This window comes from Telmatherina bonti (assembly GCF_933228915.1).
Source record: "Telmatherina bonti genome assembly, chromosome: 7".
Taxonomy (NCBI): domain Eukaryota; kingdom Metazoa; phylum Chordata; class Actinopteri; order Atheriniformes; family Telmatherinidae; genus Telmatherina; species Telmatherina bonti.
Genome location: NC_136625.1, coordinates 19,461,630 through 19,583,525, shown reverse-complemented (window position 1 = coordinate 19,583,525; position 121,896 = coordinate 19,461,630). Strand labels below are relative to the sequence as shown.

The following is a 121,896-nucleotide window of genomic DNA, read 5'->3' as shown; positions in this document are numbered from 1 at the left end:
GATGTTTTCAAATATCTGTTCAGCTGTTTCAGTCGACTAAGGCAGAGATTTGTTTTGTTGCAGCATCACCGCAGACACCGTTCTGCGAGCTTTTCAACGGTCAGGTCAGACAGCTTTATTCAGGTTTTGTAGGTGAAAACCTGCATTTGTTCTTCTGTTTACTGAAGTTTTTTGGCGAGAAAAGAGAAGAACCTGTGCATCTCTATTTGCAGGTGTGCACATCGTAGATTCTTACACACTCTTGACAGCTGACGTAGCAGCACCAGTGGAAAATACAGTGACACTTCTCCTTTCTTTTCTCAGTCCTGGTGTTGTGGCCCCTGCCACAGCACAACAGGTCACATCCATCTATGCCATGAGATGTCAGGTTGCAGACACGATCCCGGGTGCCGAAGGAGCCAGTCTCAGGATTGGGGTCACAGAAATTGGGTGAGCTTTCATAGTAAACCAGGTCACGCTCTGTGGGGGGTTTGAAGTAGTTGTACTTGGGTCTCAGTGTCTCCACCCATCCTCGTGACTCCTTGTGTTTCTCCACCACCATCTCAGAGGCGCTATCATACTTATCCTTCATGTAGTCACCAATAACTCGAAAATCAGGCTGAGACCACCAGCAGGTCTTGACTTCACAGCTGCCTGAGAGCCCATGGCACTTGCACTTCAGAAACATGTTGTCGTTGACGGACTGGGAAAAGAAAACCTCAAAGTATTATTAAAGAATCCAAGAAAGAAACAATTTTTTCAATATGATTCGCAAATAGAACCTCAATTAAACGAACCATTCTCCCTGCCTCGTTGTTATGGCGATTCATTGCAGAGCGCGCATCAGGACGATTCTCCCTAGCATCTGCAAACTCCCGGGACACCATACTTCCAAATTCCACATCCTCGCTGCAGCCACCCCACTTCCAGCCTTCACCAGGGGGACCCTTGTGACGTGTGTCACATCCACAGATTGTGGCCGAACCATCAGCACAGGCACGGGTCACTGCAAAGGCCACTCCGGCCGACGCAATGGCATGGACAAAAGCTGACTCTCTAGTGGCTGTGAAGAAAATAACATGGCCTGTAAGACACACTATATATGACAGGAAAAACATCCAAAAGGCGATACATTATAGGTTTAAAATAAAAAACAAAAACAAAAATGAACTACTGTGGCTTGTCACCTAGGTAACATAATAATTGTAAACATTAGTAATTAGTCGTAAAGTTACAGCTATAATGATTAAAATTATATTAAATTAAAATTATATATTAAAAGTACATTATTATTTGTGTTTAGTATCCACCAAGGTTTACCAGTGTGACAGTTTGTTCATCCCACACATCAATCGTGCTGTCTCTGAACAAGGCCAGCAAGGCCTCTGTGTCTCTGTCAGACATTGCTAACTGATGACTCAGAGGGATCAGGATCTTCCACAGAGATGAGAGGAAAAGGCAGGCCTGACAGGCCTATAATTAAGAGACTCAATTAAGCTTTTGAAAGGTAAGGAAACCGCTTCACACTCACAGGGACAATGCACAACAAGGAGATGATTTTTAAGTGACCAGATATAAAGCCAGCTCTAAAGACGATTGTATATCTGAAAGCAAAAAAATTTCCTTGTAACACTTTAGCAGCTTCAGCTGAACTGGTGCGTATGCCGAACATATGAACTCATGTCTTCTCCTGCAATCGCAGGAAGACAGAAGAGACAACAAAAATATTTGGAATTGTGATGAAATTAATCACATTAAATAAACAGATAAACAAAAACTGTTTAAGCCTTAACAGTATCTTGTATGGTGTGTGTCCACGTGCTTGAATATGTGCGTGTGTGTGTGTCTGCATGTGAGAGAGAGAGAAACAGTATGTGTTTCTGTGTAAAAGAACAAAAAGGGAAAAAAGAAAAAGAAAGAAAGAAGGCGTATAAAGCTAAAAGGAGCAGGAGCTCCTCCCTAACAGCAGGTTCCAACCAGTTTGAGGACTAAAGGGCGTTAGAAGCAATGATGCAAGAGAAAAGGTCTTCTGGCATCCTCCACCACCGACTCCACTACTGTATGCATACAAGGGTAATAATGTTTCATATAAATCTGAACTTCTGCTCTCCCTTCTCAAATCCCGGTTTCATCATCCAACACAGATCATTTCAATATTACCTGTTATGATGATAGATCAGCATGAATCACCTTAAACTGAAAAAGTCTGGGCTTTAGCCTTTAGTTTTTCATTTTTGAGCAACATGTGAACCAAATTAAATGTTTAAGCTGTTATAAAATGGATTTCTGATTTTATAAATGTGCTTCAGATAATAGCTTCTCCCTGCATACACATCTGATTGAAAACTAAAGTATATAAACCTGGAGAATGGAAATGAGGAAAAATATTTTTATTACTTAAATAAGCAAGGTGAGGTGTTTGGACAACTTTAAAACATCCCTAGATCAGTTTGTTTGCAAAATAATAATAATAATAATAATAATAATAATAATAATAATAATAATAATAATAATAATAATAATAATAATAACAACAACAACAAGAAAAATAAGAATTGCCTATAATAAGCAACAAGTTAAAAACATGATAAATATTTATAGAAATAACGATTTATAAACTGCCCCAATAGATTCAGTACTCACCAAACAGATACAGAATCAAAGCCTAAGAGGATGCTGCTAAACTTGAGTAAGTGCAACAGTGACAACTCTGCTGAAAGGTAATGTCATTTGCAGTAAAAAAAAAATAAAAATAAAAATAAATAAATAAATAAAACGAAAAAGCAGATTGTTAAATTAAAACTTTTTTTTTTACATCTAAAAATATCTCATACTTGATATTTGCTGTAACGTGCTGTCAAAATTGAGTCTAAATTGCACCTGGAATAATGCATGCTTCACCTGGAAATACCACTTGTCACATTAATTCCACTGCTTTTCTTAGTTTTATGACCAATTTAAGGACACTTTTCGTCAGACAATGCTTTTCCACCAAACTTTGCCAGAGCTCGGCTGGCCAAGTGGTCCCTACAACCTGCTGGGGGGTTGAATCCCCTATTGTGCTGTCACTGTCACGCTGTGTTAGTCCCACAATGGGCTCAGATATTTTATATGAAATTTGCCCTGGCTAGTGATTAGTGGAGACCAAGTTAAGTCATAGCAACAGAGAACTATGCATTGGCTGGACCCCGCTTGTCGGCAGACAGGGAAATCCCTATTCAAGTGGTTTAATAAAACAATCTAAAGGGCGTGTGAATGGGGAAAAGCACTTTTTCTCCTGCTTAATCTCATGGTTGCGAAGATATTGTGCTCTGAGCAGTGCCTAGCAGGGAGTGGGGCTAAGGTCCCCCCATCAACTCCATTTACCACACCCCTTCTTTCTTTCTTGCCTAGAGTTAATGATATACTGGTGCGCTAGTTTCCCTCCCCCAGCATGGAAAGACATACGTCTCATGAAAAGCTGAGACCTTTTAGCTCATCCTAAATAGTTACACTTTCTCATCCTTGGGTCACAGGTCGTAACCCACATCTCCTGACCTCTTCCTGGTTAGTTTAGGTGGAACTTGTTGATTTAGGTTTTATTTCCTGCCATACAAAGCTCTTCAAATAGGAAACAGAGGTTAGATAAGCCAGAGATACAATGGTATGAAACTACATGGCTTCCTTTTAACAGCCTAATAGAAGTGTGCAGTGAACCTCATTTTTGACTATGTAAAATGTCCAGTTTTTTGTGGCAAAGTTGCCATCCCTAATTCTATCACATGACTCAAAAACTGTAGCCTGATTATATCCATACATGATAAGTTGTTTTGTAAATAACAAGGACTCTAAAAAAGATCTGTGAATGGCTGTGTGGACACCTGCACAGCTTTCTATTACCTTTCATCACATGGCAGATTCCAGCGGTGCATGTTTTGACACTTTAGTTAATGTAAATTAATGAGTGCTGACGCAGACATAGCCTACAGGCAGGGCTCGTGATTTGGGGTGTGGCAAGACACAGAAACTTAAAGTGAGTCAGGCAACTAGCAAAAGAATACATGCATTTTAAGGGCAAAAATCACTTTAGTGTTTGATGTGTGTGATCATACTGGGCATGCAAAGAAAAAAAAAGCAATTGAATGTTTGTCGTGAACAATTCTGCACTTTTAGTTGTTATCTCAATCATTTCACATCATTGTCTTTCCCTGAAAGGCTCACGTCTCGTGGTTCTTCTTCTTAATCCATCTGTGTAAAAACAAACTGCTGATTTCTTGGTGAAGATGAGGTGGACATGCGCAGGAGGAAACTGACAAACAACTGTCTGAATTGCAGACAAACAGACACCAGTGGGTACAATGGCCCCGCTGCACAGACAAACACCAGCATCAATCAAATCCAATGAAATGGAAGCCTTTTCCTACTAAGCTCTATCAAAGGCCTGTGAGCCCCTTTAGCCACTCTCCTTGGCCCCTGACAAAGGCACTTAATCCAGCCACTTTGACCTCTCACATTATTAAGGGCCCGAGTGACCTTAATCCAATCAAAATGATTTACTAAAGCCCAGTAGCTGCCTTCTCTTTCCAGTCAGTGCCCCTGCAATTTGAGCCTGGGAGGGGAGGTGACGGAAAAGATGTGGTGGCATTTTGCACCACAATGGGGTTGGGACTGAGAACCCCTATCGTTAGCCACCTACTTCAGCGCCAGCCTCTTCTATCAAGTGGCTCAGGAGTTTATTAAAAGCAATTGCCCTGAGCGACCTCCAAGCCCTTTTGTTGGCATCAATCTTCAGTAAACTAGGTGACAAGTTCACATCCTTAACCCCCAACCACTATGTTCTGCACTTTGTCTTTATCTCAATGTCAACTTTAAGAAGAGCTCAAAACAACACAGAAAAGGAGGGGATCTACTGCTTTTAATGAAGATGAAAGCAATAATAGGATATTTTAGGAATTTGGTCCATTTCACTTCTGTATAAGTTTAATGAAAAGGTCACTTGCTTCATGTTTGTACCCAATGTATCAAAACTGTAAGTTTAGTTTAGCACAAAAATAGCTAACAATGCGGAACTAATAGCCTGGCTACAGCTTATGGTGTGTCCATTTAAGTGTCATGTGAGTTTGAAGTTAACTTTTAAAATGGTATTAAACAGAAAATTCTCATCAGATATACTTTCCTTTAATGGTTTGGAGGAGATTAACAAGTGACAGATTGAGCAGAGTAATGGCTGCTAACTGGAAACAAAACCCTGCAAAGGAAGACACAGACTACAGTAGTCCTCTAGATCAACAAGGGAATAATGATTGTTTTCATAGAAACTCTTCTGGGAGAGTTTTTTTTCTTCTTTTAGTGAGAACTGCCAACCTTTACTTTATGCAATGAGATAAATGAGTCGTTCAATGTGACCATCAATACCAGTTAAATGTTTGTCACAAAAAAAGAAACAATTTTTTTATGTGACAGCCCCTCTCTCTTTCTCTCTCGCTCTATATGTATATGTGTATATATATATATATATGTGTGTGTGTGTGTGTGTATGTGTGTGTGTGTGTATATAGCAATAGAGTCCCCTCAAATCATAGAGCCAGAAAGTATGATTTGATAAGAACATTGATAAATGTAATACTTGTCTCAGTTGTAGATCTTGTGCTTATTACTTCTAAGGAAGATGTGGCAATGACTGGGGATCCCCTCCTAAAGAAATCTCCAACGAGACAGAAGTCACTTGACTTAGCCTAGTTGTGTACATTATTTCATGCATACAGGCCCCTCAGGGCTGGTTGAGTCTAAAGTGTATCTAAACAAGGATTTGAATCAACATAATGAATGATGCATGCAGGGAATGCAGCTTTTAACTGCAAATATAATACAAAGCGAATATAGAATAGTTAATTGAGGAGTTAATCAGCACAGAGACACCATAAGTCATGTTTTTCTTCTTTTTTTTTTTTTTTTAAGTGGGTTGGGTAACTAACTACTCATAAGAACTCTACAGAGGGTAAAACTTACTTGAACACACATTTGAGGACACTTGGGTCAGACGGCATCATCAAAGCCTCTGTATAGTCAAATTGCAATCTTATGCACGATCAGACATGATGAAAACTATGCTGTGAAGTAATTCTTGATATAATTTCTGAAGAATATTTCTAATAATGGTGTAAATATTTGCTTCTTATGGAGATACTGCTGGTATAAAAAATATTTTCTTTTGGGTATAGTTTTGTTTCATTGTGAATAGTAGCTTATCAGGTTCCACATCAAAAGGAGTTATTTTATCCCAGAAAAGTCTTTACAAATTAATTGCCATGAAATACCTTTTTTTTTTGGTTCTGTCCTTTCTTCATTAACTAACTGGCATGATAATGACAACATACCTTTAGTATATATAAAGTAAGAAACCAAACACTTAAAGTAAAGACTGTATTAAAATGAAAAAGCACGGAGTTTGCTCACTGATGGACAAGCAGTTCACTAGTTCTAGCTAACCTTTTAACTTAAATCTACACAGGGGTAGGTGACAATTCAGAACACCAGGAATTTGGGAAGCTTGAGATTCCATGCCTGCAAGCCTGAAGTGCACTTACAAGTCATTCACATGACAGAAAAATTGCAGTAAAGATGAATCTGTGTCAGAATTCACATAAATGTGCTGTTTAACTTCACCTTTGTCTAACACTGGCCCAAAGATGGCCAGATTGTCAGTGACTGTCGTGCAATTCCAGCGTCGGCCTCTGAACTGGTGCTGACACTCCTGTATGCCGATCTTCACCCCTTCTGCCACGCTGGGCATGATCTCCACGTAGTTCCGGCAGAAACGCAGCTGCTTGGGCACCAGACCTGGTATGCTGCCACAAAGGATAGGCTGAGTACCCACTGATGAGTACTGGTGTCCCACTGCTAGAGACCTGCAAAACAATAGGTAGTGGCAGTGTCAGTGCAATTTTATAATTATATCTCCTCTTCCTATTTGTCTGCAGCTTTATCTGCTGATATAACACTTCCAAGAGGGAGGGTAATTTCCCTCCTGGCGCAGTGTAATGTTACGTCTGAGTTAACCTGATTAAGTGTGTTTATTTGCAGTATCAGATGCTACCATTAGGTGTGCGTCCTTTATCCCTTCAACTACCCTCTCTGCAGACACCTGGCTTTGTGTGAATTGAAATTGCAGCCCTGTCACTGCACTGTTTCTGTTTAAGATGAAAGTCCACAATGCATCTAGAGGTCTTCATAGACCTTAAGCTGACAACTTGGAAAACTGTACCTTGTTATTAACTGTCCGCACACTTAACAGACCCACAGCTTAGGGGAATAAGAGTGCAAACCTTACATTGAAACTTCAGAGAGTGTATTAAGATTAACACATAGCCTCTCCGCCCCTCTGCCTATACCTTTCTTTTTTTTTCCTCTTTGAGCAAGGTTTTCTAAAATACAACAAGTGCAAACTTGGTGCCCTGATTGCATCTGTCTGTCTTCATGCCTTTACTGCTTTCTCTCTGTCTTTATTTTCTTTGTCCTCTCAATTAGCACTTTTTGTAAGTTGTAATTGTAGAAATGATGCATGTTTGCACAATTGCACAGAATGTAGCTTAGCCAGTTTGTTTTTAAAGGAACATGTTCCACTTGATTTTTTTAGGGTTGTATATCTATTTGTTTGCATTTCCACCTCACAAGCTGATGAAGTGATTTGTATAATTCACATACTGGATTGATCAGATGTTTCTTGAACCGTTGTGCTAATTCTTATATAGTAACATCAGCAGGGCATCAGCAGCAATTTATACCTAAACTTTCTGAACTGCAGTTAAAAAAAAAAAAAAATTACTATTTGTTTATATTCTTTTTTTTTTTTTTTTTTTTTTTTTTTACTTTGTCTAAAAATACATGAACCACTGACCCTTAAATGTTAGCCTTCTTTGAAACATTACCAAAATCAACTATTTTAATCACAGAGCAGTCAAGTAGTGTAATAGCAGGTTTCCTGTTATCTTTGGCAAATGTCCTACAGAGAAGCATGTTGCCAATCCAGGCAAGTCCTTTTAATGAGTCAAATGTCTATTAAGGACAAATCACTGGCAAAAGCACTCTGATCAATCTGCCCTGAGTGATATGGGGTTGGATAACAGTTATGTTTCCTCAGGAAGGCAGCTCTGAAGCAGGTGGACAGTGTTTTTGCTGCTCATTTAGAATACTACGTGCTGACCTGCTCAGTGTTTTTCAAGGGCTAATAACTGATCACAAGATTACCAAATTCCTGACACTTGCCCACAGGCAGTTTTTTTTCCCTTTCTTTTAACTTTAAGCTTACAGCTGTATAAGACCTCCTGGTCAAATGAATGGTTACTGGCAGCTCCTGGTGACCTTGAATACCTCAGTTTTGGAATTTAAATGTATTACACATCTTTTATGTTTGTGGTGTGTGTGAGTGATTATCTGACCTGGTTTCCTCTAAATCCCTGGCATGCAAAAGTCACCAATAAAAACAATGTGTCACATTGGTTTCAACAGAATGGCTTACTTAATTTCCACTGACTAGACCACTCCGGATAATTATAAATGAGACTTCCAGTAAGAAAGCAAGCAATGGCAAGTTGAATTAAACTCCAAAGGGAATCACATTTGTCTGTTGCAACCATCAGTAAACAAAGGCACTCCTATAAATTGACCTCTTTTTGGCCCTTGTCAATCCATCTACCCTGGAGCACATCATACCCAGCAGAAACCTGCACATCCCAGACAGCTGCAGACTGATGAGTTGCACCTCATAGCAACAGAGCTGTTAAGCATCTCTATACAAAATTTGTTCTGATTTTTTCAGTGAATATATTTTGCACCTGAGTGTAAGGTAACATAAAAAAAACCAATAATAGAAATCAGTGCGGATTAGTGGACATGTTAGTTTCATATTGTCCTTTAACACCTCTGAACAGTTTATGCACACATTTCTGCCAGTTCATGAACCCTCTCACAAAGTCATCATGAGACAGGTTGCACTGTGGCTGTCTCAAAGAGGGCTGAGTAATCCACTGCCACCTTTTCCTGTGTTAGGAAATGGTCTGTGAGAGGAGGCTGGGCATGTTCCACCAGGGATGATTTATCACTTGATTTTTTTTTTTTTAAGGAGCTATTGCATAAAGCACAGTGTTTTTGGATACCATCTCCAACAACCATTTAAAGCATACTGGTATTTTATGTGTTGTGTGGATTTTAGACATCTATTGTGTGCTTTTGACTTTAATCTCTGTAATTCCTGCGGGAACATCTATTTATATTGTCAGAGAAGCTGCCTCATAGAGAAACTGACTGTCAGTACTGATGAAATGTGAAGGTTATTGTTGTGGAAACTATTTAACTTTTTAAAAAAAACAGAACTAAACAAAACAACATGCATGACATAAAATTTTTGTCTCGGTGCAGACTTTCCCTTCTAATCTAAGTGTATCCAGCACATGTTTAATGCATATTTCAGCAAGCCCAAGCAGGGTGTCTTAGAATTACCACTTTACTCGTGGGCCCTGAGGCCTTGGAGTCGACTTTGACATCAATAGAATATGTTTGGGAAAAGGAATGTGCAGCAAGCTTTCACCTCCAGGTATTTACCTTCTAAGGTGGGGTGGACTAGGGAAGGAGGTAGTGGGGTGGCGGGTGCAGCCAGGCTATGTCATGGCAGGTCGAGGAGAGACATGAACCTGTCTTGGTGCAGATCTATATCCCCAAAGACTACTGTGGGTGCTGAGTGTGATGCAGCTCTGATGGCCACCTGAAGGCAAGTTCAGCAGCTTCTGTCAGCAAAACATCCCCCGCTGCTTTTTGCAGCAGAAATAACTCTCAGATAAGTGGCATACTGTTTGCAAATGGAGAGACAATGCAGGTATATTGAGTGTAATCCAAAAGCAACCATAGTATTTGACTTGGGATGAGTTGCCATGAAACGCAAAAATACATCATATGTCTTAAAAGAAAAAAAAGAGATCAGCATCACGTTGAGGTAGCTGAACTGAAAGCTTGAGCAATTTTTGCACATTGTTTGTATTGGTGGGAGGGACAACCTGCTCTTATTATGTTTAGCTGCCACTCTATTGCTTTTCTAGTTAACACTTTCCAGAATCAAATCATGATTGCCGGGGTGGTTTTTGACTTGCTGCATCATCTAATTTATGACAGAGAATCTATGGAAAAACTTGTAAAGCTGGAAACCCAAAAAGACTATGTACAAATATCACATAATAGATTTTATAAAATATATAAAATGATTATATAAAATAATCAGACAGAATTGCAGCAAATGATTTCATTGATTTTTTTTTTTTTTTTTAAATCTCAGTCCAGTAGGTCCACTGTGGATTTCCTTCCAGCTGAGCATGTAATTAGTTTCTCATCAGTCTCACCACCAGGGGACCCATTAAGGGAAGTAGATGAATGTCCATTCAGTTTGTAAGAATCCCCAATTATTAAATAATTTATTCGCAATTGGGCAACGTTTGCTATTTTAACTCACAAAATCTGCTGTAGTAGACGGATCAATGTGAAGTTCAAGAGAAAAAACATCTAAGATTTCGTCTGAGAAAATATAAGCATATAAATAAATATTGCACATTTGTGCAATTTCTCACACGGCTGTTGCATAGTAAATGTAGACTTTATCAATAAGACTTCGCATTATTGATAATTTCATGCATGTTGTTATTGGCTATTTGGAAGCGGACAAAAGCCTTTTTTTTTTTTTTTTTACAAGGTTGCCATTTCGTTTATATTTAAAGAGGTCAAAACCGAAATGCTTCAATCAAAAGACAAAGTGTATATATATATATATATATATATATATATATATATATATATATATATATATATATATATATATGTGTATATATATATATATATATATATATATATATATATATATATATATATATATATATATATATATATATGTACACATGGTTACCAGTATGAGTGAGCATCACTTAATCCACTTAATCCAGCGTTTCTAGGTGCCACCCCTAGACCCCCTCCACCCCCCAAGAAAGACACCTCAGACTCAATGCGCAAAATTTGCACCTGCTGCACTGCGAAAATAATAATAGTTGTCAGTAACAAATGTCTTATAATAGTTGTCAGTAACAAATGTCTTAATACTCTAAATGCCATTAGAAGAAAAAAAAAAAACCTGAAATTGGACTGAATGAGGCATTTCTGGGAGTTAAAACAAAACAAACAAAAAGTTTCTCCCTGTATTTGCTGGAACATCGGGTCTCTTTATATAGTTTTATTGTTTTAAAGAAATAGATGAAACCCTTTGTTGTACCCAGTGATCAGTGATGCCAGTTAAAGTTTCCAGTCTGTAAGCAGAAGCGTCGCAGCTGTCAGGAAACTAACTGGAAGAAGTCAAACTGGCTGCTTACAGAGGCGGATCTTTAGATTTTTCCCTCAACATTTTAACTAAACGCGTCGCAGGACGTTAAAATGAAAATATAACTTACCACCAAATGGGGTAGCTGGCCATGACATGCGTCAGCCCACATAGCAGAAGGAAACATCCAAGGTATACCATCCTTAAAGTTTCGCAAAACCTCTCCAACAGAATGCCAACATGCGCGCACATCCACGCACGGAGAGATCTTAGCTGAAGAGTAAAGACAGGGGGAAAAAAAAAAAAAGTCAAAAGCTGATGGATGTTTTCTTTTTGTTTATTTCTTCCCACCAACAATCGGAGGGAATCTCTTATCTTTCGCGACTGCTCCTGGCAGAACTCGGAAGGCAAATATTAAAAGTTAAAAAGCAGCTTGCTTTGTAGGACCCAATCAGCAGGTATTGCCAAAGGGGGAATTATGATGATATGTTCCCTCTGTTGCCTTGTCAGTCAGCTCCAACTCAAACATGAGAATGAGCTAATTTTTAAGATGTGTTTTAGTGCTCATTGAGAATTGGTGGCATTAGCATGCAGCGTGTGTGATATATAATGTTGTTTAAAGGAGAGAGGGAGGGTCCTCGGGATTTTAAACAGACATCGGAACCCCTGTGGATTGCGTAGCTATAACAACCTGTCCGGATTTCACTCCCTGGCTTGAAGCTTCTAAAATGCAGAAATAAATATGTGTGAATTGCTTGAGACCACCATTAAGGTCTGCAGTCATTTGTTTCCGAGTGTAAACTGAAAAGTTACAGCTTATTATGAAATACTTTAAAATGTTCCAAAGAAATTCTAGATGATCTTTGCTTGTTTATTCATAAATATATAAAAAGATTGAAGCCCGTGGAGGGGGAAAAAAATCCTTACAACTCTGCTATGTTTAAAACGAATAAGTTATTTTAATTAATCTTTAATTAGGTGCATCCATCTGTGGTGTGTTCACAGGTTTAAAGCAGCCAGTAGAATCAGCTGCTTTGGGTTGCCTTTCCAGGAGTATTTATCCTAGAAAACTGGCTGCACCACAAAGTTTAAATGCATGGAGACTTTTTCTCAGTGTGATAACTGACCTATGGGACACCAGCCTCTCATTTAGGTTACAGGCTTTAATGTTCCTTCATATTTAAGAGACAAATGTGGCATCTCAGAACCCCAAATGTGCAACATGACTGACTAAACTTGCAGAAAGAGAAAAGTATACTTTTTGTTTTTTTATTCTGATTATTTAAGCATATTATTTAGGTAATGATGATTTTTTTTTTTTTTAGTAACAAAAAATAATTTCAAGTGATCTTTTAGCAAGCTTTGGCTGTTTTTACTTAAATGGCCAGGTGGGAAATGTCTGACTTACAAGAGAAAAACTTTAAATTTAGTCTGCAGATTAATCAAGATGGATGAATTAATGAACAAAAATATATCTTATTTTGATATGTAAAACAGTAGGAAGAATTTAACAGTGACTTAGCTGTTAAAGAGTTTTTTTTTATTTTAAAAACAACAATAATGACAAAACTCAATTAATACATCTTGATTTGTTTGCTGATTTGAGAAAAATAATGACTGAATGAAATAATAGGAACAAGACTAACTTTTTCTATTCAATTTCACCTGTATTTTGTTTAATTGGAAAAGTTCAGTCGATCCTTGAAGTTATTTTGATATTATCAGCTGAATATGAATGTCCTCAACAAGCTACACAAACTCCCATGCACTCGTACCCTCACATCATCTCACACTGGAGGGAAACTCGTGTCAAGCAGCTTTTGATGTTTCTATGACAATCTCGTCCCTGACTATTTTTCTTTATTTTTCACTGTTTCACTGGCATGCCATTCAAAGGTGCTACTCTAATTTTCAGTGAGAATCCAAAAAGTAAACCTTTATAACTTACATAGCAGAGACAAATTAACAGAAGCCCATGCAAGCCCAGAAACTTCCACATGTGGTATGAAGACAACATTTTAGCACCATCTTTTGGATAGCATTGAACATTGCATGAAATACCCACATTTTAGCTTGCATTATATCTGCAATATGGAAAACCCTTCATAATGTTTCAGTATTTCCTTTTCCTTCTGAGAAAACAAGTTCATTTTACTTAATATTTATTTAGGTCTTCCTAGAAGTCGATTTAGAGATGTTATCGATGATGACTTTTTAACTTCAATCCTCCTGTGAGTTAGTGTGGCTCTTCAGATTATCTGCAGACAAACTGCTTACAAGTTTATTCAGACAGCATTGTGATAGAAATACAAATGTAAAGAACAAAACAAACAAAAAAGTAGTAGTAATACATTTTGCAAGCACCTACATTTGATGTACATGTGCTTTTCTTTGTAGCAGGACTGTCCAGCTCCAGTCCTCGAGGGATGCAATCCTGCAGGTTATAGTTGGATACCTGATCCAACAAACCTTATTTAAATTAAATTTCTCACCTAAACAGCTTGCTGTCAAGTTATGCCCAATCAGGTTGACCACTAAATCTGATTAAAGTGTGCTGCAGCATCATACACCCAAAAGCTGCAGGACAGTGGCCCTCGTGGACCAATTTTGGACACCCCTGCTATATAGTACATTCAGGTCTTGGAAAGGCAAGTTTATGTATTGCACAATAATTGACTGGGAGATTCAAAGTGCTTTAATGTCTCCGTAAAGCACTTTATAGAGAATACATTAGAAAACAAGACAGAAAGGAAAATGAAACATTAGAGGAAAACTATTAAAAACATCACGAGTTTAAAAATAAATTCAAGCTTATAAAAAAAAGAGAGTGCACTTTTCAAGAGAAGCAATTCAAATGCAGCTGAGAATAGACGGGTCTATAAGCTGGTTTTAAACAAAATGTGTGCTTCATCTGATCTGAGGCCTTCTGGGAGTGTGTTCCAGACATGAGGAGCATAAAAAGCCTTTCTTTCTGGTTCTGACTCTGGGAACTGATAAAAGACTGGATCCAGATGATCTGAGGAATCTGGTAGGTCCATACTGGGTGAAGAGCTGACTGGTTTAATTTGGTCCTAAATCATTCAAGAAGCTGCAGTTGTCTAATATATGTTTTCAGTGGATCTGTAACAACACTGTTAAAATAATCAAGCCAACTAAAGATGAAAGCATGGACTAGTTTATAGGTCCTGCTGTGACATCAGATCTTTTTACCTCCGATAATACACTTGCAACACACTTTGAAGTGTATCTACTTTTCCTTGAATTTAAAACCTGAACTCCTTTTTCACCATCGCTCAAATTCATTTGAGTTATTTCAGACATTTTTTATTAATGATATTATATAATTAATGGCTAATCAGCATAACATTTTCACCTGCACATATTTGCTTGGTTGCCTTTAAATGACCAAACTTTCATGCAAACAGTTAAATAATTGCAAAGATGGAGAGTTACTGCAGCTGTTGATGGGAAAGTTTGGAAGACAGCGCAGCCATGAACTGAATGGGTTTTCCTCCCAGCAGCTGTCAGCACTGGTACAGAGGCCAAGTTACTGACTGTGTAAAATACATGGGAAAAATGTAATGCCTGAGCAACGGTACCTGACTGATTTAAATAAGCTGCCACCAAGTGGAAAACATATAGTTCCACGGGATGCGAGTCTGAATAAAGTATCATACATGTTTTGTCATTTCGGAATATTTAATTCTGCAATAAAAAACTTTTTAAAAAAAGAATAATCCAAGAAACAAACTAAACTATCCTCAACAAGTTTGGTGCAGCCCATCTGTTCAGCTTTCCACGTCCAAGCAAACAGAAGGACATCAGTGCTCCTTTGTGTACCCACGGTGACCTCACTGTGTTGGTGATGTCACTTACTTAAAGTCACGCCGACAAGTGCGTCTTGTTATTGCTCTGCATCACAGGTTTCAGACAGACTCCCACCCTTTGACATGAAACAGTCCCACTAACATCATGTGCTACAAAAATATTGAAATAATCACATTTTCATTACTTCACTCCTTTCTCCATGAATATTTTCCTCATGCTCCATGAGGCTGTTAATTTTCCTTTTATGTATTCAAATGCTTTGATTCGATGTGAAACAGATTACATGACAGACTTCACTAAACTTCACAGTTTAAAATCTGTGATGTGTACGATGGTGACAGAGCCACTAGATGTCAGCATTGCAGTGGAATTATCATCTGATTGGAACATCAACGCTTCTCACTTAATGAATAAAGAATATTTTATTGGAATATTAATAAATTCAGCGCCTTTCAGCCACAGAAAAAAATGAGTGTTTCCCTTTAAACAAAGCAGTGCATCAGGACAGTGGCTGATGAGCATTTAAAAGTAAATCTTAAAAAAAGTGAATTGAATGACCAAAATGTTACAGCCGGATCTGGTTCTTGGAAAAAGCTCATCACTGTCCCTCATAGCCATGCTTCTCCAGCATCCTCTGTATGTGGAAGACAAAGGCAAACAAAGCAAAGACTCTGCCTTGGCTTTGACTTTATCTTCAGGATGGGCATTACCACAGGCGCTGACATCCCCATCTCCTCTGGAGATAGGGATGTCACACGGTGTAAAACGCTTTCTGATAAGGGGAACCATAGTGGATGGCTTCAAGTCTTGACATCATGAAATCTGCTGATGTGACGTTCATTTGGTTTGAGAACAAAAGACACCCAGAATTTTTCAAGTGCAAAGCATTTTGGAAGAGAACATTCCTAGATTTCTACAACAAGACTTTGGATTAAAAGATGAGTTTGCAGATCTGGTTTAAATGGTTTAATATGAGTTTTTATATAAAATTACCTGTAACATTTAAAGCAACATAAAAAAGCAAAACAGAACTCTAAACATATATGATTTTTAAAACGGGACATAGAACAGTATGATGATTCTTGTTGTACCAGCAAAGCAAAGGATGTTTTCATGTTTGTATAGCATTTTTGGCAGCAGAGTCAGCTTCATGTTTTCATGGGAGTGATCCCACAAGCTCAGCACGTCTTTTAGTTACTCCCAAGGCTTCTTGGCAGAGATGTTAAACTGCTAACCTAAGTGGACATTGAGGTCCAGGCTGAGGTCCTGACTCCTGTGTTCTCCTATGCTGTACTTCAAAATGAGTCTCGTTGAAGTTTGAGATCAGTGAGAAAGGTTGTCACACAGGATTGCTTTATGTTTCGTGCGTACTGAGAAGAAAAAGAAAAAGAAAACTCCACAGGACGATGCTGCCATCACCATGTTTTGAATGTGGTGGTGGTTTTACTCAAGTGATGCTTAGTGTTTGGCTTCCTCTGTTAAACTGTTGGGAATTGTGGTCAAATCACTAAGTCATTAGATCAGATCTGACTATTAACTTCACAAATGGAACAGGTTTTAATGTGTCCTCTGGTTAATTCCCAGCTGGTTTTTGTCTTTAAGTGGGGAATCTCTGTGGTCCATCTTTAACAAAGGCCTGACGGGCAGAGTGCTGAAGCAATTGCATTTAAAATACCTGTTAGCTTATTATTTACCTGTCTAACTAAGTCACTAAATGATTCAACTTTACCCCCTTCAACATTATAAATACAAAAGATCATTTCCAGTGCCTTCCCTAAGATTTGAGCTTGGGCTCAGTGTCTTTGGACTTTGTGACCCTTTTGCAAAATATGATCTAATAGACCTTATATGAGCAGGTGTGCCTTTGTGAATATGTCCACAAACATATGAGTTTGGATGAGTGGTTGAACAAGTCAGAAGAGTTCAAATCTAAAATAAATTAGACAGATTTCTGCACTAGACCGTCATTTATATTCAAACAAGTTGCTGTTAATATTTGTCGTTTTTAGAAGCAAAAACATACCTTTACATGTGCAGCCTGCAAAATTTAATTTTGTCCACAAAGAAAAAGTCCTCAAATCCTAAACTGTCTGTAGTTGGAATCTTTGGTCACAAGCTCTGTCTTCAGTGGGATTCAGAAAGAAGTCACATATCAAGGCAGGATGGAGGCCAAGAGACAGCACAGCTTTTATTACAGGAACAGTTTTGCACGTCATATCAGGGTGCAACGTTTCTTCTTAACTGTGGAGAAAAACATAAAAGTCTTATTCTCTCTTTTGTCCATTTTTTCCCTGTTCTTTTCAGTGCCATGGCACTCCCCTCTGGGTCATCCCAGGTCAAAATCAGTAGAGAGGGCGGCTGTGTTGGCAGCAGCTCCTCAGCTGGACCCTGCCTTGTTTCATCAATGCTAAGTAAAGCAGATCATGCCATTCCATTAACAACAACTGCTGGTCAAGACCACATCCCACTCACTATACATCTACCATATCGTCTGCTTACGTGGAGAAACCTTTAGTTTCCTGGCACAGACTGCTGACATGTCGCTGCTTTTGCTGGCGAGGCTGTGTTGTGTCAACGTAAAAGTTTTCTTCAGTGAGGTGAAGTGGATGAATAGCTGTGTTGTTCATGTGCAAATAGAAAACTGTCATTCTGCAATGATTTGGTTTTGGTGTTTCAAAGGTTGCTGGGAAACCACAACATAATTTTATCATGTGGCCATAACAATGAATTTTACGTGGTTCGATATAAATGCCATTGTTTACGGCCCGGTGAATCAGTTCAGAAAATAAACCAAGGAGTTGTCTGAACGATGATCAAGTAGAGGCACCTTTGGAAGAGTGTACGCTCTTTTATCATATCTAACTAAAGCAGAATCACTTACTGTATTTACTACCGCCTTGTGTGTCACCATGCGTTGAAGGAATCTAGTGTTTCTTTCCATAACTACACAGCAGCAGCAGCTTAAATGCACCTCCTCAAACACTTTAAACAATGGACAAGCCACCACATGCTTACATACAATTTGGATCTAGTGTGTCACAGCACTTCTCTTGAAAATATGCACAGAGGAAATAGTTATCTGCTAAAAACAAAGCAAAAAGGGTTAAGTTGATCTGCAGTATTTTTTTTTATTTTAACTCTAAAGTGCATCTACTTTTTATTGCTTTTGTGAAATAAATCTAGAACAAGATTAGGAAAAAGTGGCTTTGTCTTTTAATCTAATCTAATCCAATCCACTTTATTTATAAAGCTCATTTTAAAAACAAAACGTCACCAAAGTACTGCACAGTCGAATATCATAAAAATAACTAAAAAGAAAAATAAAACAAATAAAAGACACAGAACCCCACAACTCAGTGTTATTTTAACTTATTTTTTACACCGTTTTAGCCATTTTCTAAATGTATTCATTATCAGATGGAGGACAGAGGATAGAGGACCAGATAGAAGACCAACTGTTTTTTTGTTGTAAAGTCTTGTTTTACCTTTTGTATGACCATGTGAGAAAAAATAATAAAATAAAATTATTAACTCAGGAGGTGGCCTGAAGTTGCAATGAAGACTGAGGATGCATTTTTCCTCTATCCAACTGTTGCACATGGTGCACCCAACGCCTGAAACAGCAGAGTGGCGCAGACGCACCGTCAGCCTCCAAACCTAAGCCACAAATTATGTCTGGTACATGGAAAAGATCATGTGGCCCTGCAATGGAGAAGAGGTGGTGAGAACGAGGAGTTTGGTGGTAACTGGGTTTGGACGGATATGTTTTACATTCCTCCCCAGGGAAGCGATATCAGGACAAGGTCAGACCAAGGCTAATACAGAAGAGTCTGAGAAGATGGAGATAGAATGTTAATGATGTTTTGTAAAAATGTTCTACCTTATTTTACGTGAAATCTACACATTAAATGAGTGTGCAAAGAATGTCTTCCATTATTTACCTGTATCTTTCTAGATGCTTTACTTATCTGATTTGTATGAACGTGTAACTGATGGCGTATACTTTGCTTTTTATATGTTTTACCCTACTCAATTGAATTCATTTAAGGTGACTGCTCCTTTTGCGGAAATACCTCAAACTTCATCTAACTCATTCCATCTCATCTGAATCGATGGTGCAGACTGACCTCAGAGGAAGTTCATTGTAATTGCAGAAAAATGCAACTTTGCAAGCCGACACTTTAATCTAAACCCAGTATTCTGGTCACACTTGCCGCTGGAACCCAGATGATTTTCCGGCGCTCTTACCAAAGGGTCGCTTTCACATTTAGTTCACTTATGTTAGCTTCTGAGGGAGGGTCAGAGGAGCAGAAAAGGGGAGAGGAGAAAGAGGTATGATCCCCGACAGCAGAAAGGGAAATACCCCTGACAACCTAAAGAGATTAGTGTCTATTACCAAACAAATTTCTGCTACCACCTACAACACTTATGACAACCCTCAGTTCAAGTCTCATAGGAGCTCCAGAAAAAAAACAAAAAACACAGTCTTTTGTCCTCATAGCTGTGTTCCCTCGGCACCAGAATGAAACAAGCTCTGTTTTCTCGGTTGCTGGGTCTGAGACGAGGGGGCGAGCATGTTTTAAGAAGGGTGTGGGAATCAATTATCCCACTCAAGAGACATGCAGGACCAGTGGGTATTGCCTGGGATTAGTGTCCATTCTTGTCATGTACTGACAAACCCTCCTGCTGATCTCCTTTAACACCAGGTGTTATTAAGAGACAGGCCTCTTACTGGGGGCCTGTGGGCTTTTGAATAACTGAATAACTGCCCTTTAGGAATGACTGACAACCTTATAATGCTGGAAAAAAGTGCATTCCTGTGCTTTCATGTGCTCACCTGTGTGGATTCTTAATGGATATTACTCATCAGTCAAATGTGAAATCATGCAAAAAGAATACTCATTAGAATTACAAGCTTAGCACTGACTTTTTTTTTTTTTTTACTAATCTTTTTCTATATTTATGTATTGCCGTCAGACAAACAGCAAATGTTTGACATTTTAAAGGAAAGGTTAAACATTTGGGTTTCTGTTGGTTTTGTTAGACGATAAGATCAATACACCCCCTCATGTCTGTTACCGTGGAGACACAGTCAGTAGTTCTTCAGCGATCATCCTTCCCATTCAAACAGTTACTATAGCTTGTTGTGCAAGATATCTTATATGCTCCCTCCCCCCAAAGTCTTCTTATGGCATATCTCTGTAGGATTTTTCACCTGAGGCAAAATAAAAAGTAGGACTTACTCCAATGTATGGTATTAATTGTGAAAGAATGCATTCTAAACCCAACCATGATCTATTCCTAATACAAACCAAGTCATTTTGATACCTAAATCTAGTTTGGGAGATTAAAGACTTTTGCTCTTCAAACAGTAAGTGACAGCAAAAGAGGCATTTGTGCACATTAGGCACAAGTCATGGATATGCATGCATGTTGGTATCCTGAGATTCATTATTGTCCACGTGCAACATGTAACAAAATCAAAGGTTAATAACAGAAACATTTAACATCAAACTAAAAATCATGTTCTTACTGGTATGTAATCGCTTTATTAGAATAATAATAATAGTAAATGTAAAAATGACTTCTTTTTTTAATTTGTATTTTTGGTACAAATAAAATGAGGGACTTATAGATTCTTACTGGTAATTACAGATGACAACATTCATATTAGGATAACTACAAACTCCTACCTTCTGTCTGCTCCATTGCCCCCTTGCTCAGGCTTAGGTTGATAAGAATGATGAGGAATGGGCTCCAATTTTACCAGAAGGATGGTACTGAACAATTTTTAATTATCATAGTTTTTGTCCATGGGTTCTTGGTCCGGAAAACAATACTACTGTTTACAGTGGATAAAATCAAATAACAATATTCAGACCTGTATGTTGAGCTGGTGTTATTCTTACAACAACCAAAATGAAATGACATCAACATGCCATTTCCTAGTGGCTTATGATGTCAACTGCTCCTGCACTGGTCCCTGCTGGTTGCCAGACAGCTGCTCAGAGTCAATATTTGGTCATGACAAATTACTTTTGATTAATAAGCAAAACAGTGTCTTAGTTAGGGACCTTTAGTGGTAGCCCACTATATGTGAATTTTGAAATATTTTCTTTGGACTAAGCTACAGGTAAGCTAAGTTAGTCTTTGTTTTAAGCAAAGTCTACCAGGTGCTTGTCAAGCCTTTGCCTAAATATACCTCTCTGCAATGTTGTATGTCAACCTGCCATGCTCTCTCAAACTCAAATTACACTCCAGTGTTGTGCAGAGGCCTAATAAGTGCTGATCTGTTGAGAAGAGTGATGAGAGCTCCAGCACTATGTGAAACATTGAACTAAAATGATTTTCTTATTAACTCTTATGTCAGTCTTTTCCCACCTGAAAAACATTGTCAAAATCCAGGGCATGCTGTCCTGAAGTGATGCAGAGAAACAAGACTATGCATTCATTACATCCAGGCTACATTACTACGTGATGGTCTCTGTGGGTCACAATAACTGCCTTAAAGTTTTAAGTTGATTCAGAATGCTGACCGTACTTCTGACTGGTCCTACTATAGAAGACCACATTTTACATTTAGCTATTTGCAGTGGTTTCTAGTAAAACTTAAAGTAAAACTTTAAGATCTGCCTCATCACTGACAAAACACAGCTTCATCCTGCCTTACTGTCCCTTAAAATCGCATGAGAAAGTAGTTACTTTCAGAACATGGGACTGTATGTGGTCCCTAGTATAACAGAGTCTAACATGGCTGGAAGTACAAAAAGCACAATAAGATCCTATCCTGTGGAAATAGTTGCCAGTTTGGGATGAAATCTTGTGTGTTTTGAGAAAAAGCAAAAAATATTCTTCTTGAGAATGCTCATGCTTAACTTACTGCACAATGGTTTTAATATGATATTTCTAGGGATTTCATGTCTTATATTTACCATCTCATCCTAATTTTATGTTTTTTTTCTATTGATTTTTTAATGGATTTTCTTATTTCAAACTATCTTTTGCTTTTACATTTTATCTATTTGACTTATTACAAAAGCATTTTTTTTCAAAAGGTCAGCATGGAAAGCTATTCAAACATTGGTTGCTGCTTTTGTTAAAGGGCTTTGCAAATAAAGTTGCCTTGCTTAACTTTTATTTTAGTCATACCTTGTACTTTTATGCATATTGCTTTTATAAGTGAAATTGTTTTTAGTCTTTTATTTGTTTTTATATGAGTTCTGCTTTTATTTGTAAGTAGAAAAAGGGTCATTAGGCCCATTTGTAGGTATGTGTGGTCTGCCTGGATGGGCTTGATATTGTTCGAGAATGAAAATGTACAGACTTCCCCCTGAATCTTGGCAGAGGAGCTTCCCAGGTGTAGCTTAGAAAACCTGGACTGTTCCCAAGTTCAGATACCGCTCTGTGTTTACATGCCAGAAATCGAGGTGTGTGTGGACACAATAATGTTAGCTTGTTGCTGAGCCATTGAAAGGTGTTTACACAGGACTTATAGTATTGCTGCTGACTAAGGATATTCTGTCAGGCGTGGAGTTGGTGGATTTCTTTTTTTTTTTTTTTTTAAACACACCAGGAGTTCAAATTTAATAATATATCTGTAACACTTAAAAACAAACTTAGAAATCTGTTAATGTTGCTGTCAGGCTCATAAAATGTTTCTGGATTAATTACGAACTTAACCATCTGTGAAGCACAGCTATTTTCTGATAATAAACAAAGGTATGATCTCAACCCTCATTCTTTTCATTATTTAGTAAATACAGTGCATCCCTTTTTGAATAAAATTAAGCTAATTTCTTCATGATACTATTTTGTAAAAATGTATTAATGAAAAGGTCTCAATAAAGCTTTCAAGTTAAAGAAAGTTGTCTGTAACAATGTTTTAAGGTTTCGTAATCTCTAAATCTTATGCAATCAAAAGCGTAGGAAGAGTAAATATTTTTCAGGAGCAGGCATGCCGGAGGCTCCAGGTTACTTGTAAGGATGAGTGATTATTTGCCAAGTTGCGCACAGTGTAATATTAAGCAAAGTGCTTCAAGATTTTGTCTCTTAGTTTTCAGATTTCTCATAAACCTGCCTACAGGTATATTTCCTATAGTGAACTGCGGGTGAACTTTAGCGCGGCATCCTGTCGGGAAAGTGATCCTTGTGTCTTCCAAAAGACAGGGTCAGACCGATATTTAGTTTCAATAGGCAATCTTTGGCTGAAATGGGTTAAACAAAATGCCCTTTCTGCAATTTATTAGAATTTTGACAGGGGACTTTAACACAGCAATGAAAACAAAGCTTTTAGGTATTGGTTGCATGCCTACAAAATTATCATGAATATTTTTCATGATTTATAAGCAGTGATAGAGATGATCCAAAATGCAATTTATCCCCTTAGAACCCCTGCCCACCTTTTTGCCCTCAGCAAAAAACCAAAGCTGTATTTCATGTGCAAATGTATTTTTCATTGTTTTTTTTGAGTCAACACTACTTTTGTGGTGAGATAAGCTCCTCAGTCTCAGCTTATATCAACATGATGACCAAGTTTGGCTAAAATTGGCAAAAGTGCCAGCATCATATTTTAGTGTGAAAAGCCGGTCGAAAGTTGCTACTTGTTGGAGGTGAGCCATCACTGACATTTGTCTGGAGTCTAACACACCCACTGAGAAATATATGTATATCTATGTATATATATGTGTGTGTGTGTGTGAACAACTCAGTCTTAATACCAACTTCTCACACACTCAGTTAGTCAGAACCCCACTGTGACTTTGAACACAAAGAATATCCTTAAAGCATTAGTTTCCAGGTAACATGACATACAACTTACAGGACAGTCACCATGGAACTATGAAAAATTCATTTTTAATATATATATCAGTGCTTTAACCATCATATTTTCTAACATTTAAACAATAATTCACTAATTTCGGCCTGTGACTTATTTTAATGGCAAGCTGGCATTCATTACATACATTACTGGGGTCATTGTTGCCTCATAATATTTCAGTGCTAAGAAACTACACTTGAACACTCTGTCTTCCTGCCAGAAATATCATGTGAAACCTGTGTTATACTTTACAGCACTGCATCCCATAGGAGACACACTCTATGATCGATTCATCACACAAATCCAAAGGAACACCTTTAGCAATAGATAAAACAAAAGTCAACACTGGGCAAAGGGCAGAGAAGAGACGGAATGCAAGAAGGATGCTGATTTAGCCTTTATTAGGGGGTGCAAAATTAGAAAAAAATCTGCCAAAGTTTAGTAGTTTAGTGTGTGACAGTACAGTACTAATTCAAATGAAAGATAAAAAAAAAAAACCAACTAAACAAACAAAGCAAAAGAAATCAGTATTCCCCTTCTCAACTCTACCCTCCTTATGTAGTAACAACACTTGTTGACAATCCAGCACCAAGAAAGCAGAGTCAGCATGTCATTTACTATTGCAGAGAGGTCTAAGCCACAATTTGCAACAAGAAGGCAGGTCTTCCGTTTTGGAAAGGTACAGTAAAGGCTCACAAGTACTTAAAATAGAACTAAACAGTTATGTTTTGAGAAATATATTGAAAGGGACAACCCTGTACAAATAATAGGAATCTGGGCCTGAATCCCCTTTGATTGATTTACAACAAGCAAGTTTCGACAAAACAGTTTGTGGCAAAGTCGCTCTGATGTCTTTTCTTACAGCTTCCTCAGCAGCTGCCACTGTCAGTGCCATGCCAACCAGGTGATGGCAGCTGTACTTAAAAATGATATATTAAAGAAAATAAAAACAGCAAAACTTAGTTACACCCAGAAAAAAATCCATGACAAAAATGTAGAGCCACATTAGTTTTTTTTTTTGTTTTTTTTTTATGTATTCCTGGTATCTTGTATTTATTACCGTTTACTGTGTAGACCAACATTGCGGCATTATGCTGCAAATACTGCTTTAAACCATTTCAGGCTTTGCCCCTGGAAACAAGCTGTCACTGGCTGAAAGTATTTTATCATACAGTCCAGTTCAGCTCAGACTGACCTCAGTCTACACAAACACTGGCTGTACGGTTCTTTAAAACGCCCACAGAGGAGAAGCTGTCACACCAATCATAAATTAAGACACAGTGAGATGAATAATCTCTGTGAAACCTGAGAGGGAATTGTGAATCAGTGCAGCATGCATTGCCATGCCGCTCTCTCTCCTCTCCCCTCTGTGCTGATGGGAGGAGCGCAGTCCTGCTCCTCTGTATAAGAAGTGTTGAACGTACAACAAGGGATTTTACACAGCTACTCAGGAGAAACGAAATGATCTGCCCTGGAGCCGCAGCAAAATGCTGGATGGACACCTACTCCTGGGATGGTTATCGTTCACAGTTATAGTGCATCTTCTCAACTTGCCTGGACCCACCACAGCATACTTCGGGTAAGTTCTCATAGACACGCTGTATTGTACATTAAAGATGCTTCTCTCATTGACTTGATCGGTTCCTGTGTCACCAAGCAAGTTAAAATGAAATAAAAATGAATTAAACACGTGACCCATTGAGAAGTGACTAATCAGTGCAGAATTTGCGCAACATAAATATTCCTGATGTGTTTTCATTGCGCGAGTACCTGCGGGGGTCAGCGGGGTGTTACTGGGGGCCTCGCAGCTGGTGTCTGCTGCAGGTTGTCAGCACATGACTTCACCTCACTGAAGCTGCTGAGACTTAAAAGAATAAGATAATAATAATAATAAAAAAAGAATATTAAAAGTACCAGGGAAAACAGACGGCAACCAAACCGTAGCCTCTAAACGCAGCGTCTATTAAAGGTAGATTTACGCAGCGTCGGAGTAATGCTGGTCCGGAATGGTTCACCCCATTCTTTCCCCTGACAGTTGAGAAGTTACCCCCCGCCCCCCCCCCCCTTTTTTTTGGCATTAATTGAATGGCAAGTAGAAGGTCGTGTTATTATTTTGCTGAAACACTTGTAAAATCTTGTAAAAAGCAGTCGCATGGAGCGAAAGGTGAGTGAGTGTGTGTGTGTGTGTGTGTGTGTGTGTGTGTGTGTGTGTGTGCGCGCGCGCGCCTCAGACTCAACAGCTGGTAACAATAAAGCAATCTGACTGACTGAACTGGTGGCCGAAACGTCTGCTCAGCTTTGCACAGAAAAATCCCCCCATCCAGCATAAACATCACACAGCTCTGGCAGGGGCTTTTTCTGCTGCCTCTGTCAAAAAAATCAGAAAAACAGTTGGAGCACGTGGAAGGAAATTAATCTGAAAAATCGAGCGTTTCGTGAATCATGTCATCCACACAATAATGTTTCATTTAGAAAGAGCACTGGGGTGGATATTTCAAAGTAAGATATTCCCAAGGAACGCCTTGGGTTTGAGGTGTAGCCCATATAACCTGCACATCAAAGTGGCTGCTAATGCTGCAGTTTGCACTCACAGTTTCTGAACTTTTTTTTTTTTTTTTTTTTTTTTTTTACCGTCCTTGGCAAGGTCAGTCAAAGTGAGGTCAGCTTGTCAAGTGGGACAGCAGTCATGTTTCACCTGCAGTGAAGCGTTTTTTTTTTTTTTCAAATCTGTGGAATGTGAAAATGCGAGATTTACCTGCCAAAGAAGCATCTCTAACAAAACACGTGAGCTTTTCTTTACAAAAATCTCTACTGATGGATGTTGTTAGAATTCACCAACTTGCAAAAAGAAAGGAAAAAAAAATGCAGACTCACACAGATAAATAGTTGTAGACTACAGAGTGATGACACTCCAGGAACTTTCCAGCAGAGTCAAATTTATGGTGGGTACGAGTGTTGTGCAGGATCCTGGAGTGTTAGGCGATCTGGGGTCTGTCTTCTGCAAAGAAGTAGAAGAAATGCCCCCCCCCCCAAGGGCCTGTCAGTCCTGATGACTGGTTGAAATGGGCTTTGCCTTGTCCTGAATGAATTTCTGAAAAGGCATACTGGTTTGGAAACCACTAAAACACTCATAATTAACCAGACTGTTGTAATGTGTATATGTTTTTGCTAATCTCTTGGTAATTTTACTCTCTTTGGTGTTGCTACAAAGTCTTGGCACTCGTCGCTGGAAACTGGGTGATGCAAAAACTTTGTATAACACCTGTAAAAAGTGATGGAAAAAAAAATCCCAGCCTCTGTAAAGGCATCATCATTGTGTAATGCTGATGCCACATTAAATGCTTTCTCTTTCACTGACGTGGTTTTTGGTTTCTCTTCTGTTCTAAAATTGCATTAGAGGGACGAATGTAACCCCGCTCTCTGTTTTTGTCTCCCTTCCTGTTGCAGTGTCGCCCTTGGCAGGAAGTGTGTATTAAAGCTGATGAGCCAAATTGGCACTCACATCAGCTTTAATGGTCCTAATGGTAATGCATATTTACTTATTCAGTTAGCACTTGTTTTCAATTCCCTCTGTCAATCTGGTCTCTATCTGTGGCTTGTGTAGTGCAGAGAGACATGTGGTATTACGATACTCCAGATTTATTATTCTGTGGTCCAGTGAGAGGGGAATATGACTGAGCGTCAATGAATGATTTAGCCCTGCAGCTGAGAAACATGAAACATACCAAAGGAGCCTGCACAGGTGACACAGATACAAAATGTGACTGCCCCGTGGCTGGCTTCCCAGAAACCTGACACTGGTGACGCTCCAGCTTTGACTTAGAAGTGAAGGGGGGGGGGGGGGGGGGGGGGGGGGGAGACACGACTAATGCAAACCTGTTCAAATAAATATTCCATGAGCATAAGGCATCCTAGGGCCTCCTGGGTACTGATTTACTCAAAATAGAGGGTCAATGTTGCATACCCAATTTCCAGAGTGCGGTGGAGCGTAAGTGTAACATAAACACAATCTCTCCTGCCCATAGTCTGCTCAGCCGAGGGTGGGGTGGGATTCCTGAAGTAGTTGAGCACCCGCTTAAATTGTCATTCTTTGCCACAAGAATGTGAACTCTCGTTTTTACTCCCTTAGCCTGTGGTGGCAGGTGTTGGTTTTGCTATCCCATTATCCTCAGTTCTGACGTGCTCTAAACTTTCCTTCCCCTCGCTATTACAGCATCTTGATAAGATGCGGAGTACATTTCCAGCTTAGTTGACCCTCATCAGGGCTTTACAGCTGTCTGTCGGTTTAAATTTGAGTGTTGGTAAAAGGCATGTCATTCTGTGGTCTTGTAAACTGGGCTGAATGGGAGTCGAGTTTGTTTTTATTTAGTTCATGTGCGACATATACAGGAAGGCTGCCCACAGTCATGCGACCGGGATTTACCAATCAGAGACACCACAGCACGTGAAAGAAGCAAATATAACGGTGCATCAGTTTGTTGCCACGTTCTTTCAGATGGCATCATTGTCTTCAGAGCGCCATCAAGTTTGCCAAAAGCAAACAGGATAGCAAATGGGGTGTGTGCTAATTTATTCAGGGAATTTTCTGTTTGGAGCTGGAAAAGATTTTTTTTTTTTTTTTTTAATTGCTTTTCAGAATTGGTTCCTGATTTGCATCAAACAGCTGCATCATTTCTTTAGTACAGCACAAAAATGTTACAATTTGTTTTTAGGCAGCTCCTTGTAACCATTTCCTCTGGTTCCCTCCTGTCTTCTGGCTCGCCTGTCTTAGTGCGTGCTGGCATGCCTGCAGTGGCTTGTGGGGAGCTTCTGGGTGATTACCACTCATTAGAAGGAGTAGAGTTAGTGTGGGCTCAGAATGGCGTTGCCTGGCAGACAGTGGTGGCAAGCGTCTCATTACCAGACCTTAAGGACTGATTAGGCTTGACGTGCAGCAGGGCGGGAGCAACGTTGATAGAGGGATTTCCCAAATTCATAGGATATCCTGTGGCTACAGCCACACCTCTACGGGTATCACTTTAGCATGAGCCAAGAAGATAGAACTAATTCGGAAAGAATCCTGTGACTCTGTAGTTGGATTGGATCACACAAACCTGAATGCTTGGACAACTGAATACATGGCCTCTTTAAAAGATTGATTTTTATTTGTTTTGATGCATCCAGTTTCAAGCTTAGCCTTTAATGTTTTTATGTCCTTCATCTATTATCTATATAGAACAGCATGCTACAATCATGTACACTCGTGTATCCTACACATGGTGGTGCAGTATCTTACAGTGGCTCTTAATCAGAAACTTCCTGTATAATTTGGAGAATTAGAGAAGAAACTGAAATCATTAAATTTAAGGACAACTTTCTGTGCAGAAAGATGGGGAGAAATGAGAAAACTCATTTGTCTTCATTTGATACAGCCTTTACTTTAGCTGATGCACGTACTTTGCTCGGCGAATTATAGAAAAAGACACACCTTACACACCTTTACACGCCACGATATTTTCAGTGGTCTCTCTAATGGGTTGTAATGGGGCTTATACTGTGTAATAACATGGTTGTACAGGGTATTCTTGATGATTATATGGTTTGGCCAAGCTTTAAGAATGTTTTCATGCTCATATCCTGAAGCTCTAGTGCCAATCGCGATCTGAAGCGACTGCAACACTTAGACTTGTTTAATTGTGAAAATGCAGCAGCTTCAGCTCATTGCGAGCAGTTAGCTGTGCACGTTCTTCGAATAAGGAGGAAAATGAAGAAAATGCTTGTTGCTCACATTGCAAACGTATGATGATCTTTGCAGATGGAACTGGAGACATGGGCAATTTAAAAAACAGGAAAACTAATATAAAGTCGAGATTGTTTTAGTGGTCAGGCACTGATGAGATGAGGCTAGTTAGTGAGACCACTATGTCCTGTGTTTTCCATTCGAGACCACAGGCAAGTATTTTTTTTTCCCCAATGTTTTGGTATAGAGGAAACATGGTACTTCATTTGCAGTAGTGGAAAAAGACTTCACCTAAGGGTTTGGCGCTCTTTGGAATATGCACGTATTTAGCTAATGAAGTTGTTTTTCTTTTTTTTTTTTCTTTTCAGAAGTTCAGGAATGTTGAAATAAAGTTACTCTTTTAAAAATGCAGGACAAACTGGTCTGAATGGTCATATTCAAGAGTCTCATTAATGCTTGACTCAATAAAAAATGCAGCGCTTCTCCTCAAATGGGTGTGTATTTGTCTGATGGCTGTTGTTATATATAATCTTTGCTTTCCTTAAAGCATTAGCATTAACTCAAGAATGGACATGATCAGACGAACACTGATATTATGGGCCAGGAAATGGCCCAGGATGAACTCAGGAAGAGTGCTTGTTCATTTACTTGACTTTCAGCTGGTTACTTTTTATAATCATCATACTCTTGTAGAGTCAAACTCTTTCACTCCAGACATTTTATAAGCTATGGATTTTTCATAAAGACAGGTGTCAGAAACATTGATTTAACAGCGCTATTTTGTGAAGGATATTTAAATGAACCCTGCTGCATGTCAGGGTTTTGGTCTTTTAGCCAAAATGAACAGATAAATGGAAAATCTCTCTGTAGCAGGAATAAGTGACAGTTGACAAACCGAAGTTAGCAGGCCATGAGTTTTATAAAAAACAAAATAGCATGAGTGCCATTATGGGTTTTGTGGTTTCACTTGTAAATATGTGCTTTGTTGGAGCGCTTTGGGTTTACAGTAAAGCAGTTTGTTCTCCCACCAAATAACTGCAATCTGGCTCTCGTGTCAGCTCGTGGAATCGGTAAAGGCAGTACAGTATGTGTGCCTTAACGTGCGCTGGTACAGGGCTGCTCTGTGCCATGGCGTGGGCTAGATCAGGGGAGTCATGCGGACGCTGCTGTGCGCCCAATCTGTGCCAGTCACACAGTGACTATAACTGAGCTGCTGACCTTAGAAGCCTTGAGTTCTCACATAGCAGTTAAACCTCTTACCATGCTCCACACTCCCATTCCCAAACCCCAAGTCTTGTTGTACCATTGTGGATTACAAAATTAGGCTGAGCAGTAAATTTCTTCTCTTTTTGCTTCTTCATTTATTACAGTTTTTCTGGTACAACTCGTTCTTTTTGGGAAAACTGAGATTAATTTAATATGTCGGATGCATCATGTCATCATCTGAACTGTAGATTACCAGACAGGGTGGCAGATAACACAACTTTGGGTCATATCCTGTTAAGTCATCCAAGATGTGCAACCCCCCCCAACCACTCCACCTGACACACACACACAGCACCCCCTCTACCCTACTCCAGACTGAATTCCAGCACTTCTCAATGTTGCATGACGTTCCCAGTGTGCAGAAAGGCTCATTACTCAACTAATCATGACTTACTAAGTCCCAGTTCAGCAGTACTTTGTTTTCCAAGTCATTTTGTCATGTTACTGTACTGTGTCAGCCACAGCTTGTAGGGAGTAATCACAACACCCAATTTCTTCAACCAGGGGGTTAATCTAATATAAGCCACAAACGTATTTTCTCCCCTCCTTTTTTATGTTAACGATTCCACCAATGACCAGTATCACCATTGGGGAACTGTCAAAGTTAAGGTACCATTTTTCTTTCTTTTTTACATATAAACTTCATGGAGGTGGACAATAGCATGGAGACTTCTTGAACCAGAGAAGTAATTCAACACTGATTCATGGTTTCTTCAATTATTCAAGTCTAAGCTGTGGAGCACATTGTCAGCCATAGCTATGTTGGGCCAGAGGGAAAACACCACACACACTCACATTCCTGCTACCTCTGGCATGATCTGGGCTCTGATACACCAGATGGGACTCAGGGTGGTTTGAAGTTCATCCAGTATTTCTGAGAAAAGTATGTTACTTCTCCCCAAAAAATGAGTATTTTAACTACAGTAAAGGCAGTAAGAAAAACTAGTTTAGCACTGATGAGTTTAATTTAATGATTAATAACTCTTATTTTCTGGTATAGAATGGTTAATCTCAATCAGGTACAGTAGTTTGTCTTTGTGACAGTTGAACTCTTCCAGGACACATGTACACATCTGTCATTCTCTTGTATAGATTAAGTGCATAGACAGTGGTGGTTTTGTCTAGTTCAGGCTTTGTCTTAAGCCAACAGCTGGGCCAGATGATTGACATCCGTTTAGAGTAATTGACCACTGGGAATAGGGGAAGTTCGGAGACTTGGAAAAAAAGGAGGGGAAAGGATGGGGGGGGGGTTAGTTGTGATCTACGAGACACCAGACCACACAACCTGCAAGTTCAGGCTGATGGAGAAATTGTGGCTTTTGTGCTCTCGCTGCCTGGGCGCGTTCAGCCACGACAGACTCTTTAGGTGTTGACTTAAGGTTGTTTGAGCCCATATGCATGTGCACATGGATGCACGTACACAGGCGTATGCATAGTAACCGCATACACAAATCTGTCCATTTTTTAGTGGGGCATGAACTGACTGAAAGTTGTCAAACCAGGAATCCAAAGGGAATCTGTACTGTTGTGGTGGTTCTTTTTTTTATGATTTTCAGTGATGACAGCATTGAGATAAGCAGTTTTCCTGTCTTTAAACAGATTATTCAGTTTTCATAGCAAGGAAATATGTAGTGTGTTTGTTTTACAATAAGTAAGTCAGTTGTCTGTCTTAGATGTATTTGTCAAGTGTCAGCTGGGGCTACTTTAACTTCCTGAGATTAATGTACACGCAGACTAAGCTGCCTTTGTTTATGTATAGTTTTGCAAGTCTATGAATAACACCACCAGCTACAAAAAACATGTGTTTTGGAATATATAGTTTCAAAAAGTTGAAGTACGTGTGATGTTTCCTACTATGTCAGAGTTTAGGCATTATTGCACGTCTTTGGATATTTGCATACCGGACTAATGAAGAATGTGCAGAAGTACCAGCTTTTCAAGACTGTGGTGTGGAGCCAGAAAGGGAATGATGATGGTGAAGTTTAGAGCTAGTCAATGATTTCCTCAAGGGATTGACTCCAAGGCTCCACCGTGTGAAATGAGGCATTTTCAATGAACCCGCTGCATTGGAAAATGTATATAAAGTAAATGTCACGGGCAATGGGAGGTGCTGACAAGTAGAGAGAAGGGTCTAAACAAACTCCAGTGTTACTAAGTGAAAGACAGTGGAGGAGGTGCAGCGTCAGCAGTGTCTGTGAGGAGTGCAAAGCTAAACAGCAAGAATCCAGCTTTGCACTGGGTAATAAATGACTTTTATTTATTGGCATTATATTCCATGTATAATTGGTGATGCTGGTGATGCCAATACCTCAAAAAGTATCTCAAACAAAAATACGCCCACAGAAAATGGCGTTTTGAAATGAAAATACATTCGCTACTTCAATATGAAGGAGACCCCCGTGGAGGTGTGTGTACTTCATTAAAGATTATGCAAAACCTCATTTTAATTAACTGTGTCCTGCATTTTGGTCCCTTTTTCCCAAGGCACCTGTTTCAACTAGTTGTCCTATTATAGTAAATAAATAACTTATTGCTTTTCCGGTTGACTACTGTATTTGGCAACAACTTCAGTTAGCATTTACATAGCTTTTTAATGAGAATATCCTTGCTGCTGTCATATTTCCGGCCTCTTACCTCCGCCAAGGAGGGGGCAAAGGTTATGTTTTTCTGGTGATTATCTGTCTGTCTGCCTGATAGCAACTTTATACAAAAACAACCAGATGGATTTTCCTTTTTTTTCTGACAGTGGGTCTGGGATTCCATTAAATTTTGTGAGTGATGCGAAACACCATGTGGATCCAAGGATTTTTTTTCAAGGATTCTTGATCATTGTGAGATAGGGCCATTTTCAGTATATATGCATATAACTTCACAATAATTGGCCACTGGACTTAGCCAAAAAATATGGGGGAAGTTCCAAACATTCACTGTAAGAGAACAAATTAGGATATAAACATGCAACAAAAACCACAATATCTGACCAATATACCCAAGACACTGTGGATTCATTCTCAATGTCTGACTATAACTAAAAGTGGAAAACACAAGTGCTCTCGAGTGCTTTTCTAGGTTTTTGTCTTACGTTCTCCTGACAAACACTGTCTTTCAGCCAGGAACACTGCTAAACTGGAGGATCTGACTCAAATATCAATTTTAAGTTTTTGTTTAATTTAATCTCATGCAACAGAATAAACTTGGTTAAAGAGCTTGTAGATACAAAGTGTTCTACATGCTATTTTTTCCAGGCCATTGTGCAGAGCTGAATTTTTTACTTCAGTGTGATGAATATTCCAGTGGCTAATTGAATGAGCATGTGATGTCACATTACTGTATATTGTGTGAAAAGCCCAGCTTCATCTTCAGCCCATTTACTGTCCCCTATCGTCTGGTGCACACGGGTGATTTGTCCTGCATTCCTGTTTTTCTTTTTTTCCCCAGACACATTATTATAAAAAGGTGCTTCTTTTTCTCACAATAATAATATTAGAAGAGAGGGTTTGGGCTTAACTCTGTCTGTACTGTGTCATTATATTGCTGTAGTTTTTGTCTGTGTTCTGCCAAGGCAAATTAGTTGTTTTGTCAATTCTTGTACATTTTGTAGTTTTTTAAAAAAAATTTATTTTACTTATTTATCATTCATTCATTCATTTTCTGAACCGCTTATTCCAATTCAGGGTCGCGGGGAAGCTGGAGCCTATCCCAGCTGGCTTTGGGCGACAGGCAGGGTACACCCTGGACAGCTCGCCAGTCCATCGCAGGGCCACACACAGAGACGAACAACCACACTCACTCCTAGGGGCAATTTAGAGTGACCAATCAACCTATCATGCATGTCTTTGGATGGTGGGAGGAAGCCAGAGTACCCATGCATACACGGGGAGAACATGCAAACTCCACACAGAAAGGCCACTGACCAAACCAGCCAAGGATTGAACCAGTGACCTTCTTGCTGTGAGGCCACAGTGCTAACCACTGCGCCACCGTGCAGCCTTTACTTATTTATTTTACTTATAAAATAATTTTATAAGTATAATGATTTTATTTTATAAAATGATTTTGTAATGTATGAAGGAATCACAAGTGATTCCTCGTCTTTGTATCCAAGTGGAAAGTGTTTTGGTATTTGTCAGTAATTTCTGTTGTCTCTAATTTGTTGGTGCAAAGTTGAAAATACTTCCGTTGTTTGCCTGTTGATAGAGCTGCATTCATTTCTACCAATAGTCATGTATTTCTCCATCTAAATTATGTGCAGACATGAGTTTGTGCAGCCTAACTGAGCTCGACATTGAAAACATATGTGAAATGTGTGTAATATATATGCCAGACAGACTTGACTCCACATGCTTTTGTGCCAAAAACTGTTAGCACAGTTTGCCAGTGTAAATATTAGTTACTGCAGTACCCATTCATCTGTAAACTAAGTCAACTAACTTGTGAACTATTTGGTTCACAGGACACCAACACAGAGGTGTCCAGCTCCAGGCCTTTAAGGCCACAATCCTGCATGTTTTCCACGTATCTCTGCTGTAACACGCATGACTCAAATTAATCAGTCATTGTGCAGAACTTCATAGGTGGTTAGATCTGTTTAATGTAAACCAGGTGTGTTGGAGTAGGGATACATCAAAAACCAGCAGGACAGCAGCCCTTGAGGATAGACTTCAGACACCCATGAACTAATACCACACACACGAGATTGGAAAACACATCAGGCCTGTTTAGCTGAGGTAGAGCGCCACCGGTCCACTTCTTGTTAGGAGTCTCTTATGGATTTGAGCCATTTATAAGTTCCAACTTACAATAAATCTTTTCTTTCATAAGTGCTTTTTCCATTGCATTTATTGATGGTGGAGATTGCGGACCACCACTATCCAATATGCAATGCAATTTGATTTTGTTGCCCATTCTTTGTCAATATCAGCTGAAAAATGATCATTCTGGACATTACTCAGGATTTTGTATTCTCCAATGATTCAAGAACAAAGAAGAAAAAACATATTTACAGTGTATATATACATATATAATGTATGCTTTATTTTATACAGCAGGAGTCACAGTTTTGCTCCAACTGGAATATTTTCTTCATTTCCAGCATATTTCAGTCACATTTGAACTCAGCTGTGGGTGGGCTCAACTCTTTTGAATATCAGGTGATGAAGCCACATATAAGTTGATGATGATGATGATGATCATTATTATTATTATTATTATTATTATTATTATTATTATTATTATTATTATTATTATCACTTTATGTCGTGAAAGGAAAACCGAAGCGCTGTGTACATCTGCATTACTATTTGACTGTGTGTTGAGGGGAAACATTGCACAAGAGAGAGGCCTGGCCAGTAGCTTCTTCTCTCGAGTAGCGAAGAGGTATTTTTCTCCCCTCCATGCTTTCTCCGCACGCCGTCTCAGCTGGAAATATGCCTTTGTATAAAAAAAAAAAAAAGCCACAGTGCCACACAAAGTCTCAGTAGTGCCGAGATCAGTGTCATGTCATCATTGGCCTTCCTCCAGCTCCACTCAGACCATCTTTTTGTGTCAGACAAGCAGACAGACAGTCGAAGCCTGTCACTCTGAAGGTCTTTGTTTCGGCAGGCTTTTGAAGGTTTTGATGCTGACACATGTTACTATGCACGTCTTTGTGAGGGATGAGTGTGTCATGTAGGTGGTATTAGTAAATTAAGCTCACCATTTGTCAGTGGAAACTTGTACCTAGCATTGTGCACATTCAAGTATGTTTCACATTATTCAGTGCTTTGGTTATTTGAAGTGGTCTTAAGGCAGATACTCCACACGACACCATCATTCAAAGCCTAAATGTTTACTTGTTGTAGAAACGTTGTGGAATGATTGTCAGCCACACATAACATGCCGGGTCAGCTGGATTTGTTTGTTTTGCAAATTGTTAGTGTTCCCTTGGCATTATCATCCAAATGAAACATTTAGAGGGGAAAATACCGTTTATCAAGAGAGAATCAGTTCTTGTACGTTGCCTTGTTGTCTGCCCCTAATACCTTTTTATTTATATCTTGAAAAAAGAAAAGCATTACCTGATTTGACTGTTCTGCTTTTCAAGCAGGCTGCGAATGCATTGTAAGAAAACTATCATACCAGAGCATCTGGGAACTATTTAGCCCACTGATATGACACTCAGGACTCAAGGGGAAACATTTCAGTCAGTTATTGGACTTAATAAAACAAATGTCTTGAAGGAGTACTCCCGTGACCCTCTGTCCCAGGCTGTGGTGAATATGAACAAATGGAATGTGGACCACTGATCAAACTTGTTTTAACTAAACTTGTGCGGACAACCACTGACTGTTCTGCAAAATATAGTAGAAGTTTTTTTTTTATTATTACTTTTTGGCTTCAACAAACTGCATGGCAGAATCCCCATTTGCTGTGGTTACTCTTCAGTCATATAGCTGGATGATTTTTAATTTATATGGCCATGTGTAGGTTTTTTGCAAGCAGGGCAGGAAGCACATGGATTTGTGATTACATTTTTCTTTCTCTAAAGGTACAATAATGAACTTTTCTGGTAAATATAGATGGTTTTAAATGTTGTCACATTGTAATGAAAGTGATCAGTGTCTCGATTTTCATGGAGCTGGACGCAACACACTTATTTGAGTATTACTCTGATAAAGCATACCGTACTTAAAAAGAAGCTAAAAAAAAAAAGCTGATTTCATAGATGTCAGCTTTGCTGTCTTTGAAGACCTGTATGTAAGACTTTTTGTGCAGCTGCAGTTTTCAGGTTTGCTTTTTTTGCCTGAAGGGAATGCTAGAAAAGGCCTACATTTAATCTGAATCATTGATGAGTGAGGCAGAAAAGGCGTGCAGGTCAGAAAACTTGTGTTTTTTGTGAGTTCTGTAAATCCATTTATTCTTCACTTTCACTTTAGGGTGTAAAAGAGGCCAGAAATTACACATAATGAACAACTATAGTGCCAATCCTGCCAGTTGTTGTGATCATTTTGGTCACAGGCTGACAGTCATGCCCCTTGTGTGTGTTTATGGAAGTAATGCTCTGCTTTTCCCACTGCAACCTCAGAACGCTGGTCAGAGGTTCTGCCAGCTATGTGGCAGTCCTCGCTTTCTATGTTTTATATACGCCTCCCTTAAATAAACTGACAAAAGAAGTGCAAGTCTGCCACATGCTCTTCATACCATGTTGGGAGCTGAAACTTCAGTTCTATATGTCAAGTGGTTTACAGCTTTAAAATCCAGAATACTGGACTTTTTCTATAATGGGAGTGTAAATCCTGCTGTGTTATCTAAATCTAGTTAAATCTACAGCACTGCTTTGAGTGACATACCATCCCTCAGGATAGGATATAAATATTGAACCAAGCCTTTGCTGGCTACTGTTTTACATACCTGAAACATGTTTGTCACATTTACAGCATGCTTCCGTTTAAACTATATCCCTGTACAAGATGAACACATTTACTTTATCTAAAATAAAAATCCCTCCAGTTTTGAAGGCTGAGGTTTAAGAGTGGCTATTGTCTCTTTATAGTTTTAAATGGAAAAACTGGGTGCCAGAAACATGTAGCAAAGACATACAGCAACTAAAATACCTTCTTTACTTTACTTTGCTTTCTTCTCAGATATGCCTTGTGCTGGAAGTTGATCTCAATCGCCAGAAAATGCTGAATTCCCCTGAACATTAATCATCAGCCAGCTGAATTCATCTAAACATTAACTAAACATCTAAACATTAACTAAGCGATGGACTGGCGCAGTTCCATCTTGCGCCAGTCCATCGCAAGATGGAACTGCGATGGCGAGCTGTCCAGGGTGTACCTTGCCTGTCGCCCAAAGCCAGCTGGGATAGGCTCCAGCATCCCCGCGACCCTGAATTGGATTAAGCGGTTCAGAAAATGAATGAATTATCTAAGCTTTTGAGCATTATCCCAGCTGTACTTCCTGTGCTGTTTGTGTAGTATATCTTTGCGACTTTAAGGAAGGCCAGAATCCTGTGCTTTCTTTAATGGATGTATTCTGTCTCTCGGTGTACCCTGTTTCAACTGGCATGTCTGTGTCCTTTTTCTTCTAGATTGACAGGTAATGAACCGTTGTCTAACGTGCCACTGAACTCTCTACCAGAGGAGACCACGGGCAGGGCCCACTACAAGTTGTGTGACCGGCTCAAACTGGAAAAGAAGCAGCGCAGGATGTGCAGACGAGACCCGGGCGTGGCAGATACGCTGAAGGAGGCTATCATCATGAGCGCCCTAGAATGCCAGCATCAATTTCGCTTTGAGAGATGGAACTGCACCTTAGATGAGCGCCACCGAGCCAACATTTTAAAAAGCGGTATGCGCCTTTCATGATACACAAAGCTAATACATGTGGTCTGTATTTTCCAATTTCTGATTTGTCTTTTAACTGACTTTCCCAGGATTTAAAGAGACAGCCTTCTTGTATGCCATCTCCTCAGCGGGACTGACGCATGCATTGGCTAAAGCTTGTAGTGCTGGGCGGATGGAGCGCTGCACGTGTGACGAGGCTCCGGACTTAGAGAACCGCAAGGCCTGGCAGTGGGGAGGCTGCGGAGACAACCTCAAATATGCCAACAAGTTTGTCAAGGACTTCCTGGGCAAACGCTCCAACAAGGACCTGCGCGCACGTGTGGACATGCACAACACAAATGTTGGCATGAAGGTAAGTGTGCAAAACATACTTGCTTTCCTCGAAAGAAAAAGTTTGAAGACCTTTAGCTGCATCATTGGAACTAGATTTCGACATTGGTGAAAGATTAAACTTTCCCCAAATGTAAAAACTTTTAAATCCAGGTTAAAAACTTTTCTTTTCTCATGCGCCTCTGCACGACATCTGCACGGTAACTTTTACTTAATTCTGCTTTTAATTATTTTAATACAATTTATGATTTTATTATGATTTTGTTATTTGTATTTTCTTTTATGCTTTTTTCTGTAATGCTTTTAATGTTTCATGTAAAGCACTTTGAATTGTCTTGTACATAAAAGGTGCTATACAAATAAACTTGCCTTGCCTAAGGCTTTGCTCAAACTCGAGTTAGAATTCCATTTGAGTCACAAAGAGTACTTTAAACTGAGATGTTGGCCACATTTACCACAACCAACAACTCTCTCTGCGCTGGTCCGGGATATACTGTTCAACTATATCTCGGTTTTGACTTTTGTTATGCAGGAGTTTAAACATTACAACATTGCTAACAGGCTGCAGTCCAAGATAAAGCATTAAGTCCAAGTTCAAATATATAGTTAAAACAACCAAAGAGAAATTTAAAATGGCCACATTAGTTATACTCAAACAGCACTTCAGGAGGGGAAGCTTGAGAGGGAAATAATTTAAAAAAATATATTGCTGAGTTTATAACCTGGGAACAAAAGAAACATAAACTGATTAAAGTAGTTCCTACTGTGGATGTGTTGATTTCTTAAAGTCCTCATTAGTCAATATTTCGTTTTCTCTCAGATTAGACAGGCAACGACTCGCATTTGTGTTCTGGCATAGTTCAGCAATTGTTTTTGGTGTTTCAGATATGGGCTTTTCATCTTGGAACAGATTTTTAATGGTGAAATAAAGAAAAAAAAAAGGGAATGGTCGTAGCCAAAGCAAACTAAAGGGCTGGGATATGTTTCTTACGCTCTTCTCCTCTCCCTTTGTAACCGTTTTCGTTTTGATTTCAAAATGAGTTATAGCAGAGACACGCTTTCCACATCTGAGCAGATACAAAATTCTCCCAAAAGGTCCTTTTATGCAGCTCGTCAGTCCAAAACTCAGTCTCTCTGGAGATTTTATTTGTGATAGAGATTTATAACATTGCTTTTAGTCTTTCTGTGTGTGTTATCTGCACATATGCTCAGGATAAATTCCCACACTGAGGAGAAAACTGGAATGTGCTAACCTCTTTTACCCCCTCCCCACCCTCCACACAGGCACACACATACACATCCCGATATTGTAAAAGCTGACCGATCAAATTTTCTCGACCTGCTTGAGTGATGAATATGCACTTCCTGTTCCCTGATCTCTTTCACCATCTGAGAAAGGAAACGCAGATTCCCTCCAAACCCCAACTAGGACACCGTATTCTTGTCACTAATTTTTATGCTGCTCTTAACATTGTGGTTGACGCAGTGGTGAACTTTGGCTGACAGCTTTAGATGTCAGGACATGATTAATATAACATGTGGTCTTTTAGCTGAGAATAACTGAGTTGCCCATTGCAATTGTGCGTCATTTTTATGATAGGAAGATATACTGTAAGGTTTGAAACACATAGGTCTGTGTGATGACAAAATCGCCACACAAGAAGACTGGGTTTAGAAAACACATTGGAACTCAAAAGGATGAATATAAAGTACCAGTTTCCAAATATTAAAGGTTCCACTTTCCCTATGAGTGGATGTTCTTTGTGGGACCTTCATAGCTACAACCTCCCATCACTTATGATAATAGCCATCAATTAGTTAAATCAAAGTTTCATCTATAGTTAAGTCGATTCTCCAACCGAACATTATTCACTTGCCCTTTTTATGCGAAGCCTCAGACAGTGTTTATATTGCTTTTCCTTGGTTCACTAATCATAAGCAAAGCCTCTAATTAGCTCTTTTTTTTTTTAATCATGATATGAAAATTGGCCATGAATGTGACGTTTATGTCCCTGCCAACACAACCCACTCTACTTTTTTCATCTAATAGTGAGCATTAATAGTCTCTTTCAAGTGCTGCTTATTAAACAAAGACTTGTTTACTTGCATTGCTTTCATACTTTCAGTGTTTCCCAGTAGTTAACTATACGCCTTTGTCTCTGCCTCAGGTAATCAAGGCAGGAGTGGAGACCACTTGCAAGTGCCATGGCGTCTCCGGCTCTTGCACCGTCCAGACCTGCTGGAGACAGCTTCTTCCCTTCCATGAGATTGGCAAGCAGTTGAAGCAGCGCTACGAAACCTCCGTCAAGGTCGGCAGCTCCACCAATGAGGCCACTGGGGAGGGAGGGATCTCCGCAGGGCGGAGTCACCAGCACCAGCCTCTGTCTGGTTTTGGCGATCAGATCCCTCGCACAATGGACCTGCTCCACATTGAGGATTCACCCAATTTCTGTAAATCTAGCAAATACTCAAGGGGCACTGCGGCCCGCAAGTGCTACAAGGATAAGAACTGCGATGCTATCTGTTGTGGACGAGGTCATAACACACAAAGTAGGGAGGTGACCGGGCCTTGCCAGTGCCAGGTGCGCTGGTGCTGCTATGTGGAATGCAAGCAGTGCACACAAAGAGAAGAGGTCTACACATGCAAAGGGTAAAGCGAGTCACCTGTTAGTCCCCCCTCGGTCAGTGGAGCAAGAGAAATATGGTTGTGTTGGAGACAGTTTGTTTTTGTTCTCACACGAGGTTTTGCTTCCATTGTCGGAGCAATAAAATGGAGCAAGCTGAGAAGCAATAAGCACTTTGAGGGATTTCTGTGGGTTGGGTTTTGGAGGTCCTGCAGAATAAAAACTTTCATACACAACTAGGTCAACATCCCAAGCTTTTATGTCCTCAATAGACTTCTTGACAATATTTCACAAGAAAACAGACAAAAAAAAAAAGTGATCATAACACAGCTGACGAGGATCCAACACAAGGACAGAAACACCAACAGACCCATTTCTTGGGCTTTGCTCAGAGAAAAATGGTGTGTGCATGTGTGTGTGTGTGTGTATGTGTGTGTGCCTGTAAGCAAGCAAGCTATAGGTAGATAGTTGGGGGAAACAGTTTGTGTGTTGACTTTTTATGGCGGTGAAGATCGTAGTCAGAGACTGTTTTAAAAAAACAAAAGAACGACAACAACGACGACAACAACAAAAAGAGGACAGAGTGTGAGAATTGCTCTACACGCACTTATTCACACTTACACATTGAGTGTTTGCATATGTATGTAAATAAATTCAGTTATATTGTATCATTATACAAGCCACTTATCTAACTATGTAAAACAAACCACTAACCACACAAACGTTATGCTGTTTGTGTGCTATTGCTTGTTTTTCTTCCTGATTCTTGTTGACAAGGCCCTTTGGAAAGCAGCACACTGTTTTTTTTTGTTTGTTTTTTTTGACATCTTGCTGTGGATAATTTATAGATCCTTTGGGACTACTCCTTCACCAGAAGGAAAAAGAAATAATACTTTTATTAATTTTCCCTTTGCATTAATATAATATGAAGCTGTTAGTATATCCATTAACAGAACTAAACCAGTCATTTTAGGCTATTCTTGGCCTTGAGCGAACCAGTGTTCAGGGAATAACTTAAACCACTATGTATTTGGATAAAATAGGAAGAAATAATGCAAATGCAAAGAATATCTAAGATGGAGATAACAGTGGCCTTATTTAAGCCAACATCGTTGCAAGAAGTGACCTTGTGTGACTCGGATCAAAAGCTCCGTGGAGCTTAAATCTTGTTAGTTTTTCTTTTTATACTCTGAAGTTGTAAAGAAAACTGTGGAGAACTGGAGGAATGTAACTCCATGCCATTGCATATCTGTCTTTCCTCTTCAGCTGCCACAATTTGAGCCATATAGACATGCAGCGTGTGCAGCAGACATTTAAACAGTACGAGGCAACTGAGACTTAAATCTGTCCTGACCTGCGTGCAGTTTTGCTCAAGTGAAGGTCAATGCTTAAGTCTCATAGCTAATATGAACATATTTTATATGACTATTATTTGTGTGAGGTTCCACAAATTGAGGTCTATGTGTAAATATAAAGGTTTCACTGATGTCTTCTATCTGAAGTCAGTGAAGGTGATTTTATACATGAATTTATTTGCTTTTTTCATATTGCACCAAGTGACAAAGTTTAACATACTGACCCCACTATGCAAATTACCTTGACAGTGACACTTTGAAGGAATATTGATTTAGCAGGAAATGCACTTACTTGCTTTTTTTCCAGAGTTGAATGAGAAGATGGCATCTCTCTCTGTTGTGCGCAGAGAAATCTAACCCTGCAGCTCGCAGAAAGTTTGCTCAAGAGCAGTAGAAAAAAACCCCATCTATATGGCTTTTTTAAAGCCTAATATTTGGCATACTTGATCTAAGAACTCCTCAATAAAACCACAACTTGTTTCACGTACAGTTAAGTTAACAAACAGGCTGCAACATGGTAATAAATTAACTTCAAAGCATTTGTAGCAGTGGTTTTTATTATTTTCAGCGACCAGGTTATTTTCCATCAGTGGTGATGCTCCGCTGGCTGCATACTTTAACAGACATAAGGGAGATATTAATCTCATCTAATGCAGAAAGAAAGCAAATGAGTGCAGTTCCCAAATGACTTTTTTTTTCTGTAAGATATTGCCTCTGTACATTAGAAAGCAGACAATAGCATTTTCATTGTATTATCTGCACTTAGCTTTGGGGGGTATTATGATATATATGATAAAATGCAAGACCTTGCATGCCATATTTTAGGTTGGTGTGATTTAACTACTGAGTGAGGGACACAGCTTTGTAATATAGCACTATTCTCGCACTGAAGCCCAAAAGCCCTTTAAAGTATTTAAAAGTCTGTATTTATAGATACAGTTCAGTGCAGATTTTTAGAAATTCTTTAAACATCTTGATGTAAATAGCTAAGGTTTCTTTTCCTGTGGTATAGAGACAAAAGTGAGGCACATTTTCAACTCTCACAAGCATCTAAAGCAAGCTAAAAGTAAATTTAAAAAAAGGATGAAGAGTTTTCTGAAACCGCAGTTTCAGAAACAAAGCAGGTGTAAATTCTCATAAACACTTGTGCACTTAAACTCATAAAATGGCTAAACTGATCACATTCAGAAATTATCACTGTAATCTAAATTGAAATCACTGATTGACAGCAAAACCATGCTTTAGGAAGAGAACCATGCTTGGCTTATTTGTCCTGAGGAGCTGAATTCCAAGCATTTTGATATGAGATGGCGCGCCAAATAAAGGCTGCTCAAAACATATACATAGAACTTTGCACGCTTCATGAAAACCATAATAGCTATGCTGAGACTTTGTGCATAAATGCCTGTTCCCCACAGCTTCTGGTGTGTTTTTATTCCACACACTGTTCAACCCAAACACAGTGAGGTTCTCTACTATTAAACAGATTTGCAACTGGCATGGCAGGAATAATGAAAGCATACACAGTGCATTTTTCTATGCATTTATAAGTTGCACGTAGGGCCATAAATAAAAGGAGCAAGATGCATTCAGCTTTTAGATGTCACAGTTGTCTGTATTGTCAAAAACAAAACTCTGCACTCTTCAGTCATCAGTGGATCATGTACAAAACTCTATTTTGTAGAAAAGAATTAAAGATAAATTATTTTTAAATATATTATGAGCATGTTTTTAGTGTAAATAAGGTCTAAAAGTCTAAATTGATGTTTTTATCCTTTATTTTTTACTCTGTTTTTTCTTTTGGGTGTTTATTTTTTTTTGGTTTTGTTTTGTTTTTGAGAGGTGGAGGCTTCAAGATGCAGTTTATATCATACACATGTTTAATTTCATATCACAACATTGTCTGGCTCCTGAGCACTAAAATATCCTAACAAATTTAGAATCAACTTACCCATTGCTGTTTTATGTTCTTTTTTTAAAGTATGCAAATAAAATCACAACCATCAAGATTATTTTTTAAAGGATATGATCTGTTTTTATATAATCGGCTTTTAAGGAAGATTCATGACTGTAAAGTTAGCCGTCATATGATATCCTACGGTAGAAACAGATGACTGCATCATCATGGTCTGATTTCTACTCACCTTTTGGCACTCAACATCTACATAAAGGTTTTGTTAGGATTTGTGCGGGGCTTGTAAAGCAAAGACAAAACACACCAACTATGTATTGCCAATTGTGACAATATTATACCAACAGAGCTTTGTCCATGTTCACTTATTCTTGTCTTATGGGAACTCTAAATTATTTTCCTCTACCTCATGTGTATAGCTTGTAGGTATAAACAGATCACAAATGACTGGTAAGAATGTATTTAAGTTATTTAACATCTTTGTATAACAAAGGCGAAAAAAAATCTGAAATAATAAATGAACTTTTTAAATTATGTCTTGTATATTTTCATTATTTACTGTCGAATAATGTCAACTTTTTGCTGCATTTTCGTGTAATAATCTTCTATCTATCTATCTATCTATCTATATACACAAAGATATAAACATATACATATATATATATATATATATATATATATATATATATATATATATATATATATATATATATGTGTATATATATATATATATATATATATATATATACATATATATATATATATATATATATATATATATATATATATATATATATATATTTATATTTATAAATTTATAATTATAATATAATTTATAATATTTATAATTTATAATTAAAGCTAAAGAGATAGACACCGTTTACCTTCCACTTGAAATGCGATGACTGATGCAAGATAAACCTGATATTATAGAAAGGTGTGAAACTGTATAAATAATTCTGTACAAAGGGAAAAAAGATACAATCACTGTGGGTTTTTTTGTCTCCATGCAACAGCCGCAAACAGATTGAGAGCAGCGGGGAGTTGGGCACAACTTCTAACAAAACAGCAGTAAACAATGCAAACAAGTTTTTCTCTATGAAATCAAAGGTTAGGTGTTTACTGGAATGCGATATAGAAGCTGTTGGGTCTTCACAGTTTCATGCAGGGTCACCCCTCACTTTGCTTTGACGTTTTATATTGATTCAGTGTAAAACAATCATTAAGGATGTAGTCATGGTACACTAATCATCACCATAGCGGCGATGTTTTTACATCGGTGTCAAATAAAGTTACCGTGAAACTCATTACAGCAAGAGATAACATTTCTGTTTTGGGTTTGCGGCATTCAGACAAACATATGAGCTGGAGACTTTCCTTACTGTGCTGATATTATTTCAGCAGTATCCCCTCAGCATCTGAGAGTTTGAAGATTTCAGAGTTTTCTCTTTCAACAGTCGTCCAAATATTTCAAGGCATCATCGTAAAAGCCTCAAAGCTCAATTAATCCATAAGATAAGGAGCTTTGTTTTCCTGGGCTGTGAATGAGAGCATCATTTCCACTTGGGAAAACAAAACACAATTATGAGCGTATCTGCTCTAATACCTAAAACATCAGTGGAAAAGCCTATGATATCCCTGACACATGTACCTAAATTAGCAGTGCAGGAGCAGCACCCTCTGGGTGTTAGCTATTTGTCCCTTGGGTCCAAGGTGCTGTGTTAGGAGAAACTAAGAGGCTTTAATGTACCTTACTTGCTGGACTCCTCCTAACATCCTGCCCTGTACCAGCTTTTAATATGAGCTGTGACTCTGTGGTGCGCTGTAATCTGACAACGTTTTGACAGCTGTTACCCTGAAGGAAGTGGGCGCAACTAAAGCAAAGACTGAAAAAAAAAAAAGTAGACAAAAATCAAACATAGTTCACCCCCAACTACTCCTGACTACCTTCCATTCCCACTCTCATCTTCCTGGTCTGCTCCGACTTGCACAGGGCTGGAGCTGTCAAGAACGGTTGGATTATTTTCAAACTGCTCAAACTGATGGAAGATTTGTTATTCCAGTGTCACATCACACCACAGGATGTATATCTGCTTCCTTGTCGAGAAATTGTTGGAACTGTAATAGAATCGTTGATACTTTACAAAAGCAAGTTTAAACTGAAGAGGTGAACAGATCTGCAGTAATTCAGCTACATTGGTTATAGTTTTTAATCTAATTATTAGATCTTGGCAGGTGAGCCGGCACCTTAAACGACAAGGGAGCACTTAAAACAGACAGAGGAAAAACATTCTAACCTTTTAAAAATTGTAATGATAGTTACTTTAAAAGTTGGAAACCTGATTTGGCTCTTCTCAAGCCTGCTGGTAGGTGTCCAGTTGATGAATTTTTGTGTGTTTTATTCCCTGCACAAGTCCACCCAGTCCAACAGACAAAGACACCTGGTGCTTCTTCAAATAAACAAGCTGTACTTACTTTCAGGAACCCTCGGCAACCCACTTAAAACTTTAGTGGCATTGTTTAATGTACAGGTTACCACTGTGAAAGAGTTTATTTTAAGCTGAACCTTATTTTTAGGCTCTTACATGGGATTCAAAATAAGTTCAAGGTGAAAACATACTGATGATAACTGATAATGGTCCCCCAGTACACTAGGAATCAGCGATGGAGTAATTGAAAAGGAAGGCTAATGTTAAAAAAGACATATCAAATAAAAATAAATTAAACTAATTTTAAAAACAAATGAAAGAAAAACAGTGTAAACTTAATGATTGAACATTATGTTTCAACATAGTATTGATATATTGATAAGAATGATAGATTTTGTTTTGAGTCTAAAAAACTTAACATAAAAACATAACATAACTGGAAACTGCAAATGAATTGTCAATGTGCTGACTCTAAACATATCAGTATTAAAATTAGAACAGTTTATTTCTTTTAGATTTAGTCTAAATCAAGGTCTACAAAAATGTAAGATTTTGAGGAAAGATCAGCTCTGCTTCTGCTGAGCATCATGAAAACATCTGAGCTCATGCCAAAGGTTTATGTAGAGCATAGATTTCTGTTTTTTTAGTGTTGGGGGCAAAAAGCAAGTCTCTGGAAAGTATGATAGGACTCTGAAGAGTGCCTTCCTTGTCCACTTCCTACACCCCACCCAGTAGCTTACTCTGTTTATGACTGTTTTTGATTGTTGTTAAGTACATGTTAAGGCTCCTGGTAGAGGTTCAGACAAGGAAAACATGTGATCTCAGCACCTCTTGAAAAAGGAGCAAATTAAAAAACAAGCACCGTATGAGAGGAAAATAATCAGTGTATTATATAAATGTGTTGGAAAAGATCTGGTTGTGCAGACTTTCAGTAACCACTTGTGAAAATAAATCTGTGGAGAAATTTATGGAGACATTCTTCATTTATACCTGAGGTGACAGTGATATTTATTTAATAATCACTTCACAACGGTCACAGCACAGGCTGGTCAAACAACTGAACACCAGAAAGAGAACTGTGGGGCTATGTGACACTTTGCACTGCAAAATCTATCAGTGGTTTTTTTCACTTGAAGCGAAACACTGCGTACTGGAGGTCCCTGCACATTTTCCCTGTGACCAGGGAGAAAGCTCATTGAGCATGACTGAGGCCTCTCCACAGAATGCAATGGATAATGATGATAACTGGCTCGGGAGGTTTTCAACACTTGCTCACAATCATAAAAATGTCAGCCTCACATGACAAAGCTCATTTGTCAAAAAAAAACAAAAAAAAAAAACTAGCCTATGTTATAACATGCTGCACAAGTAAAAAAAAAAAAAGAACCCAATATGACTCATAAATTGTACAAACTCTGACTGGACCCAGGTTGAGATTTTCCTTCTGGAAAAGTTGGAATAATAAACAAACAAATAATTATATAAATAATAATAGAACATGTGGTTTTTTCATTGATGAACACAGCTGAGGAGCAGGGAAAGCCCCAGAGACCCCATTGCAGGGTTTCTAGGGGTATGGGATAAACATAGATCTGTGTAGATGCCTGAGTTTTTTTGGCAAGGCTTCGACACTTGCAGTTGCACCAAGAGGATTGGATAGCCCGCCAGGAGAGGTGCAGGGTTAGAAACATTTTATTCTTGAGGAAATTCCTCCTATTACTCCATTATTCATGTGAATCTCTGAGGAGGTGGATGCTCTAACTCTTCTAGCAGAAACAGTTTTCAGGAAAACAGTTCATCACAGTCGATATCCAAGACAAGAGAGTGTTCTGATGTATCACCAGTAGGACGTTTGCGATGGACATATACTCTTCAGTCCATCAATTTACTCAGACAGTAAGTACTTTAGAGATCACTCAATGGATATTCAATGCAAAAACTACACAGCATTAAATGTCAGAATGGAGAACCATTTCCAATTGAGAAACTTCCTTCAACCAGGTCACCACCTGGTTTGTGCATCAGAGATGTATGAAATATTGACAACAGGAACAAATTGAGGGTTTTGCTTTTACCCCCAAAATGTCGACGTTATATAAGCACATGAGGGAAAGTTGTACAACTGTGAATAGATGAGGACCTGGAAGTTTCTATCAGCAGCTGTGCTGACCCACAGCCACCCATTTGTGTGTGTGTGTGTGTGTGTGTGAGGTGACATGGGGGAAATCAGTTGTAGTTGTGGTAAATGTGTGTCTGTGTTGTCAGGAGGGGTTACAATGGCAGGCTGATGAAAGGGTGGGGGTTTACTGAGATGGGTTGTGAAGCTGCTGTCCAACTCATGCTTTAATTGTGCAGTAAAGATTCCCCAGCTGTCCTAAGGATTAGCCTGTGTGCTTATGTGATTAGGATACATGGCACCGTAGCTAGACCAGGCGCCTCTGACCCGGACAATGTAGAATGAGATGAGAGGAGAGGAAAAAGGATGGGTGATGCTGTGGAACCAGCAACACCCAAGATAACACCTGAGTTTGTTGAGCCTATGAGAGGACAAACCAGCCTTTTGATATTTTTAACTAACATCAACATTTGAATGTTGAGGTACAATCAGGTTCATCTCTTAAAACACACTTTGACAGTCTACAGTTTTATCCCCAAAGCCAGACTTGTAGCTGTGAGTCATGGTATAATGTGATCCTGTTGTAGATGCCACTAGTTTTTTGGCCTCATATCTTCCCCATTTATATTAGCGTTGGAACAGAAGATGAACATATTGAGGATTATCAGCAGAGGAGTGAAGGATGGAAAGTTTTGTCCAGTCCAGTTCCCATTGCTAAATATAAAGTGTACTGATTCAACCCAGTTGCCACAGTAAAATGTCATTTTACATTTCTAGAAATTGTAGAGGCTCTATGGTGGCGTAGTAGTTAGCACTGTAGTCTCACAGTTACATGGTTGCTGCTTTGAGCCTCGGCTGTGGAGGATGTTCAAACGGTTGCCTTTCTGTGTCAAGTTTGCATGTTCTCCCCTTGTATGGGTGGGTTGTCTCCAGGTACTCCAGCTTCCACCTACCATCTAAAGACACGTATATTAGGTTAACTGGCTACTCTAAATTGTGAATGTGAGTGTGAATGGTTGTTTGTCTCCCTGTGATGGACTGGCGACCTGTCCAGGGTGTACCTTGCCTCTTGCACAATGATTGCTGGGATAGGCTCCAGCTTCCTGCTACCATGAATCTGACTAAGCGGTTAGGAAAAAATGGACCGATGACTAGAAACTGTACATACTTGCAATTAAACTTTAAAAAAAAACAAAAAAACAAAACATAAACGTGGTCATACGTGTTGAAATGTTTTCAGGCGTATCCAGTCTGAAGTTGATGGTTATATGTCCACTTTTTTTCACATGTTCATGAATCCATAAATTTGAAATGTTGCTGGATAGGAAACATGGATCAGACTCTTTTTTATTAACACCGCTGTTGTGAATAAACTCAGCTGGTTGGTGTTATCAGAATCTGGTGGTGTTGGGTATGTTACCCATGGCTGTATTAAATGATAAAGCTGTCTCTGCCTGCTCCCATTCTTCACCAAGAAAAGGAAAAAAAGAAAGCATAAACAATGGAAAATAGAGTAAGGTCATATTATTAATATTCTCTCCAATTTTTCTTGCTGTGATGCTATTTTATCAGCTTGTTTTGCTCATGTTTAATTTCCAGAAGAAGAAATATCTATTCCTTTTAAGATAAATGCAAACCAATTGAAGTGAGCATTTCTTATAAAAACTTGGTCAAACTGATGATGTTCTTACAAATGCTGAACATGATTTTAGCTTTATTCGCATATGTATTCTTGAAATCCCACTGTCCTGCACTCTAGCGCAACAAGTAATTCACATGTGCTCTGATGCTTTATAAAAGAGTAATTTTACTCAAAGTCACTCCTTGAATAAAGGCTTCTAAGTGTACTTACTGCATCATGACTGGTGAGTCTTGGAACATATGTGCACCTGACGGCTCAGAAAAGCTTTAAAATATGGGAAACACTGGTGTTAACACAGGAAGAGGCAATGCTTTTCTTCCTGCATCCTTGTTCTTAAATGTGTTCTTGCAGGCTTGGGGGAAGTCAGAACGACTGACATGTGGAATGATAAACAGTGTGACAGTGTCGTGTGTGTATGTGTGTGTGTGAGAGGGAGAGTAGCCCTTCAGTCCACAGACCTGCACAGCTGCACATTGCCTGTTTGAATGTACCAGACACTGTGGCACTGGTTCAACAGTAACGCTGAGCTCATGGGTCACAACCAGCTCTGCCTGCTAACTGCAGGCAATGAACCCAAAGCTATTGCCAATAATTTAAAAAAAAAGTGTAAAAGTGTAACATAAACAGGGTAAAGGCTCAAGGCATACAAAAAAGCAGCTCATTTATTCACTCAGTATTTCTGCCACTGTGACACTGATGATAAATTTGGTGTGGGAATATTAGCTAAGGAGACAGTAATCCTGTCTAAAAATGCAAGACAGTTTGCTTTAGCTGGATTCCCACCCTCCCTGTTTTTGTGACCAGCATTTGCCAGTTAGATTGAATCCCTAAGGGCTGTAGAGTTTCGTTTAACAGAGAGGTACTTGAGGATCTGTCACCGTGGTCTCAACAAGTGCGGCTGTCTGATTCAATAGGAGGCTCTCATAAGAACAGAAGAAAGGAAAGACTACATTGTCAGTGGGGGCGGGTCTCTATTTTGTGTGAATTTGGTCATTTGTTGGCTGAAGTCAGCTCCCTAAGATTAGTGTTGGTGGTGTTGATGGTGTGTACGTGTGTGTGTGTGTGTGTGTGTGTGTGTGTGTGTGTGTGTGTGTGTGTGTGTGTGCAGTGGGGTTGGACTAAATTGTTAATCCACAGATTTAGCTGGAGTTAACATGCTGGCAAGGTTCCAACAGAGACTTAAGTCACAATTGGAGTGGGGTAGATATATTGAGAAGAGATGGTGGGAAAGTTGAAATACTTCTGGTTCTTCGATGAAAAGAGACTTTGAAGAGGAAATTGCAGCAACAGTCTGCGGTAGGTTTACTAAAAATGCCTAAACTTCTACACAATATATCATATAATTTCTTTTCTTTTTTTAATTTAAAAAAAAAAAAAATTTTGAGATTATTCAGCAGAACGAAAACATACTTAGCATACAAAAGAGAGGACCACACTGTTAAAAAACGAGGATATTAAGATTTTCTTTAAAGGACAAACTGCAAAACAGCCAAAAAAATTTCAGTGGTTTTCTAGCACAGTGTGCACCAAAGACATATGTGGAATATCTTTCAGTGTTTCCTTGGCAATGTAAACATGAGAAATGCTCTCATCATACAAAGAAACAGTGATGAATAATTTCACTTTTAGGATAATGGAACAAGGCGTACATTGTTAAATGTGCTGACCTGCAGACAGATATACAAATTCTTGAAACATGTTAAAACAGGACAGTCGATGCATAACCATCCATGACAAAGACACATTCCTTGTGTCAGTGATACTTGTGTTTTTTCACGTCTGTGTTTTCAGTTAGCTGGGTTGTTGAGAGAGATAATCAGGGGAAGGGAAAAGAAGAAAAAAAAAAACAAAACGCAACACTCAACGTGCTAGACAGCTATTTACGGAGCTGCTGCAGCTTCGCAGGAATGGCCCTCCACCTTGACTTATTGAATTATGGAGAAGCTGTCGACAGGTTGAGCAACTGTCTCCTTTTTTTTCTCGTGTTTCTCTGCATTCATTTTATTCAACACTGTGCTGCAGCTGTCAGTGTGAGCTCCATTCCTTGGCTGCAGCAAATCGGGGTGGATGAGTGCACCTTGCGATCTCAGATCTCAGTGATCCACGTCTTTACCATTCAACCCACAAGAAACCCAAGCACCAGCGACACATTTCAGAAAAATAATGGATAATACTGCATCTACATCCAATGTCAGCATTTAATGCAGACAGTAGAGGGTTGAAGTCTGACAGATGACTGAGGTTTGCATTGTGTCACATTTGAGGACTTGCTTCTTAGTTTTGAAAATTCGAACACCATTTCAGTTTCTCTTGTCTCAGTCAACACCTTTAAATGTGAGCATTTTTATAAAAATCAGTAAGCCAGCTTAACTAGGTCAAAGCTAGACCTGGATTGGTTAACCAATTTGTACTACATGCAGAACCAAGCTAAGATTTTCACAATGTTAGTTTTTTGTGAAAACTGTGAGTCTGTGTAGGGAAGATCTAGTTCCTTACCCATGAAGAGAAAAAAATGTCAGAAGCTGCCATAAACAAACACACAAAAATAAATAAATTAAAGAAAAAAAACCCCAAAAAAACCTAATATTAATAATAATTCTTATCAGAGAACTACTCCGCTCAGAACCAAACCAAACCCTTTTTATAACTCAGTGAGTCCTGTATGAGAGTGGATCCAAACTTAGTAAGAAAAAATAATGTGGTTAATATGAGGGTGTAAAAATTATGGGATTTAAATGTTTTTTTTCAAACTAAATTGGTAAGTGTATCCAAACTTTTAATTTGATCCCAAATGACATTTTGTATTTTCATATCAATTTTTATTCATCAAATAGCCTTTATTCATGTTAGACTAATGGTGTGACAAAGAATTGATTGATCCTTTATCGCCTACGATTGAAAAAAGAGGTAGTCTACACAGGGTCATATTCAACCCTCTGGTACTACCTGTGTGGCAATATTGAAAGAACATGTCCAACAATCAATTATTCCACATTTTTATCGTTTGAGTATATGAGCTTGTTTTGAACCAATATGGAGCCAAATGCTGTTTTATGATTTCATTCTTCTGGCTAAGTGCACACATACACATCTGCATTTATTCTGTTGCTTCAGTCAACTGTGAAATTAATAACGTGTCAGTTACATTAACAGCTAAGCACCCAAGCAACAGCATAACTACTGCCATGTCTGACAGATGATATAATGCCTTGGGTCATCAGCAGTTTTATGTCCCCTCACTTTTTTCATCCTTAAAAAAAAAAAGATCTGTGTAAAATTATCTTTGTACATATTTGTGTGTTACAACCAGCAAGGGTGGGGCCAAATGGTTGGGCATGCCATCAATCATCGGGCAAGAGGCAGGGTACACCCTGGGTGTCACAAGGCCAAAACAGTCATTCCTAGGAAGAAGTTAGAAGAATTAATGAACCTAACATCCATGTCTGCCATGAGCACCCAGAGAGAACGTCCACACACAGAAAAGCCACTGTTCAAACCTCCTTCTCGAACCAGTGACTTTCTTGCTGTGAGGGCGCAGTGCTAAACATCACCATCGTGGAGGCCTAGTAGACATGAACCAGCGCTTATATGGGATTTCCAGTTACAAACACAATTTATTTCTGTCTTTGATAAGTATGCTGCCCAACTGGAACAGAGTAGCATACTTGCATATAGAAAAAAGTGAGTGGTTTTTCATTGTTCTTTGCGGTCTGATCTCACAGAAATATGTGAAATAACACTTACTAGTTATGTGCAAAAACAATTATTTCTGTGTTTGCAGCCATGTCCACCTAGATGTTAGACACGTGACTCAGGCAGTCAACAATTGGCTGCTGAAGTTGGCAATTGGGCGTGGTTGTCAACAACACCCCGCACCCTCTCCATGTAGTTCATGGTGAATGTTATGGAATCTAATATGGCTGCCAAACTGTGATGCTACATTCTCGAATTAGATGAGTCATTTTACTGCCATCATAAACTCTGGTCCATAGCCAACATTTTTTTCCATTTACAGTATTCCTTAAAAATGTGAAAGTAATGGCACCTTAAAAGGTTAAGTCAGTGGTGGAGCTTTTTTTTTTTTTACCTCATCAGATCATTTGGAATGAAACCTAACCATTGACACTTGGATTGTTTCAACTGGTTTTTATGTCATGATGGTAAATTGAAAGTACACTTACCTACAGGGATAGTTTAAAAAAACGTGTGTGTCTGCAGATCAAATTTTAAACTAATCATTCATTCATTTACTTTTCTGTACTGCTTAGTTTAATTTAGCATCACAAGAAAGCTGGAGCTTTTTCCAGGACAGGTTACCAGTCCATCCCAGGAGAGATGACACACAGTGAACATTTAAACATTTATTTAAATACATTTTCTAATTTCCCCTCACTTGAGGGTCAAACCAGTAACCTTCTTGCTGTGAGGCCACGTTGCTAACCCCTTTTAATCTTAACCTCTGCATATTTGAAGGTTTACAATTTTACAACCAAGATATATCTTTGACCTAAGCCAGGGGTGTCGAACTCCAGTCCTCGAGGGCCGGTATCCGGCAGGTTTTTGTTGTTTCCCTCCACCAACACAGCTGATTAAAATCAAATGCATCCAGCAGCTTCTTGTCAACCTGTTTTTAAGTTTTCGGTCAGGTGTGCTGGAGCATGGAGACAACAAAAAACTGCAGGATACCGGCCCTCGAGGACTGGAGTTCGACACCTGTGACCTAAGCTGTCATGTAATACGCACCAACTGACATTTTTACGCCTATACCCGCATACTGAGGGTGCTGTCAAATATGGAAGAAACCCCACACTCTCAGTGTGTTGTTAATTCTTAATTTGCAATAATAGATTTTATGCAAAATGTTTCTACTGTTGAAAAAAAATCTATAATTCCTGATAGCAATGACATGCAGTTGAAAACCAGTCAGCACCTTGATTGTGGTTCCTCTGGTTTTCAGAAGGAGCTTGAAATATAGGGTTACAAAACTATATAGCCTCTACATCGATCAAATATCTAACTAGCAAATCACTGGACAGTCCAGACCTCGGCCAAGCAGCTAATTTCCGTCCGTACTGTGAATTATGCATTTTAAAATTCCCGTGTCCAGAATTCCTCACATTCCTCACTCCTAAAACTGCGTACAATCTAGCTTACTTTACATTTCACACATCTTGTACAGCTGTCAGTTACTCAGTAACTAAATTATTTGTGGTGATGAAAAGTAAGTATAGCAGTTTATGTGAGGTATTCTTTCCATTCTTCTGTAAATGACAGCTTTTGTATGATATCTACGACTGACACCAAGAGCTGCTAACAGGAAGAGGAGAGAGAAATAATACAACAACCCTAAAGGCATTTACACGTGCGCTTCGAATATTTTGTCCAAATATTTGACATGGTAATATTTTTTATCAAGTCACTGCCACATCAATGTGAACATTCACACCAATGGTGAAATTCCGTCCAGCAGTTATGAAAGTTTTTTTTTTTTTTTCAAATTAAGGTAAATTTTCCCAAATATTCGAATCTGACAAATATATATTTGACCAATTAGAGAAGGTATGTTGACTGATAGATCCCCGGTTTTGCTGCTGTTTCATTCAAACTTAGTTTCACCATTATTTCTTCCACATCTTAATATCAGTATATGAGGTTGTTTTGAACAAATATTGTTCCAAATGCTGCCCTGTGATTCAATTCTTCTGGCTCAGTGAGCATGTACACATCTGCAGTAATTCTGTTGCTTCAATTGGCTGTGAAATTAATAACGTGTCACATTGTTACATTAACAGCCAAGCATTATTATTTCTTCTCTGCTTCTTAAATTAAGGAGACAACAGCTGAAAGCAGATCCTCAAACATCCTGATGTACTGAAGCGGCCGTTTTCCACTTTCAAGTTCTCTTCTCTTTTCTAGAACAGGATGAACCAAGGGCGCTCTTTTTGTCTTCTCTTTTGCAGCATCAGCACAATGTTGTCATAGCTTGATGTGGAATCCACTTTTTGAGTTTGTTTGGGAATTTTCTGCATTTATTCACAATTTCTCATTGCATTTGTACATAGACAGAAACGTTGATGATTAACCTCTGAATCATTCAAAATTTTGTGTAGTTTATTTGAACTGGTCCCAGTGTGTAAAGACCTCAATACTAATCCTGAAGCCTGGAGCTGGACTTTCACATACAACCCAATGTCATCGAATTTCTTGTAATTCTAAAGCTTGTGTAATGTACTTTGTTATGAGAGAAGGCAACATCTAGTTAGGATGCCGCCTGGATTCCTCCCTTATGAGGTGTTCTGGGAGGTCTGGGGAAGACCCCGGACAAGCTGGAGGGACAGTGTGGCCTGGGAACACCTCGAGATTCCCATGGAGAAGCTGAAAGAAAGGCCAAGGAAAAGGAAAGTTTGGACATCCATGTTGTGGTGCCACATGAGCTAAGTGGTGTCATTACAGAGCAAAACTTCATTACTTTACAAAGATATTGCAACTTTTTGCTCACAACCTGTCAAGTGAGTTGCTGCTATCCATAGTTTGCTGTTACTGTTGACATTTTTCTGACAACAAGTGCAGACAGAATAAACAGTTTATGTAGGTTGAACAGGTGATTTGATAGCTGATGATGCTGGGAATACATAGCAAACAGCCATGTCCTGGCACTTTATTTTGGACACTGATGTGCTGTGGACATGTAAAGAAGTGTTGAGACCTTTTGAATATTTCACACAATCAGGTTGGCTCTTCGATACTCTCTCATTCAATTGCAATCTTACTGACATCGGCACTTAGATTCATAATGACATACGATTCTAGTTACTTTTCACAGCTTGTTCAGCATTTAGCTGATGTAGGAAGAGCTAGCTGCACCATTTGTTAGTCCAGCCAAAATATACAATTCATTATAAAACAGGTGTGTTAGCTGTTGTATGACTCATGGCATTTAATAAAACAATATGTTTTAGTCAGTCATATAGCTATACAAGCAAAGTGTTGATTTCTGTCAGATTACACAGCTGTCTGTCGAGATCTTGGTGAACTTTCTTCTAATGAGGGGTTTACTTTTTCAGCTTTGTTGTTCTAAAAAGTAAATTTGTTACTGTGAAGCCCTGCAGAATTTCCTTTCCTCAGAATCAAAGGTCAGATAGTGTGTGCTAGAAAAGCATGTCACGTCAACTATCTTTCCAAAAGCACTTTTTGTAAAACATGAAAGCACCCTTTAAAGGTGATTTAAGAATGATTACGTTCCACTTGTTTATATCTGCTTATATGCAGTCCACAAGCAAAAGGATACACAGTACACACAGCATTTGGTGGTATTTAAAAATGGGAAGTCGTTAAAATGTGAGTATGGAACTCAAAGTGCGATTACTTTTCATTCGTGGCCAGCTCTGAGCTGTGACTGCAGGGAATAATGACATCACTGTGTGGCTGTTGAAGAAGGTGGCTGGCGAGGATCATGCCTCCATGGACCACATCCAGAAACACTGTAACCTTCCAGTGAAGCTGTGTGGAGGTGTTCAATTTCATCCAAGCTGACGTTGCTGCTGCCAAAAAGGCAAATTCATGTGAAGCGGATCTGCCACCTTCCTGGCTTTCCCCTCAGAGCCCCAAACCACACACTCAGTGACAAGTATCACTTGGTTAAGCTGAACATGCTAGCTTCTGCAAAGCGAGCCGAGGAGCGTGTACTGGAGGGAAAGGTGCAGCAATCAGATGCTGTCTTGTTAACTGGGAATATCCAGCAGCAGGGGCCATTAGAGATTAATGTGCAGCAGGTGTTGGCTGTCTAGACTAGCAGAGAAGTACACTTGTTGAGTAATTGACAGTGCAGGTGCATCTTGGGCTGCTGCCAACATGTGGGTCTGCTCCAGTGTTTTTAGTTGCGTGACATGTCAGTTGTAGGACGTGAGCTGTTACATAAGATGCCTTTGAGTTCTGGCTAAAAACATTGCCTGAGGAATGCCAGATTTGTTTCTAAAGCATCTCTGTGCTGTTATGGCGCTTTGTTTCTTTTATATTGACGGCTATTAATGTCCTTTTATAAATTCAGTTTCTGGATGGTTGCAGTGATATAAAATGACTTGGCAAGCTTTGTGGAATAAAACCCTCCTGACTTTGTCCTCTTAATCATAAAAACCTGTTGGGTTCGGCTTCATCTGTTTACTTACAGTGACCCGAGCCAAGAAATATAATCAAATGTTCTTGAAAAAGCCAGTCATGGTGGGCAACACCAACAGGATAATGTCACCTGATATCCAGTGATATTGGAATAATGGTATGATGTTTCTTTTTCATGTATTGTAATGTTAGGGTAACCTTACAATGTACAGGGTGGAGCTAATTTTGCAGCATACATCCTCTATGAATTTATACTTCTGCAATCACTGATTTGAATGTCTATTGCCTTTTAAAAATATAAAAATATTGTTTGATTAAAACATTGTTGTTTTTTTTTTGTTTTTTTACTGTAACAATTTATTTTAAACAGTGCAAATAATGTGTGCAATCTAAATACAGTGCAAATGTTTAAAAGATCAACAACTGAGCAAAATCTGATCTGTGTTAAATTTACTGTTGCAGTAACTGTGATGCCAGTTTTATTCCCTGACCTGTGTGGCTGCTCCTGGCTCGAGGCCCTCGCTGGCTATCAGTCTCCAGGACTAAGAGGATAATGTGTTAGCTGATATCTTAGCTCAGTGTGGTGCTGAAATGGGAAAAGGGGGAGTGTGGAGGAGGTAATGATGGACCACTTTGGTTTCTCCTGAGAATGAGGAATTCAGGTCCAATCTCTGAGGGTCTGGTTTATGCACAGAAACAAATACCAAGCTTTCCTGAACACCAACACTGTTTGTATCATGGCTGTGTAAGGTTGCTAAACTGATCCAACAGATCTATTCAAATCCCCCCCCCCCCCATCATAACAGGGAATAACATTTCTGTGAAATGATGATACAAGATATCTAAATCTTGCTTTGCTTCATGCTTTACAGTTATTTAAAAACAAAAAAAAAAGAAGAGAAGGGAGCGATACATTTATGGATTAGAAGAAACAGGACTTCAGCAGATCGGCTGAGGGGTGAAACAAGTATGGATACGGTGCCAGGCCAGGGTCCCCTTTCTCTCCTCACATTGAGCCTTCGCAGTCATGGATCACAGAGCTGGAGAAGCAGCTAATAGCTCTCTCTAGCTGGGCCTGTGCTAAATACTCCCTCCACTAAAATTATTCCTCTGAGAATCAATGGGCCCATTCTTTTGTGAGCTGTAGTTTGCTTGATGGTCCCAACCTCAATGTGAAACATTAGACAGCAATGGGGAAAACATAAAACATAATACTTGTGTGACCAGCTTGTCACTGGCTGTGTTAAGAATTTTGCCCAAGATAGTGAGGGAGAGACTAGTGAGGGTAATAGGCTTTCTGCAGATTGAATCGCAGCACTGATGAACAGAAAAGGAGGGGCTTCTGATAGGTATCACTGTAAATATTTGGGTATTCGTATTTGCAGGAGAGCAAACATGCAGAATATATTTTTCCTAAGCGATCCTTTTATAGTCAATCATTTTTATCAAGGCTGAACTATCTCAACTTTTACCTAAGAAATACCCATGTTTTGTGTGAACATTCATCGTCCCACAGGTCGGAATAGTTCTTGGAATTTGTTCATCTCACTTTTTGCTGAAGTGCCACAGGAGGCAAGCTTTCAGTTATCTTGTAAAATAATTCAACATCTACTATAGCTGATGTCAAGTTCTTGGTATGAAACGCACACACCCTTTTGGGTTCATTTAAATTAGAATCAGATCCATTTTGCAGCGTGGTCAAAGCGGCACCTTGAGAGCAGGGGTCAGAGATGAACCACAGTCTTTTCGTCTGCATCCCTTTTGTTTTTATTCTTTTTCTGAACTCCACAAAAATGTCTACCATCTAAACTGGAGTGAAGCGTTCGATGGAAAAATAAACATCTCTATTTCAACTCTTTATGGCGCTGATCATGTTTTCTCCTGAAAGGCCTTTTTAATCTTCCAGTAATTGTTCTTTCAGTCAACCGCAAGGATCACTGCACTTCACCCTGAGAGTTTAGCCTAGCCCTTCACCACAACATCTCCGCTGTCTCGCCACAATAACCTGGTACTGGATATTTACCCACCTATAAATCGCAACTGCCAGGATTGTCCAGGGTCTTTCCTTCCCAAATCAATTATCAGAAATCTGTTCAAACTTTCCCAGCCGATGACGGAAGGCTTTCCTAGTGTTCAGCAGCTCAAAAGACACGCGATCAAATCCAAAAAAAATACCAGAAATGCCAGTCATTTAAAAAAAAAAAAAAAAACCTACATCCACAAATGAATAATATTAAAATGAAACGTATGATGACATAACTACAAAACCAGGCATTTATATTATCTTGGGAGAATGCTATACTCCACCACAGAGTGGCACAGAACAAATTAAGCTGATTTATACTCAAGTGTTCACAGCAGACCAGCAGAGTAAAGTACCAAAATCAGCTTAATGTGGCTAAGCCAAAATATTTATAAAATCAGTTGTAATGGGCTACTCTCCTGGCAGTACCATCCCCTGCAGTGTCACTCTAAATATAAGCTGGAAAACTATGACCTTTCATATCAAATGTGAGGACCGTAACCACATAATACAATTTTTTAATGGCAATATTGAGGCTGTTAACAGACAACAGATAGTCATAGAAACCCTTTTAATTCAGTTTAACTTCAATTAAACTTTATTTGTGTAGCACAACTTCACAACAATGTCATCTCAGGGACTGTCCAAGCATCAATTTGAGCCAATGGTTGTATATAATGAGTCTTCATATGATAAAAAGTGTAAATCTGCCCCATGTTCATGCCTCCCAGCCCACGCCAGACCTCTGCCCAGCTTGTCTATTTGGTTACTATTACTGAGCCTTTGTTTGTACTTCAGTGCAAGCTGATATGAGTTGTAAGAAGAGCCTGTTGATACAAGAGTCTCTGCAAAGGTCAAACATGGTGGTTTGTTTTCTTAAGATCCCTTTGGGATGCAGAGTGGATAACTGTGAGGCTTTTTTACCTGTAACCAATAAGAAATAACTACACCCTTGCCAGTTGTTCAATTAGGGAAACACATTTCTTGATGGACCTGCCAGATTGGAAAGTGTAAACATTTCATAATAGCAGTTTAAATAGGCAGAGGAAAATATGATAATTTAAGGACACTTCTTTAAACAGGACTTGTGAGGAAATCTGTCTGGTAGGACATGAGCTACATTCTGCATGGATGCAGAGCCAGAAATATTTGCCTACACATTCTCATAGTTGTGAGATTAACAGTTACTGTCATTGGATTGGTCTAAACATAAGATATAATGGCACCAAAACCTTTCTAAAAAATTTCAAGTTTATTGAGAGAGGTAAAAAAAAAAAAAAAAAAAAAAAAAAAAAAGTCAGAACTTTCTGGAAAACAAAGTGTGATGCAGCCACATGTACTATGCCATGAGCTCCCTACGTTTTTTTAATAACCACTGGCAAAAAAGTTGAGCGGACACCAGCCCTTAGGCTATAACATGCAAGTTAATATTTCAAAATGACTGTTGACCGTGTGTGTCTAAGTAATGCAAAACTTAAAAACTAACTAAAATCAGTCACCTTTTGCCAGGGAAACTCAGACTGAAGCCTCTTTCAGATATACACCTGCTTCCATTAACCTGCGTGCAACTGAATGTGTCATTGTTACAAACAATTATTTCCTGAACAGCAATCTGACCAAGTAAAATACTCATTGTTTGCATGAAATAACGTGCAAATTTCCTTAATACAGAATCAATTAAGCTGAAGTAATTTTATCTGACATCAAGCTTTCAACATATCAAGTATGAACCACTGCACAGCTGGGGGGGGGGGGGGGGGGGGGGAAGTTGACCTGGTCCGTGGTCTAAAGGAATCTGATAGATGACATTTAAATAAATAGATCATATTGGATTTAAATCTTTTGTAGTACAATCTATGATTATCCGATCAAGCGTCTGTGCCAAATAACATCAGAAAACTGTTTAAATATGTTTGAGCTTCAGCTTTCTGACACAGTTGTGATATCTTCAGCTGTGAATTGTGAGGCTGGTGCATTTTTTTCCTTCCTTTTTCTCCCCGTGTATGTGTGGCTTATAACCCAAATGAAAATCTCCATACAGTTTCGAACAGTTGCAATGACCATAGAAACGTCTCCAAATGAATAACAACAAGGTTTTTCCTTAAATAGTTAACAAATAATAATGTTACTGTTGTCCAATTAAACTGTCACAAAAAATAAAGTTGGAACACACCTGAAGTTTGGCTTTTTCTTTAAATGTCTAAAACACTGTGTTTATTTAAAATGTATTAAATCATCATCATGTCAGACATATCTTGAATTTTTCTGACTAAAATATTTTGTCTGTAGCTGGCGCTAAACTAAAAGGAGATTCTTGGCACCATGTTCTGTTTGGATGTATGGAAGTGGCTCAAGTGAAGAATACTCTCAACCCCAACAAGTCTGCCTTATATTACAAACATTGGGGGTCTATCAAGGTGGTACACTGTTGGATTGCAAGGAGCCAACGTTTTAGACAACGTGGTTCTTGAAAATGAATTATTTGTCTGTGACTTCATGGTTGAGAGTGATGTCAAATACATACATGGAATGTTGAGTGTACTAAATCAGAAAACATCAAAGAAGGCTCAGAGGCCCTTGGAGCCCATAAAATTAATGATCCAAGTTGACTTCTGCACAAAACAAAGAGAGAAGAGAATAGGCCACTGTACGGAGAAGGTCACAGTTCAAGTTCCTGTGTGTTTTACGGTCTATTGAACCATAGCATATCACTTATTTAAAATGGGTAGTTTTTACATCCTGGTTGTGGCGACAGCTTTGGAGGAATCTGAGCAAATGCATAGAAAATAGAAACTGCTTTGATTTTATATTAGCTTACCGGGATAATAATTAAAAGACATTCTGCAAATCCATTTACTGTATTTTTTTTATTCCTTCAGTGCACTTATTTATGAAGACGTGTTGGTCATAAAACACTGACATTACAAGGCACTCGTAAAAAGGCTGTGTGATCTGATTTCATGAATCTGTAGATAATCAGTTAAAATGTCTTAATTATTTGACAAATTTAATATGAGCTTGGCACTTTATAAAATATAAACTAGGCTAAATATAAACAAAACTATTATTTGGGACAGGTGCTTTATTCCCAGGAGTAAACATAAAGAGATATGTTGCTGTAATTGTGAAACAAAATGATTTCCAATGGTTTGATAAAAGAATTGTTATAAGAAGTGCAGAATGTGATATTCAGTCTTACTGAAACAAACCCTTTGCTGACAGAGAAATCTGGATGACTGCAAATTTTGCTGCAAAAACCCATTTGTTCAACATTCGGCTACCTTCACTGATGTGCAAGCTACATATGCCATGTGCATTGAATCAGTCTGGATGGTGGACTTTGAACTCTGCTGATGAAAAAGCCAGATAGCGCCTTTCCTCTTTGTACCAAATTATGCTGTGTCAACGTTTACGAAAAAGGAATTTCAGTTTTTATCTTTACCTCAGTCCATCTTGAATGAGTTCAGGCCCAGAGAAGGCAGATGTGTTTATATAAGTCTTTAAGTGTTCCTGAGCATACATAGCATTTCTATCCTCATCATGTCTAGTTTTACTGCGATGATACATGAAGCTTTATAGGTCATTTTATCATACTAGAATTTAGGAATAATATGATGAAATTGTGTATAGTGGGCAATAAATTTCTCAAATTCAAAAAATTCTTCCTGGGTTAACCAAGTCATGTTACTTATTTGTTGCCACTTATTTGAACATATGCATATTGGTAAGGTGAGACGTGTCTGTCCATTTAAAAATACAACCACAACAACTTAATTTTATTTATTTATTTTTTTAAATATGTATTCTATTAAATATCTGATATTTTGTCTTTTGTATGTATTTTTTCTAATTATTTTATATTTATTATTATTATTATTATTATTATTATTATTATTATTATTATTATTATTACTACACCAGTTTAAGTAAAAATTGAGAGTTTTTCATTGTATTTTCACTGTGTTCTCATGAGTTTTTACTGCGGTACATCAGTGTTGAATGACTATACAGTGGAATGTATTAGTATACTGAAGACATGCAAGGACAAGATAGTTTTGCCAAATAACTTGTTGAGCTGAAAGTTCAAACACTGCAATCATTGGGACAATTTCTAAATCAAATCTGAAAGTACAATGTCAAATCCAAGGCTGTTGCCAGGTTTCTGTGCTTCTTGGTGCTGGAACACCCCTAATATCTGTGGTGACAATCTCTGCCAACTAGGCATAAGAAAAAAGCCAGAAAATCTGCTTCCTGGGAGAGCCGCAGTGCCACTGGCGCCTGCCTTGGAGCAATTTAAATCCCAGCTGCTTTGAAAATAATTAGTTCAGGGATCAAGAGTAGCAGGGCAGTCTCCCCAGCCTGGCGCTGAAGAGGAGACAGGTGCCACCAGTGGCCTAAGCCACTGGAGCTTCACCCTGGCTGTGTGGAACAGGTCCAGGGGTGGGAGAGAGAGTCCATTTATGCTCAAACACAAGAAATGGCTCAAACTGACCAGACAGTACTAAGATCACACAGTAAAAGACTCTTGGTGTCACCCAGTGGAAGTTTGCGTCCTGAAAGAAATGACTGGCAGACAGTTCGGATTAGAAGGCTGAATATAATGCCATCATTGCGCTGATTCCTGGCATTATCAAATCCATGTTTACATATTTAAAGAAAGAGTTTCAGGTTTTACACTGGAGTCATATTCATGTAGATAGCAGGTTGAATCCAATTCACTGGAAAATTTGTCAAAAAAACAAAACAATATCCAGACTTCAGGGATCAAATAGTGACTTGGCCGATAAGTAATAAAAGCAGAATGTACAGTTCCCCAATTTGTTTTCAAACTGTATTGACACGAATCCTCAGTATACTGGGTCATCAAACAGTGTCAACAAATCCCTCAATGATGTCCAGGTCAGAAGAAGCTGGGTCCTTCCCAAATAAATAAATAATAATAAAGAAAAATTCCTGCCTTACCCATTTCATGCAGCGTTAGCCATTAGTGCATTTGTGTGTAAGGCAGATATTTATTTGTCATTTAACAGTGACAGACAAGCGTTACCCAGAAGGAAGAACAGGATGAATGGCGTTTCCCTCAACCAAGCAAAACATTTGAACCGGGGATCTTTTTGTAAATCTGACTTGTGGTGTTCAGTGTTAGAGAACCAGACAGTTGAGATTTCATTTAATATGTTCTATTGTCTTTTACAATGGGCCCAGTGGTTCTCTTTCCATCCCATGTTGGCACTACTGTTGCTGCGGTCAGGAGGCTTACAGAATGAGCTGGGGGACAGCTGGCCTTTAACTGGAGAAGCCAGGTTCAGCCATGGTTCTGGCAAGCCTCCACCCTGCTTGTCCTTGAGGATGACACTCAATCCTCTGATGCTGACTCTGCACATTGGTCCTCTAACAAAGAGGAATAAGAGCAAAGAAAAGGAACAGAACGAGTACTAAACTGGCAAAAACATATATCATTTCAATTTGCACCAGACAGGAGAAACTGTCATCAAATGGTTTAATCACAAAAGTAATGGTTTTGCTCAAGCTGTGTTTCCAAAATACATGGATCCGTTTTCCTCTCTTGAAATAATTATCTGGGATTAATGAAGTATCAGTCTGATATTTAGAAAACCACAAAACTTTCATAGTCTCGTACAAGAATGCTATTCTCAAAACAAGGGCCTTTTCACTTTTGATTACCAATAAAATGAGTAACTTGCTGCTAAAAAAAAAAAAAGTCCACTTTTGGAATATTATGTTGCTTTAAGAGGTGTTGAATTTCTTCAGCTATTTAACTTGTAGTGGTCATTACAACCAAACGGTTCAGAAATGAGTCCAGTTTTCTAGTTTTTTTTTTTTTTTTTGGACAGTTTTTAAGAAACGCTATAACATACCTTACTATTGGACAAGGCTTGGTATAATCAAGCACCTTGTTTCACTTTGACACACAAAAAAATGCTTTTTTCATAACCCTTAAAATGATAGAGCTGAAAATATAATCTGGTGTTGTGCTATAATTAGTATCCTGCATAAAAACTGGCCTCTGTCTGGAGTCTGTCTGACTTTAGGGAGAAGTTGAAAGTTTAATCATTCGGATAACTTGCATGTGTAACAAGACCCAGGATGGCTTTATTTAGCCTGCTGAGGTGACATCAGTCACTGGGATGTGAAAGGTATTCATGTCCTCTGTGCCAACAGCCTCATACCTTTAACACTGTATAGGGTTCAGTTTTACCTCCATTCAGGCCTGCAGAGCTGGCTGCAGGTGGCTTGACGTTATTTATGTGTTTATTTATTTATAGTTGTGGTTCTTTCCCTCATGCTTCAATATTTAGTCGATGACCAGACTTACACAAGGTCATTTCATTATTATAACCCAGAAAAAAAAAAAAATCTCGCTCTCTGTTCTTTGGTGTCGAGTAAAATTATGGTCGCCTTGTTTTATGCCAAAGAAGTTCCTTTCGAAAATATCAGCACCTGGCATATCATTGTTTCATGCATGTGCCAAACACACTTTTCTGTCATTAGCTGGTGAGGGATTGCAGTACATTTTGTTTATTGAAATAATGAGCTGGGATTTATTATTTCCTGTGACAGAGGAAATGTGCACACTTATTAAACACCTCATATTCATACAAAGATTTATTCAACGAAAAGAAGCCGGAAAAAGCAATAAAGAGGGAAACCCAGAGAAGAATGTTGGAAAGTACGCATGCTGTTTTTTTTTTTTCTTTTTAGGAAGTTTAGTCTGGAGACAACACCCGGAATTGGTCAAAGGCTTTACATAAGGTCATGAAGCAGACTAGATGAGGTGTTCAAGTACTTGTCATGCTCTGAGGCAGCAAGGCTCTCCTTTTCTGCCATGAACCTTCGTGAACTCATGACAAACTCCTGAGCCAAGTCACAAACATGACTGAAGAGGGCAGATGTGCTTGTTTAAAAAAGAGAAACAGAGCATGTTTATTGATGTAATTTTAATTAAATCCCAGTATCCACATTTGCTTCAGTGTCTGCTGTTTTGGGCGAAGGAGCGGTCATCGGAATATCTGAGCGATTTGCAAATAATTTGCACTTAAATAAAAATCAGGTACATTTCAAAAAGGCATCTATTTCCACTTAAGAAAAATGCTTTGGTGAACATTGCTCACTGATCATTTCCTCAACTGGTCTGTGACCACAATTTGTCAGGACAAATCATTTGACGGAGATACTTCCTTTCAAAACAGTGTTTAAGGAACCACTAACCGTTCTTCTCAAATGAAAGGGCCAGCAAGTTTACAATCCGCATTACACAGATTCTTGATCAGTTTGAAGCTTTTCAAGTAATTTTATATCATTGCAACCGCAAATGTTTAATTTTTTGGCTGTTTATAGTCTTCCAGTTTTCACATAATGATTGAACATTGTGTGCACTGGATGCGTTCCACATTTTTATACTGCAGGATATCTGCAGTAGCAGTCTTACGCTGGTTTCCCTCAGCGAATTTAAGAGTAGGAAAGAGGATGGCCGTTAACTTTGTGTATGCACTGACATCAGCCACTGACCAAGGCTGTCAAACAGACATCAAAACATGCACTTAAGCAAACTGCACACTCCCTTTTCCCACATCCCATCCCAGCGCCTTTTATATTGTCCACACAATGGAAATCCAAACACACAAGAAAGATATTTCCATGCAAATGTGAAATCCATACAGGGAAAAAGAGAAAAGAAGCAGTCTGAGATTCACTCTGCACCCAAAGAAAACAACACTGTAAAGTGCTTGTGCCGGCAGTCCGACAACGTCCTGCCTTTCAATTATGTTGCCAGCAGTAGATCAACTTGACAAATAGAGAAGGATATGACCCCTTGATCTGAGCTGAACCCAACCTTACCTTAAAATCATGGTCAGTTAGTTTGTCACAGCCAAGTTCAGTAGCTCCAGTCAGAGATATGACTAGTACTTACATTTTAAAAAATTTCGTTGAATGTGACGCAAATGCTGCTTGAGTAAATCAGTTGTCAGGAAGGCCATCTGTAATTAAATTCAATCACAGGGTGGGCCAGTGTTTGGATTAGCTCCACTTGTATCAGTTATAGATAATATGGACTTTTGGGGGATCTTTTGTCTCTTAAGACTCTGGGAAAATCAAACAACCAGATCATAATTTACAAATGACATATAACAGCGTGAGTATGGTACAGTTTGAGATTTTTTTCATGTGGTTTACATGACTTTGTTTTCTTCCAGTTGCTTTTCTTCTAACATTTTAGGTAAACACATTTGGCAGTAGATAGCATCAGCAAGTCCCAACGGGCTGGGGACAGGCTGTGGGAAAGTATATAAAAGTGGCACTCAAATGATGATCACTCTTCAGATGGGACTCTAATCGTTGCTGTCTGAACACCTCCTCCCAGTTTTAGAGACACTGTTGTCTGAAAACCCACTGATGCTGTTAACAATCGTCTGCTGATGTGCTGCACGCTGCAGAACTCCGGCTCCAGACATCACAAGGCTGCTTGATTTGGGTACAGAAGACATGCACAGAAAACCTGATTTGTTGCTGTGCTGTAGGTTTGTTGTCAGAAATGGCACATTTCTTATCCCGCAAAGACTGAAAATTCAGATAGACAGATATATGTGAGTCTGACAAGGGTATAGAGATAAACAATGTAAGAAGTTTAAATTTGACAATTAAAAATTACACATTTATTTCCCTGCAATCAATTTTTTTGTCCTTTCTAGATTCGTTCACAAAAACAGCGTCAGTGTGGAACAGTGTCCAAACAGTTTCAAATATCAATTTTGTATTCCACCTCCATGAATGTAAAAACAACAACAAAAAAAACCCCCACCAGATTTCAGATTGGGACAGTGGTTAAAAAAAAAAAAAAGAAAAAAAATTGTTTAACTTTTACCCATTTTTAAGTTAAAAGACAATTCCAGCATCCTACTGAATTAAAAACAACTTTAACAGAAAAACACCTAAAACAACAAGACAAACCAAAAATAAACAGGTAAGCAACCAGGTTTTAGTTTGACAAAGTAGAGATTAAAAGAGCAGGCACTCCAGTGGAAAGCTTTTGCAAAGAAGTTGTGAGTTTCTTATATTAAACTTACTAGGGACTTCAGGCTAATGGGAAGAAAATGTACGATGCTACAGCACAGAAAGCTCAGACAGCTGCAGTCTGGCAGCTTTGTCATGGGTGCTTGGAATAAGTAAGAGTTATTGGAGTGGAGGTTTCATGTGGTTAGACAGTGGTGTATGAAGTTTTTTTTTTAAATAAGGTGCGGTGTTGTCGTAAATACACAGATGTGTTAGAACTATGATTTTGAACTGGATCCTGCAGATTAAGCCAGTGATGGTGAAGGATGGGCCTGATATAATGTTTTTCTCCCTAATCAGGATGCTAGTAGCACTGTTTTGAATGTACTGAAGTTTCTGTAAGCTCTTGCTGGGAATACCAAAGAGGAGAGCATTGCAGTCGTCATACCTGGAAGGAACCACCTTGTTCTTTCATCACTGTGTTGAGTAGCTGTGGGGATTCTGGAGAGGAAAGTCGTCCATCTTAAAGGGCGCTCTGTGCTGCAGGTGCAATGTGAATCCGAATATTTCCAGGTAGTTGCTTGTAGCCACAAAGCTGTAGTCTGTCATTTCTGTACATTTAGGATTCACTAACTCTCCTCGTCGTTATCCCCACCAGACCTAACACCCCCACACCTGTAGTTTCTGGCCCATTTTAAAATTTGGTGGTGGGTAAAGTTATGCAAAAAGAAGGGGGTGTATTTACACTTCAAAGGCAATTTTTGTTCAAGCTGTGCAGCAGTCTCTGCAGCTAATCGCAACCATTTTAGTCAAGTGCCGTTCACAGCGGGCACACTACGGAGTGTGTCAGGTGCATCCCAGAAATGCCTTGTCACAGCTCTCCACTAAAAATACACACCCAGTCTATTTTTGATGAAGCATGCTTACAGAACACATTGAGCTCAGTAGTTTAGAAAAAGCAATACAGGAAATCAGACACTGGTGTAAAACATCTGCTAAATTTCAAAACAAAGTTCCCTGTGTAGATTTGCTATCTCTGAACTTAGTCAATATTACCGGTGACACAGGTTAGAATTCAGTTGGTCAGCAGGTCTCAGTGTTTTTGCTATCCATCATGGATGATGAGACATTTGTCATGGAAGTGGACAGCAGCGCTTTTTCTTTGGCTGCCTGGGTTCTGTGTTCGGTGGGCCGGCAGTGCCCTGGGGGCCTTTGGTTCCTCCCTGACGCTTCGGACCGTGGTCGTGCTCCCCTTACCAGTACTGAGTTGATTATAGATTGCATGACCACAGGTTGCACATTCATAGAGCATGCTCACAAAAGTATTCATCTTTCTACCTACTTCCTACTAAATGTTGCTGTCGTTCATTTGTTAAGTCTCTCTGCAAGTATGTTTGATAAATGGTTGTGTGTGTACGTTTACTTGTTTATCTCTTTGCATATCATTATTAATCCACTTTATATATCTTGCAGTACTGTAATACTATAGTAGTTTTTATTGTTTTTGCGAATACTGTGTCTTTTTGACAGCTTAGACACGCTCTTTTCTTTTCTTTTTCTTTGCTCTTCTTTTCTCTTTTTCTTTTCCCCTGTCAGGTCCATCCCTGCCATACCAAGACCATTGATTGTTTCAATAAAAATAATAATAAAAATGTTCAGAATATCAAGGGCTGCCATATACATGTCACTTAAAAGAATGTGTGATTTTGTGATCTTGGAGATACACTTCTGCAGGCTATACCTGCAGGTACTCTACATTTGACACACTCCTGGTGTGAACTGACCTGCATTAAATGGGAATTGGGAGTAACAGAGAGACCGTTACAAAGCCAGCATAACTAAATAAATGACTTCAATAAATAAATGTTGAAAAGTTTAATTGTGTTTCAGTTTGTATTGTCTTTTGTGCAAGACTATTTAAGTTATAAGAATATCGTTGTGCAAATTTTCAAGAATGCTCTTTTTAAAAAGTAAGTAAAAAGTTATTTTTAACAGTAACTCAGTTGTGTAAGTAATCAAAAAGTAACTGGGTTACTTTGGGAATAAAGAAACTAGTAACTGAAACTAGTTACTTATTTTCAGTAACTTGCGCAACACTGAATGTGACACTGAACCAAATCCGGTGTGTGTCTGTTTGAGCGTGTTGAGATGTCAGCAAACTGTTTGATATTGAGAGTCTGGTAGTTGCAAGAAACTCAGTAACATAATGGTGCGAATAGATGCTCATGTGAATACTCATAGTATCTCTGGAATTGTTGCAAGAAGATCATGCATCTCTCATATGAAAACAGAACGGTGTTTGGGTGGCTGGTAGATAAGAAGTACTCTCATCAAGCTTTTCAAATGATCAAGCTCCAGGCAAAGGGAAGAGGAACAGTTTTCTCTCATCTTGCTGTAACAAGGCTAAGCAGCCCATGCCTTGGCTGGCGCTATATAATTTCTCAGAGTAGACATGCTTGTATCTAAGAGGATTCATTTACTGCAGAATATTGTGTTCATGAACAAGAGAAGATTTATTTGTGAGTGATTAAAACAACTGATTTTGACCAAAGCTGATGTTAAAAGAGTCGGTAAGGCCGTAGAACACAGAAATCCACGCCACATCTTCTACCATACATGATGTGTGATAGTATGTGTCCCTGGGTTCCAGTGAGACAAGTTTCTAACAGGGTGGCATTCTGATCACGCACCAGAGCATCCAGCTGACCAGATTGTTGGGACTGCATGTCAACACGTTTTCTGTAAAAGCTTTGTGAATGTAGAGGGGTCAATGTAAAAGACAAATAACTGGAATAAACGCTGGAGTGGTCGAGTTGATAAATTCCCAAAGTTTGGCTCTGGAGTATTTTGATGCCATGCTATTCAATGTAAGATGGCTGCTTATCACCACCTAGCAAAGCAGGCAGCAGCATTAAATCAACACTGGACTACACAGGGCCAACTGAACCCTTGACATTCAGCATTGATTCCAGGACAAGAATGTCTAGAAAGTTGACCAAGTACAACAAAAAATAAATGTGGTCTCATGGGTGGATGTGGAGATGGCAGAAAGGTGAGTAATAAAGGAGAAGCGGTGAGCAGATAGCGTTATTGTCCCATTCTCAAACAACATTCAGAGAGAAACAATAACATGCTCTGGAGATGCTTGTTGCCACATGTGAAAAGTGAGGTTTGTGAGTTAATCGTCGAATCTTCTTAAACTATAGAAAAAAAAAAACCTTTTCAAAGAATTCAGAGCATTAAACTCATAAAAGCAGAATAATTCCCTCAAATGGTCAGAGGTCCCGCTTGTAAATTTGATTGGCATTGCCATAAAATTTAAAGGACCTATGGGTAGGGCCACCTTTGACAAATTGTGAACCAGCTTATTTGACCTCTGCAAACCTTCAGTATAAAGCTTCTGAATAAGTCTGAGACCTAAACTATAGATCTGCTACACACTGACAGGCTCAGACAAAAAAAACAACAAAAAAAAAAAACCAAATACAACATGCAGGGGGAAGTAAGGACTATGGGCCAGTGGAAGAAATGTACTGAAAATATTGTAATCTCCGGAATACACTTATCCATACTGAAATCAAGATTTCTGATGCCAGGTAAATTATGAAGGATTTTTCTCTTCATGATAACCCAGACACTTTTATTAGAAGAAAAATTATCTGTCTTGGAAGTCTCATAACATCAGCAGTGTTGGTGTTCATGTGAGAACGGTGAAAACAAACACAAAAATAAAGAGCTACAGCTAGATGTAAATACACAAAGCTTCCATACCGGGCACTACAAACTGAACATTTAGACTTGCTGACACAAAGTTTGCTTGTGTTAAAACTTTTCCTGATCTTAAAATGAATACGGAAATCCCTCTAAAGAATAAAGAAATAAACATGGAAGAAAGAAAAAAAAGGCAAGTTTGGTAAATTTTAAGTAACTTCTGCCACACACAGTGTAGAGCACAAGCCTTACATATAGTGTGTGTGTGTGTGTGTGTGTGAAATGGATCAGAATAAGTCAGAGGAGAACTATAGCCACTTTCTCTACCAACAAACTGGAGAGATTTAGGAAAGTGGCCTCAGACTTGGCACAAATATGGAAGACAGTCACGAAGTTGAATGTGGGCAATAAACAACAAGTCACGCAAATGTACACTTCACATGCAACACAGTTGGTGATTCACTTAAGTGTCTGGCTGAAATCTTATTCCCTTTGGCTGAGGTTATGTATGCCATCATTTCTTATTACAGCAGAGAACAGACAAACACACGAGTGAGGCTGAATGCAGGTTATCAATATAATACTCACAAATTACACCATGCAGGGAGAATCCAAGTAAACCACTTTCACTGCCAACTTCATTTGAGACAATGGAAACCTTTTGGTCTCCCCTCCCTTTTGAGCCATCAGAACACTGCTCTCTCCTTACGTCAGCTCCGCTCCCCTATTAAAACAATATACGAAAGACTTTGTGTAAAATGCTATTAATGACTAAAGGAATTAATAGAGAGCTGTGGCCATGTCTCAGAGGCTTAAGTGGACTTCTCACACCATGAGAATGTGCTGTGCTGTGGGCCGCCGTGACCACCAGCGTTGTCAGGAGACAAATTTTACATCAGGACCTACATGTTTCTTCTTAACTGGATGCCTTTCATCAAACAGTTAGGAGCTTGTTTCTTCCAACTAGCTGGGAAGGGAAGGGCTCCACAGAGATAACGCAATCACATACAACGGACAAACGCAAGTAATATCAGAGATGCTGGAGACCGGCAACTGAGATATCAAGTGAGAGAGTGAGGCTCAAATCACCCTTTTCCTAAACACATTACAGCTTCTTGTTGGGTGCTTAAGTAATTTATCAAAGGAAAATTACAAACATTTCTAAGTTGCACTTTTTCTAATGTGAGGACTTCCAGTGACTTTTCTATGATATCATAGATCTGGTGATATAGCAATGATTCAAATAGAATAAACATACAAAAAAAGCGGTTCTTGGACTCAAGGAACTTGATTCTGTTTATGTTTTCTGACAGTTTATTGTACACAAAATCAGAAAGTTGTACACAAACCCTCCACTCACATAATGAAGACATGAAATTTATGTTAGGTGATACATAAATGTTTACTTTTTTGTAAGTAATTACAACAATGATCAAAATAATTAATACTATTGTTGTTTAATATGCTTTGTGGTATAAATAGTAGTAGTAGTAATAGTATTTCACAAATGCGCATCATCCAAATAAAATGACTGATAAACTTGGAGGCATGTTCATGTTAAGTGCCTGAGGGCTCACTGTCAAACGGTCAAGTGTACAAGTGCTTTGATACGAACTGTTCAACTCGTGCAAAGACATGCGGGATTGTTAATGACTTTTTTTTTTTTGTGTGCTGGAAGTATGATTCTCAGAGGATACATGTAAACATCTCTACAGGCATTAATCAGAGGGGCTTGTGTGGATGCCTGCAAAAAAAAAAAAAAAAAGAAAGCAAGCAGACCTCCCACGTCTCGATGTGCTGGCTTGACCTGGATGACCAGTGTGTGCTGGTTCTTTCAGCCCCTTGCGTGATTTAAGTTTGGAAAGAGGAGACGAAGAAGAACGTAAAAGTGCATACATGTGCAGCAGATAACCCTGTATATGAATAGTGGCCCAGGAAATATAAAAGAGTAAAACTGTACACTCATGGTGGAATAATTTATCACTCTTATCACCTCAGAAATGGTTGGGACTTTGTGTATCTTCCAGCTGAGTTTTACCAGACGCCAACCAGCATCTTTTTCACTCCTTCCGACTCTCCTTGGCTTTACTGTCATTATTGTTTCCTTTCCTTGATGCCAAATTTTCTGTTTAGATAAAAAATTTTGTCTGGATTTTTGTTGGAGTCATCCTGCCAGTGCTATGCAGCCTTTAGTATTCATCCTAAATAGTTTAATTAAACTATTATTGTTTAGATTAATTAATTATTGGTTAGATGTGCACCCTCTTACAGAGGTGTAAGTTCTTGTTGCAGTCGGCACGGGTTTGAGTCTATGTCACTGTTTTACCTCTCAGGATTTTTTAAGACAGGACAGCAATCCAGACCCCATAAAGCAGCAGACTATCTCCTGAAGAAGAGCCTCCTCCTTTCTCTGTAATCTTTACATGAGCATGCCTAAACTATCTGTGCCATTAATCTGCGTAACTGAAAATGATCCTGCTGACTGTTGTGCTTTTGTAACAGAAAGCTCCTCTGTGCACCAAAATTTCTAAATTAACTTTGGTTGTTCATTTAAATTTATCAGGAATAATGAGATAATTGGATTAATGTTGCAAAGAATTAAGTTTAAATGTGTCACTGCTTTAGAGCTACACACACTCAGAAGATTGTAGTTACTCAAGTAACAAGAAACATTTAGTAAATGCTCGGCCACATTAATGCAGAAGTTTTAGTTGTCAGAGTTTGCTTCTCTGTATGGTGAAACCCAAGCCCCAACATGTCCTAGTGATGTGAAGCCTACATTGCCCAAAACTTTACAGTTTCTTTGGTTTCCTTCTCCCTGATCTGATTCTACATTGCCATTTTAGAGACGGTCAAAGATGCTGATCCCATTAGTTTTCCACCTCTTATTCATGCCTCTGATGTGCTGATTTTGCTTCCCCAAATCAGCGTAAGCTCTGCCAAAGACTGACATGTAGTCAGTCCCAAAAGTTTGGATCAATAACCAATAGGGGCTTTTTAACACAAGACCCTGGACAGATCGTTCCAGATGTTGCACCAGTACTTTTGCACAAGCCAGCCTGACCTTTGGAGTGGCCCTTTTTTTTTTTTTGCCTGTTGGCCTATTCAGCCCCAGGACCACCCACTGTTAAACCGTTTTTGGTTTGCCAGGATTTCTTTTTACAGTAAACTTGTGTTGCCATCCTACCAGTTTAGTGCTTTTTTATTTTTCTTTGTTGCAGCTAACATACTTTTACTTCACTTTGTTACTTCACTAGCTTACCCACAAAGTTTTTGTTATTTTGGAATTTAAATTACGGCAGCATTCATATTTTATGTTTCACCTCATGTGTCTGAAGCCAAAAACAACACAAAAAGAAAGAAAAGCAGCACCATTTATACTTTTAAGACATGTTGTCTTCAGACTCTACAGGGTTTTAGGATGTTGTATATTCTGCAAAAATCTCCAATTTCTTTACTGTATTTTTCATTTGTTGCCTTAACCATATTCAGATTTTCAGGATTAAGCACTCAACCAGTAAGAATAGAACAAAAATGATTTTGGGTTAGGTTTTTTTTTTTTTATAACACGTTATGTACCATTATACTAATATTAGCATGACTTTTATTATCACTATTTAATTAAAGCAATATCTCTGGGGATTGTTGTCTTTTGGCTACAAATGTTGGCTGGACCGTTTTTTAGGCCTTTAACATGCAGGACCATGAATTAAAAACTTTACTTAGCAACTTTCTTATTAGTTTTTTGCAGCATATGAACAGAATCAGAAAGACTGCATTAATTTGTAATAGCTGTTTAATGGAGTTAACATGCAAGTGCCAAAATAAATGGATTAAAATTAAAATACTTCCTCCAAAGGAAAAAAAAAACACAAGAAAGACTTGTGATTAGGTTACTTATTTCTTATGCTAAGGAAGTTTTAAATAATAAAAGCAAATATCGTGGTTATGCATTAGTTTCTTTCCAAAAATAATGATGATGTTAGCATCTCTAAACACTCAGTTTGAATTTGACCTGAAATATTCTAACCACATACTCAAATAGGTTGAAAGATTCATGTATTGTTTATAATGGCGTTAGCAGCCTTCTGGCCTCAGGGTTCAAAGTACTATCCTGAAACAAATAATGATGAAGACTGACCTGACCTGGATCTGCAGTGTGAAATTGCTTGCAAGTCACATGTGGTTTTGTTCATTCCTTTCACCTTGAGGTTTTAGAAGATGGAGCAGATAGCACGCAATGGTGCAGCAGACCTGCTAAAGGCCACCTTGCCAGTCCAGATGCGGTCTTTCATCTTTTTTTTAGAAGCACAGTTGCGGTAATGATTTTTGCACTGACAGAGAGCCTGCATATGATCACAGCATGCCGTTGCTCGGGGACAAAACAGGCGTGCGGGTTATTATTCCGAATCTGGAGAGTATTTCATGGAAATATTCATGGAGTGCAAACTTTTCACGCAATTATTGACAGATTCTCAACAGCAAGCCAAGTGACTACTTAAATCTGCTTGCCATTTTAACAGTTACGCATGCATATTGCAAAATAATAATTGTCCAATTTATCACTTTTGGGAATGGTGAAACACCCTGGATAAATAAAACTGATAGGGTCAGTAGTTGACAGTAGACAGCCCAACACCCCATCAAGATCAAATGACAGTCATTATGCACTGATTCTCCCCAAGTTTTTCGTGATAAGAGCAACACAGTGAGGCTGTCCAGGCCAGCCCTGCTGTCCCTGCGCAGATAAATGGCTTCCTCTTCTGAAAGGGCCCACTCCTCATTTGGATAAGAATCATAATCAAAACACTTTCAAAAGCTGTTTTCTCATTAATGCTCACCCAGGCTTTAAGGTTTAACATTCTTGTTTTCACCTGAGTTAATTTGGACATGGTCCATGCTCTGATGAATGAGCTGAAGCTCCATTGTTCATGACAAAAATGGGTTTAGAGAGACATCAGGCACTCCAGCAATTCTTTTTGCTCTGACATGAATGACAGAAAACAGAGGGGTTTTTTTTTTTGTTTTTTTTTTATGAAAATGGAAACTAAAAAACATGGCTTTGTGTCTACCCCAGTGTTTCATGTCAGGATTACAAAGGAACATCAGAGCCACAGACTCACATTTTTCAAATAAAAAACAATCCTTTTTTGTTTAAATTTACATAACTTTTAAGTCTCACAACAGACAATGCTAAACAGAAAGCCATAATTTAGAGTGAAAACAGAGTTTAATGACTATGAAAAGCAGATGGCAGAGGAATGTTTTAAACACTGAAATGTCCAAATATAGAGACCTCTACTTCTTTTTCACCGATGGGAACTTTTAAAATGATGATGTGTTTTCTGACATTTTAGGTACCTGAGCATTTTTACTGGTTCAACTACAAAAGAGTACCAAAGCTTCTTTTATTACCTACAGAAACATGCTTGACATTATCCTTCTTTTCAGCTGTTTAAAAGCCAGAAACATCTAAGATATTTCATTTACTGGAGATTAACATTTTTCATTGTTAGCAACCATGAATTGTAAGATTAAAAGCACCCAACATGAGGTCGCCTGCTGTTTTCAGTGACATCTGAAAGTTATCCAAACTAAGATTAAACGCAGCATGTAGCTGTACTTAATTGTTCATCTGAAGAAGAAAGTTTTTTAAACCTGTTTTTTGTCATCTTTAATCATTGAAAACAATGATTTTGTTAAACACCAGCTTACAGATAAATTCAAGATTGTATAAACCTTCTGGAAATTGGAACTATATAAGCGTTCACTTGACTGCAAATGGCCTATATTCTTTCCCTCAACGTAAACTTGCATCACACACAAGGAAAGTTTAACAGATGAACTTCTGTCCTCTTTAAAATATGGTTTATCACACACAACAGATTAAGCTAAAAGTTATTGTACCAGAGGGAGCAATCGGGGAGCTTTTGTAACACCTCACGTGAAATCACTGGAAAGCAGTTGTAAACAGGAATTGCAAGGTCTCGGGCCAGATTTTTCCTCCGAATGTCTGGAAGGGTGAACTGGGAATACATGAGTGTGTAGATCTGATGCACAAGCCCTCATCTGTAGAGAATAAAAGTTGTTCTGATTTTTTTTAAGGGCTCAAATCCAAATATCCTGCCAAGAGTCATTACTGAAACATCTTTTTTTTCTTTTTTCATGTAATAACTGCAAAGTGATGCTGATTGGTTCCCCTGGTAAAATCATTTTCACGTTAATCTGTTGTGTGTGATGCAACAAATATGTCATGTAAACAGAAATTACACAGAAATGTGAATCTGATCGCAAAATAAACAGCAACAATGTCATTTTTATCAAAAGTAGTACAAAAAAAAATCACTTGACAATAGTCTTAATGATGACAGGAAAATTTTGCTGAAAAAGAGGCTGTGCAATTAGATAAATTGTGAGAGCTTCTAAAAGGGCATTTCTCCAACAAAACAAACTATTTTTAGTTCAGCAAAAGGACTGCTTGTATCTTCCTCTCTTCACTTGTTGCTTTTAATGTGCATTGATGCTGTTGTATAGCATACACCAGTCATAACACAGCATTGGAAAAGGGTGTAGACTTAATGGTAATGGATTACATTTATGGACACAATGGTTTTAAACAGAGTCCATCCCTCACTGCCAAAACTAAATTAAACCTGAGTGAATGCAGTATGCCTGAAGAGTTTGCTGAGTGGTTGTGTGTCAGGAATGAACTCTTCTCGGGTTCTTCAATTCATGTGGACATGAAGACAAGACATTTTTTCCACCTAGCATTAGATAGGCATGTGCTGGTTTTCTTATCCTCACAGACATAAAAACAGCACTGGGTCACCAGGTAAACAAAAACTTATGTCACAATTTAAGAGGAGCTAATTTTTACTTTATTTCCAAGTTGCTGTGACTGAATTCTGCTGTCAAACAAAATCATTAGACATTCATAACATTCATAACAAATGTCAAAGATGTCATTCTAGACTTTGCAAGGACAGGACTGGACCAGTACAAGGTTGGATTAACACTTTGGAGAAATAACAAGAAGTACTGAGTATTTTAATCTGCGTCAGGGAGGGGATCCGGCGTAAAACATGTGTCAACTCACCGACAGCGATGTTTCACAGTGGCAATCCCTTCAGAGGGACAAGCCGAAAGAGTATTTTCATCAAAACATCTTTTTTTTTCTTGGCCTGTCAGGATGGAGCTCTGCTTCTCCAGAGTTTTACTGAGGATGATATTATTCTCACTTATGTGCTAAGTATACATTCACATTATATGACGTGTGCAAGTATTCAGTTAGTGTATTCTTTCGGCATCTCTCCTTGGATTTTATTGTTGTGATGTTCGTGCACAAATCACAACGAAAAGCTGTCTCCTTGTTTTCCCAGATGTCCACCAAAGCTGCCCACAGTCACTGTCATGTCCTCAGCCTGTGGTCCCTGCATCTTCAGACAGGAAGATAAATGTGCCTGCTTTGGGCACCATCATTAATAATGAAAAGTGACATCATCGCGTGGTCTGCTTAACAGCAATCAGGCCTCTCTCTGCTATAGCGAATGCAATCCAGATGTCCGTTTGATTAAAGGCTTGAACGAGATTGGAGAGGGTGAGTAGGGGAAGGCACAGCCCTAAAATAAAAACACATGGATGGAAATCAACCCATCCACTACACACCCCCTTCCCACTTCAGTATGGGATGGTCTTCACCTGGTTTCAAGCAGCCACACATGATAATCTGCATGAAAATTCTTACCTAATTGGATCTAGTAACTATGAGGCAACACATTTTTCCAAAATTTAATAGTTGTGAGAAACCAAGGTTTTGACAGAGCTGGAAACTGACTGGGCAGTATTCACCTGCTGGGGCCGATCCCAGTTGCTACTGGGTGAGCGGGGATGCCCACCCTGGACATTTTACAATCACAGTGCAACCTGAAGTGTGGGTCTTATTCATTTATCTCTCTATTTATTGATTGATAACTATGGGAGGAAGTTGGAGAGACTGAGCACTTATATTGTCCAGGTTTGCTCTTTGCTCTTATAGTTATGGGTAGCCTAGCCAACCATTACTTATGTAGCAATGGGGATGTTACCTGATGCACTGAGATGTACCTCGCTCTATTTCTCTAATATATTAATGTATAAATATATGCCAATATTGCCGTCTCTAACTTATTTCTCCTTTTTTTACGCAGGTCTTCCTGAATAAGTGCAGTTGTACATGTTGTTCTGTCTTTCCTGTCCTCTCCACCGCAACCAGTCGAGGCAGATGGCTGCCCTCCCTGAGCCGGTTTCTGCCGGAGGTTTTCCTCCTGTTAAAGGGGAGTTTTTTCCTTCCCACTGTCGCCACATGCATGCTCAGGATGGGGGATTGGATCGAAGTCATGACTCGATGCAATCAGTTGGTTTCTATTATAGGATATGTATGAATTGGCTCAAAATTATGTGTATTTTGATTCGTGTATGTAAAGTGCCTTCTGACAACATTGTTGTGAAGTGGTGCAATACAAATAAAGTTGAATATTCCAAACGGAAAGTTTAAAGAGATTTGAGGCAACAGGGCTAACCAGTACACCACCAGTCCCAATGGCAAACATTATCAGCATTTACTAAAAAAATGCAAAAAGAAAAAACGCCTCGTGGTTTTGAAACATTGTAATTTTGTTTGTTGTTTCTCTCTCTTTCTTTTTTACAAAGAAGAGTCGGCAAACTACGCAGAACACTTTGCAGCCGATGTGGTCAGCGCACTTTGAAGTGTGCTGCCCCTGAATTAAGACACAGCAATAATATAATGGGGTTGCAATGGATATCCTCACAAACAGATTGTCTACCACTGTCTTTGCTACATTAGTCATGCGTGATCAAACATTTGCTCTGGGAGATCATTTCTTTAAAAAAAAACTGATAGAGCACACACCAAAACAAAAAACAATACATGATTTCCATTAACCATGCTTTCTCTCAAAAAAGCATTTTAGCCAGCTGTACGAGTCACTTGAAGGCTGCACAGCCAGCTAAAGAGCTCTTGAAAGTCTCACAGGGACAGATGCTGTCATCTGGCAGGGCCACCAGAGACTCACCTCCAATCCAGCAGAGAAAACTTAAGGTGACTTAAACATAGAAAACAAAAACAGAAAAACACACCTGCCACAGACAGGGATGAATTAAGTCTACCTCGATTTTTCCCTTCTCTCTCCCACCAACATTTGACCTATACTGGCCACAAGAAGACGCAGGCGGTTTGGACCGACTGCAACCTGAACTGCCACATAAAATGACTCACCTGAGGCTGACTGGGCGTGACCCTCCTCGGCTCACATTTTCCTCCACACAATTTTACAAGACTGAAGCCAAATTTGAAACTGAAGCACAAACCCACCCAGAGCTTTGTGGCCCACTTGTTTTCTTTAGCATATATGTTGCTGATGCAGGATGGATAGATGGATGAAAAATGAGAATCAGTGACTCATTTTATTTGCTTTATTCTGTCTCATGGCAGGCATGATATTTATCACGTTACCATGGTGGCCCTGCGGGTATCCCATATACTGTGATGTGTTGTTTTGCACCATGTTTCCATCTACAAGGTTACTGAAAACTAAAGAGATTTATTTCTGGTTTATTTTGACGGTACAGGTACCAGACAAACATGAAGTCCCTTTGAGAAAACATTGAAAAACTCCCTTGTCTATGTGTCAAGCTCTCAAGTTTTCTGCAGGCCAAATGTGAAATGAGGAAACCGCTACTCCATGTCTGACCCTCTTTCAGGACAGCAATGATGCTATCTGTTGGTGTAAGCTTGATGGGTGCCACACATGTAGACTCTACACCCCATTAGGGTGGAGGGCCACAGAGTTTGTGCCAGCTATACAGGGGGTAAAGCAGGAGGGAGGTAAAAGATGACTTAAAGTGAAAACACAAACAGCTAAATATAACGTTTGTAAGACCTGGGTGTCCATCAACTTGTTTGGATGTTTGTTTTACCAATTATTTTTTGTTTATTTCTTTGCATACTGTCTGACCTGAGTGGATAAACATAAAGTAAGCATTTCTAATATTTGCAGTTTGTACTCAGCTCATCACACTATGGAGTGCAGTTTCCTGTTCCAATCCAGTCCACAAGATCCTACAATTTAAAGAATAAAGCAGAAATCTGTGTCCTTGGTTTGTCACATCACAGAAAACTGTGTTCAATACTGAGTCAAACACAAGTAATTAAATCACCAAGTGAAGGGAATTAGGTTCAAAACAATGAGAAAATGAGTTGTGTATTGCTCTAAGAGTTTGTCCACTGACAATGCTGATTTATGGATATGGGATCAGATCAAGCAAAAGAACACTGAGGGGGTAAACAGCAATGTATTTGTTAAAGTAATTTAAACCCCTTGGTGTTTCCTGTAAAATAATAGTATATATCTATGAGGTGGATATGAAATGCAATGGATGTTGGTGGGGATCCCAAACTTTCAAGCAGTGCAGCTCTGTGCTGGCAGATCCACAACTTTGCTCTAAATAAGTCAGTTTCTTCTTTTCATTATATTTCTGACGTTTAAGTAAGCAATGAGTTGCAAATTTCTGCTAATTATGGGATCCTTTCATGAGGAAAACAGTACAGTAAGAAGCCTGTGTGTAATGGTTGGTCAGTTCAACTTCTTCTTAAGGAAAATGAAGCCATACATATCTTTTAGCCTTAAAGGAGCTACCTGGCATTTAGACTACTTCTGACATTTCTTCAACTGATTCCAAGATCTCATTGAAACTGAACTGAAAACCTATTTCCTAAAAAAGGCTGAACATCTCTTATATCACATTGGTTTTTTTGCAACAATGTGAGACTATGTTAAACTAACATGGGTTGTAAGATGTTTTTCAAATTTATGGAGAATACAAAAGTCAGTGGCTGCACTTTCATTACTTGCAAACTCATGTTGACTGTAATTACTATTCACACCACACATCCCTCTGTAAAGCTCTTAAATCCTATAAAATGCTACATGTATGTTTCACTGGTAGAATAAGGGCTACACAATTGTTGCATGTCATCCTCTATGTCTATTTCCTCTCATTTCCTGTTTTGTTCTCTACTTTTAAAACAAAAATCAGAAAATGTCACAAAATCCTGTCTAAAGAAATTCATTTAAGAAATGTTATAACTAATGCCTCTAAACTTGAATATTTACTACTGAAAACAACTGTATACCTACCACGGTAAATATTTGCACTGCTACAATGACTTTCAAAAGATGCATCTCCAACTTCATAGTTTAAAGCTGCAAAACACAACAAATATCTTAATCTCTGTTTAGACATCTCACATTTATCTTATTAGGAGGGCCTTCTGCTTCTAAACACAGCCAAATCTTTATTTCCTCTCAAGTCCAGAGAGACATGCAAAAGAGCTCTTTGCTCCCATGATGTCTGTTCCCTGTTTGAAGTTTATCTAACCACCATATGTATTTGTTTTCCTCAGCAGGGTAAATAATGATTCTCTCTGTCCACTTATCATCCACCCCCTCCACCAGTGCACATGTTATTTATTATGAAGTGACACCTCACTGTCCGGAAAGCCTACTGTGGTGGGCATGATTCATGGCGACAGACTATGAGACACAGGAAGACCATTAAAAATCCTATCAACATCACGTTGCAGTTGCTGGACCAAGAGAAGTAAACTTTCGAGTCAGCAAGAAGTTTTACGTTCAAGTTCAATTCACTGATAGGGAGTCCAGATTGAGCTCAGATTTATCCCAAATATCACATTATGAAGGACAAAGTTGGTTTTTATTCAAGGTAAATTATTTGCTACCTCAATTTAGTTCAGTTCAGTTATACTCTATTAATCCCCAAAGAATTTTATAACATTGCAGTTGAAATAAAAAGACCATAATAATAATGTGGACTAGACATTATTAAGAAATTTTGTTGTAGGTAAGCATAGCCTGCTGCACCTGTTTTAATTGCAGTGAAAGACTCATCAGCCTGAGGACAAAGTTGTTTTACTGTGTTGTATAGAGGATGTGCAGTGCTGCCCTTTCTGTGTTTAGCAGCTCATACAACATTCTTATCAATATCAATATTAGTTGTATTAATGCGCAGCTCAGCACGAAGACAAAACATCAGGGAGACAAGCAAACCAGTGGTCATTGAATATGAAGTGGCAATTTTAACCACCATGTAACCATTCACTCCTTGAGGTTGAAAAGACTATCTTTTGAATCTATTTATATTTAAAAATTGTGTAATTTTCTGACCTTAAAACTCTGCATCCCGGACTTGTTTGATGACACAGTGACGTCATGTGCATTTGTAGAGCTGCTACTGCCCTGCAGCTTCCCAAGGATAAGAGAACCGCACTATGCAACTTTTACATCCACGACACAACGTGACATTGCAGAAAAGTTTTGCTTGATGGTATAATAAAGAACTGGCTATTTTGAACATGTAACGTTGATGATTCAGCAAAGAAACACAAGAAGATTAAAAGAAAGAAAAGGACAAAATAAACCTTATTCCAAGATTGGCTTTTGTTACCTGGAGAGAGTTAACAGGTCAAGAAGGATGCAAGATGGATGCCAAATTATCCGTTGATAGGGGGTGCTTGATGGGGAAAATGGCAAAAGTTTTGTATTGTGTCTTTAAGATAAAAGAAAATGTCTCAATAACATGTTAATATGGTGTTTAAGACCAGCAAAAGTTCTCCGTGCCTCCAAAAACCATAAGAATATAAAGAACTGCTACAATGCATTTGTGTTGAACAAGCCAACAATGCTATCTAGCTAGCAACTAGCTAGCTGTATGTTGTGCCTTCATCATACATACAAATACATTTAGATGCTAGAAATTGTAGAACAGCTTTTTGTTTAACTTAACTAGCATGTCATATCGTAGTAAGATTGCTAGAATAAAATTAATTAAAGAATAGGAATTATTTTAAGAGTAAAGTTTAAGTGTAGATATTGAAGAAGTTTAACACCCACTGAGACAAGGGGAGCTATGCTAGGTGGACTCAAAGGCAAAATTAAAAATCTTACAGCCTGGGAGTTATGGAGTTCAAATGCTTATGAGTGACTTGTGCTCACTGTGCCAATGGTTCAGCCAAACCTTTGGCAGCAGATACCCACCATAAAAGTTTAAGTTACATTGCTGGCAACCGCAGCTGGAAGGTGAGAGACATATTTGATATATGCACTGTGTTTCACTCAGTGTGTTTGAGTTGGTCTGAAACTGTTAGCATTTCATGGTTATTATTATATATTTTTTTTGTAGGTCTTTTAAATCTAATTTTATATAGTTGGCGATTACTATTATTTTTTAAATGGTTAATAGCAGATTTTTCTGCAATGTGACAAACTCTTCCTTAGTCAGACTAACCTCGCATGAACAATTTGTGTTATAAAATTATCATATGGCTTTCCTTTTCTACACAATACAAAGATTTATTTTAAAGAATCTGCCACTGCTGCACAATTCAAAATGCTATAGGTAAGCTCCATCAAAGAAATTTACTGCCAAAGAGTAGGTAACGTTGGACAGTGTTGTTATTTATGTAATATTAAGTACCATATTTAAGAACCAAACTCTCCATTTGGTTAAGCAATGGTTGCCTTAAAAGTAAAATTGTTGCAGATTACCAGGATCACATGCAGAATTGCATGCAGTAAACCACTTGTGTTGTTGTTTGTTTTTTATTTTGAATAAATGCATAGGTGACAATACCATGTCAAACCCTGTGGAGAGTTTAATAGCATTTGTTTAGTTATATGCCAGTTGTTCACAGAGGAAGTAATCCAAATGTGGCTTTATCAATCGATTCTTTGTATCATACTGCCTTTGTGCTCTTGCCGTATGGAATTCCTATTAGTTTCCCCGGGTTTTCTCATCAGCTCATGATTCTGTTGTGTGTCTGGTTTTTGTTGTTTTAGATGACTGAATTTTTTGGGGAGTATTCGACTTTTTGGCTGCCACTTGTTTGCACTAGTTTGGTTGCTTTGACTGTGTGTTTTTAATAAAGATTTGGATTTTTGGAACTTCAGTCTGTCATCGTATCCTGCATCTAAATCTTTTTCCACCTGTATAAAACATTGCAGACACAACAGATATTTAAGAAAAAACTCAACTAATTGTTCCTCCACCATTGTTTCATAATTTATGCTAAACTACGAGCCATCTAAATGTGAATAACTGTATAAAATGGATGAAGACCCTTTTTAGAATATCAAACAATTCCTTTAAAGGTTTGAAATGCTTCTGTGAAGACACAAAGTATTACACAAAGTATTACTTGAAGGTTATTAATGTGAAGTTGTTTTTAGTTTAATTAAAGAGAAAAATTATAAATATAGCATCACTAAAATTGTCACTGACACACATGAATAAATAACCTTGGCAAACCAGTTAAAAATATCTTGAAAGTTGCAGATGCCTGAGCTCAAATGGCATCAGCCTGGGCTGAAAAACATCCAGCATGCAATGTTTATGAAACTAAATCCTTAAGAGCCCAGAAATTTCAGCTCAGTGATAAATTTCCTTTTCGGATTGTTTCAGTCTTCAAATGCACTTAGATACACATTCAAGCTGCTTTGAAGACTGAAGGTGGACATATGGCTTTCCCTTTCCTCCCTTCAATTTACTGATACATACCAGGTGTTATACTTTTAATGTTGCCTTTTCTCGAGATAAAGGTTTCATTCCTTAAAGAAGAAAAGTGCATGTTGGTGTGCTTAAGCCAAAGAGGCTGCTCCCCCTCCCCCTGTGCTGGAATATCCTTAGGCAAAAATAAATTCAAGTTTCTTTTTCTTAGAGGCAAAAGAATCTGTTGCATCCCATGTGGCTCTCAGATGTTTCTGTTATTACCACTGTGCTCAGACAATTTATTATAGTGGTGTTCCAGTACACAAAGTGAGGGGAAAAGGCATGAAATTTATTGTGAGACACTGGACAAAATAAACTTAAATGGGCCACAAGAAACAAGTGGGTGCTCAGAGAAAGTGGAAAGAAGGCTTTGTTCATTCCCTGTCAGCTGGTGCTGATGTGTGTTTCTTCAAAATAAAGGGGTGATCATTATCACACACTTCACAGAAAAATGCACGGAAAATGCGGGCTGAAGTTTTCTGGTGGTGGTTGAATTTATCACAGGGATGCTGTCAAAGCTGTCACAATGGGTCTTTTTTGATGGGTGAGGTAAAAAAGCAGATTTTTTTTTTTTTGCTTTGAGTACATTTGACAAAAACACTGCCTAATATAATGCTCACATCTACAATATCAGAGGATGGCTAATACCAAACCTGGTATGATATGCTATTGAAATAATATCATTATTTTAAAAGTCCTTACTCTGTTCTCCATAGTCAGCAAGACATATTTCCATACAAACCTGGAATAAGACAAAAAAAATTTAAACAGCAATAACAACACATTCTAGGTGAAAATGGAAGGTTTTTAATTGGTTAATCATGCAGACATATGGTTTCTTAGAGTGTTGCAGTACACAGATGTCCTGAAGTTTTTTTTAAACGCTCTAAAGCAGTGATTCTCAAACTTTTCAGTCATGACCCCTAAAATAACACAAGTTGTGATCCCAATGCAACAACTGAGTAAGTAATTGTCTTCAGAAATAAATAAGAAAAAGTGTTTTTTGCTTCCAATCACCACTGTGGCAAGGCATTTATCTGCCCACAATCAGCTTCTTTCGTGGAAATAATGTCAAATTAAGATGTTTAAAAGAGCATTAGTACCATTGTCCTTTTATTTTGAGTTTTATATATTTACTTTTATTTATTCCTGCATCGCTGCATTAGTGGTTTAATTTTGAAAGCCTTGGACAATTCCCAAAGATCTTTTTTACAATTTTGTGGTGACCCTCAGTTTTAGAAGCACTGCTCTAGAGAGCTAAAAACAACCATTTTTGGACTCTCACATCTTCTAGCAGAAATTCTCCAGCCAGCTTCCTATTAAAATCTCATGTACATAGATTGCAAAATGCAGTAGTGTGTAAATGTTGCAGTAAATCTTCAGGAGCATGTCCTCCAATTGTGTGAGCAATGTTGGTCTAAATGGCTTTTAAAGGTAACTCACTACATTACATAACCAGTACCTTCAAACAGTAATACATGATTACGATACTTGGAATGAAAGCTAACTTGTTTCCAAAAAAAAAAAAAAAAAAAAAAAAAAGTACCTGCGGTTTTTTTTTTTTATCTATTAATTAATTTTCATCAGTTTTTGTGTCTGTTTTTGGCACTATATTGTGTGTCTGTTTGGTAAACATTTTGTGCTTTTAATTAACTTTCTAAGAAGAAACATTTATTTCATAGTAGGCAAAAGCTTTGATCTGGGGCCTGCTGGTGAGTAGGGGTCTTAGACCTGTGCCTTACAAGTCAGCTAAAATACAAACAAACAAATAAACAACAACAAATGAACAAAAAAAACAAAAACAAACCAAAACCAAGCAAAGTACTTTGGTGAGGTGTTTAGCTCAAATGATTTAGCACCTGCCACATCTGCAGCGGTTACTGCTCCTCTGTGCAGCTGGTCCAGGTTCAAGCCCTTCCCTGGTGCCCTTTGCAGCATGTCATTCCCTACTCTCTCTCACCTCCTTTTCTGTCAGCTACTGCGAAATAAATGCCACAAGTGCCCAAAAATCCTAAAAACATCCAAGTGCACTAAAACACACACAACATATCCGAAGCAAAAAGCACTGACTTACTACATGACTGAAAGTTGCAACAATAATAATAAAAAGTCGATATTGTTACTGTGTTTTAGAGTTTACATCTTTTCTCTGCACACTGAGTTTTTCATCAGTAATCAAGTACCAGATGTGCGAATGCCCAAAGCTCATTCAGTTTGTCAGCTTGCTGGAGGGTAAATCCTTCAAAAAATGTCTGAGAGGAGAGTTTTCATAAAACAAAAATGTCCTGCCCCATCAGAAAGGACTGTATGAACAAACCCGGTTTATGTCAACATTCCTGTGAAGTCTGTGTCACTCTTTTTCATAATCACATTTAAGGTTTTAATCTGATTACGCATGTACAATACAAGCTTACCCCATGTGTGGTCTCCTGCCCTAAACCCCCACCCAAATCCTATTAGTACCCCTTTTAATTACTGGATAATACCTGTGGGATATTGTATCATTATTGTTGGTAATATCATTAATAAGCGACTGATTGACATTAGGATCACATGTTTCCCTTTTATGATGCATTACACTTTGAGATGTGGCCTGAGACTGCTACCGCTAACACAGTTTCTCTGCTTTTATAGGAAGCCAATGCCATCATTGAATCATACACATTCCTTGTAAGCCTTTGGCCAGCAAATAGCAGCAGTTGAAATGTAGATTACTTTAAATGCATGACACTGATCTGTAAACCATGCTGCTGTAAAATTTCCCCTGTTAAGCCTTAACTGGCATGACTCGCGTTATTTTATCTGTTATGTCCGTAGTGCTGAATGAAAGTGGCTCTGATTAGAGGTAAGTGAACACAGGGAGAGGCAGGGAGGTCTAAGGAAACTCAGTCACAGAAGGTGTGAAAGAGGAGGACAGATGTTGTGCTGTCTCTGATGGTGAAGTCACTTTGATGGCTTTGACCTCATACGCAACAAGTCAGCAGGACTCTTGCAGCCAACAGGTCATAAATATGTGCCTGGGATCTGGAGGCAGACATTACCAACATAGCACTGCATGACCTAACAATCTGGCAAGCTGTGCATAGTGTAGTGTGCTGTCTTGATGTGCTCATACTACCATTCATTCACATGCATTAAACATCTCTGGGCAATAAAATAAATATGATAGTAAAAGGATATATATATATATATATATATATATATATATATATATATATATATATATATATATATATATATATATATATATATATATATATATATATATATATGTGTAAATAATAGAAAAAGAAAATACTTTTTAAAGATTGCGCGAGTGTTTTAACTTCTTGTAGTTGTTCTAAGTATCATGCTAATAAGATGTCCTTGACCCCATCTATGCATGATAGCAACGACTTTACAAATTAGTTGATTGAGCACTTACCAGTCATTATAAAAGGTCTGACCATGACCTCTAAGTCCGGGCTTGATAAAATGCAGACACAATCCATGAAATAGTAAAGCATTGCCTACTACTGGCAGGAATGCCAAATAACAAGGGTCACCATTAAATCACCCATCTATTACCTGGCCCTTTAGGGTTTTGGTGAGGTCTGCTTAGTGTGAACTCTATTCTCTTAAGATGATAAAACTTACTGAGGGCCACAAGTCTGATGACTCTCAAGCTCTTATGCGTTGTTTTGCAAAATGATTGTATCAGTGATCACATCCTCAATACAGGTCGGGCAATTCCAGTTGCGAAGCCGCATGGAGGATTTATTAGAACCAGATGGGCTGCGCTCCCTTACAAGCTCAGCCGAGTTGAAAAACACTGGGCTGGCTTCTCCCAGGCTTGCTTTGGGGGAACAGAGAGCGGCTGGTCCACCCATTTCCTTTCCTTGCCCTTCCCAGGCATGTCAGAGAGAAGCCAAGCCAAAAACATCAAACCTGCAGTGGCTTATGGACAGGCTAGGACTCAAACAGTGTGGTAATTACGGATGGCAAGAGGGAAGGTGTGTGGTAGAGAAGAGGGGGGTGCCAGGCGGAATTATCCTGTGCCAAAGGCTTTAAAAGAACCACAAATGAACTAAAATAAATAAACAAACAGATTACTGAAAGGTCTTGGCCCTTGTTTTCTCCCTCTGTCATGCACTTGGCGCTGTCATTGCAGAAGTAACTACGGTGGGGGTTCTTGATAGTCTCTGATAATTAACAATGACAAAACCTGTTAGGTCACTGCACTGTAAGTAGAAGAGGTGATGAAGAACAGTCAGCAACAATGCCACCTAATTCCCTGTCTTATTGTCTGTATCTGCGAAGCTATTTTCCTGTCTTGAATATATCCACAACAAGCCATATCCACAACTGTCTCTCAAAGGCCTTCAGTTATTGCCAACAGCAATTCACACTTGCCCTTACTACTAATTTATTTCTGTTCAGCCACCTGTTTTTCATCAGGGAGACATACCTCTGGTATCCCTCCACATCTTTTAGTGGAGGCAACCACTATATTCCCATGGCCCAAACCTGGTTGGCAGAAGTGCAGTTTAACAATGTTTTTGTAAATGCTGCTCTTTCCCTGTGCAGGAATTTAGCAATGTATCTGCATTTGGTGAAGCCACAAAATCTGTACACATATTGGTTACCAAAAATGTCCTGGCTCACTGGAAGATGGGATCTTATCGACCCTGGATTCAATATGTTCTGCATTGGGCTGTATCGGGGCTCTCAAGGCTGGTACAATGAGCACAAAACTCACTAACTTTTCATTTAGCCACACAGCCTTTTCTTTTTGACGTGTCACCTCACAACCATTTATACACGATTCTGACCTCACCTTATTTCAAAACAGCAACGAGGGACAAATCTAGTTGGGGCAAATGCTATATGTATATGTCACAAGAGTCCAGTCTGTCTCCTGCTACAGCAACAAGTCTCTTTTGCTATACTCTGCTTTGAACCCACACAGACATCGCCTCCTGTACACTCCAAGAAAAATGTACACAGAAAAAGTGAGAATGTTCTGGCAGAAACTTTTACCATTTACCATTTTACCATTAACTGAATGTATGGAAACTTCCATTCATTCAAAAATGGAAAATTCTGTATACTTTTATGGTATATGCACTAGTGATGTTCAATATTGACTTTTTTACAAATATCAAATAGACGGATTTTGTCCAACTCCTAATTTTTGATAAAGATAACAACTGATACTGATATTTTTGGAACAAAGTGTGCCAAAGAAAACAGAAATATCTGGAAAACTATATGAGGCATTTATGATTTTTTGTCATCTTAAGTTAAATGAGATGTAGCTAAAGAGTTTGCTATAAAATGTAAGCATGTTTTGTAAAAGTTATGTCATTAGCGATACAGATCCTATTTGACATTGCATTTTAATGTTGATATCAGTTTGTAATATCGGACATCTCTAACACGCACTGTTACAGTCACAGAATGATGCCACACTGGACAACCAGATTTAGTCTTCAAGATACTTGCATGTTGATTTTATTATATCAAGCTTCAATTATAAAATGGGGATTTCATTAGACAAGAGCAACAATGTCTGGAAATGGAAATGTCTCAGTTGTCACGTTCACACACAGTCTTAATTGGTCACGTTTCACCTGCAATTTCAGTCATCTGACAATACAAAACTAAGTAAAATGGAATGAAAGCAGCTTTCTTGGAAATTTGACTATATCCAATCCTGGTCCTCAAGTACCATGGCTCTTCATGTTTTAGATGTGTTCCTACTCCAACAAACCTGATTCAGATAAATGAACTCCTCCAAAGCCTGTGAACAAAAGCCTGCTAACAAGCCATTAATTTTATTTATGTGTGTTAAAATAGGGTTTGACCTCTGAAACATGCTGGGCAGTGGTGCTTGTTAACCACAACTGGGAAACACTGGACTATATGAGACAGGCAAAAATCAAAATACAAAACCCCATTTCTGTGGTTCAACATAAAATGTTACTATCCACAAAAGAAAACAGCTATAAGGAGGTGATGGTTGGCTTGGTATGTCAGCAGTGTAATTTTGCCATTTTTGTTCTTTGTAACAAAGAAAAAATAGGCTTTCACAGCCTAATTAATTTGTGGAATAATAAAATTCTATGTAAATGCATGCAAAGTTGGAAACAATTTACAATAATGTTTACCAAGACAAATTAATTACTTAAGGAATCAATCAGTACATACATAAAATTATTTCAGAATCCCCACAGGCAATGAATGATAACCAGCTGTAAGGTTCGGGACGAGGAGGTAAGTGTTTTGATCCCTAGTTTCCAGTCCACATGTCAAAATAGCCTTTGCCATTTGACCCCAATGTGCTTCAGATGTGTTCACTTGTGTATGTCTGTGTTTGTAATAGAAAACGTGCTGAACGGTCTGCAAGAGTGTATGGGTTAAAAGGGGATGTATGAGAGTGAGTGTGTTTGTGGGAATGCGGTTTGTAGTGCCTGAGCTGTCCACAAGAAACTAAAGGCAGTATGTAAATGCTGTCAATTCCTGCTTTACTGTTTTAAAAATAAGCTAAACGCTTAAGTCGACATCTAAGTGGAAAATAGTGAAAAAGTTGTATATCTGAGAGTGTGTTTAACAGCTCAGAAGCATCACAAGGAACTGTAATCTCATCATGTCATTGTACACTTCAGACTTTCAACACAACTCTGTCCTGCTTTGTACAATCACCTCATCCTGATCAAAGCAAAAGAGAGTCTTAAACCTTTTATTTCATATAATTTTAGTAAATATAAAAAAATGCAGTTCAGATAATGCATGTAAATTGAATTTACCTGCCTATCCCACTGCTTCACTTTTACACCTCAAGGCAAGTACTTGTAAGTGAGTTACTCTTACAGTCTAAACTTAGTTTACGTTAGTTTACTTTCATCTTAAATGACAATTCTCAAGGCTTTTTTTTTTTTTTTTTAATATTTTACACCTGCCAGATATCAAGTTTATTCCAGGTGAAAGCAAAATTAACTTTGTGTCCTAAATAATGATGCCGTGTTTTTAATTCTGTATGTACCTAATTATGTGTCATAAGAAGTTGTTAAACTAGAAGTAAAAAAAAAAAGAAGCTTTGTGTGCCAAGCTCATTTACCCATGTATTGGTTCTAGCTATGAGCAGTGCAGTCACAGCATGTTGGACAACAAAATGTTCACTTAGGTTTAATGAAGCTGGACTCTGCCATAAGACATCAGCGTTATGGTTTTCCCACTGGTTCCTTTCTGACATGGCGGCATGAATCCCAAACAATATTAGGTGTTGCAGAAGAGGAATCTGAAGAATGATTCACTTTCTCCGATTTTGGGTGCAAGACGCTGCCAAACTTTATTTGCTCATTAAGAGCCTTGCTTATGATCTTTCAGCGGGGGCAGAAACTGTTCAAAGCTATTTCCAAACAGGTGGAGAAACTTGTGAGCATGGGTGGATTTCCTGAGAAGAAGCATAAAACAGAGGAGAAAACTGGGAAAGGAGTGCAGGCCTGTTACAAGAATCTGGTGTTTTCTCTTGTTTGTAGTAAAGCAGTGGAATAATATAACATTACACAGTTTTTTTGTTTTGGGTGGGCTTGCATATCCCCCCATGAAAATATAAACAGCTGCTGTTCAGGGAATGCTGAAACATAATTCATTGCTTGAGGAGAGGATTACCCTCACAGCCATCATTATTTTGCCATGACAAGTACATGTCTCCGAAGGATCATGTTAGAGAAACATTGGCCAGTGGTGGAGGTGATTTACTCCTTAAGTCGCAGATTGAGGAAACAGGTAGGTATCAAAGCCAAATCCCAGCTTACTTTTTTATTAGCTATTTTTCTTAAAAGCCAAAAACAGAAACATGTCTAAGTTGAACAGTTTTAGAAATTGGACAGATAATAAAAGGACCAATTTTTTTGTGAAATTGTACATTATTCATCTGCCAAAGGTTTCTGATCAGCTCCGCTTTTCCAAGGTTCCTTTCTCCACCATGGCCTTTCAGGTCCACAAGGTCTAGATGTGATCAGATGTGGCAGATTAAAAACACTCCAATGTGGTGCATTGCAATGCCTGGCAAATGCCAGGACCATGATAAGCAGTAAAACTAAGCGGTAAGGAGGGGGATAACCATCAGTCATCTATGGAAGGCCACTCATTAATAATTATCAGGGCATGCAGAGGTCTTGTGAATAACAACTGTTCAGCTTGTGGGTGGACTTCAAAAAAGTTAATAAACAGTTAAAAATTTTGTGAAACATGCTTAATCCCTTTGTATTCTTGAATTAAAGGAAAGTGTGCAGACCTATAAATGACATACTAACTTGTTACATGCTGACGTTACAGCTGTAGTTCTTTTAAGTGCACTTTGTAATGCGTTAGTTTTAATGTTCAGTATGCAAGGTTGATTCAAATTAGCATGGAACGAGTTATAAAGTCCATATTCAATTATTAATACAAGAATAGAGGACAAAATTTCAGCCATGAAAATAAATTGTTGCATTTATATATCTGCATTGTTAAAAAAAAAAACATATTCATATTGATCTGCAACTTAATTTCAATTAAGGTTGAGTCAACCTTCGTTTGTGAATTTTAATGTTTATTCATCTTTTAAATGCCATGCAGAAGGCTAGACAAAGTGACAACTTGTTAGGAGCGGGATTCAATTAAATAAATTAATCATTAATTAAAATATTTGTAATTAATCACATTTATACAGCATAAAAATTTATGTTCCAAAAAGAAATAAAAAAAAAAAAAATTTAGATAGATTTTAATGATAGTCAGACTTTAAAACTGTAAACCCAAGCACTACTAATGTCTGGAAAAAAATGTTTAATTGCAATTTAATTCAAAACAGTGGAAAAATAATAGATAGGACAAGACTGCACAGATCCTAAGTTGAAAGTCTCATTTTATGTACTTTAACTATCAGCTCTGCCTGTTCTCTAATTATCAGTAAACAACATGTTACAGTACCTTTAACTAAAAATGTGTTTTCCTCTACACACTTCACTAACAGACATGAAAATCAGACTAAACTAGGACAACATTTGCCAGATGCAAGTTTGTGCTTTTTACGATCGTCTTGCATTGACTGCAGGCTGGAGCTGGGAGATGGGTGTTGTGTGGACTAAGCCTCTTATGTGCTTTTGGATGTGGGAAAGGCCTCTGGCTGCACCTGCTGCTGCTCACTGAGAAAAGTAAAGCATACATGTTTTCATTTCACTAACCAAAAATCTCCAATAGCATAAAAAAAAAAGTTTGTTGCCAGTAATTTTTTAACAGTCACAAGAGGGGTCTGAAAACTCGCTAAGTATAACACAAAAGTTGCAAAGCTGTTCGCCGAGCTAACTAATGCAATAAACTCTTGCTCCTACAAATTACATTTGACCAGCTGACCAGATTATTTGTGATAGAAGATATGAACAAAAGTAATAAAAAAATGGGGTTTCACCATAGTATCTTGAAAATATGGAGAATAAAAGTCATAAATGTCTCAGAGTTAGTGTACAGACATTTCTGCAGCGGACAAGATTTTGAAAAGCTACAAAAAAAAAATCTTGCAACATGCAGATGAATGCTGAAGCATCTCCCTGTATCCTGAAGGCTGGTGAAAGTCTTCAAGTCAAAGCAACAGCGAGCCTCTTGATGTGGTCTGTCATTTCCTCTGAGCTGGCCTTGCTACAGTGCAAGGGTTTTCAGGACTGTGGGAAAAAGCAGCGTGAAAGGGACAAGAGGAAGTGTGTATTTATCTCTGTTGGTGGGGTATGATTTCCACTTTGATCTGTCTACAGACCAGCTCTTGGACTGGCCCTAGGGCAGTTAAACCACTGGGTCGCACTGTCAACCACAAATAGTTTGGTGTAATGTTTAGGCTGCTCCTGTGTTGATAAAGAACAAAAGCAGTTTTCTGTCCAATGGAAAAGTAACAGGTGAAGCCAAAACTGGCCATAGATGATTGACAAGTGACCCCAAAACATCATAAGTTAGAACAACATTTTGTTCCATTTCAATCCAGATGAACCATTATCTATTATTGATCACTTTGGGATATTTGAAGGATTGAAATGGCCTTAATGACAAGATAAATTCTGTTCAGCACAAATGAACTATAAACTAAGGTTCACTGAGTAGACTAACAGTAAAGGATATGATATCATGGGGTTTGGTCTCCTTTTAGCTATCCATCTTTGCTCCATCTCCAAATCTTAGTCACTGAGCAAACAATCTTTTATTTGCTCTTCTCATTCTGCTAGGAGTGGCTGATTAAATGATCCATTTCCCATTGTCTGGAAAATGGAATATTTAATTGAAGCACAAGCTGCATGTCAACACCTCCCCCAGTATGCAGTATGAGATAATATAGTGGTGTTCACATGTCATTGTGTCTTCAATCTGTGAACAACCCACAAGTAAGTCTGCATTCAAAGTGTTTTTCCAAGCAGAGCTCTCGACCAGGATGTGCGTTTCCCAGAATTCTAGTGCGTCTCATGTTTGGTAATCATCTCCTCATGCATGCATATCTATACTCAGGATTTCCACCTGTGGGTACACCCAGGCCCTGTCCACCTCATTCTGTAATTCTGTATGCATATGGAGGAAGTCGGTCAGCAAGAGTGCAAGTGGCACATGCTAGTGAGTGCTGGCCTGGGAGCAGATTAGCCGCTTCTGTGTCTGTCTAGTGTTGACAGTTCACACAGGCCCTTTTTTCCACAACCCCTGGGCGTATCAACACACTGTTTCCCTTCTCAGGGGACTCTATCTTTTGGTCTCAGGGTAAAAAATGTGAATACACTCTGTGTAAAAAGGCTTAAAACATAGACATAGTTTAAAATTCAATGATATGCGGGTGAATTTTTAGCTGCAAAACAATTTGGTTATAATTTCTTTTGTGTAACATTTTCATATATATATATATATATATATATATATATATATATATATATATATATATATATACATTGAAAGAACAGCAAACAAACTGAGCAGAAGCTCTGGTAATAGATGAAACTACAGCAGCAAATAGCATTGGCTTAAGGATATCAGTGGAGTAATAGTGAGAAGTGTTTGGTTATAATGGGCATGTTGTGCATCTACATGAACATTTAATAGTCAGCTGATAGCCACATAGCTGTAAATGAGTTGATGATTGTGACATATGAGTGGAACAGTAGATGCAACCATGTGCATGTAGATGCCCTACCAATTGAGCTATCTATCGCTGCATGAGAAGATCTAATCATGGCAGCACAGGAACAAGCCTTGTGGACCAGGGCATTTGTGGCCCAGATATGCCAGACCAGGCAGCAGCCCAGGCCTCTGAGACAGTCCAGCACCTGCAAGATACTGGTAGTGGAACGCCATAAACAAGTGATGGAGTTGACATAAACATCTATTCAGAAAAGGGACTGGACACCCCTATGTCACAATGGGAAATACCTTGTTAAGTGGTGAAGAATTACAGGGCTAAGATCCTGTGGGACCTACAGACCAACAAAATGGTGGTGGCCAACCAACCAGAAATCGTGATCATGGGTAGGAATTGATCAAGTAGCCATCCCCAGTGATGGCACTTTCAGGAAAAAGGAACTAAAGAAATATCAAGTCCTCAAGGAAGAACTGGTTAAAGCCTGGAAGGTGAAAGCAACAGTAGTACTGGTAGTCATTGGAGCACTGGAGACTGTGTCCCTCACACTGGACAAGTGGCTCCAACAGATACCAGGAGAAACATCAGACATCTCCATCCAGGAGGCACAAACCCTAAGCACTTTTGCTCTCTTGGGTGAAAATACACTGAACTAAAATAACTGAGGACGAAGCAACATGGCTAACCTCTAGAGGTGAAACTTGCCTGTTGCTACCATAACGTACTGAATACTAATGTGTACAAACAACTGTGCCTGGACCATGACTATATCGCTTAAAACAAGGCAAGATGGCCTCTCATGTGATCATGACCTCATGAAAAATGAACCTGCACAGGCAACTAAACCAAGCCAAATTCCATTATGAAAAATGTAGGGGGGAGGTGTTGACAAGAAGAGAAATGTAAGAAATAACAAAGTCAATATTTCTGGTTCTGCTCCTTCAATTATGTCAGTAGAAAAAAGTGTTGCAAGAATCCAGGGTAGTCACTATTATTTGCTTCCCTTGCATAGCATGTCTAAGGTGGAAAAAGTCTCTGCGTGGCTATGGAGATGATGAAATTTATATTCATTAAACTGTCCTTGGCAAAGTTGGACAATGTGTTCATTCTGGTTATTCAAGGTCAAAATCAACCAAGCATCCGGTTCCTACATCAGTGTCTCCCAGCAAAGACACCCAATGCCTTTTCCCTCAACTGGCTTCTCACTGTACTCCAGCATTAAAGCATCCATCTGCCTCATTAGGTTTATCAATGATGTTCTTCCTTCTCTGTCACATCAGGGGTTTTCACTTATGGTTCTGGTGATACTGCTTAGGACAACTTCAAGTGTGGGATCTCATCTGGAGTGTTTCACACAAAGCTATTAGTCCAGGGAGGCTCGTGGCTCCAGCAAAGTCTCAGCAGTTTGTCCCCATGTGTGGAATATAAAAAAACTGTGAGATGTTTTTCTCTAAGTACTCAGGAAAAAAAAAAACTGATTTAGCATAGATATAGAGGACGGAGGCCAGTGTTATGAATTCTTTACAAAAGAAAGAATTCCCAAGACATGACAAAAATGTATGCATCCTTCCAGCTCTTCATCATTTGGACACATGAAATCCAGTCGTTGCTGATTAGCATAAATAAATGGAAAGTAACTGTTAACATTAGGAAATTTGACAGTGAAAGAAGACTGAAAAATTTCCATTTGCAGTCACGAACAGCAATATCATCACCAACAAGGAATTTAGCCCCTGTTGTTTAACAATCCCAACAAGCTTAGCAGAACAGGTACAAGCACCTGACGTCAGATGCTGCTTTAGTAAGGGTCTTTCATAGTTTGCGGAGTGGCAAGGGTGTGGTGCTCTGTGCTCTGAGACCATTAAACTGTCACCACTCTATTTCTGTAGTGGGACTGCAGAGGGCTTTCTCTCTTTCGTCTACTGTAGCACCAGTAATGATGAGATTTGAGGCCAGTTAGCTGAATTTGCCATGTGTGAAATCCAAACTCAAGATGTATTTGCAGCTACTGTTGAAGTGTGGCAGCTTAATAAATTTCAAAGTATTAGTTAGCTCATTTTAGTCATGTGCTCTTGTATACATGCATGTGTACTGGATTTAGAGTAGTGTAACAGGCACACAAAGTTTCTTGGCTTGAATCACTTTTAAGGGTGTATTCTGTCAACTGAAAGGTCATTATACATCATGCAAGTTCTTAAAAGCCCCTTTTTACCGGCAGCTTCTTTCAGCAAGATAATAGATGTTCCCACAATGCAAAAGCGGCTCCTCGGGTAAATGACAAGGCAAATGATGTTGATCCATCCTCCAAACTTGCAAGATCCAACTTCAATCAATCATCTTTGGAGTGAACTGGAATCAGTCTTATCCATGGAAGCAACAACACGTAACAAACAAAGCTGCAAAGACCACAAGATACCCCAGTACGTTTAAGCTGATTTGCAATCTCAAGCGTGACTAAAACAATAGTAAGGTCATTTTTAAAGCTGCGACGGACTGCTGTGCAACTGCAATGAAAAGAGAATTATAGTTCCTCAAAAGAAACAGTTGAAACATATGAAATGTAATTATCAGGTATGTCTGCTTCTACAGGAATTTCTGCTGTGCACTGTGCTGGTTGGCTGCTATAGCAACCAATGTTTTTGTGTTGAGCAGTGTCAACTTAGAGTTTACAGTTTGCTCAAATCAAGGGTTCCACAGCAATGCACAGTTTTGCTGTAGTTACCCTCTTATTTTAAACCTGAGATGTTGTTGATAAGCCTGTCATTTAGTCACAGGAAAGGAAATATTATTATAAAAAAAGAACCATATTTATGCAATGATTTAGTGAGTGTTACTTTTTGGGAGGGGAGGAATTAAATCATAACTTAATTAAAATTGTGCATGTGTTCTCTGGAAGAGAATCCTCTTCCTTGGACAGCATGGATTTACACCTTTTCCCAATTTCCCCCCTTGCAGGATGATAATTTGTTTACTTAAAAGGATACAACAGCCATGATCTAGATACACGGCCTTCCTCTTGGTGCTTTGGCTGTTTTGCAAGATCGCCACAACAAAGCATCGGCACAGGAAGATACAGTAGCACCACCTTGTGTTGTAGCACGGCCAAAGGTTAAAAGGTCTAAAAGAGCAGTGTTTTTTGGTCATATTTTGTTTGTGTTTACCAAAAGAAAATTTATATACTTCTTATGTATTCTGTGTGTATTTCTGGATCTGAGTCTGTTTAATAAATTTGAACTGAGTATACCTTTTTTTAAAAAAGTTTTTCACTGCTAGAAAATATTTTTTCACATGACATGACTTTTGGTTTGGAGAGTTTTAAAGAGTCAGTGATGGGCGGATTGAGGGCATCCCCTTGGCCTTTATGTCTTACGCACACAGAGAAATAGAATGGTTTTTATTGGCTAATACTCCTTGCCAAAAGCAGCCAGACACTGAGTTTTTCTGGCATAATTAGAACCTGCTGCAGATGTCTGAGGTATTACCTCACTGCAAAGAGCACGGCTTCCCCAGCTAACAGCCCCAGCTGGCTGGATCTGGATTCTGTTCTACTATTGATCAATGGGGAGATCCCACAACCAACTTTTGCTGCATGGTGACTGAAACCAGTACTAGAGAGGCTGCTGAAGAGTGGCCCTTCCATCAAGCTCTTTACTGTTTAGAAGCTGTTTTTTCTTTACTGCAATGTATCGATAGGGGTTTTAGACCGAGAGTCATTCAATATGTTTATTTTGTTTATTTCTTTTTATTTAGTGGAGTTCATTGAGTTTTTCTTTTTTTTTTTTCTATGGATTTTTCTTCACTGTCCTTGAAAAATAGGAAAATGATTGAATATTCTGACATTGGAGGAAAGGAAATGCATTCTCACTGTGCCATTCATTAACTGTCCTGAACTCATTGAGGTATTACTGAAGCATCAAGAACATATACACTTGCATGGCAGCACTTGTGTAGCACTGAAGCTATAATGTATTAATGAGTATCTCCGCTTGCAATGTATCAGCACAAACTCGTGTAGAATCATGTGAGGGACAGCCTGGGGATCAAGGCTGTCTCCAAGGTCTCTTAACTGCCTGAATCTAAACTTAAGGTCATTCCTCTGCTGCTTGACCAATTATCCATGCATGCAGCTCTGCAAAGTCTCAGCCAAATGCTTTGGCTAAATTGTTCCAGGACATCCTCTTGTGGGTCTACAATGGAAAATATGCGCTGCCATCAACTGACATTTTTCCATTAACTAGCCAATCAAAGTGTGATGGATTGATTTTGCACACGCCAGTTGCAGTAAATGGTCAATACATGTAAATTTGCATTGTGGAAAGAGTAATTTTGTGTTTTTTTGTTTTTTTTAATGACTTTAACACATCTCTGCCAGTACATCTTAAAGCACATTCTAATAATTTCCATATCTCAGAGGAAATGTGTAATTACTGACTGATATTTTCTCAGGGATGTGTATAGTTTTACTGTCCAAGACATGGTGTCATTGACATCAGGCGCAAATTTGCCGATGCTTTTTGGTGGGGTGAGTCATGTCATGACTCGTCTGTACGTGTGTTCTGTAACCTCCAGTCCCTGCAGAGAATCTCATTACAAGGAAAACGGTGGTGATTGTTTTTATGCAGTGGGAGGATGGATCTAGATATGTCAAAGCAGACGCACACCAAGGCAGTAAGTTTACACAGTGGAAATAATATTAATAATCAGACATAACCGAGAAGCCTGCTGTGTTCATGGTGATGTCAGCTCAGCTCAGCTATCGGATTTTTTGAATGCATGATTAAGTGTTTTGTCTGTAGGTGAAATATGAATTACACCACTTTGTCAACAAGGGAAACGGCTTTAGTAGAGTTGGCAGAGGAAATAACAGGAGTGAAAATAAACAGTGAAAATTAGATTTAGGGGAGGTGGAAAGAGCTTTGGCTTAATATATATTTTCTTCGTGTGAATTATGTGTTTTGTAAAGGCAATCCCACCTATGCAAAATAAAACAAAAACAAACAAAAAAAAAACTTAATTTCAGACTCTTCACTTTTAAAAATGGCCCGTTCTCATTGGATGCCCCCAGACAGACTGTGTCCATTTTGATCTATGGAAAGGAAATAGTTGCTTTCTCCTGGTGAGTAGGCCTATGAAACCCACCTCCCTTGGCATTCTGGCATGGTGGCCTTGTGTGAGAAGCAGGTTATGAGCCCAAATCAAGACGTCACAATCTCCAGTTGTGAGTTGCAAGTCTTGGATTACGGCTTTGACACTGTTAAGAAATATTCCCAGATGTAGCTTCAGTATGACTGGTGAGAAAACACTTGATCATTCAAAATGCTCAATGGAGAAAAGCTGCCCTTTGCACTTTCTAAAAAGCATGATGGAGTAAATCCCTCGATCATTAAGAAAGAGAAAGAAGCTTGGTTGGATCCAAGCAAAAAAAATCTTCTAGATGAGTAAAATCTGATTGATGACAGCTACTTTAAAAGTTGTAGAAGACTAAATGTACTTAGTATTTACTTGTTCTAAGGGAGTAATGTGTGAACTGACATATGAAGGTAATAATAAAACCAGACATGGTGTCATAGTTGAATGCTCATTTACTGCTTCTCTGGTTCCCAGTACCTTTTCAGTGGACTGTAAAAACTCAGGATGTGTCCCATGAATTCACATAATCGATGGTGGTTATTACCTCCCCAAAGACTTGAAGGAAAATGTATCAAGAGCAGGTGTGCACATATAAAAACCATAGCAAAATCACAGCATATAACTTTTTAGATTAAATACCTTTATATGACACCTGGAAAAAAAATCAAATAATACTGCGCAGTGGGTATATGAAACTAAAACAGTCATCTGAAGAGGTTAATAGGGGTCTATGGCCGTGAAGAGAAATATTATGGCAGTCCAAAATGGTTTGGATATCGTGCGAGTCCACTACAAAGCAAGTCATTTTCTTGTGGATGGTCAGCTACAATTCGCTGCTCACGCAAAGCTGCAGCATCTATACCTCAGTGATTTCAGTATCACCTCAGCAGGATGTTCTCATGTCGACATTTAGCAATATGTTTTGGTATTCCAAGAACTGACTTTTATGTCTCATAAATCTGCAACTGAGCTAACAAATACAACATTTATGTCTTGTCTTCTCCCACAGGTCTGCCATGGTTCTGCTCGGTGTTTGAACATAATGAAATGTTAGACTACCACAAATCAAGTTAAGGATCTCTACAACAATGGGTGTGAGCGAGTGAGTGAATTATACTATGGTGCATTATATCTTCTGTAATACAGACCAGGCTACAAATTAAACTGTTTTTCTCCCATTTGGCCACAACAAGACACTTTACCGAGCTACAATATTTAACAGGATAATGTTCACCAGCTGAGGCTAAGTAGAACATGATTGATACAACAAGATGGTGACCCTAAACATCAAAGTCAATAGACCACAGACTGAGTTCAAACAGCTTTCAAGTAGTTGACTCAGAGCCCAGACTTTACCCCAGACATGGGTGCAGTGTAATGATATCAAGAAACTTTAAATTCTTCTGAAGCATCTGATACACAGTTTTCCAGTAAAACGGTTTAAAGTAACATTATTTAACATTTAAGTCAGGCAACATCATTCTCTGTGGCCTGAGTGGTACAGAGTTCCCCTGGAGTGTAAGGTTGTTCACTGGTCAGGAAAAAAAACACAACATTATCATCTAAACATAAATTAGTCAACATTTAAACATCAGTGAGTATCAATTACCCCATCTTTAATGTAAGGACATTTTTCAGGACAAAAGAAGGAGACCAAACAGTATTGCAACTGAAAATGATTCTTGAATTAAAAAGATTGGTTACGGTGCTTTGTAAAGTCATATATTTGCTCTACATGATGGACTGACTTGTTTGCTGCAACACAATTTCAGTTTCTGGTTAGAGCGGCTCAACTGGAGCTGATGGCCAAAAATCCTGTCACACAGATGTGATCAATCCTGGAAGTCTGACAGTTTTCATTAGTGTTCAGAGGCTTTCTGTGATTACGTTCTATTTACAATTTATTTAACACCAGCAAAGACGACGAAGAGAAGTTTAAGTGCAAACTGCCTGAAACTTGTACAGTAAGATGCTCCACCTGATGGCATCTCCAGCTACAGTTTTTAAGCGAATCTAAAATAAGTGCGGGAACACTAAAAGTCTTAAAGGTAGAAAAGCAGTTTGATGAAGCTAGGTTTTGAAAATGCTCAATTAAAGAGTCCAAAGCCCTGTCTTTGGATTTCCCATAGATGACTCCTCCAAAGCACAGAAATACCAATGTTTGTTTTCAACGGTTCACTGTATTTTGATGTATGCTAACTAATGTAGCTCACCAAACTCTGGCTCTCACTTCATTGGCTTTGCAAGTGCTCCAAGCCTCTGACAGCACGATTTGTACAAAAGGAAGGGAACGCACAGGGGATTTAAGGAGGAAGGAATACATGGTCATTGAGTTTGACAAACATATCACCTTCCAATCTTTTAGAATGTTGTGTTGAAATGATTGGATGGTGTTTATCAGCCATGTGTGTTCCACAGATGACTATTTTATATTTTTGTGTTGGAGCATTTAATTAATTGGCTGCCTTTGGAATGTGAAGGGGATTTTAAGCTGTATAGTGATAAAAAAAATAAAAAAAAAACATCTCCTACCTTTAAGGCTTCAAGTCAAGCAAAGATTTGAATATTTTCTAGCTTGTTTATAGAAAGTAACAGCACAAAGCTGCTGTCTATATAGACAACACTTAGCTTGTTCTAATACAGCACTCACCTGATAATCTCAAGTTACAGCAACAAGTTGAACAAGCTCATTTTTAATCATTTATAAGTGAGAATAGGTATAATTCCAGGCTCAATGCATTTTCCTCTTACTTTACAAGTCAACCTGTTTTTTTCTTATTAAAAGGGAAACTCATTATATGCCTTCCTGTTTTGAAGTACAAGCAATATTTAATTATTTACCCTCTAATTTGGAGATCAAAGCTCACCACTAATGACAGAAGACCGTGTTACATATAGATATCCTGCAAGTCCTGAAAACCACAGAGGAGGGTGGAGAGTGAGTCATTTTGTTATATATATAGACAGTGATTCCACCTCACTTTCACCAGAATGGAAGGAATGTGACAGATCCACCCCAAACAAGCATGGATATATACAGAAAATAGCCCTATCTATGCACAATCACTTCTGTGCAAATTATATGTAATTTATTTAATCACAATGTAGCTAATAACTGTAAATGCCGCAGCTTGTGCACATAGGTATAAATTCACTGTCCAGATTTTAACTTTTTAATTCCGTAGCATCACAGTCTTTCATCAAGTACAATTTCTTAATAAATTCATGAAATTAATAAATAAAAGTAGACCTAGTTCTGATTCAACTTATTTACTTATTAAGGTGAAAAAATATAAGGTATAAAACACATTTTTAACAGCAAAAAGTAAATAGCAGTCATTTCATCATCTTATAATCTGCAAATTGCACTATTGAGTTTTATAAACAAGTATGTCTATAAAACATATTGGAGTTAACCATGCATATAACCAGCCTTACTCTGTGTTGTGACTGTGACACATCTTGTTGAAACTGTTATGTGCTGATCGGTTACACCAAGGGAACATCATTTCTAAATCTTGTTGTCACATAAAAATAGACTGAAATGTGGCATGCTGCAGGAAATTTGCAGAAAAAAAAAAACACATTCAAAAGAGACAAATAAGAGATTCAACAATAAAATGGCTTCTTTATGATATTACAATACTAATGCTTGGAGTAACAGTCCAAAACATTGCCCACAATGAGCTGCTGGACAGCAACACAGCAAGTCAGTTTTAACAGTCCATTGCTAATCAACAAAAAGTATGAACTAGAGCTATTAGTGTACAGCAAGTCAGTGCAGCGACATGCCCTCATACAGTATGTATTTGTGCAGAAAGGAAACTCCTGTTTCCAATTTAAAATGTGCTAACAGCAGATATACACAAATGTAGATAAACAGAAAATTGTAGTACTGGCAGCATTACTTGGGTACATTGTTAGAAACAGGAATACATAGTTGAACTAATAGCTATCAGGAGTCACACAATATTAAACTATGGCAGTATTGGCTATAAATTTCAACCATTAGAGTCATATATACCTTCAAAAACACAAATGAATCTAACAAATTGAACCAGCTGCATTTGTGCAGTGATATATAACATGATAAACAATGTTTAGGAATGTTAATGTGCAAAAACGATGACATAATATCTGTTTCCACTCAGTCTTGAAATGGGATAATCAAGGCACATATCATAAACTGTTATTACTTTGTCAAATCACTGATGTTATCTTTCACATCAAGAGGGATTGCAAAGTCCCTGCTGCTGGTGTATTTACAATGTCTGGCTATGATGGAAAAAGAACAGTTAAATGTTTGGTCAACGGTCGTGGTGAATGACAAATTACACTGCACGAAGCCAAAGCTTGGAAACTCACAATCCCTGTACATCTGCATTGTTCCAGACAATTTTTACATGTCACATCCAGTCTGGAATTGTTTTTTTGGACAAAGCTGGTCTCCTTCTCAGAAGAAAAGAACACAAATATTCAATGTTCCTGACTTTCAAAACATTGGTCTACCACAGGTGCAAGTTTTCCATTCCAATTAGCAAGTGCTCCACCCACAAATTTTCCATCAAAATAAACTGGGAACACATAAAAATCGCATTAAAAGAAAAAAAATGGAAGTGATTGTCTTTGATATTCAATGCTATAATTGAAACCATGCAGCTGAATTACAGCGCTCCTTTTTGATGCCTCTATGGTTTCCATCTGTAAAAGGGGATTCCTGAGTGATATCCTGAGGAACACGAGATTTCCTTTTTGAGGAAAACCAAACAGGGTAATACGTCATTGTTTTGTGCTTACTTCATGGTCAGTCATCATTACAGCTTCTCTGAACCTGTAATAAACATTTGGTCAAAGCTTCACACTTCTCCTGTTGGCCATTCACACAGTCTGTGGATAACTTCAGTATCCACTTCACATATGGCGGGGCATACATCTGGTAATCTTTGTTTCAGCTTCTCAATAGCTCACCAGGCTATGGTCTTACTCTGTGTACTCAATCTTCTCCAATTACATAGTTGTTGGCGGCTCCCCTGAGGTTACATGGACAAACCATTTGGGATTTGCGGAAGAAGTTTCCACAAAATAGGTGTTGTCCAAAAATTCCTTGCAGTTATGGAAATAAACCCACAAAAAGAGGAGGCATTAAAGAGATTGAGAGAAGTAGAGAGAAAAGGGCTACACCATTCAGTATGTTTAACAAGGGTTTCTTTTTTTTTTTACTTCCTCTTTTGTTGTAAACTTTTCTTCCATAAATTCTAATGAAGTAACACAATTACAAAAAGCTGTTTTTGTTGCATGTTGAAAGACAGGTTTGAGTTGCCAAACCAAGATCACAACAAAAGTTTGACGAAATTTTGACATTAAAGCCACTTTCTATCCAGGGATGATTACAATTAATTCTTCCATTAGTGGGTGCATTGACTTCAAAAGGGTATATTTCAGCAACTGTTTGGTCAGCCCACGGAATTAGGCTGGCGGCTCCATTTTGGAAGTTCTTAATGAAAATGATTTCAGTCTGAGGTTGAGGCTCCACACCCTATTAGAGATGTATTCCATTGCTCTGGCATGACTTTGTGAAACATCCTTCAAAACCTGTGTTGATGCTATTTGCATTCATGAACTGATGCATTTGGACAATAACATCACAAGTTCCTGTGACAAAGCTGGTTCTTACCATACTGGCAGCGAGCCAGGTCAGGCTGCCGGCCCAGGCTCCTTTTCCCAAGTTCCACCCAGACGCTGCATGCGCCGTCATCCTGCTGAAATGTAAACCCCAGATTCAGCTGTGTTTGTTATGGTTGTGGCGGCCCTCAGTGAACACACGACGCTGTCACAACGCACCTATAACAGCAGGGCAATATTTCAGCAACAATATATTTGGTCAGCTGCAATTACATCACTAGGTGGTCAAACACACAAGTTAGCTGGAATGTTAATTAGGATTATTTCACAGGCTCTCTTAGCAAGGGTCCTAGTTGAGGTTCTTATTTCCTAACACACCTCGACATTTAATACAGAGATTTAAGTCAAGTGCTTTTAAGTATGTTTTTGGAGTGTCTGACCCTGGACCCACTGGACTGTGTTCTCAGAGGTACCGTTATTACTGTTTTGGTTACAGATGCTCTGTTAAACAGCAGCGCCTACAACACACTGTTGTCTCTTTTAAGCATCCAGCTTCAGCATAAACAATCATTTAGACTTGATGCTAGTATTGCCCTTCAGATCACTGGCCTGACACACTAATGGCTATTTACTTATCAGAGAAAATGAGTAACCAAGAAAATCTATTTTTGTCCTGAAATGACCTCAGTGTCAGCCCTTAGTGAGGTGGTCGGGGGGGGGGACACATAACTTTAACTTTAATCAAACTGCCTTCCACAAGCTGCACTCTGGTGCAACAACCTTTGTATGATTCATTGTTTTTCCTGTCCACTTATCAGTTCATGCTACTCCAAATTACTACAATGTAGCAGATCCCAACAGAGTAAATTGCAAAATATAAATCTGTGGTGCAAATAGCTGTGGGTCTGTGCAGTGTGGCATCAGTCAGGTGGGTAATTTATTATTGGAGCTAAGTGTTTCCATTTGCAGTAAGAGCCACTAAAAACACACTCACTGGAGGTTTCTGGGGGGCCAGCTTGTAAAAGTACTGATGGCTCATGGCCTGACAACCTGTTTGGGGAGCTGTATAGATGGGCTTTTGATGAATACACAATCCAGTCATCATAAAAATAAGCTCTTACAAGCTGTTTTGTGCTTTTTCAGTCTCTCTAACATTATGCAGAAAAGTAGGATGTATTTATATATATATATATATATATATATATATATATATATATATATATATATATATATATATATATATATATATATACACACACACAAGAATTAGCTAACAATACCACATGTTTATCATTAGCGGTATATATATAAATATATATGTATATATATATATATATATATATATATATACAAGAATTAGCTAACAATACCACATGTTCATCATTAGCGGTAAAAAATACAACACTGTAGCTGATAAAATGTTTGTCTCCCATAAACAAACACACACAATAAATACATTTATAATGCCCTCATTAAAGTTCATACAGTAATTCAGTTTTGCAAATAGGAAGCTGCGACTTAATATTATCATCTTGCCGCTGCCTTGATCATGTGGACATGCTTTGAAAAAAATTGATAATGTGATAGAATTCCTATACTGTATCATAAACAATCATGCAGTTGTAATTACATTATATCATTATATGGTAATGGACATGTAAGGAATACATGCAAATTGTGCAAAAAGATGAGGGAATAGAGGCAACACTCCCTAATGTTATAGGACCTTTAAGATTTTACCCGGTGTGTGGTTGAGCTCACATCCCTACATTTTTGAGCATGTTAGCAATACTGCTGACCCATTTCTAATATGCACACATATCACTTGAACTAATAATGTGCAATTTAGCAGGTAATACAGTATCCACATACAGGAAAAGCAAATTCCTCTGCAGGGTTCAGGTAGGCTGAAATGTGGGATTTCACCTGGAATTGATTTGAGACAGATACTACTGTACACAACTTGAGCCAAGTTTAGTTTGGCTGCCTGGATGTTCACTCTGTTGCACACAAATGGGAAAAGTTTGTGAAACAAAAGTAGAAAAACCAAAAACCAAGAGCCTAAAAAAAAAAAAAAAAGAAAAAAAAAAAGAAAACAACCATTTGCAACAGCACATGATATCAGCATCTGGGAAAGTACCATATCAACCATGCAGAGCACATTTATGGCTTGACTCAACCAAAAGTACATCAAATCCAAACAATCTGTTTGCAAACCGTTGTGTAGATGCATCTAAATTAAAGGATATGTAAATCTACAGGTTACCTTAACTCTCTGATCTTAAGCTGTATTTTGAAATAAAGATGGAAAGAAAAAAAAAGGACTGTAATGCAATGTAACTACACAGATAGCCAGAGACAAGAAGACAGTGTTAATGTTGAGTGTCATATCACTTTCCGTTTGAGACTACATAAACACCCCCTCTGGTTTGGACTCAGGCACCTTCCTTCCAGGAACGTTTCTCCCAGTTCTAGCATTAACCAAAAGGCCTTGTTTCCTGAAACTAGAAACTCCCTCAGCAAAAGGAAACCCAGCAACACCTGCAATAGTATGAGTTGATCTGGATGGGAGTCAAGAATCAGGCTCAGACTCAGATTGTGCTGTATACAGTTGAGATTTCACTAATAGTTCATTAATGTATTCAGAGTGTGTCTTAATCAACACATATAAAACGTTTAGTACTAGAGCGCATTATGTCTTTGAATGCATGAGTAATTTGATAGATGGAAAATGTAGGAAAGTAATTTTTACAAACTCAAGTGAGACACTGAGTCCAGGGGAGGATGGACCCTGCCCAGTTCTGCTGCAGTCATGTGACTCCATATTTTGGAGTGCAGTGTAACCCATGTGCCCTCTTATCCCGCAGACTTGGGCAGCTTCTTTTCCTGCAAGAGTTGATTGATTGGCCATCAGTGGAGACACGCTCCTTGAATGAGAGCACTCACCACATAACTATCAAGTAAACAGACTTAGAAGTCAAGGCCAGCAAAATCCCTTGTGTCTCCATACCATCCGTTCGGAAGGCAAAGCCGGATCTCATGTATCTGTGGTCAGACGAGACCGCCACCACTTCCTCATATTGCGAGGCTGCTTCAAAACCACGCCAGTGTGTGCTCTGTTTCCTCAACCTTTTTTAAGGGTTGGAATTCACATAACCATGTGGTGTGCTTCTGGAGTTTGGGACTTCCAAAAAAATTTGAGTGTTTATCAGTGAAGTCAACAAACTAAATGACCCACGATGAAAACATCTTCGTGTGCGCAAGAGGAAATGTTTGTGTCACATGAAAGGAGCCACTTTGCATGGTGCGCTTTGCTTTCGTTAGCGCATGGTGGGCCATTTTTAGCAAAGTAGTGATTAATAATTCAGTATTCAACCACTTGCCAAGTCAAAACAGATCTATTTTCATTAAGTAATCAATAGCTTGATTTAGAAGGCAAATACTTATCCTAAACAGTTCTGAATAAATAAATAAATAAATAAAATCCCATTTTAAAAAGCAAAGATGTTATGTGAAGTATAAATAAAAACAGAATGTGATGATTTGCAAGTCTCACTGTTTATCGTCAAAAGAACATAAATATATCAGATGTTGAAACGGTTTACCATTTCATGGAAATTATTAGCTTTTGTTTTAATTTATTGGCACAAACACATCTTAAAATTACCAGCAGTGATGCCAGTTTCCTCAGTGCCTACTTGTATCCGCACATTTAGTCTTTCAGTAATCTGGTGGTTTTAACCTTCAGTTTCTTTGGTCATGAAGTTGAAAAATGTCTCCTTTACATTCATATTCATGTCAAGGTTTATTTTAATGCACTCACAACATGACAAAAACACTAACCTTGCTCTTGTAGTTGCTAAAGGCAGCTGATGAACAGAATATGTGGATTAGTTCTTGGCACTCTTTCATTGCAGTTAATGTATGCTAATGTACCAGATAGGAAGTTACAATTACATTGTAAATGCAAACTAATGTGGGACAAGGACGAAAATTGAGTCAAACTTTATGCTATTATTCTGCAAGTAGATCCGTTTTAGAATTTAACATGCATGGGAAACATAAACCAGGTAGTTTGTGACTGTATCTTCCATGGGTAGGAATCGAACATGAGACATCTTAGGAAGTAGTCAACACTGCCTTTTTGGAGTGTTCTGTGTCAACAGGTGCCACTAAATTACTGCACATGATTTCTAAACTAAATCTGTGCTAAAAGCTCCATGGTAAATCCCCCTTTCTGCATGTACAATATATGGCTTGACTCACACCTTTGCACTATTAGATTTCGGTCATCCACCTGCATATATTGCAATTGTATCTTGCACAGAAGCGGTCATGCTACCACAGAGACTAAATTCTCACTGACATTCATCATGCAATCACCTTGCAACATAGTCAATTAGACCTGCCAGTCTGATGAAACCCCTACCAATTCACCATCAGTTAGCGATAATCTATTCATTTTATCATTAATTCAACCTTTCCTCACTAAGACTTGCTATATTAATAGGAATTCTCTTTCCTCCATAATGTGTTTACAAAGTAGCAGCTTCCTTTCATGTTATAAAAAGTTGTGATGGAAATTTGACTTCAGCACATAACAACTAAGTTGTTAAACATATTCAGATTTTATTTGTGCAATGACAGGTTTTAAATGCAGACAACTTCATAGCGGAGAGAAAAGTTTTAATTCAGTGTTTATAATGCTTGATTAAAGGTGGACTTCCCTTTCATTTGAAGTTCCCTATTTACATAAATCCCAGACACAATATTAACAAAAATACGCAGACATAATTTCCGAAGGTGCTAAACACATATCATATAGAAGATTAGCATTGGTTCTTAATCTTTTTAAGGTGTGCTTTGTTTTAGTGAAATTACAAATAAATAAACACACAGAACAATCCAGCCATCTTTACCAATCATTAAAAACAATCATAAAAAGCCACTGAGTTATTGGCTAATTACAAGCTCCCACTGGTAACAAACAACAATAAAATAACTAAATTACAATGAGTGTCAGTTATTTACAGTTAATACCGGTTTAGGATAGTAAAGTATACATATCTTTTGCAATTCATATACAGTAGATTAAGTATTTAATCTATATTTAAATGAAGAGGAGTGCCTCTATTCTGCACCACAAAGTCCCGGAGCTGGGCTGCACATTTACAGTCTTACATTATTATTATAGGACATTTTCACTGGATGCTTTGCATTCTACTGAGACATGCAATAGTAAGCGAGGATAAGTGACAGCTATGACCTGAGACACACAAAAAGGAAGAATGGCAGCACATTAGAGTCCGATGTGGATATGATCGCACAAGCCATACAGCTCTGTCATTTAGCTACTTTTAACTTTTTAAAAAAAACATGTATCAGGAAATTTTTTATTCCTGTTTTTTTTTTTTTTTTTTTTTTAAATTAAAAAATATTTGATCAAAATGTTGTTTTGCCACTTCCCGTTGAGCCAAATGTCGTGTTTACAACGAAAATTCAAACTGAGAGCTAAAACTCTTTGATCGATCTCGCTTCCATGTGGACTGGAAGTTAGAAATATATGATTTTTCTGTGGACGCATTCCACATTAAATCACCTTATTTTTCTGTTTGAATCTGTGTCTTTCTAGGTATGTTTTCATTTCATTCTGTTGTATTTCTATGCAGAAATGTTCTAATCACTGATGTGCAAAATTTCATGACCACTGGTAAAAACCGCTGTCCTGCCCACAGATCAGACAGTCTACCCCATGCAATCACATTACCAAGTAGAACTAAACCTTATGAACTACGGGCAAATCGTTCTGATGTTTTTTTTCTGTGTTTTCAAACTGCACCAGCTCTGCGTGAACCATGGTGAAGCAAGGAATGCCTTGCTCAAGAGAAACACACATCTCCTGAACTGTCTGGACTACAGCAGCCTTTTCATGCGGCACGTGTTCTTCTCTATGTTCATGGTAGCTCGGTCCGTTGAGCTGGTCAGCACATCCAGAACTTCATCCTGCCTTTCCAGCTCCGTCTCTGCCTCCAGCGCAAGGTTCTTCAACTGCATCAGCATCTGCACACACACACACACACACACACACACACACACACACACACACACACACACGCAGGATATACATAACAGATGCTTATTTGTTAAAGTAATTACAGTAGATGTCAACCCACTGTGAACATGGGTAACCAAGGAACAAGACACACATAAAAGATGACTGGATATTAAAACTGCATCACAGTGGTGAGCAGTTGCAGGGTGGAACATGTGGACCAGATGTGGAGAGGTATAAAGATGGGGTCAGAGTTAAAAAAAAAATGAGTGAGTTAGCAGAATAGAAAAAGGTTTAATTCAGAGCCCCCCCCCCCCCTTCATTTTGCCCACAAGGACAACACCCCGCTGCTTAATGTCTGCAGATCAGAAGACAACATTACAATTCAACACCAACAGTGATGCAATAAAAAATTATTCATGTAGCAGATGTGATAATATTTCATATTATGCAGGAAAAGAAACTTGAGAAGTTTTGGCTTGTCTCATCGGATTTTTAAGAAACAATTCTGTTTGTTTTCTACTTTCAGCAGGTTTGAGGAATATTGTGACTGCGTGTTCACAGTCTAACAACCGTGTATGTTATGGTTAATGGTACAGCTTAAATATACAGCAATGTGCCAAGCAAAGCCTAATAAACACTAACTTCAACTCCCACCTCCCTGGTTGCTAAACTTGTATTATCCTACACATACACAAACCATGCTCACACACCAGCTGACATAATGTCAGTTTTCACTGGCTGGTTTATGTGGACATTTCAACTGGGCACTGAAACAGCCACAGGCAGCAGTTTGAAAACAGATAGTGTGTCAATACACACCAAGGAACAACTGCTTTCGCTCACTGAGGTCTGTGACTTCACAATTTTAAACTGGTATGACATGACTGAATCACACCTTGCATTTAACATTTACAAGAGCTTCAGCGTGTCAAAGAAAAAAACGAAGAACAACACAAGAAAAGCATATTTTTAGCTTTTGATTATAGAATGGCTAGAAAACCCAAGTCAAGTAGAAACTCCAAAAACTAAACATTTAGGCTAGAGCTAACAGGAAAATATATGAGCTAAATTTCCATATGTATTAGTGGAATCATTTCAGGACTGTGATTTAATAGACACACAAATGCGCAGTGTTGTTTCTATATCGTCATGGGGACACGCCATTGATACCTTTAACCTGAGCAAATGCAGCTAAATGTCTAAGCAATCCTTCCTATAAACCTAAGCATAACTTAATTCTGAGAATTAAAGGCCTTAACATTAAAAATCATAATCAGGAAGCTGAAAGTGATCGAACAGGTTACAGGACTTTCACTGTCAGGAGACAGAGGTTCACATCCCATCTGGTGTCTTAATGTTTTTAGACATAAGATCATTCAAAAGCTGAAAAAAAAAGCAATTCAGTGCTTCCTTTATCTCTTTAAGTGGAGGATACACTGGACCAGCATTTATCACCTCCTGGGGTGATAAATCGCTATTAATTCTCCTTCATATCACTCCGTGACTTCATGCAGTCTTCCATTTAGGTCATGACTTAGAAAAAACACACTGTGTGTGCAGAACAGATTCATTTTAATTGCAATATTAGTTTGGTTTGCAATTCCAGTTTACTTTCCTTTGCAGTCACTCTGCTATTACTATTTCCCAGAATTTTCCTAGACTTTTTGCACATTCGTTCGACATGGTTCGACACAAAACATAAAATGGCTTGCTAAAGTCATATCGCATAAACATGCAAGCAGACTGACAACCTTTGCCTCAACTGTGGGCTGGTATAGCTGTGGACCACTTAGTGATGAAAAAGTGCTGTTTAAATGCTGAAGCAAAAGGTAGTATTTGCAACCAGCCCTCTGTCCAAATTGTCTCACAATAGAACCAAATCTTGAATTATGTAAAGAGCAGGGTGTGTGCACAAGAACCGCATTAGCTTCCTACTTGGCAGTCTTTCAAATCTAACCCATAATCAGAAACACACAATATGAGGTTTAAAAACATAATAAACAAGCCAAACTCTATGGCGGCAGTACAAAAGATGTTTGCGCACACTAGGAAGCCTCTATGCTAACATGTAGCAAATGAAAGTGACGGGGAGAAACTGCGCTAATAGATTCTATCAAGCGGTGGCACCCAAATGAAGCACAATTCCAAATCCAAGCTATTATATTGGCATGTCAGATGACATGAGAACAGAATGGACTACTTCAGTGACTGATCTCTCCACTTCAATGTCATATGAGAGTAGGGGCTCTGCTGATTGCAGATTATTGTCTCTTCACTGTGTGAAAGTTCTTCGAGCCAGCAGTCCAATAGCAAATAAAAATAAAGCATGTCTTATTCTTCCTATTTTGTGTTCACATTTTTTTTATCCCCAAAATAATTTTTAAAAAAAACAAAAAAACACAATACTTTATGTAACGTGTTTTTCTATGACTTTGTCAGAAATAAATCATGATGGTCCTGGTACTTTACATCAAGGTGAAGGTTTATAGTGATGTGTTTTCCCTTTTTTTTTTTTTTTATCATGTACAATCTTGGGTTCAATGTCAAGACTCTCATCCTATTTTTAAGGTGAATTTTGGGACTTATGTCTCAACTCTCTTATATTTGACAATAAACATCATCACAATATAATTCATTTTTGATGTGTGTAGGGTGTAAAAGTGGTATCTGAAAAAGCAAAAGTAGCTCGCTCAAAGTTCTGAATTTAGCTGAAGCAATCTGGATCAGTGAGTCGCGAACAGTAAAATAAAATGTGAAGAGTTATGGGTCTGAATTTGCGTCACTATGATGGTCTCGCTACCACAGACCGTGTCCCTAACAGCTCCCAGCATTGTAAGCTTCAGACTGGAAAGGCACTGTAAGGCCTGACCAAATAACTGACCATGTTTCTTTTCCTCTCTTAAAACCAGGATGGACTTTGGTTTGTGGTCTTACCAAATAACATTTTAAACATACGGGATGAAAAATAAAAATCATTACAGCAAACTGTGGTTTGGAATGGAAATATCAAAATACATGTTGCTCAAAGCTTAAGATTGTGTATGATAACAAGCTAACACTATTTGAGGGAATCTGTGAAGGAACCTGCACATGTGGGCTTTTCCTTTTGATTACCTCTCTCATATAAACAAATATGAAACATCTTTATGCTTGAATAGAACAGTTATTTACTTACACCAACAATGGGAGTCCAACTTTCTCACCTGCTTAAGTTCCTGGGCCTCAGCCTGACTGACAGATGGCTGGAGAACTTGCACCTGCAACTGGGACAGCTCTCCTACTGGGACCTCCAGTGGGAGCTCAGTCTCTTGGCACTTCTGCAGCAAACCTGACTCCATGGGTGGAGATGGTGAAAAAGTGCAGAGTGCATATGATGTTTATGAGGAAACCAGACAGCAACTCAAAAGTACAGCAAACTGAGGCAATAGGGGTGAAGTGACTCATCAAAATACATTTCTGTGAAAGAGAAACACCAACATCCATGATGAAATGTTTTTACATGTGGCTGCACTTAGAAACACTCAGACCTGGAAACATAGATCTTTACTGCCACTTAGTGGTCAGATTTATACCAAGTGAAAGGATAAAAAACAGTGCAGTAATAGTTTTTTGTTTTTTTTTTTCCCATTGATATGTTTCTTACCATCATTCAAGCTCATCCCTTCTGTGTCACACGGAGATGAAAGTGGAGTTGCCTTGAAAGCTGTGTATTCACTTGTGAACTCGACCTTCTTTTTGTACTGCATCTCTAACACGGACAGCGCTTCTGGCATCTTAGCAGACAGGAACTTGTAACAGATATCTGGCTTCCCGATGAATCGCTGCCTAACTGTAATCTCAAAGGGACTGTGCACCCTTATTTCATCAACTTCATTCCGTTCAAATCGGTGAAGGAGCTGGCAATTTGTGTCTCGCACCTCCAGAGAGGACACCAGTACCAGCATGCAACCAGGCTTCAAGTCTGAGTCTCCACCCTTGGACACAACTGCTGGGATGCTTACAATCACCTTGTGTCTACTGGACCCCCTGGCTGCTGAGGCAGCAGCTGCAGCTCTGGCAGCATCTTCAGCCTTGGCCTCTTGCTGAATTTTCCAAGGAAGCTTACCAAAAGGCCACCAGGGGGGAGACTCAAGCTCCGACAAAAGTCTGCAAGACAGAGCAGTCAGAGAAAGGAGTTACTACGGTGTTTAGTTAACAAAGCATATCCAGAACACCATAAAAATAAGTGTAAAAACTTGACAGGTTGGGAGATTGTAAGATAATTACTTATCAGCAACGCCCAAATCAGAGTCAATCTTCTCTAGTCCTTGCATCATGTTATCAAATTGTTCTCCCTGGTGGCTAAGGACTCTGCCAGTGTCTTCCAGTCTTCTTTGAGCTCCTGCCACCAGGTTAATCAACTCTCTTCCTTTCGAGGGCTGGCATTCAGCACCCCGAGTTTCTGAAGTGGGAGAAAGAAGCCGCTCTCTCCAGAAATGCTCCAACACATTATAAACCACCACCCGGTTGGGTTTAAGGGAACCGAACCAGTGTTTAACATTCCCCTCTTCAAGAACTGTGAGGGTGCTGAAGATGAAACTAGATGACTCCATCTTGATCTCCATGATACGGGACAGACGGAAGTTGGCTAGACTCTCCTTACTCTGGCTGGAGACGAAGCGCAACATGGTCCTAGTAAGTGACAGGGTTCCATTCTCCCACCTCTTCCCACTATTGATATAATAGGAGCCAGGCCAGCTGTGGATGGCAACGTCCCGGCTCATTTTGTGCAGAGAGGCACAAGGGATGCACCTGAGGAGGGAGG

At 38.6% G+C, this 121,896-nt stretch overlaps 3 protein-coding genes across 3 annotated transcripts; 1 reads left to right on the top strand and 2 right to left on the bottom strand.

Moving 5' to 3' along the window:
- Positions 1 to 202: 202 nt before the first annotated feature.
- wnt3a (wingless-type MMTV integration site family, member 3A) lies at positions 203 to 71,340 on the bottom strand (the record flags this gene model as incomplete). Its single annotated transcript, XM_079243626.1, has 5 exons — positions 71,273 to 71,340; positions 11,439 to 11,581; positions 6,625 to 6,866; positions 777 to 1,042; positions 203 to 682 (listed from the first exon to the last, which is right to left on the bottom strand). Exons 1-5 carry the CDS (start codon positions 71,297 to 71,299, stop codon positions 203 to 205), a joined length of 1,158 nt encoding a protein of 385 aa, XP_079099752.1. The 5' UTR covers positions 71,300 to 71,340.
- On the top strand, positions 25,330 to 45,940 carry wnt9a (wingless-type MMTV integration site family, member 9A; the record flags this gene model as incomplete). The annotated part of the gene is given in 6 exon segments (XM_079244165.1): positions 25,330 to 25,353; positions 25,355 to 25,369; positions 25,373 to 25,533; positions 39,011 to 39,270; positions 39,356 to 39,618; positions 41,765 to 45,940. Coding segments are annotated over 6 exon segments (1,209 nt in total). The 3' UTR covers positions 42,251 to 45,940.
- A 45,610-nt stretch (positions 71,341 to 116,950) lies between the features above and the next one.
- On the bottom strand, positions 116,951 to 121,855 carry snap47 (synaptosome associated protein 47; the record flags this gene model as incomplete). The annotated part of the gene is made up of 4 exons (XM_079243114.1): positions 116,951 to 117,097; positions 120,296 to 120,420; positions 120,736 to 121,238; positions 121,359 to 121,855. 4 exons carry the CDS (start codon positions 121,853 to 121,855, stop codon positions 116,951 to 116,953), a joined length of 1,272 nt encoding a protein of 423 aa, XP_079099240.1.
- Between the last annotated feature and the right edge of the window lie 41 nt (positions 121,856 to 121,896).